General features: G+C 43.9%; 3 protein-coding genes across 7 annotated transcripts; 2 read left to right on the top strand and 1 right to left on the bottom strand.

The window, feature by feature from the left end:
• The first annotated feature begins 57,282 nt into the window (after window positions 1-57,282).
• Window positions 57,283-74,029, top strand: ALKAL2 (ALK and LTK ligand 2). 2 transcript variants are annotated; one of them, XM_035109927.3, is made up of 6 exons: window positions 57,283-57,634; window positions 60,071-60,395; window positions 67,672-67,725; window positions 67,822-67,902; window positions 71,859-71,924; window positions 73,395-74,029. In XM_035109927.3, exons 2-5 carry the CDS (start codon window positions 60,125-60,127, stop codon window positions 71,921-71,923), a joined length of 471 nt encoding a protein of 156 aa, XP_034965818.1. In that variant the 5' UTR covers window positions 57,283-57,634; window positions 60,071-60,124; the 3' UTR covers window position 71,924; window positions 73,395-74,029. The 2 variants fall into 2 exon arrangements, with proteins under 2 accessions (XP_034965818.1, XP_088521808.1); XM_088665682.1 differs by lacking the exons at window positions 71,859-71,924; window positions 73,395-74,029 and having other exon boundaries at window positions 57,330-57,634; window positions 67,822-68,133.
• A 3,997-nt stretch (window positions 74,030-78,026) lies between these two features.
• ACP1 (acid phosphatase 1) lies at window positions 78,027-91,059 on the bottom strand. 2 transcript variants are annotated; one of them, XM_035109928.3, is made up of 6 exons: window positions 90,986-91,059; window positions 82,350-82,423; window positions 81,702-81,815; window positions 79,668-79,729; window positions 78,653-78,758; window positions 78,027-78,525 (listed from the first exon to the last, which is right to left on the bottom strand). In XM_035109928.3, exons 1-6 carry the CDS (start codon window positions 91,026-91,028, stop codon window positions 78,448-78,450), a joined length of 477 nt encoding a protein of 158 aa, XP_034965819.1. In that variant the 5' UTR covers window positions 91,029-91,059; the 3' UTR covers window positions 78,027-78,447. The 2 variants fall into 2 exon arrangements, with proteins under 2 accessions (XP_034965819.1, XP_034965820.1); XM_035109929.3 differs by lacking the exon at window positions 81,702-81,815 and adding an exon at window positions 81,532-81,645.
• Window positions 91,060-91,339: 280 nt separating this feature from the next.
• SH3YL1 (SH3 and SYLF domain containing 1) lies at window positions 91,340-119,601 on the top strand. 3 transcript variants are annotated; one of them, XM_035109930.3, is made up of 10 exons: window positions 91,340-91,540; window positions 97,797-97,907; window positions 99,018-99,131; window positions 101,319-101,383; window positions 105,878-105,990; window positions 108,295-108,423; window positions 109,583-109,742; window positions 110,558-110,618; window positions 111,923-111,979; window positions 118,831-119,601. In XM_035109930.3, coding segments are annotated over exons 1-10 (1,008 nt in total). In that variant the 5' UTR covers window positions 91,340-91,539; the 3' UTR covers window positions 119,028-119,601. The 3 variants fall into 3 exon arrangements, with proteins under 3 accessions (XP_034965821.1, XP_088521806.1, XP_088521807.1); XM_088665680.1 differs by lacking the exons at window positions 99,018-99,131; window positions 101,319-101,383 and having other exon boundaries at window positions 91,400-91,540; XM_088665681.1 differs by lacking the exons at window positions 91,340-91,540; window positions 97,797-97,907; window positions 101,319-101,383.
• The last annotated feature ends 24,578 nt before the right edge of the window (window positions 119,602-144,179 follow it).

Raw genomic sequence — 144,179 nt, 5'->3', positions numbered from 1 at the left:
CTTCTGGTAACAACTGAGAGCAATAGCCAAGCTTTAGGATATTAACCCATCTCTGTTCAGAATCACTGTCAGCTGAACTAGTTCTCTATTGCACAGAATCATCAATCTCCCTCTAATATTACAATATTGTCTTCTTTACGTTCCTTCATCAGTGGGAACCTTTATGCATTGGTCATAAAGGATACTGAACTTGAAGGGGCATCGGGATTTTGTTCTATGCTCGGTTAATGTATATGCTTAACAATGGACCTCTCTCTCAATGGCGTACAATACAAACCTCACCATTCACTTTAGTGAGAGGTAAAAAATAGCCTTTAGTTTACTGATCTGCCAGTGGGATTCCATCACTAAGAAGACCACCGCAGAAGGGAAGAGGAAGTCCGGCCATCCCAGGTCCTTCATAAACAGTCATTTAAAAAATCCTCACAACATGTCAAGGTCAGTGTGAAGAGATATTTAAAGCTGGAGTTTCTAAAATAAAAATAAGGATGATAAGTTACATCAGTTTTCAATAGGCCTTAACATTTCTGAATTCCTTGGGAGTGTTGCCAAGTTTCAGTAGCTCCAATGCAAGCATATTTCTGTCTTACAAATATTGGGGTTTGGGGGCAATTTTCTTTTTTAATGTATAACCATAGCTGCCAAGTTTTCCCTTTTCTCGCGAGGAAGCCTATTCAGCATAAGGGAAAATCCCTTTAAAAAAGGGATAACTTGGCAGCTATGGTATAACTGGCTCCACATTCATAGCTAGTTGGAGCCATTAGGTGTGTGAAAAGGCTGGCATCTTTAAGTCTTCTTCTCATATGATGGATAAATATGCATACAAGACAGTTACCTTCCCAGAACAGAAGGCAGAACCCAATAGTACTTTCAGGGTCTCATGGAACAAGGTGACATTAGTCCTTCATTTGCTATCCACATGATTTTAAAATATGAGAGAACCAAAAGATCCACCACTGTCACGAGAGGTAAAAGATTGGAAGGGATAAAGTAGGTACTGGGCGTGTTTAAAACAATCTTCTGAAGGGGTTCTCATACAATAGGGGTAACCAAAATAGTGCCCTCAAGATGTTGTTGGGTCAGCATGGCGAATGATCAAGGATTATGAGAGCTGCAGTCCAGCAATATATGAAAGATGTACGTTATTCCTGTCCTACAAACATCTTGTAGCCAACGTGTGATTCCTGTGATTAGACTGTATACACATTATACCTTTCAAGATCATCCAAAGTATATTTCCCCCGTCAGAGAATACTGGGCACTGTAGTTTGTTAAGGGTTGCTGGGAATTCTAATCTATGAGGAATAAATTACAGTGCCCATAAATTTTTAGGAGAGAGAATGTGCATTAAAGTTATGATATATACTCAGTCTCTGCTCCCCAAACTGCTATCCCAGCTGAGCACTGGTATTTTTGAGAAGACCAAATCAAAGCCCAGCTGCACTACACTTGTTCAAACATTTGGATACAGGACTGGTGGTTAAAATGAAATTTTAAATGTGGTAATAATGCTAGAAATCAAATGCAAACCCAGCTTCCATGTATGGGCCTATTTTACAGGTTCTGTAATATGAAGCGAGGGCCTTCCACTCTTCTCCAACAGCCCTCCTCTTTCATTCATGCAGCAGTGACCCATAAATTATGCCCACCTGGAGATTAATCGGGCACTGCATCAAGTGATGAAGCACCTTGCGGGCCGTGTCATCTGACTTGTTCTGGCCTGAGGGTATACACTTTTCACCTGCAGGAAACAAATGTTGGTTGAAGGACCTAAAGGGGAGCATTGTAGATTGGTTGCAGTTGTAGGTCAGTTAGCAGCGAGTTGGCAATTTCGGCGACTCGGGTGGTGGATAAGGCATTGGGTGGAATCCTTGGGTGGGAAACATGCGGAGGGGGAAAGTGGTGCATCACTCCCAGCCCAGAACTGTGTGGTAACAGGGAATAATAATAATAATAATAATAATAATAATAATAATAATAATAATAATAATAATATTTATATATATACCTCGCCCTCCCCAGTCAAAACCAGGCTCAGGGCGGCTAACACCAATAAAATTACAATAAAACATAAAAAGAAATTAATTAAAATACAGATTAAAATACAATATTAAAATTTAAAATGCAGCCTCATTTTAAGTAGTCCATAAATCCAAACCATGAGGGAGGAAAAACACAGGGGTCAGACTAAGTCCAGCCCAAAGGCCAGACGGAACAGCTCTATCTTGCAGGCCCTGCGGAAAGATGACAAATCCCGCAGGGCCCTGGTCTCCTGTGAAACAGCGTTCCACCAAGTTGGGGCCAATACTGAAAAGGCCCTGGCCCTAGTAGAGGCCAATCTAGCCACCTTATGGCTCAGGATCTCCAGAATATTGTTGTTTGTGGACCTTAAGGTCCTCCGTGGGGCGGTCCCGTAGGTACAAGGGTCCCAAGCCTTAGTATGAAAACTCTGTCCAAAAGCCAAGGGGGTGGTGGCAGATGGGCCATAGAGCTTCCTTCAGAGGCTTGGGAGGGTCGTACATATAGACCTGCAGCTTACGGATAACCCATTGATCCTGGGCTTGACCCTGTCATGTGACAGCCCTCTGCCAGGGGGGGGGGGCTGTGAAGCCCACCTAGTGCCTAAGCCAAATCCAACCTACATCTGGAATCAATAAAGTTGTGGCCATTTTTTAAATCCCAGGATGTTGTCCTGTCCAGTTTGTTTCCCTACTTGGCTCACACATTGCTCCCTGGGGGTGGGGTGGGGGTGGGACACTGCGAGTGGGTCCACAATGAGATAGATGGGCTGATGGTCTGGCTCAGCATAAGCCAGCTTCCTGTATTCCTATTCTTATCAATAACAAAGACAATATTAAAACTGTAATGGAGAATGGGCAGGTGGGCTCTGAATGGCAGGTTGCTACTGGCGAATGATGTTCTGCATGGAGGCAACTGCTTATGAAGCAATGCAAGTTTCATGCAGCCCTGTCTTCTTGGTTATCAGGTTGGGTTAATGTAAAAATGGCCCACTATGTTCCATCATTTTACACTCCTGTACTGTGAAACACATTTTCCTGGACAGAGAATTCTTAATGTGAAATAATTTAATGCAGACAAATTTCTTCCTTCCTTTTTCCATTTCTTATCCACGGCACCAAACTCCTAACATTAAGTTATTCCCTTCAGAGTCGTAGGGCAGAATCTGGCTTACTAACTTCCTGGCTAATGGATCTTTCAACACAAATTGGACTTATATGGCTCTATTTTCCTCTTGGGGGGATTACTGCTGGGTTGTGATCATTCCGCTGGTGTCCTTTATCTATTATTTACATTTCAAAAATGTGCTCTTTCCTTCTCCACCCCTCCCGAAATTGTACAGTTATTCCTGGCATCAATAAGAAGGTTTAAGTCGGTATAATAAACGGCCAATTACTGTATGTTTTCCAAGCCAGTATGTTGCAGAAACACATGTTGGATGTGTGGTGTGTTGTCTTTGAGAGTTAGCCTTTCCTGGCGCAAGCAAAACAGAGTGATGAATGATGTTCATAGGGGTCTAAGAAGTGCACTAATGTGAGCCACAGAAGTACAGAGTGTCCAGGAAATCAGGATAAAATAAAAGCAGTGTTGGAGCATCTAAATACTCATCAAGGAAAGTACTACATGACATAGCCTAGTTCAGACAAGCTACAAACTAGAAATCTTATACAGGTATTTGGCATCCTCCTAACAGTATATGTGATTTAATACACCGTGCAGTGAACCTATGCTTGTATCTCCTTTGGGGAATGTTCATCACTCAGCAGTACAGTACAATCCTTTTGTGCAAAAGTTCAATCCCCGCCATCTCCATATACAGCTGGCCACTGTCTGAAACCCTGGAGAGCCACTGCCTGTCCATGCAGATAGCTTCTTGTGTACTTACTTTGCCAAACCTTTATTAGGCATTAGAAGCATAAAAGGTAAAGGGACCCCTGACCATTAGGTCCAGTCACAGATGACTCTGGGGTTGTGGCGCTCATCTCGCTTTATTGGCCGAGGGAGCCGGCGTACAGCTTCCAGGTCATGTGGCCAGCATGACAAAGCTGCTTCTGGCAAACCAGAGCAGCGTCGGAAACACTGTTTACCTTCCCGCCAGAGTGGTACCGGTACCTATTTATCTACTTGCACTTTGACGTGCTTTCAAACTGCTAGGTTGGCAGGAGCAGGGACCAAGCAACGGGAGCTCACTCCGTTGCGGGGATTCGAACCACCAACCTTCTGATTGGCAAGCCCTAGGCTCTGTGGTTTAACCCATAGCGCCACCCACATCCGTATTACAAGCATAGGCCACCATAATATATATATATATATATATATATATATATATATATATATATATATATATATATAAACAGCCATGTAAAATATGCAATAACAAGAATTTTCATTGAAATTTCTTCCTGCTGTACTCTAAGCGGGTGAATGGGTGGGTGTTCCACAGGGCAGGCGCCACTACCGAGAATGCCCTCTGCCTGGTTTCCTGTAACCTCACATCTCGCAGTGAGGGAACTGCCAGAAGGCCCTCAGAGTCTAGGCTGAACAATGTGGGTGCAGGCGCTCGTTCAAGTATACTGGGCCGAGGCTGTTTAGGGCTTTAAAGGTTAGCACCAACACTTTGAACTGTGCTTGGAAATGTACTTACAATTGCTCTGCTTCTTGTTTTGCAAAAAACTAAATAATAGCTACCACCGGGCTTATCTGGCTTTTCTCTAATATGTTCATTTGGGTCCATATTTGTGTGTTTGTTATTTTATACTGTGTGGTGAAACAGGACATTTGTTAGTTAACGGAAAACACGTATTTGTGGTCGACTTACTAGAAGCCACAAATTATCTTGCTTTGACAAAACGCTGCTAAATATGCAGCCTCCCTTGATCTGTTCCTAATCCTGACATACTTTCGCATGCAATGGGATAAGAGAGAGATGCTATACTGATATTGAATCTATCCTTTCCCATAAGGAAATATAAATTCCTGTAATAAGCTGAGCCGGTCATTAAACATTTATATAGTCAATGGTATTTGACACAGTTAATACCACCATTATGTGTTTAGAATTCGCCCCCAAAAAGAGGAAACAGCCCAGCTGTTTTCTTTCTAACAACACTCATGCTGTTTATGCATATGTTAATAGATCACACTTTTACTGGGTTCTGCTGCCCAAATATTATAAATATATTGATCAGCTGTTCTTCATGTTCAAGCCTGTAAAATTAGAGATCATAATAATCCATTATTGGACCACTTCTTACATCAACAGTGAACTTACAGAACAACCATATGCATGGTCTATTCATAAATAAGTCCCAGTTGGTCTTACCCCTAGGTAAGTGTGTTTGGATTGCAGAATTTGCTGACTGTCAGTTGACATCCAGCAGGCACCTTTGCTGTACTCTTTTTAGCAAGGGGACATGGGTGGCACTGTGGTCTAAACCACTGAGCCTCTTGGGCTTGCTGATCAGAAGGTCGGTGGTTCAAATCCGCACGATGGGGTGAGCTCCCATAGCTCTGTCCCAGCTCCTGCCAATCTAGCAGTTCGAAAGCACGCCAGTGCAAGTAGATAACTAGGTACCTCTGTGACGGGAAGGTAAACAGCATTTCCATGCACTCTGGCTTCCATCAGGGTGTTCTGTTGCACCAGAAGCGGCTTAGTCATGCTGGCCATATGACCCGGAAAGCTGTCTGTGGACAAATGCCAGCTCCCTCGGTCTGAAAGCAAGATGAACACCACAACCCCATAGTTGCCTTTGACTGGACTTAACCGTCCAGGCGTCCTATTACCTTACTCTTTTCAGCACCTGCTTAAAACACTTTTCTGTAGGCAGGCTTATCTGGACACAAAGATTTTTGTGTGTCTTGATCTCCTTACTTTTAAATATTTTTAATTCTTTTTAACTGTATTTTCTGATAACTTTAATATTTCTTGTAAACCACTTACAACCACTTGATAAAAATCAAGAAGTGTATAACTTTGGATAAATAAAAATAAATGAAATTAAATTTGAGAGCGGTACATCACCTAGTACTACACCTAGGCCAAAGCAATGTAGAACTAAAAAGATAACTGGAGAACTGAAACTTTGCTGGGTGCACTCCAGTCATGCGCAGAGTGCCATTGTCTCCGCCTCTCGAAGAAGAAATATATATATATATATATTAAAAAATCAATTATTCTCTGCACAGCTATGGACAGGGGAAGAGCTTCCATGTAAAGAGGCCCAAATACGTTTTTCAGACAAGATTGACCTCTTATTTAGAAATTAAGCGGTACCACATGACACAAGTTGAATTCATGGATTGTTTACATCTACACATCTGTTGCCAAAAAAACTAAACACACATACACTTTTAAAATGAGAAGAGAACTTGATTCCAGTTGAATGCTTCTCTGCACCCAGTCCATTTAACCATTCATTATCCAAAACCCTTTTTGGGACACATGAGAGCACATCAAATCATATTTGCAATGCATGGCTCAGTCCTGAAAAGTGTATTAATGATCTCTGCTCATGTTCAGAGTTCATCACACCAGACTAATCCTAATCAACCTGTGTCATGTATGAGATTTGGGACAATATCTTCTAGGTTTGGGAAAGGATGTGGAGTCATGTGCAGCGAGTAGGTCCTCCAAGTTCCCCTATTTTCCAGGGACAGTCCCAGATTTACAGAAGTCATTCCGGTTTCCGATTTGATTCCAGAATGTTTTACTTTTCCTTAGGCTGTCTCTATTTTCATCGGAGAAAGGGTATGGAGTTATGCAACCCCCAAGCCAAGGAAATAAGTAACTATACAACCTTTAGAAGACATCTGAAGGCAGCCCTGTATAGGGAAGTTCTTTTTTTATGTTTAATGCTTCATTATGCTTTTATATATGTTGGAAGTCGCCCAGAGTGGCTGGGGCAACCCAGTCAGATGAGTGGGGTAATCTACTGCATCTATTGGAACTTATTTACTTGGGAGTAATCCCCACTGAATTCAATGAGACTTACTTCTGTGTAGACATGTACAGTACATGATTGCATTCTCAGTCTGCAGTTCTCAACTACAGTACTGAATCTGGACAAATGTAACAAATTTTGGCAGAGCTGCTTCAGAGTGTAGGGGGAATGCCATGAGTTTGATTCAGTGTTTATTTCTGATGTCAGAAACAGAACATGAAAAATGACCAAACATATTTAATTTCTGGCTATCTTTAGGTCCCAACTGTAATATAATATCCTTGTCCTGGAGCCCTAATATCTCAGTCTTGGAATCTGCAGAAAAGGACATAACCTGGACATTTGAAATTAATTAGGCCTTGTCATATCATGCTATATTCTGGATGTGTACCAAGTTAAGTTTTAAAGGCAATTTAAATGAATTAATAAATGTGAATCCATTAATGCTTTGGTAATACACTCACAGATAAGAAACAGAAACTGAGATATTACCCACTTCCCACAATATCTGAAAAACAAGCAAGCCCAGTGCTATTTTTCTAGAAAAAGAGGCGCCGAAACTCACCATGAATGCCTCCCTTATTCCCTTAGAATGGCAATAGTAGCCACTTGAGAGGTGAAACTGAGTTCTGGTGAGTTCTGGCTGAAAAGAAGCCCATTTGTGGCCACGACTGACAAAACGCTGAGGTAAAAGCCCTCTTCTCTAAATATTTTGGATAGCAAATGAGCCTTTCCTGAATAGTCTTAAAGAAATCTCAAATGATATAATGATATAATCACTAAATCAAATCAGGAAAAGGCCTGCGGAACAGAACAATCCGAAAGTGGTGTTGGTGTCCTGATTCTGAGCAGAAAAGCTATTGGCTTCTTAAACCCTGAGGGCTTGCTCCACCCAGGGTAGAAAGTGAGGGGGGTTGGTGACTGACCAGGAATGTGACCTTGGAGATCATAATGGATAGTTCAGTTTATATTTGTATAACGGTATTATGATATTATGTGTATAGTTCTGGTTGCCTCACCTAAAAATGATATTATTGAGTCAGAAAAGATTCCGAAAAGGGCAAGAAAAATGATCAAGGGGACACCCCTATGAGGGAATTATGTGTGGCATCAAGAAAGTAAGAGGAGAAAATGTTTTCTCTATGCACTTTCTCCACATAGGGTTGCCATGTGTGTCTTCTTTTTCCAGGTCACGTCCTCTTTTGCAGGGATAAAATTTCTGTTCAGGTGATCTTTTAAAAAATAGCCAAAATGTCTCTGGTTCACTTTCTGGATGAGACATAGACATAACTGGTGGCTGAAGACTTGCTTTCCTCTTCTCTTCTCCTGCCCCACCCCCCCGCAACCGAAATATATAACAGCTTCTACAGCCTACATATAGTAGGGGTATTTAAAATGAGAGTCATCATACCGTCCTCTTTTTTGCTCTTCAAAATATGACAACCCTTTTCTCTAAAATAAAAAGTCTCAAAAGTCTTGTTTATTATTTTATCATTATTCTATTTATTGTTTTTGTATCCTGTCCTTTTCATCCAAGATCTCAAGGCAGTGTAAATTGTTCTCACTTTTATCCTCAAGAGGTAAAAGGTGAAGGACACCTGGACAGATAAGTCCAGTCAAAGGAAACTATGGGGTTGTGGTGCTCATCTCGCTTTCAGGCCGAGGGAGCCGGCATTTGTCCACAGACAGCTTTCCTGATCATGTGGCCAGCATGACTAAACTGCTTCCACAACGGAACACCGTGACGGAAACCAGAGTGTATGGAAATGCCATTTACCTTCTTACTGCAGTGGTACCTATTTATCTACTTGCACTGGTGTGCTTTCGAACTGCTAAGTTGGCAGGAGCTGGCACAGAGCAATGAGAGCTCACCCCATTGTGGGGATTCAAACTGCCGACCTTCTGATCGGCAAGCCCAAGAGGCTCAGTGGTTTAGACCACAGCGCTAGGTTAGGCTGTGACAGGTCCAAGATAATCTAATGAGCTTCAACCCTAAACCTGGATTTCCCTGGTCTGACTCTCTAACCACTACACTAGTGCTTCCTGAAAATTTTTAGCTTTTACATTGGGGGAATCTCCAGACTCCAGCTTTAATTCACACTATCTGTCAAAGCAACCATGTACTACAGGGCTTGGTCCGGCTTACTTCTCTTGAAATTTGATCAGATATCTAGTTAGAAATGTCACAACGGTAAGAAATTTCAGCCAAAAATCTGATTCCTTTACAAGCCGGCACTCCCAAATGAATGCATGAATGGAAGAAATAGCAAGGCCCAGTTTCTGAATTTGAAATATTGGATTGTGGTGAAACTATTTTGCATTTAAAGCATTTGACCATGCAGTTGGGACTCCCCTCGGGTAATGCATCAGAAGGTGCGAACAGCCAGAGTCTTTTCCCTATCCATCTGAATTATTATGTACACACTGGTTGCAATTAGAGGTGAAACAGCCTAGGAACGCATATAGCCTGAATACCCTAATCTTTGAATGGATTTAAATAATTTAGTAAACCTGGAGTTAAACTAACATGGTTGTTAAAAGGCCCAGGCAGCTAGATGTTTCTTCAATTATTTAATCTGGCAACCCAGGATGTACAGTAGACATAAGTGAAAAAGACCTTGTCCAAACACTCATCAAGATTATATTTGTTTTCATTTAAAGCATTATGCCAGCATACAATATGAAACATGGTTTATTAAAGAGAAGTACTTGTATCCTGGCAATCTTATTCTGTGGCTTGAATATTTATCAGGAAACTGTTTCCCAACAGATTGGGGTGTTGGGTGTGTGAGTAGCACAACATTTCCTAAAAATGGGAGAAAGCCACCTCCACCCCTTCTTTCCATCTTTATGCAGAATAAACCAACATTAGATTCTCCAAAACCTTGAGACCTTGTTCTAGGAGGAAGATCATTCAATACCCTACAAAGCTATCACAAGTAGACAAGATGGGTGTTGAAATGGATCAAACCAAACATGAAGTAAAATAAAAAATAAAATAAAACCCATTGCTGATCTGTAAAACTCATGGATTTGGATAATGATGAAATTCATAGTGATTTTGTAATCTATGCTTATCAAGACCTCACCTACTTCTCCTATTTTTGTTTCAATCCCCTATTTTTACTGCAGCCTCAGCAACACCTCCCATGCAGTTCTGAAGGATACCCAAACTTAAGGAGCAGGTTTTTAGCAGGTGCAGAGAACTTCAGAGGGAACAGCGACCTGGTTGTGCCCTACTGAAGATTGGCAAGGGCCAATCCATCTATTAGCCAAGGCTCTGTAGTGAAATTTTAAGCAGCATCTGACACCACAGGGTTGCAAGCACTCTCCAAGGTCTGCTCTCCCACAATGCCTCATTCTGAGGAAGGACCCTCTGTACTCCAGAGAAAGACCTGGGCATAATGTTCCCAGGGGGCTTTCAGGAGAAGAAGGTGCTGTTAGCAATGGAAGCAGAGGAGTTTGGGTCAAAGGGAGATGGTGTTCTGTCCCAGCTGGATGACAGGGTTCTAGCTCAGATGGGTGCTTGTACTAAGCACAAGGTCTAGGGACGCCAGGTCACATACCACTAGCACCACTTCCAGATTTTAGAAACAAAGTCCTAGTGATGCAAAGTCAAGTAATGTAGAGCACAAGACCAGATGAGGAAGGTTAGGTGAAGCAGAGATCAAAGTATGAAAGGCAAACATGGGATGTGGGTAGACCCTGGACAGCTCTAAGTGGAACCCATGCTGGAGCTTCAGATAGGACTTTGGCCTCCTTTGACCAGCCCTGATGAATGATGTCTCTACACTTAAAAAGACACAGCCTTTGACCTCTGAGCTTCACTTCACTTTCCACTTTTTAAAAAAGCCCTGAAGCAATTTACAAAGTTTTTTTTTAAAAAATCACATAAACATTATTATTAATCAAATTTAATAACATCTTTGGCAATGCCCAAATGGCCAGGAAAAAAATGTCTTTAATTTAGTGCTGAAAGAATGACAAGTTTGGGGCCAGGAGAGTCTCCCTGGGGAAAACATGTCATACAAATCTAGGCAACAAAGTTCAGTGTTCAATGCAAAAGCGAATTTCACTAGGGAAAATGTCATGTGTTTGCTGTCTGCTTGGGATGGGGAAAAGATAAGATGCTGTTTCTACCTTTCTGCTTTGCAAGTGGTATACCTTCCTTCGTATACTTCATGGGACCATATTTCTTTCCCCACCAACACACAACTTCTCTACCAATACTTTAATATTAATGCTGTTTCAAATACTGAGAGGTTTCAAAAGTAATAAGTTGTCCTCATCTTCCTGTTTGAACCATTATCAGAATACCACTTTCCTTACTGATCTTAGAAGAAAGCATAAATCATAAGATGTGACTAATATAAGAAAGCGAGAATGAAGCTTCCGTTCTGCTGCCCTTTGCATCATAATTAAAAGAGCATCGGCCTTTGAGTGGAAAGAAAGGAAATTCAGAGTTAATTGTTATTATTATTTTTAGAGAAGTCAGAATAATAAGCTGATAATGAGCCTAAGTGGTTTTGAGGAACTGTCCGAGTACTCTGGTTTATTAGAAGTCAGTTGATTCCTTTCTGGTAATTTACATGGAAAGTTGTGGACAGCAGCTATTATTACAGCCTTCTCTACAATAGAGGATGTTTTTAATTTTCTCTGTCACTTCCTAGCAGGACAGCTTCTCTATAGTTTTATTAGCAAGAGGAGAAAAAGTGGCCGGGGGGGGGGGGGGACAGGTTAAGCAATGCTCATGTCTGAAAGCTTACTGGAATTCTCAACAGCAAATGAACGGCAGAGGATGCTTTACAGTTAATGATGCGACAGGGTGAGGAAGTGACATGATATCTTTGCGAAAAATTCCAAGGGGGAAATGGTAAGTATCTGTGAAAGAATTTCGGAATCAAAAAGACAAACAAGGGTAACAAACTGCCTTTATCTATCTGCCTATCTCATCACTCTACCACTCTACCACAATTTGCCTTCCAGACAGGTTATGAATCATTTTAATGATACAACAATACACCTTAGGAAGCAATCCTGTGGTCTCTGAAAGGGTATCCCAGGTGCAAATCTTCCTTGACCTCACTTGTAGAGAGGGAGATCTGTGGGTGGTCTGTGTCCAACTGCTTTAGGCCTGGTTTTAGATCAGGAAGTGCTTTGGCTGCCCTGTATAATGAACTCTGCTGTGAGAGAAACATGGGGAGTGTGTCCCTCTTAATTTTTCTTGATCTCCAAGTGGTTCCCCCCCCCATATACCTATGACCAGTGCTATTTTTGTAGAAAAAGAGGAGCCAAAACTCAGCATGAAGTTTGTCTTAGAATGGCAATGGCGCCCACTTGAAAGGTGCCGGAACTGAGTTCCGGTGACTTCCGGCTTTTTAAAAAAGGGCCTGCCTTTGACCATGGTATCCTTCTGGATACCAGGGGACGACAGAGGATGAGATGGTTGGACAGTGTTTCGAAGCTACGAACATGAGTCTGACCAAACTGCAGGAGGCAGTGGAAGACAGGAGTGCCTGGCGTGCTCTGGTCCATGGGGTCACGAAGAGTCGGACACGACTAAACAACTAAACAACAACAACAACAACAACAACAACAACAACCCTTCTGGAGCAGCTATCAGAGCTGGGGCTGGGTAGCATCACTTTGAAGTGTCTGCAGTCCTAACTAAAGCCTTCCATGTAGGGTTCCTCAGCGATGAATTCTATGGTGGTTTTAAAATTGTTGTTGTTGTTGTTGTTGTTGTTGTTGTTGTTGTTGTAAGTCTCTTTGGGTTGCACTGGCAAAGGAAAGTGACAAACCAATTTAATAAATCATTCTCACCAGTGCTTTTCCTTTCTTTCTAGAAAAATAGGTGGCGGTACTCACCATGAAGTTATTACCGTAAATGCCACACTTTTTAACAACAGCAACAAAAAGAGGGGCCGGTACTGCGTATCCTTGAGTACCCCTTGAAGGAGAAGAAGAAAGCACCGATTATCACCATTATCACTCTCAGAGGGATCCTTGTGGCAGCTTCAGAAACCTTTGCCTTTGGTGTTCCAGTGGGCTCAGAAAGGGGGGAAGAGGCTTTGTGTGTGGATCAGGGGAAGCTCGGGATCTGCTGGATTCAAAGTCCTCCTATTCCCTTGATGCACCCCTGGAACAGGAAATGGGAGTGGGGAAGAGCAGTATGCCAACCCTGGGTCATAGAACCATAGAGTTGGAATGGTCCCAACAACATGGAAATACTAGCATGTAATTTTTATAAGATTACACTGTCTTGGCATTCATCATTCCGAAAATATAAGGGACATAGCCCATTCCCCCCATAAATCTATTTGGCTCATTTGTGTTCTCTTAAATCAAGTTAATTTTATCATTGTTACAATGAACCAGATTTCCTCAATCTAATCTGATATTAGGATGGTGCAGTATTCTTTTTCCAATGGGGTAGGAAGAAAGGATTTGGTGCTTTTATTTAGGGAGTGCCCTATCGTTCAATTTATTTATTTTTAATAAGGCCCTAATAGCAGCATGTAAGTGGTAGCTTATCTTACACCCAGGTATCCCCAAACTGCGGCCCTCCAGATGTTTTGGCCTACAACTCCCATGATCCCTAGCTAACAGGACTAGTGGTCGGGGAAGATGGGAATTGTAGTCCAAAACATCTGGAGGGCTGAAGTTTGGGGATGCCTGTCTTACACCTCATGCGTTCAAGAGAATATGTTTAAGGATTTGGGTATAGATGAATAGATAGATGATATAGATGATAGATAGATGATAGATAGACAGATAGACAGATAGACAGATAGACAGATAGACAGATAGACAGATAGACAGATAGACAGATAGATAGATAGATAGATAGATAGATAGATAGATAGATAGATAGATAGATAGATAGATAGACAGATAGAAAATGATTTGGAGGTGGCAGCCAATTTATTAACAGCTGATTGTAGGGAGAGGAAAGGTTTTCTAAAGGCCACCCCACATCTACCCTGCCAACATGAGCCCAGCAAAATTTGGCTGTTCCTCTGCTTGGGTTCTCCTCCTGCTTTATTTTTGGATCTCTCTGCCCAAAACAATAGCTTAAAACAGGGGTCCCCAGACTACGGCCCGGGGGCCGGATGCGGCCCAATTGGCCTGCCAATCCGGCCCGCGAGGACCCCCACCGCCCCCCGCCGCCCGCTCTTATAGCACGCGGCGCGGCAGCGCTCTTCCGGGTCGGGAAAAAAGCGACGAAAATCCTTTGTGCGCATGCGTATGGGCCTCTCCCGACCCGGAAGAGGTCATTTCTGGTGCACTTCCGGGTCGGGGGAGGCCCATACGCATGCACACAATGGATTTTCGGCGCTTTTTCCACCCTGGAAGCGCGCCGCCGCGCCAGTAAGTGCCCGTGCGCATGCGCACGAGCGCGCACTCCCCCGCCCGCCGGCTCGCACAGGCTCTCACTCCCCCGCCCTTCGGCCCGCCGCGCGATCGGCACGGTGGGAACCGGCCCAAACGCCGGTAAGTCTGGGGACCCCTGGCTTAAAACAATATAATCTAAACACCAAAAAATAGCAAACTGCAGTTTAGAACAGGAGTTGCGCCTACACTTGACTGCATGTGTTTCCAGCAAATGTTTTGGTTATGTATTGTATCCATGGCTTTCTAACTAGAAGGATATATTTATGTCTATATATTTATATGATTGATATGCAATATAATCCAGCTGAAATGTGCTAGTTAGTTCTTTGCAACCATATGCTGCTCTCTGAGATATAACATGGCTGTGCCTCATTTAGGATTTTTACTATATGATTCCTATATTGCTGCAAGGGACTTGGAAAAAAGTACAGTGGTACCTCTACTTACGAATTTAATGCGTTCCGAACGCACATTTGTAAGTCGAAAAAATGTGTAAGTCGAATCCCATAGGAATGCATTGGGAGAAAAAAATTGTAAGTCGAAGCAACCCTATCTAAAAATTCGTAAGTAGAAAAATTCCTATCTAGACCGCACCCAAGATGGCGAACGGAGCTCCGTTCGTAAGTAGAAACATTTGTAAGTAGAGTTATTCGTAAGTAGAGGTACCACTGTATGCATTCCCCAACATTGGAAACGAATTTCCTATGCATAAGAATAACATAGCATTTATTCCTGTGCGTTATAATAAAGGATTTTGCTGCTCCACTGAAAACGTAGCAATTTCCTCTCTAGCTAACAATAATTGGCTAATCGTGGCATAAACAGGGTTGTTTTTTTTTTCCTTCTCAGAAAAGAACAAACAATAGGAAGGAAATTGCAGGGTAGAAATTCTGTGAATGAGAGTTACTGCATCCCCAAATACAAAATGAACCACTTATGAAATGTGATGGAGAATTATTAGTTTATCTTCACACACAAAAAGGGTCATAAGAGTAGCCGGGAGCAGAGTCATCTTTGAATTGTCCCCTTTTTGAAAGCAATTGAATTGCACAATCTGGAGGTGGAATCTCCTTTTCCTGCACCCCAGCAGAGAACAGAGGAGTTCAGCACTGCTGGGCGCTGCTTGAGTGGAGAGGCCAGGGTGTCAGGAAGGGAGAAGAGCTAGGCACCATTGGGCTCCTACCTTCTCCTGGTCAAGCAGGACTCAGCCTTTTTATTATTGGTATCACTATCCATTTACATTTTTGTCGCGTTTTGTAATTAAGTAAATTCCCTTGAAATGTTGCTATATTTAAGTCATGTACTTTATTCTGTGCTGTTGTTGGGAACCACTTTGCTTTCTTTTTTTTACGAATAAGCATAAAATTCGTTCCTGCCACAAGGTCCGGATCAGGTATTCCACTGAACAACTCTAACACCAGCCTTGCAGACCTCAGAGACTACAAAATAACGCAAGCGCCCTTCAAGCAGCCAGCCAGCTCCTCCAGGGAGTTTTTCAGCCCACGTATGGCTCCCAGTGGTTTTAGCTACATGCAGAGTCAACATCTTTTACAGCCACCTTCTTGAGAGAGAATAGTTCAGCCAGCAGGGGCCCCTTGGAGCTGTCCAAGGTCTTGTTTTTATTTGCTCTCCTCTTGCACTCGGCACCGCAGGATTCCCCTGCAAGCCCAGAGCTCCCATGAAACTGGACATTGACAGTGGTCTGGGGTAAAGCCATTTGTTCTTGTCGGGGCTACTGAATGGCAACATAGAAAAGCATACTTGCAAAAGGAATCTGGTGCAGAGTACCATATTTTCACACATCCAGATTCATTGTATCTCTAGTTTATGTTGAAGAGGTCAGCAAGTGCACACCATTTTTCACTCCTCTTGTTATCAGAAAAGTTGCCAGAAAAGCTCGTGGTGTGTGTGTGTCTTTCCCAGAAAAGCTCGTGGGGTGTGTGTCCGTGTATGGTGGTAGAGAGAAAGAAGGGAGGAAGGAACACATGTCTTGCAGGAGTGTACTAATCACAACCTTCCTAATCATAGAGATGAAGCTGAACCTCTGAGCTGGGGAAGAGGGGTGCAGGGTGTTGAAGAAAAGTATATTGTCTATCTCTGGATCAAATGTGTCCCTGAACTTTAGTAACAGTGTGTGTCCTTTGAGAGGGAGGGGGAAGATAAACTACAGAAATAAAACCTGCTGTCTGTCCTTGGATAAAAATGTGTATGTCTGTGTGTGCGAGAGAAAGAAAGAAAAGAAAGAAATACAGAGAGAGAGAGAGAGAGAGAGAGAGAGAGAGAGAGAGAGAGAGAGAGAGAGAGAGAGAGAGAGAGAGAGAGAGAATGGGGTGTGCATTTGTGTGCATGTGGTGTAATATGCACATGTGTGTATATATGCTTTAGTCCCACCCTCTGCTTGTATGTGGCCCCTGTGACATTTTCCCTAAGGGAATGAAGCCCTCGTGGAAGGGGAGGGGAGGCTTTTTAATAATAATAATAATAATTTTTATTCGTGTTTTTTACTTACAGTTCCAAACAGAAGGTTGGCAGTTCGAATCCCCATGATGGGGGGAGCTCCCGTTGCTCGGTCCCTGCTCCTGCCAACCTAGCAGTTCGAAAGCACATCAAAGTGCAAGTAGGTAGATACTTGCGTTTCCGTGTGCTGCTCTGGTTTGCCAGAAACGGCTTAGTCGGAGTGGTACCTATTTATCTACTTGCACTTTTTGGCGTGCTTTCGAACTCCTAGGTTGGCAGGAGCTGGGACCGAGCAATGGGAGCTCACCCCATTGCGGGGATTTGAACCGCCGACCTTTTGATCGGCGAGCCCAAGGCTCAGTGGTTTAGACCACAGCACCACCTGCATGCATCCCTCTTGCATCATGGTAGAGCACCTCAATAAGACCATGGTTTTATGATATGGGCCATGATGTGACAGTTTTCCTGCATCAGCTGCCTGAGAACTGGTAAGTTCATGGCCCTAACTTGTTCCTGGTTAGATTGAGTAGAGGCTCACCAGAGTCCCTGAAGGCAGCAGGGCCTTAAGAAAGTTGAGCCATTGCTAAGAAGGCAAATTGGATCACCACAGTTGGTATAGCATCAGACTCTTAATCTCAGGATCATGAATTTGAGCCCCATGTTAGGCAAAAGTTTCCTACATCGCAGGGGGTTGGACTAGTTGACCATTCTACGATTCTAGGTCTGTGTGCTGTGATGAAAGACAATCCCATATATTCCCCCCCCCCAAAAAATAGAAAGGTTGTGGTGAGATTTTTTTAAAAGCAAAGTCTTGCATTCCTTCCATGTTTCATTTTTAAAAGCATTATACAACAATTACAGCTATGCCCATTAACTACCATGTAGCTGGATTGAAATGGACAGGGCCTCTTTGTGTAGCTAAAGAAGAAATGTGACAGGACTCTAGTCATCTGCTAAAACAATGTAAACACAATAAACATTTTAAAAGGTTTGGGGAGCGGGGGTGGGGGGTGTAAGCATCCCAGCAGGATTGACAAAAGAGAACCCTAAGGAAAATTAACTTCAGAAAAGGCTGGCAACAACAAGCAAGGCCAAAGCCAAATTTACCGTCTTTTCTCTCTGGGTAAAGTCTCAACTACTGGAAATGAGATTAGGCCTGTTTCGACTCCAGTCACAAAGAAAGTCTTGTGAAACCATGGCGAAAGCCAGCAGCAAATCTGCTGGTGGTAGGTTGAAAGCACAGTAATGGGTGTATATTATACCTGAGGCCTAGTCATATTATTTGAAGGAGCACAAGTGGAAAGGTGCAAATAAGGTATCTAGGACATTTATGAAGCAAGCTGGGCAGAAACAGATTCCCGAACTAAGTGGGAATGGACAAAAGGTTGAAGACAGATCCCAAACCAGAAATCTCAAAGCAAGAAAGAGCAGAAGAGTATCACTTGATGGTACAGTGGTACCTCGGTTTATGAACACAATTGGTTCCGGAAGTCTGTTCATAAACTGAAGCGTTCATAAACTGAAGCGAACTTTCCCATTGAAAGTAATGGAAAGTGGATTAATCCGTTCCAGACGGTCCGCGGAGTAACCGTTCATAAACTGAAGCGAACTTTTCCATTGAAAGTAATGGAAAGTGGATTAATCCGTTCCAGACGGGTCCGCGAAGTACTTAAACTGAAGCGTTCATAAACTGAAACATGGGTGTAATTGGTTCCGGAAGTCTGTTCATAAACTGAAGCGTTCATAAACTGAAGTGAACTTTCCCATTAAAAGTAATGGAAAGTGAATTAATCCGTTCCAGATGGGTCCGCGGTGTTCATAAACTGAAAATTCATAAACCGAGGTGTTCATAAACCGAGGTTCCACTGTACTACACGTTACACCTTACATGCTAACAATGGACAGTTCAGTCTATGTCCAGTTGCTGTCAGGTTGTCCACAAGTCCATCTCTTCATCAATATCCAATAATAATAACAATAAACCTGTCTGACCAATGGCACTGTTTTGAATGCATTTTTTCCCAGGATGCACATTTTCCAACATAATACATAGCTCCCAAGTCTCCAGCTGTTCCTAGCTGAAAAAACAGGGGGTTTTTTGTTTCCCCCCGGTTTATTCTGGCGTGGCGGCCATTTTGGAACTGTGCGGAGCATGCTCATAAGCGACTTTTGATGCTGCTCTGCCCAGTTCCAAAAGGGCTGCAGTGCGACTTCTGGCGCGGTGGCCATTTTGGAACTGGGCAAAGCAGCATCAAAAGTCACTTCTAAGCATGCTCCGCCCAGTTCCAAAATGGCGGCAGCGCTACTTCCGGCCTGCTATTTACAGCCTGGTCCCTTATTTCTCTGACAGCAACTTGGCAGGTATGATAATATATCCTAAAAGTGCTCACTTTTGTATGCATTTTGAGCGCGCGCGCACACACACACATAATGTACTTCTGGTATATTCTTTTGAGCCGAGAGTTGTGCAAAATGTGGTTCATCACATGAGGTTCTCCTCAGCACCACAGCCCACCATAGCTGTCAAGTTTTCCCTTTTCTCACGAGGAAGCCTATTCAGCATAAGGGAAAATCCCTTTTAAAAAGGGATAACTTGGCAGCTATGCAGCCCACCCATTATCAACATTAACATTGGAAGTGGGAAAGCCTGCATGAATGGGCTTCTTCCCTGGGTCCTTGGAGCTGTGCATAGGCTCTCCCACCTCAGATAGTCATCCTAATGCTTAGCTGGCAAGGCTGAAGAAACCTGTGGAGCATCAGAGGTACTGCCAAAGGTGCAGTCACCCAATGGGCCTTCCAGAAGAGTGTTGTGTGAAGAGAAAAGGACTTTCGTTCTCCTTCTCCTCTATGCCACAATGTAAGGAATCATTCTCGTGACATCATATTATGCACACACATCTATGCCACACACACACACCAGCAGTTGCATCCAATAAAATGTGAAGCAGGAAACAGATAGGAGGTTCACCTGAGTCCCCTTATGTGTTGAACAAATGCATGAGGCAGTTGCGGGGGCCACACCACATAGCACATGTGCCGACCCCATGCAAGAGGGGATTCTGATTAATTCAGGTTCCACCACCCCCCCTCACATTGAAGAGCTCTACAGGCACACATGCAAGAAGCTCCTTCATATGGATGCTAAATGTAATGCCAGCAGTAAGGCTGTGGGATAGGGAGGCCAAGCATGTTGACGACGCTACGGCATTACACAGGAATTCCATTTTCAGTGACAACACCATGGTGTGCATAATGCATACTTCCACTCTCTATATACCAGCAAATTGTACATGATACAGTTACACTCCATAAGGGTAACTTTGGCTTCCTTATCTCATGCATTCAAACTGATGTTCTTTGTGGATTTTGCGTACATTGCTGGTAGTAGACAGGCAACAAGCCTGACTCTGTACTCCATTATTCATGATTTTTTGAAATTTCATTCCATTATTTCATTTCATTTTTATGAAACAAAATGAAAGGCTAAGGCCAAAGCTAGTTTGATGTGTATTTTATTTTTAGTGGATTTTTTTTTTCATTTCTAAAAGGGTTGGGTCCTTTTTTGTTAACAATAAAAATATACTTGCACCTTCATTATGGCAATTGCGATTATTTTAGCTTAGTTTAAGGTTAAATACAGAAGTTTTGCGGATGACACAACTTTGAAGGAAGAAAGTGAGAAGGAATTAAAGAACCTTTTAATGAGGGTGAAAGAGGAGAGCGCAAAATATGGTCTGCTCTTGCAAGTGGTGGAGGGACGAGCCGGAGGCCTGGGCAGGTCCAGGGATGTCCAACATAGGCTGTCAAGTAAAAGCCCTCTGGATTGGTCAAACCAGGACTAAACATCCACCCTAGCACTTTGCCCTTGTCTGATCAACAAGCAAGACTTCCTACCATTTCTTAACCAGCTGCCACTGTTCATTTGCAGTTGTTTTTTGCTTCTCGTATCCATAGCAGTGGCCCTGAGGCTGAACCACTGTTGGACATAGCTTATTATGGAATGGATTAAATATAAGGCTTCCTATATCACTATCCTGGCTTTGACAGAAGCTCTCTTCACGTCTTCATTAGTCTATTTATTTGTATGCTGCTTTCCCACAAAATCCTTCCCAAGTGGCTCCCAACACGTCAAATGAACAGTACAACAATTAGAAACACATATTAGGAACAATTACAAGCAATCATAATGTTGAGAAACACACACACAATCAAACTGTACAACATTGTATAAAACAATGCGAATAAACAAAACTTATTTAACAGCTTAAAACTAAACAGGAGAGGGAATCATGCCAACAGAAATAAACTGGCAATATGCAGGGCAGTATGTGGACCGAGAACTCCCAGAAGTGCAGGCTGGATTTCGAAAGGGCAGAGGAACCAGAGACCAAATAGCAAACATGCGCTGGATTATGGAGAAAGCTAGAGAGTTCCAGAAAAACGTCTACTTCTGCTTCATTGACTATGCAAAAGCCTTTGACTGTGTCGACCACAGCAAACTATGGCAAGTTCTTAAAGAAATGGGAGTGCCTGATCACCTCATCTGTCTCCTGAGAAATCTCTATGTGGGACAAGAAGCTACAGTTAGAACTGGATATGGAACAACTGATTGGTTCAAAATTGGGAAAGGAGTACGACAAGGTTGTATATTGTCTCCCTGCTTATTTAACTTATATGCAGAATTCATCATGCAAAAGGCTGGACTAGATGAATCCCAAGCCGGAATTAAGATTGCCGGAAGAAATATCAACAACCTCAGATATGCAGATGACACAACCTTGATGTCAGAAAGCGAGGAGGAATTAGGGAACCTTTTGGTGAGGGTGAAAGAGGAGAGCGCAGGATATGGTCTGAAGCTCAACATCAAAAAAGCCAAGATCATGGCCACTGGTCCCATCACCTCCTGGCAAATAGAAGGGGAAGAAATGGAGGCAGTGAGAGATTTTACTTTCTTGGGCTCCTTGATCACTGCAGATGGTGACAGCAGTCACGAAATTAAAAGACGCCTGCTTCTTGGGAGAAAAGCAATGACAAACCTAGACAGCATCTTAAAAAGCAGAGACATCACCTTGCCGACAAAGGTCTGTATAGTTAAAGCTATGGTTTTCCCAGTAGTGATGTATGGAAGTGAGAGCTGGACCATCAAGAAGGCTGATTGGCGAAGAATTGATGTTTTTGAATTATGGTGCTGGAGGAGACACTTGAGAGTCCCATGGACTGCAAGAAGATCAAACCTATCCATTCTCAAGGAAATCATCCCTGAGTGCTCACTGGAAGGACAGATCGTGAAGCTGAGGCTCCAATACTTTGGCCACCTCATGAGAAGAGAAGACTCCCTGGAAAAGACCCTGATGTTGGGAAAGATGGAGGGCACTAGGAGAAGGGGACGGCAGAGGACAAGATGGTTGGACAGTGTTCTCGAAGCTACGAACATGAGTCTGACCAAACTGCAGGAGGCAGTGGAAGACAGGAGTGCCTGGCGTGCTCTGGTCCATGGGGTCACAAAGAGTCGGACACAACTAAATGAGTAAACAACAAGAAGAGAAGTTTTTCAGTTTCTTATTTCAAAAATGGTTTGGGACATCACAAGACAAGACAAAACGAGTAAGCACATCACAAATACTCCAGATCATTTATCAGTTATGTACCGGATATGTACAATTTATAGGAGCATCACATTTACAACCTTTCTAGCATTTTCTAGCACTATCAAGGTCGCAATAATAGTACCTGTTAAAAATTCAAAATGCTGTATCTCTATCCTTCTCTTTCTTTCCTCTTTCTGACAGCTGTAAAGTTGCTGTACCATGTTGCAGGCAGTGGCATAGGAAGGGGGTGCGGGGGGTGCAGGCCGCGCCAGGTGTCACCAGTGAGGGGGGTCACAAAATGGCAAAAATATGAGGTGGTTTTTTTAAAGGACTCACAAAACTTTTTGGTTCAGTGAACAAACGTAATGAAACACGGCTGGCCAATGGGTGCCACACCACAGGGGCCGGCATTTACCTTGGGGCCTGCAGCGTGCCGGAGCTACACATCTCTCCTGGGAGTGACATGATAGCTTGGGCACCTGCCTCCCTACAGCTGAGGGGGAGGTGGCGAAGAGGCTTTGCAGCTAGCTACGTCGTTGGTTGCAGGTACCAGGAGCCCTGGGAAAACTCCAAGTTGCAGGATCTGTAACATGAAGTAGCAGCATTACAGGTACTCCTCTCTCCCAGAAACGAAGTGTGGGAAAGGACAGACAAAACTGGCCCCATCCATTGGTCAGAGAAGGATCAGCTGGCAGGAGTTTGTTTTTAAAAGCTAAGAACTAATAATGTCCAAGTTCTCCTTTTAACTTCAACCTCCGAATCCCTTTTGTTTTGTCTCTTTTAGATTGTTAGCTTGAGGAAAGAGGCCGTCTTATTACTGATCCTTACAAGTCACTCTGGAAGGCTTTTTTGGCTGAAGAGCAGACATGGGGGAGGGGACCCCACTTCAAATAAATAACCTGCCTCCAATTAAAATGAAAGGTGACCCTAATGTGTTGCAATGGTTTATACTCTGAGCCAAGGAATTGTGAACTTTGGTCACATTGTTAGTAACTGCATGTGCAAGTGAGATTTTTTTCCCTTTGTTGGTGTTTGTTGGCTTTGGAGTCCTATGGAGCTCCAATACATTCTGGTGTGGCGTTCTGAATCACAGCTCCTCATCTTTATCCGCTGGAGTATATGGAGAGCAATGACAAGATGCGGAAAAGTGCAGATTAGGAAGCTTCTACTGGCGATGGATCTTTACTATGTCTAATTTCATGAACTAAAATAGGTACAAAGACCAGCAATCAGTGCTTTTTTTACTAAAAAAAATGTTTATGGGTACTCTCATTTTGACTCAATAAAACCACCATTTTATAGTTCAAATCGGGAAAATAAATACAGTATGGACAAAAGTACAAAGAATATGCATTACTTCTTATTACACAGCTGACAGCTCACAGTAACTTCTACACTGGCATAAGTTTGCGTGCACTAACATCTTCCTGATTCCCCTGCTTGCTGTTGGTGAAATCCACACTGCTTCACACATTAAACACTTGCTTCCGTCTGAGACTCAGGAAACATCGGGAAAGGAAATGAAGCCACCATTGGAGGTGGTAACAACAAAACTGACCAATCACCGTGCCAGATTTCAACTCCTACCGGTACTTCACACATTATACGCTTGCTTCCATCTGAGACTCAGGAAACACCGGGAAAGGAAAGGAAACCGCTATCAAAGGGTAGCAACGGAACTGACGATTCACCGTGTCAGAGAAGAAAATTAAAAAATTAAAATCTTTAGTTTCTTTTCCTGTTAGATTCACAAAATGTTTAGGGGTATGCATACTCCTGTGTCTCTTCCCCCGCCCCCAAAGAAAAAAGCACTGCTTGCAATATTTTATTATCATTATAATCAGTGAGTGGTATCCAACAAAGTAATTCTCATAGTACACCCAATGAAATAAATGGACATTGATTTCAATGATCTACTCCAAGGAGCTGGCTTCAAGCACCAGGCCTGTTAGCACGCCAACTCTGTGCTATATAGGTGTCATGTGACATGAAGGTTGGCAACATTAACACCACTGTGTGGAAATTCCTTGCGGGTGACCACAGTCCTGGAGACAGACTGCCAAGTCATGTATCCACAGCACTGACCAGAGGAGAAATGACTACTGGGAAGAACGCAAAGAAGAAACGCCATGGTGCATCTGCAGCAGAACAACCGGACGTTTTCATCTGCCCCAGCTGCAACATAACATGTCTCTCCTGTATTGGTCTCTACAGCCACAGCAGGCGCTGTAACTCTCCAACGGTGCTCCGATGGTGCACTCTTCCATTGTCTCTTGAGACAGACAGATGCAAACACACTCCGAGGATGATCAGCACTGGATATCTCCCCGTGTATAGTCAGCTAAATGTACTCAATAAAAGTACTTAATGAGTTTAATGAGTCAAACTTTAGTTATTAAAATTTTGATTACTAGCCTAAGGCTACTGAATGTTATTCTAATCCATATCAAGCACCTGTCTTCCAACACACTCATCCATGCTATATGATGAGTATCTAAAGTATTATCTGAATATTAGTCATAGAGTCAGCTTACATCAACCTTCAAGGCAGTCTTTGAATCCAGAGGCATCATAAAACTCCCATTATGTCCAAGCCACAGGCAGCAACCCTCATCAATGCCATAGTGGTGAGATACCAGACTATTCTAGGAGACAAGGGTTTTTGGTTAATCATAGCTACACAGTAGCCAAGTAGCATCTCAACAACTTCTGGTGTTCTACTATGAAAGCCTGTATTCCCTTAAACAGCTGAGGTATTTAGAAATAACTGTTAGACCTTCAAAATGAATCTAGGATTTACTGGATTTAAATTTTATTTATTTATTATTTCATTTGTGAATTGCTTCCTTTGAGGCATCCCAAAGCAATTCTGCAAAACAATAAAAATATACATAACTCAATTATGTATGTAGACACACAGAGAAAAATATGGGGGCCTGCGTGATTTATTTTACTTTATTTTTGCTGCAGACATGGGTTCCCCTTAGATCCTCTGTGATTCCTCCTCCAAAGTGAAAAGGCAGCTTGGGCTAAAAAACAAACATGCCCAACAACCAGAGGGCAAAGGGTTAAGTAGTTTTTCCCTGATGACTCAACACAGCCAACCACAAGTTGAAAGAAAGAATCATAGAGACATTTAATATGTCATCTAGAATGTTGACAGAGTGGACCCAATACTAAGGGCCCCAGTGGGCCTTGGATGGCTTACCTGGTGCTGACAGCACTTTTAATGAGCACCAGGTGACGGGGAGCACCAGACATAGGGACATTTTGGGAAATTCAAAGAGCAGCTTCCAGCTTCCCATAATTCTAGCGTAAAAGGTAAAAGGTAAAGGACCCCTGGACAGTTAAGTCTCCAACAACCGTAATGTTATATGCTCCTAAGATCCAAGTACCAAAAGGTTCCACAGGTCCCAGTGCTTACACTGGGGTTGGTTCCCTTTGAAATAAGGTCAGTGGAAACTTTTCAGCAGCTTGGTATATATTTACACCAAGGAGTAGCAGCCATTTAAAGTTCATGGATGCATTTGAATTCTGGAGTGGGTGCCACCCTCTCTCTAAAAAAGGGGGAGGGAGGACCCCTGACTGGTTAAGTCCAGTCAAAGGCAACTATGGGGTTGCAGCGCACATCTAGCTTTCAGTCCAAGGGAGCTGGCGTTTGTCCACAGAGAGCTTTCTGGGTCATGTGGCCAGCATGACTAAACCACTTCTGGTGCAACAGAACACCGTGGCGGCAGCCAGTGTGCAAGGAAATGCCATTTATCTTCCTGCCACAGTGGTACCTATTTATCTACTTGCACTGGTGTGCTTTCGAACTGCTAGGTTTGCAGGAGTTCACTCCGTCACAGGGATTCAAACCGCTGACCTTCTGATTGGCAATCCCAAGAGGCTAAGTGGTTTAGACCACAAGGGGATGAATGGTGGTCCAGGTCAGGCATCACTGGTATGCCCCATGGGAGCATTGTGACATGATCAGATGCCTGATGGTGTCATGTGCTGTGTCTACCTTTGGGTATTTCTCATGGCAGCTGTAGACTACACCCATGTCCGGATATAGAATGCCACTAAGTCTGGATATGGAATGTCACTGAGTTCATGTTGCTGGGAGAGATGTTGGAGAGGGTTAATGTCTTAGAGATCTGCTTCCCAGAGCCAATTGCTTTGCTATGGTGGACTAGATGCTGAACTAGACAGACCCTTGATCTGATCCAGCAGAGATGTTAATGTAGGGCTGCTGGAATGACATAGCATCCAGAGTTCCTAAGATGCAGCCTTAACTGTTCTGAAAAATGCCCTCTCCAAACTCCTCTACTAAGTACCTTCCCCGTTGGAGGCACTGGGCAGCATCTATTCAATAAGTTGTAAGGTACTATGGATCCCGATAAGTTAGTTTCTAGAAATGCACAGGAGACTGGGCAAAAGTCAGAGCTATGCCCCCTCCCACCCCAGTGAATCATTTCTCCAGTTCCTGTGACGCATACTTTCTTATGAGTGCAGGTTGCGAAGCAAGGTTTCTTGCTTTGCCAGTGTAATTAAAATGATGTTTCTTTCCTGTGCTGTTTACTTCTTTTGAAACCTATCACATGCCCTCAGGATCTCAGAAAGAGAATGCAATTGTATGGAATGAATGCCGAAATCTAGACGGTATGTAATCAGTGGTTCTTTGGGTATCTTTAATCTTTTTTCTTTTCTTTCCCCAAGATGAGAAGAGAAAATGGTGCTTGGATGCCACCTGATGAAATTGTGTTCGTAAACTCAATGGTGATATACATTGCTGTAGAAAGAAAGGCAAGTTCTGAAAAAACATTAGCCTACATAGCTTGCTTTCTACAATGCTCTCCTACATGTCCAACACTTCCCTGTAATCTCCTGGTGCTTGAAAAATTCTCTTTGGCTGCTAGCTTTATGGTGTTCCCCCCAGTTGTAAATGAAGGGCGAAGGAATGAAAAGCAGTAGCAGAAAACTACAGTGGTACCTTGATTTACAACCATAATCCATTCTGGAGGTCCAGTTGTAAACCAAAACATGTTGTAACCCAAGGCACACCTTCACCAATGGGGCCTCCCAGGGCTGGCTCTAAGGCAAGGCTGGGTGGCACAATGCCCACCAGACAGTTGCGCTGCAAAACGGGGTAGGGGGGCAACGGAGGGATTCTTCGCACCGCGGTGCCAGGGTGCCAGATACGCTTAAGACGGCCCTGGGGCTTCCCTCCAAAAATTGGTTGTAATCCAAAAAAGGGACACACACTTCCGGGTTTGACATGGTTATAATCCAAAACGATTGTAATCCAAAGTGGTTGCAAACCACTGTACTTGACACTTGAACAACCATAATGTTGTGTGCCCCTAAGATTCAAGTAGCAAATGGTTCTACAGGTCCCAGGGCTTACCCAGGGGTTTGCTCCCTTTGAAATAAGGTCACTGGAGACTTTTCAGCATCTTGTTACATGTTTACACGAAGGAGTAGCAGCCATTTAAAGTTCATGGGCACATTTGGATTCTGGAGTGGGTGCCACCCTCTCTTCTCAGGTATCCATGCACAACATACATATACATATACATATACATGGAGACCTAAAGAGAGAATCACATACAGTACATGCCACTTTCCTATGGGATCTGGGTAAAAGCAGTTGAAACTTTGATGCAACAATAAAGATCAGACTTATTAGCTGCTATTTGCTTCTACAAACTGAGCTACGGTTTCCAGCCGATCCAGAATCCAAAGGACTAGATCCTAGCAAAGTTGGGACACTCCTGTATGTGTATACCCCAAGTTTTCTTTATTCATTGCATGTAATGTACTAGTTTGGTCTAAAGGAAGTACAGAGAAGGAATTGTCGCACTGCAAACAAGCCACAACACTAAAGGCATCACTTTGGATTAACAGCAGGCCCATTTGTCCATGGGGAGGAGAGGGCTAACATGTTCCTCCCTGATAATAGTGGCAGAGAAATCCCCTGTGGCTCTATTGGTGTCAGAACAGGTATAGGCAAACAGTTGCTGCTACGTAGGTTGCTTTAAATCACACATCTTGTAGGCAGCCTCAATGTAGTAACCAACCTCCTAGATTCAGGAGAGAAGCACGGTAACACCCATGGTCTAAAAGAGACCACCAGTGGTGGGCTGGTATTTGTAGGAAGAAACAAGCACAGTCTCAGACCCTCCAAGTGTCCCTATTTTCTAGGCACAGTCTTGGATTTACAGAAGCCATCCCAGTTTCTGATTTGATCCTAGAATGTCCCGCTTTTCCTTAGGATGTCCCTATTTTCATTGGAGAAACGGAGGGTATGGAATAGGACGTCCCTATTTTCACCAGAGAAATGTTGGAGGGGGGTGACCCTATTTTTGCCAGAGAAATGTTGGAGCGGGTGTTATTTCATCAAAGAATTGTTGGAAGGCATGCAACCTTGGACACAAAACTGTGTCTTGACATTGGAGACAGAAATGAAAACTTTGCACTCCTATTAGAAAAGTTTCATGTAATAATGCAAAGCTTCTTAGTCCCTGGAGGATTGCAATGCGCTCGGTTTCTTCACATTACATCAGAGGCCAAGCTCTCAGCATACTGCAATCAATAGAAGCAGGCGGATGATTGAGCACACCTCCTTCCAGTTTCAGCTTTCTAAATGTTACTGCCTGACTTCTGGGGCAAGTAAAATTCAGGTGTAAGATCTGGGCCTGAGACATGCTAAGGACCAAACTGGGTGAGAAACAATGCATGTAACTAAAGTAAGTGATTGTCCATTGCACACATGATTTTTAACTAGCTGGTTAAGTATATGGGTCACTGAGCCCAGCCACTTTCTCTTCTGACAGCAGTGCTTGATGACCTGGGAACTAGAACTGAGTTTGGCTTCAAAATTTGGAGCAACACCAACATTAGATTTAAAGACTTGGTTAATCAGGATAGGGTGGCTGATTACTCATTAATCGTGAGTGGCTTGGATCATGAAAAGCCTCCTCCATGGTTCAAAAGCTCCTAGATAAGATATTTGATAGATGAATATCTCAGGATTATCATTGTCAGACAAAGTTTGGGAATGTGTTCAAGTGGCAAAATAAACTTTTTAAACTTTTTTTTAAAAAATGATGAAAATAAGAAAACAACAACAGTATGACTTTATGGCACACCGGAGCATTTGCAGGTCCAGGCACATTGTGTGTCTTTGTAGGTGACACACAAACATGCGCTCTCTCTCTCTCTCATCACACACACACACACAAGGAGAGGGGGGAACACGAGGGGAACTGTTGAGCTCTGGATTCTGCAAGTCCAGTTTCTGTGGATTCACTTTGAATCAGGCTCCCGACCATCTGCAAAATCTGTGGCTCAGCATACCTTTATCATAGGCTCCCTATGAAAATGAAGGACTGCAGCATAGCATCTGGAGTCTGTGCTTAGTCTGAAATGGATCTGAATGAGGCCTCTGGGGACCCCTTAGACTCTGAGCCTGTACTGTCAATAATGGACCATGGGCTAGCCGCTAGTTCATAATCACTGTGGCTTCAGACCAAGCACATTGGCAGTGCCTTGGGCCACAGTGGACTTGCAAGAGGGCCCGGCTCACACACCAAATTGCCGTTTGTGATCAATGGCACAGCAAGGTAATTTTAGACTAGGTGTGGGAGAACCTCGGCTCAGGAGTCAAACACAGTGTGATGTCCCTATTTTCATCAGAGAAATGTTGGACAGTATGGAGTTATGCGACCTCCATGCCAAGGAGATAAGTAACTATACAACCTTTAGAAGACATCTGAAGGCAGCCCCATAGAGGGATTCTACCCCCCCCCCAGTGATTTATTATGTTATTATATATGTTGGAAGCTGCCCAGAGTGGCTGGGGCAACCCAGTCAAATGGGCAGGGTAAAATCATCACCATCACCATCAAAAAGGACATCCCTATTGTGAAGGGTAATTGGTGTTTCCTTTTTCTTCTTTTTATTGTTATTATTATTATTATTTATGTCTATTTGTTATTATTATTATTTATGTCTATTTGTTTGTAGTTTATTTGTTTATTGTTTATATATGATTTGTTGCTCTTCAATAAAATATTTTTTTAAAGTTTTTTTTAAAAAAATGACATCCCTATTTTCATCAGAGAAAAGTTGGAGGGTATGAGTATTGCATACCTCTCTGTCTGGATCTTGGGATTCTACACAAACCACACTCCCACAGCCTCTCTCCAGGCCCCACCCCTGGCTGGTCTAGCTCCCTGCCCTGCCTGGATAAAATTTGCCTCTCTTGCTTGCCTGGAGGGAGGGAGGATCAGTGTCTGTTATAAAAAACCATTTATTTCTGTGCTTGGCTGGCTAAAACTGAAATCCTGCTCAGGTGTTCTGAGGGGGATGGTGTACACCAGCACCAAGGCCCAACATCCCCATTTCCTTCACTTCCACCTCTGCCCTTCACAAGTTGAGTGAGAAGGTCTAAAGGAATGGGGGGGGATTCTTTTCCATGATTCCACTCCCCCTCTGCAGCTCTTTGTGCAACACCTGAAAATCTGCCCGGGGGTGGTGGTGAGAAGTGTCAAAGGAAGCTCATGAGGAAATCAGTGAAGATCACCACCTCCTTCCATGCATGGGAGCCTCTGCTGGAATGGTAGGATCCCTTCTGGCTGTGGAAGGCATACTCTGGAACTAAGCCACAGTGCGCAGAGCTTTACAAACCTTTGCATATAATCCATGGCATGTAACGAGATAAAAGGATGTTTCCTAAGAAAATGGCAATTCCCACACGTCCCTGGAGCAAAAATTTTAAATTGGAGAAGTGTCCTCCTGTTAAACTAAAACATTCCTGGTGAAAATAGAAACCAGTCTCGGCATTGTTATTAAACATTTGTGAACCCTGAAATGATTTCTTTGTACCATGAAAGAACAATTCTTGAGAAAGTACAAAAATATTCTGAAGGATTCAACAACATGAAGCATTCGTTGTTTGAAAAAATCCAAGCCGTGTTTGTTTGCTTATGCTTAAAACTAAAATTGGGGCTGGGACTGCTATTTAAAACTTTGAAAAGTTAAACATCATTATTTTCAATGTTTCGGGCACATGTACATGTGGGAAATTTGGACCTTTCTGGAAAGCATTAGCCTTTTATCTCTGGACATGCTCATTTCTTGAGTAGTAAAGAACACAGTTCTGCTAGACTCATTGCATTCCATCCAACACTATTGTTCCACTTGTGCAATAAACTTCCACTTGTGCAGCAAGTTTTTGATCTGCTCCCTTGCAGGCCACTGTGCACCCTCAAAATCTGTTCCAGAGGGTTATGGGACCCTCCGGAGCAGATTTAGGGATGCATACAGGGAAAGAAATTTAAGGTTATAAGAAGAGCCTATTGCACCATCTAGTACTGCATCTTATGGCTGACCTGTGGGGAGGCGGCTAAAAGCAGCAATGGAATGGAAGAGGAATGGACTGTAATGAAAAAGGAATGGAAGAGGAAGCCCTGTTGCAAGGCTGGAACTCTGTGCACAGCACTGAAAACACTCTGTGAAGTTGTTGGCCATAGTCAAAGTAGACCTGTTGAAATTATTGGCTGCTCACTCACCACCTTAGAACAAATCTACACCACCAGGTGCCATAGAAAAGCACTAGACATATCAAGAGATCCAACGCACCCTGGTCACCATTTCTTTGAGCTCCTGCCATCGGGACGGAGATATAGAACAATGCAGGCAAGAACAAGCCGTCTCAGGAACAGTTTCTTCTCTAGAGCGATTTTGGCCTTAAATGGAAAGCCTGGACTTTGAAGTCATCTTATTTTACTTGTTATTTTGTATTATATTTACTGTTTTTAATTAGGTTTTGTAATTTTGGATTATGCGGAATGCTTTATCTGAGTGGATGTAGCAACCGAGTAATTTCGTTGTTCCCGCAAGGGGACAATGACAATAAAGATATCTTCTTCTTCTTCTTCTTAATGGACGTAGGTCAGCTAATTTCAGTCTGTCTATTCTGAGCAGAGTTTAGTTGGCTACACAACCCAATACTTTTCATTCTCCACCCAGCAGCAATTGCCTCTTCATCCCTACACAGAAGGGGTGTAAGGAGTGGGTTGTAAGCAGCCTACTGCTGCATGTGTATGAACTTTTGGAATCCAGCATTCATCCACCACTGCCATTAGAAGTGAACAGGGACTATAGTATAGGAAGCTGCCATACACCAGTTCAGACCAGTGGTCCATCTAGCTCAGTATTATCTACACTGTGCTCTGCCACTGAGCTATGGTGTTCCCCTCTCCTGCATCTTTGGTGAGAGATACACTGCTGTGGCCCAAAGGTCTCACATATCCCTTACCTCTCTGTGGCATCCCATCTCTCTGAGTCTCTGCCTGTGTCTGCTGCAGGATCCCTCCTCCCCATGCCCCGAAATACATAAAAAACATTTGTTTCATTTTAAACAACTTTTTGGCATGAAAAGTATTTCCTCCCCAAATTAAACCATTCAGTGGAATCTCATTAGAACGACATTGTACAGTCTCATTTTGATATTAAAATTAACCTCGTACATTTTCAATAAAATGAAATGACCTGTATATTGTTTTTTAATCACGCAACCCGTCTTCTTTGCGTAGCCTCAAAGAAAAGAAGACATGCAGGAAAATGTAAATCTGATTTCCTACCTTTGGGAACACATTGCACATATCTTCCACCTTCAAAGCAACTCATGGAATCATCCTTTGTGGGACATATATAATACTCACCAATAATGATCTAATATATCCTGCTTTTCCAAACAGAATACTGAGGGCTGCAATATCTATTTCCCATCCTCCTGAGATCAGCTGTTGACAACCTAGCAAGTTGGCAATGAAGAAGGTTTAGCCTTGAATACAGATTACAAGCTGGAAATATTTGTGTTTTCTAGCCAAATGGATTAACCAGACGGTTTCCTGCCATAACAGGTTGAGCTTGTTCACATATATTCTGTTGCATTGTTACTCATCTGATTTATCACACGTGCATGGGATAAGATAAGCAACATTTTAAGGCTGTTGCAGCAAGAGAAGCAGATATCCTTAATACGTTGCCAATGCATGTCGATGACACTTCATGATGTGTATGCATGCTCTGATCTCCCATAAATCATGTATGTCGGGGAAGAACATCCTAAATTGTTTTTTAAAAATAAAAAAACATATACAGGGTACATGCCAGAACAGATCTTCCATCAGTATCTGACAACACAATCCTATGCGGATCAGAAGTAAATCCCATTGAGCTCAATTGGTTTTTACTCCCAGGGACATGTGTATAGGACTGAAACCTACATATGGCAGTTCAGATTCAGTGGCTGGTCTGTGCTTGCATTCAGAACTGAACTAGTCCATGCCATCTGTTTTATGATGGGCTGAACAGTTCTTAGCACATTCTAGTACTAAATAAATGTTACATAGCAGTTAAAGCCATTGGCTTAGATTAGAATGTCTATGGCAGTGGTAGTTATGCCCACCAGGTCATTTGGCCATTTCATCCAATCAACACCAGACTTTATAAATGACGTCAGTGTGTGGCAGGCAAAGAGGTGACTGAGCCAAAATGAAGTTTGCAGCCACTGCTGACCAGCTGATCAGCAGCACTTGAAAAACTCTGTGCAAACCACAAATGAACCTGGCTTTGCTCCAATGATCAGCTGACTCTACAAGGATGTATTAAATGTATTAAACATTTGTCATGCCTAGGTTCTCAAAGCTCTAATATACTTTATTCTACATACACATAAATACACACACACACACACACACACACACACACACACACACACACACACACTTTCAGAAATCACCTTTTGAGAACAGCCATTCAGATTTCAATATGGAACCAATGTGTTTCTTTGTTTAGGGTTAATCGTGTCGTCCCTCAAAGAGGGCACATGATGCAGTGAGACCTGGAGACCACCTGTGTCAGGGCCGTCTTAAGTATAGCTGGCGCCCTGGCGCCGTGGTGCGATGGATCCCTCCGGCGCCCCCGCCCCGTTTCCCAGTGCGGCGGGCAGGCGCAGCACGGCTGCCGCCTGGGCAGCAGGAGCCCTGCACAACCCAGCCTGGTCGTAGGGCCGGCCCTGGGCCAGGGAGCGCTGCCTGCCCCCTGTTGTGACGCCCCTGCGCGCGGCGGAGGTGGCCCCAGGCCCGCGCGCCTCCGGAAAGCGGCCTGAAGCCACTGAACAGCTGAGAGGCGTGCCTGGGGCGGCCTCCGCCGCGCCTCTCAGCGGGCGCTGTGGGCACAGCGGCGCCTCTGGTGGCCTGGCGCCCTTGCGACCCGCGCCACCGGACCCGGGCCTAGAGACGGCCCTGACCTGTGTTGTGGGTGGGTAAGATTGGTCAGCCACAACACCTGATTGGTAGGTCCCTCGGTGCTGGGTTCAATCTGGCCAATGGGGCGCAGTCCAAATGGATCAAGGGACCTATATATACCCATGCACATGACCCAGAGCTTCCTCTTTTGGTGCGTGCATTCGAAACACCTGCCCACCTCTCCCTGCTTTTAGGGTTTTTGCTCTTGACCTTGCTATGCTGGCGTGTGTAGTCTGTCGTTGGGACAGGGGTACGGCAGGAATTTTCCCCACTTGGCTGATTGGCTGTTGCCATTTGGGTTTCACCTGCCGCGTAGCAAATCGTCACAACTTGTAAGGTGTGGATAGGCACTGGTTCAGGTGATAGGGATGGGAGAACACTCTCGCCATCCCTATGTGAAGGGGCATTCCGTTAAAGGAATCCAGGGACTCAAATGGTTTGGTCAACCCCTGAGAGGGCGTTGTGCCTGTGCCTCAGTCTAGGGGGACATCTGGGTGGTGGACATAGTCTGTTCGCGGCTTTTCACCTATCCAGGTATTCACCCTTGGCTGACCTATGCCCTTGGTCAGCACTGCCTGCAAGGGTGCAGGGAGCTAGTCGAACCAGAGCCTATGCAACCACTCACTTTCTGTAATCAATAAACTTGTGGCCTAAATTCTGCCAAAAACCAAACTAAAATTTGAGTCAAGTGTGAATTTATTTAGGGGGGAGGTCTCTGGGTCTGAACACACAATTCTCCAATTCTCTATTCTCAGACATTTTATGTAATTTAGTCTGAAATCAACTGGTCTTACGCCATCTCTAATACATTGTCCTAACTGGTCTTGGGACTAATGCGCAGCTTCAGAATTAGAAAGCTATGTTCTAAGAGCTTTTCAAGAATAATAAGGGCCATCATATTTCAAATGTGTGTGGTGGTGGGGATCAGCCAAGCAAATTCCATTTTGGCACTCCTGGTTTCTAGATGGTTTGGGGGGGGGGTTGGGAAAGTTATTTTGCAAAATGCAATTAAGATAATCTGACTAGTGCTTGGTGCCAAACAAGATAGTAAAATTACTCCACCTGTCATGAATTATCTCTTATTCCTAGGATTGGCTCAATTGTCTCACTAATCGTGTGAGCTTAATTTAAGCTTATTTGCCCTGAAACGATTCATCTGAACAGTCATATACGTGCCAATAATTGTGCTACATCAACATAAAATAAAACAATGTTAGGTTTCCATGCTGCCTAGACTAAATTCTAAAAACTCTGCATTAAAGAAGAGAGCCGTGCCACTGTGGACATTTTCATGTAACATCTACTTCATCCATTTTACTTCATCAGTACTATTCACAGTTGTTTGCTACTACAGATGGACTTTTTAGGTAGGAGGCATCCATAACTTCCTTCTCCAATCCTGCAATTTATACCTTATGGGCAAGCACTAAACCCTTGAGCTTAGCATCAATAAACCTAGAATAGACACCATATCCATTTCCGTTGACATAATTGCTGACGGAGATTAGAATCTCCATTTCTCTCCAAGGCTGACACTGAAAGGGTGGAAAACTTGTTTGACTGAATGACAGGCTGGTTGGAGTGTATAAAACTAAAAAAAAAATGTTGCTGTTTTTTAATGGACTGGGTATGTGGTCCTTTGGCAGCCAGAAATCTGTTTATGTTAGCAGACTCTACACGGTTGTGACAGTCCAGTTCATCTGTCCTACCCTCAGTTGCAAAAAAACAGTGCCTTAGGCGTAGTGAAAATTGCTTTTTTAAGAACACCAGGCCAAAAGAAATAGTCCCTTCAACTTCAAAATTCATTTTTCCCTAAAATAAATAAACTTTCCCACACAAGATTTGTTACCCAAACATGATGCCAGTGCATGAGATCATGAGAATAATACCAAGGCTGATGTGAAGCCACTAAACTCACACATAGATTCATTTGTCCCATTAAGCAATATTATCTGCTTGCATTTTATTTGTAATAATCTTCGCTGCCATTGTGAAAAATATATATTAAACTTGCAGCCTCAAACTTGGCAATCCAAAAAAAAAAAAAAAAAAATCAGCGACGCTTTGAAATCCAAAACCAAAAGATCAGTACAGTTTTGAGTTTCAGTCTTCCATCTTCATTTTTAAAATGACAAATAGACAAAATCCTGCTCCTTGATCTTATGAAAAATCTGGTTAAAGCCGGTGCAGTTTTAAAAGGTTGAGTCTGTCATCCTGATTCACGGACCCTCCAAATGTCCCTATTATCCAGGGACAGTCCCTGATTTACAGAAGCTGTACCAGTTTCTGATTTGATCCTGTCCCCCTTTTCCGCAGAACGTCCTTATTTTAATAAGAAAAATATATTGGAAGGTATGGATTCAGAATGGCATCCAATAATATCCAGATGTAGATGGTCAAGAGATGTTGTTGTTGTTATTATTATTATTATTATTATTATTATTATTATTATTATTATTTATACCCCACCCATCTGGCTGGGTTTCCCTAGCCACTCTGGGCGGCTCACAGCACTAAACAGAACATACTAAAACATCAAACGTTAAAAAACTTCCTGATACAGGGCTGCCTTCAGACGTCTTCTAAAAGTCAGATAGTTGTTATATTTCCTTGACATCTGAAGGGAGGGTGTTCCACGGGGAGGGCGCCACTACCAAGAAGGCCTTCTGCCTGGTGTATAAATGCATAGCGAACAAACAACGTTTCATTATATATAATAGATGAAATCCTGACTCGAGTTAGAGCTTTGACTTTGCCATAAACAGAATTTCCCCCTTAGAGCTTGGTCAACTTTTGCCTCAGTGAACCCATCCCCATTTGATAATGCTGCAAGTGAGGGAAAGTGCCAAAATGACCTTTCCAAAGTGGATTGATACCCTAGCTCTGTCAGTTTAGTAAGTATTATATGCAATAACTGCAAACATATACGCCAGGCAGAACAATTTTTGAAAAGTCTATTAATGCCTATCGATGCACGTCAATATACATAACTGGAGACCACAAAAATAAAGCCAAGGTGATCGGACAGCGATCCTGTATTAACACTGGCTTACATTTTTGCAGTTATTGCACATGATAACAGAAATATATAACATTTATTCGTCATTGGTCTTCGTGTTGCCTTTTTTTGGTCTCAGTTTTGAAGATTGCAATGCAGGGTTTTTTGATTATTAGTTTAGTAAGTATAGCACATATTGTAGGAACAGCTCATCATGAAAAGGGTCCATTGCGAAAATACTGGCCCCTGAGTAAGCTCGATACTCCTGACTTAGTGGGTGTACAAGTGTGGGAAGCCTGCCAAGGCCTCAGAAGCCCCATCCGCTTCCCACTGCTGAACAACTGGGCAGCGGGGGAAATAGGGTGACGGGGGTAAAAGCCCCAAGCAGAACAAAGACACTTGGCTGCACCGGAATGGCTACTCCCTATCAGGATTGCTGACATGAGAAGGTTAAAGTCTCCCGCCTGCAGCTATCCTGATGCAGCCCATCTCTGTCTCCACACTGCTAATGTCCTGCAGGCAGACGGCGATCTTGGCAGCATGGAGATCACTGGAGAAAGGCAGAGTTAAAGCCTACCCAGTGATCCAGTGCAGCATAAATGTGTGTGTGTGTGTGTTTTAAAATAGTGTATATGGGTATGTTGAGTGCTGTATATGTGCATCACTGAGTGTGGATCTGTGCACTAATTGTTTATAGCTATTCATACTTCCAGGTCCTGCCTTCTTCTTCTTCTTCTTCTTTGGCGATCACTCGTAGCCGAGTAAGATTGTCTTCCATAAGCATGGTTTTAACAATGGGTCCATAAGTGACTGTGGAGGCCAATTCTGGATCCACATGTCCTTCCACAGTGGGGATATTGGTTTCCAGGTGGGAGTTGATCACGGTGTGGATTTGCCAAGTGTGCCTTCCTCTTAGCACGTTTCTCCCTTGCGTCCTGAGATCAAGTTTCTTCAAAGCCCATGACACCTTTGGTAAAGGCTGCTCTCCAATTGGAGCGCTCGCAGGCCAGTGTTTTCCAGTTGTCAGTGTTTATACTACACTTTTTAAGATTTGCCTTGAGACAGTCTTTAAACCTCTTTTGTTGACCACCAACATTACGCTTTCCATTTTTAAGTTCGGAGTAGAGTAGTTGCTTTGGAAGACGATCATCAGGCATCCACATAAGATGACCAGTCCAACGAAGTTGATGAGCCACTCCACCAATGACATATAGACTCTAAGCAATCACCCAATGTTGCACGTAGCCCTTGGTGACAAAAAAAACGTTGCTCACTCCTACTGTAGGGGAAGTACAATACACACTTGATTGCTTAAACATACAAGCAATGGTTTTAGCGGGTTGGCATCTACGCTGCTGTGTGGCTGTTTTCCTTTCTGAACAGACCAGGATAGCTGAGTTACTCCTCTCCAGGACTGTAAAGCACAGCAATATTGACCAGACTGGGCAGGAACAGGACTTTTTTCAACAGGAACCCGCAGGAACTCAGTTCCAGCACCTTTCAGGTGGACACGTTTGCCATTCTAAGAGAACGAGGGAGGTGTTCATGGTCAGTTCCGGCACCTCTTTTCCAAGAAAAACCTAGAGGATACGAGAAGATCCTAGTGAAAGATGGATGTCGTGTATAGCAGTGCGCTTCTCACAGTTTCTCAAGGTCCCCGGTCATGAGTGACAAGTCAGATGATAGGTTTCAACAGTGTACCAACCTCTCGTGAATGAAAGCCAAAACTAGTCAGGCCTCAGAGAATTGGCTGCAGGGTCTGATACTGTTCAGACTTCCAAGCTAAGCGAATCTGACCATGGACAGAACTTTGAAAGAACTTGGACGAAGGTTGGCTGCACTGGTACCCTGAACTCCCCATCAGACTGGAGTCCAGTTTCACAGCCTGTAATGCATAGTGAATGACAAGAAGCAAGTTTTGACAGGTAGAGTGGGAGGATGTATCCAAGCATGATCATCAAAATAATGGAAGAGAAAGAGTGGTTGTAGCAGGCAGAAAAGAGAGAGACGAGAGGAGGGAAATGTCTTTAGTTTTCACTGTTGGGTTGTTCTGGCAGCTGATCAGCAGAGGGGCCATTCAGATGATTCCAGAAATCCCACAAGTAGATAATGAAGACAATCAATTCTCCTTCATTATTTGCCTCCCAGCAATTGGCATTCAGAAGCATAAACCGACTCTCAATTTGGAAATCCCATTGAGCTCTCACAGCCATTTCCCTTGTGAATAATCACCTTTTAAGGCCATCAGAATCACAACCCATCACCAGGTGGTGAATTTTCGAGTACTTTCATTTGTTTCAATCTTGAAACTACTGCTAATCCATTTTATTGGTTTCAGTGGTGCAGGAGGAGAAAAATACATATAGTACAGTATGTCCATTTTCTCCACACCATACTATAAAACTCTGCCATATTCCTCCTGCAAATCAGATTTTCTCCCCTCTGAACTAAAACCTCCAAAGGCATTGACTTTTCTTTGTACAGAAGACTCTCCACCCCACCTGATTGTTCTGCTGTCCTTCTCCCCTCTTTGCTTTTGGCATCTTTTCCAGCCCTACAATATACTTTTTGAGATGAGGTTGGCAGATCTGTACACAGATTCCAAACGATACGACCCCACCATAGATTAGTATAAAGGCATTATGACGCTGGCGGTTTTATTTTCAATGGCTTTCCTAATAGTTCCTAAAGTGGAAGGAATTTGCTTCTTTCACCATTGCTGCACACTAAAGAGCATCAAATAAACTAAACTGGAGCAAGCCAAGAGAAGTATTAGAAATAAAAAGCAAATGCCATATTCGGGACTAGCAAACTCGCAAAAAAAGAACTACAAAAGATGGTGTTTTATAATCATTATAAACACTAGCCTTAGGATGAACTGGCTCCAAAACACAGTCCAACATGCAAACTGCGCTATGTGTGAGTGTGGCTGTGCTTCATGACGGTAAGAATTTTGAGCTGAAGGATCATGTCATTGCATCATGGCAGAGTTATGTACGGAGAGACGGCTGCGATCCAGATGTACAATAAACATGTTGTGTCTTTTTATAAATAATGCAAAGTGACATTGCTATTCAGCCTTTACAACTCAAAGAAGAGAAAGGAAAGGATTATTTAAGGGCATTGTGAGTAATGGATCAGTCCTTTCAACTACCACATTATGAAACTTGGGTAGCCCTACTTGCACGGATGTTCTGCACAAAACCTAGCACATAGTAGAGTATAACTTAAAGGTAAAGGTACCCCTGACCGTCAGGTCCAGTCGCAGACGACTCTGGGGTTGCGCACTCATCTCACTCTGTAGGCTGAGGGAGAAGGCATTTGTCCACAGACAGCTTCTGGGTCATATGGCCAGCATGACTAAGCCGCTTATGGCAAACCAGAGCAATGCACGGAAATGTCGTTTACCTTCCCGCCAGAGCGGTACCTATTTATCTACTTGCACTTTGACATGCTTTCAAACTGCTAGGTTGGCAGGAGCTGGGACTGAACAACGGGAGCTCACCCCGTCATGGGATTCGAACTGCCGACCTTCTGGTCAGCAAGCTCAAGAGGTTTAGACTACAGGACCACCCGTATCCCTATAGTAGAGTATATGCACATGTATATTCATCTACATATATGCATTCATATTCATATACTGGTTCAGGAGGGGAGAATCTTAGTAGGAAATCCGGTTGTGGAAATCCACCTGCGCAACAGGACTTCTGGTCTCTCTGTTCTCCTCCCCTTCTGTCTCCTATGTGCCCCCAAAATCTGCTATCAGACTATAATGGAGAGGAGAGGAAAGAGAATGAGTGGGTGTCCACTTGCACTGCACTGGATCTCATCCAACCAGAAATGTTCCCATTCTTTTGGTTAAAACTTTGGGATGGATGACCAATTATGGTTGAAGAGATTAAAAACCCTCCCCTTCCCCTGCTTTGAACCATGAATATTTCCATGTCTTTCAAAGGTTGTATTGGTGTATTGGTAAAGAATGCAGGCTGTGAGTACAGAAATACTCCAAGTGGCTTTTAGACAGCTATCTCAGACTCATATGCCCATATCAAGCACCCCATATGCATATTTAGAAGGTTGTGGTAAGGATTACAGAGATAATGTACGAGAAATGATTCACAACTGCTGTGTAATATTATTACAATGCACCAGTGCTAGATTACCAAATAGGCAGAGCAGGCATGAGCCTATGAGCCCCACACCTTTTAGGGGCCCCGGGACAACAGATCAAAATAATATTGATTTGATCTTGAAAGAAAATCACATTCAAGCTTTCTTAGTTCAACGTTATCCCACTAAAGCTTGCACATGAGGAACCCCTGCCCCCAAGATTTTGACTGCCCGGGGGCCTCCACAGGATTTAATCTGGCAATGCTTCACAGTCTTGAATCAAGTCTCTGCATTGACTGCAACCTCCATCCCTGGCTTCCTCACTTACAACTTTTAAGAGCCAATTCACACAAGCACTTCTGGTGAATATTCTCCACCCTCGGCAACATCATCAATCTGGCTTCCTAAAGCAATCAATTTGTCAATCTTCTGTATAACTATCCGAGATTTAGCATGCATCTAACCCACTATTTGTGTGAAGTAAAATGGGGTCTATGGGCTCAGCATGGGCCCACAGCTGCTTCACAAATGTCTTCATGTAGTCAGCCAACCAACAAATCCTCTACACGGTTGTGTGTATGTTGTAGCTGCCAAGTTTTCCCTTTTCTCGCGAGGAAGCCTATTCAGCATAAGGGAATTTCCCTTTAAAAAAGGGAGAACTTGGCAGCTATGGTGTATGTGCTCTAAGTGAACATAGTATCAGTCAAATTTTTAAGTCAGAGTCTTAATTGGATGTGGAGAGATGGCATACCAAGAGGTTCCCTTGATGACCCTACATCAGTCAGGATCCTTTGAAATTCATTAGAGTTAGGAGTACAATCGTACCTCGGACGTCAAACGGAATCCGTTCTGGAAGTCCATTCGACTTCCAAAATGTTCGGAAACCAAGGTGCAGCTTCCGATTGGCTGCAGGAAGCTCCTGAAGCCAATCGGAAGCCGCTGAAGCCGTGTCGAACATTTGGGTTCCAAAGAACATTCGCAAACCGGAACACTCACTTCTGGGTTTGCTGTGTTTGGAAGCCAAAATGTTCAACTCACAAGGCATTCATCAACCAAGGTACGACTGTACTTAAAAATAAATAAATATCCATTTAATTCAGCTGTCCTGCCACATTGTGAATATAAGGAATGCTTTGCAATTTCAAGATACAAGTCCCTACAAAGAACCATACTAATCTAGAGGAAGGTGAAATGGAATAAATGTCAGATGAAGAAGCACAACCTAAAACACCAGACCTTGTTAGTATTTACAGTTCAAGGTTTTCTTCAAATCAAGCTAGTCCCCCTGCCATTCCATGTCCTATTAGGTGGTCACATATTGTTTTTCCTTTTTCAGCAAATGAGTTGGGACCAGTTTTATATTATCCATATGGTTTTAACCGTGGGATTTTCTTCAACACAGGAAATCTCTGTAGCCTGGCAAATTGCCCTGGGAACGGTTGATATGGACTCAGAATTTACAGTACTCATCAGGTGTCCACTTAGGGCATTTCTGTACAATTATATATATATAAAAGTGTTTCCTAACTGCATGTTATCCTTAGGGTGATCTTGCAAGCTCCAATCGCCTGCCAATAGCACAATATCCTGTCCCCACATAATGGAAAGGAATGTAACTTTCACTCTGTGTGTCTTTAAAACAGCAGGCTTTTTCTCCCAGGAGAAGGGAGTTCTACAACTGTAGAACAGCCACGTTCATTCGTTGGTCTGTTCATTCATTCTTGCCTTACATTGCTACACAGGACACAAAAATGCATGAATTTGTTTTTGCTCACCAGGACAGTACTGGGCCAGGGGAGTGCTGAGCGTATATGTTTTCCTCATGCAAAACAAGTGAAATACACACATGAAAGACAGGAGATTTGTGAGTTAGTCAAATATTCCAAATTTGCAGTTACCTGGCCAGTGATGTAGCAGACAGGTGAGAATGAAGCAGAAAATATCAATAATGTTCTTTGTTGCCTTAGTCCTATATGTTCTTATGCTTTGCCTGAGATGCACAGAAATCTGATTTACAAAGTTTCACTGCAACATTTAACTAACAGAGGTGGTGACACTCTATGAGGATTCCTCGGGTTTTGGTTCCAATGGTGATTAATGGGATTTTAATCTTCTTGGCATGTGCACCATGTAGGAAAACGGGGGAAAGTGCTCAATATGTTTGGTTACCTTAAGAATTTCTACATCTGTCGGAGTCATAAATGTTCCCCAGCTGACTTCAGCTCTGGAGGAATTCTCAGTTCTTTGCCCTCACCAGCAGCTGTTGTTGCAGCAAACATTAGCTTGGGAGTCAAGTGCTCCGTGAGATGAGCTCGGCAAACAAATAGTATTTTACACTTATGCAAATTGAATCCTGCTGGGAACATACCATGCAACTTTGCAATTGTATAAGGTGGAGTGGCTACACTCAGTAGATGTCGAATCTGAGCTACGAAACTGTATTACTGCCCCAAAATGGAAAATGAGTGAGGTCCCAACTAAAGAAGGATGGCAAATTAAGTTGACAGGATATCCACAACTCACAGACTTAACATTAGAATAAGAGAACAAGAAGAACATATGTTTAAAGAAGATTGGAAAACGTTTATTGAATATATAGGAAAGAATTGTGTACAACTGAAAACGCTGGCAGCATTAAGATAAATTTCCTTTATTTGTGATAATATTTTCCTTTATTTGTGATAATATTGTTTGTGTATGTATATAATTTGAATATTCTTATTATTTTCGTGTATGTATATAATTTGAATATTCTTATTATTTTTGTGTTTTTTTTGTCTTCCTTTGTTATGTATGTGTCTTTTAAAAACTTGAATAAAGATTATTTAAATAACACTGGGGAAAAAAAAGATAAATTCAACAGTGTGAACAGGTTTTGATGGATGCAATGATGTAATACTGAATGGTATAGCTTTGGAAAATATGCAGTGATTTATGATATGTAAAATTAGATAATCATGATAGAAAATTATGTTAAAATAAGTAGAATAAGATAAAGCAGGATAAAGGAAAGCGATGTTCAAACAATAGGAAGTCAATTTTTAAATTTTTCTTTTTGTATGTAAATTTCTTTTTCTTTTTCTTTTTAATGTAAATTTTTTGTAACTTTTCCCTTCTTTTATTTTCTTTCTTTATTGTTTGATTCTGTATTCTTAATTTTGAAGTGTATTTTGCTTTTTGTATTATCTATGGATTCGCTTTTGTAATTTTTGTAATTTTTAAAGTGCGCAAATAAAGTTTTAATTTTTTTTAATAAAAACGATATGTAAAATGAACCATGGAAACGAAAGAAGGGAAGTCATTGATATCTTAAGGATAATGAGTATTTTAAACTGTAAAACAGAAAACTTAATAAAATTATATACAAAAAAAAAAATACAAAACTGTCTTACTTGTGTCTAACAATGCAATACATATGAGGGAGGGAAGACAGACTGAGATGCACACAAGAAATTTTTACAAAATGAAATTTCAAGGTTGAATTCTACCTCCACAGACATGTGGCAGTTCTACAACAGGATGCAGCCTACAACTCTGAAAATTAAGTCCTGGTAGCAGTGGTAGACCTCAAAAGCAAATACCATATTAAAGATACGAGTGGTGGTATCTAATGCTCTGTGAATGGAAGAAGTTCCCCTCCACAGACCATCCATGGAGTAAAAACAATAAACACTTAACACCACCCTTTGTGTTAATTTCTTTTATTTTTATTTTTGCATCTTAAAATCTACTGGGTTGAACCTTATGAACTCTGAAACGTCAGCTCATTAAATGAGTTTTCTCTGTCTCTTCCCTTCCCATTCCTGCCCATATCCCCATCTGAAATGCAAGAGCTCAATGTTGGGTCTTCTAGAATAGTATTGCATGCAGCACAGCTTGGTGGGGGAGGGGGAGAGAGGTCAGAAATTGGGGGCTCATCCCTTGGGCAATGGGAGGTGTTTTTCCACCTGTGCAGAACACTACTGTATCCAAGCCACAGTTGCCCACTTTCTGGAGCCAATGGTGGGGAAATAGTATGAAGAATGAGTGAATGAATTGCATTGCATAGACAACAGAAAACAACAGATGTCACCAGTGGAGATATTCTTTAATGGTTAAGCTTTATATTTGACATGAAATTTGAATTTTATAATGTACCTCTGTCAGTCCTTTTGAATGATAGATGGGGGCATTGATTGGCAAGTCCAGTTGTCCTGTCAGCCAGCTGATATCCATTCAATGAACCAGACAGAATTGCCAGCACCTCTTGTCTCAGTCAGTCTGAGAGTTTCACATAGCACTTCTCATTTGCTTGGAGGAAGTATGCTTTTCTGTTTCGATCTTACAAATAAAACCTCCTGTTCCATATTCTGATGTTTTAGGAAAAGAAGATTCAAACAAAGTATTGTTTGAAGATCTATGAGTTGTTGTTGTTTTTTAAAAAATTGATCTAATAATACTTTTTTTAATCATCCACATTCGGGATTGTTGTCAGCAATCTTTTTTTTCCCAAGCCTAGATACTGTCTGGATGTTGTTTGCATTGCAGTTATACTTAAACAGTCAACTCTGCTCCACAACTGAAGAAAGTTATAGTACTTTCTTTTATTAAATATAGATGGGAATCCTATGTCTGTTTTAATCAGCCAAAACAAGAGTGCAACTGAAGCACTGAGCCTCTTAGCATGAAAATTTCACCAATCTTCCATGGGCAGACTCAAATGGAGCATGTTTTGTCATTGTTTTTATATAGGCCAACTAAATCTTAATGTCAAAACATCTTTACCTTTGAAGTGGTACACACAGAGTGAATCTATGGCTACCAGGACTATGTTTAGGCAGAGAAAGTTTTATAATTTCAAATGATAACTGTCTTTTTGCTATTGGTCTTAGGCACGATCTATCAATGCTAAGCACTTTTATAGCCTATTGATTCTTCCAATGTGAGAGAATTTATTCCTGACTTTAATCAGTGAAACTGAGAAGTCTCCAGTCTTGACGAGAAAGATCGGGCCCATTGTTGTGTACCTATATTCCAGTCAAGAACAGAAACTACAGTGGTGCCTCGACTTACGAATTTAATCCGTTCTGAAGGCACCTTCGTAGGTTGAAAAATTCGTAAGTCGAAAAGCGCCATTGGAAACGCGATTTCCCATAGGAATGCATTGGAAACGGAAAAATCCGTAAGTCGAAGCAACCCCATCTAAAAATCCGTAAATTGAAAAAACCCTATCTAAAATTGCTGCGGTTTCTGTTCGGATGTTGAGAAATTCGTACGTGTGCGGCCATTTGCCCCATTCGTAAGTTGAAAAAGTCGGTTGTCGAGTCGTTCGTGAGTCGAGGTACCACTGTATTGCAAAGCAAGTACCACTTCCCTGCAAGGGGGGCAGTGGGGCAGCTGCCCCCCCACAGACGTCCTGCCCCCCCCAACAAAGTCCCCCCCAAAAAAAATTATTGGCTATCCCCATGCTCCTCTGAGTTTTCTCTAGCCCAGTTTTCTCTAGCTTCAGAGCAAATTCTGTCATCACTGAGCAGACCAGCTGCTCCAAACCAGCTGAATTGTAGGTACAGGTGCAAAAGTACTTTAAGGTCAGCCAACCCCCTTCATCAAAACTATTGGTTGCTCTGCAAACTACAAAGGCAGATGCTTTGTAGGCGCATGAGCAGTAGCTCTTGACAAAACTCTTATTGCTGGCTGTGAATTAAGTGGCCTAGTAACTTAGGTAGCCTTTTGTTTGAGGAGTGACTTTTCTATTGTTTATTGATTTTTATTTATTTATTGGCAGGTAGGAAAGGATGGCGCTTCTACTTTGGGTCCATGCCAGCTTTGCATGTGTTTCTTCCTTCAGAAGTCAATCCCATTCCTGCAGTAAGCTGTGGGTTGTTTGTTTGTTTTGTTTCAAAACTGTACAAAACTAGTATTTGAGTACGTAAATGTTTGCTGTTGTGGGAATTCTGAAGCTTAACATAAGGTATCTCGTCTGTGAGGTATGGATTAGGTGGGCTTGCTTAAAAATGGAGAGCACTTTCATACACATTACTTAACGGGAGAACTGCGTTACAAAATTCAGAGCACTGCAAATTTTGAAGGGAGGCTGCATTTTAGTTGGCGTATTATTTCAGAAAGCGCAAATTGGCCCATTTCCCTCCTCGGCATAATAACAACTTCCCCTGCACTAAACCGTCTCTGACAGGCATTTCATAGAATCATAGAGTTGGAAGAGACCACAAGGGCCATCCAGTCCAACCCCCTGCCAAGCAGGAAACACCATCAAAGCATTCTTGACATATGGCTGTCAAGCCTCCGCTTAAAGACCTCCAAAGAAGGAGACTCCACCACACTCCTTGGCAGCAAATTCCACTGTCGAACAGCTCTTACTGTCAGGAAGTTCTTCCTAATGTTTAGGTGGAAGCTTCTTTCTTGTAGTTTGAATCCATTGCTCCGTGTCCGCTTCTCTGGAACAGCAGAAAACAACCTTTCACCCTCCTCTATATGACATATATATATATATATATATATATATATATATATATATATATATATATATATTATTTAAAATATATTATATATATATATTATATATATATATTTCCTCAAAAATCTCCAGAGAAGAAAATATCACAACTTAGCATTTATTTATTTCCCAGTCTAAAGGTGTGTCCACTATATTGAAAGGCTGTTGGTACTGTGCATTAGCGCAGTAGGGTAAGAAGCAGCATCCACAACAACGAGGTGCCCTACTAGTATCTGGAGTTCCTTATAAGCACATTTTTCATATTATTCTAGAAGTAAAAATATCTAGCCCCTATCAGAGGGACAGATGAAGATTGTGTTTTTCTGTCTCCAATTTCTGTAAGTCCTTTTTGAAACAAAGGAGTTTTGTTCATAAATTGAAGAGTGACCTCTTTCCAACCCACCTATCCCTTTTCCTTTTCTTCTTCAGGTGCATAGATATCTAAAGGACTACGTGTTATACTGCAATCCCTCCTGACTTGCAGTCACTCAAGATGACTGGAATGGTTTGCTGGGCGTCAATCTAGCTTCCATATGCATGTTGGAATCTTCAAAAAGGTCCTCAGTGAATCTTCAATGCTTACTGGGAGGAAATGTCCTCTGAGATAATTGGGACCCAGATGGTTTAGGCCGCAGGCATGTCAAACCTGCAGCCCTCCAGATGTTTTGGCCTACAACTCCTATGATCCCTAGCTAGCAGGACCAGTGGTTCGGGAAGATGGGAATTGTAGTCCTAAACATCTGGAGGGCCGCAGGTTTGACATGCCTGGTTTAGAGGTTTAAAGGTCAAAAGTAGCCTCTTAAATGAGGTCCTGAAATTACTTGGCAGCCAGTACAGTTGTCTTACGATAGCTGATGTATAAGAATATCAGGTTGAGTTGATCAAAACCAGTGTGTCCCAAACCTCCACAAGAACATAGAATGCACTTATAGAAATCTTGACAGACCTAGACTTACTTCAGCTTCAGTAAGTCCTAGATTATGAAACAACCTCCGATAGTACATGAAACAACATTTTAGCCATCTGTCTGTCTTTCCATCTGCCTGAGGTTCCACCATTACCTCCACCTCCATCATCAACAGACTTGCCAGTAGACGTTTGCCCAAATGTTAAGTCTTCCAGAACCATGGTTCAAACTGTCCTTTTACGTGCAGAGAGGCATGCTGGTAAAATCTTTGTGCTTCACTGCAATGATATGTTGCAGACACGTCACTTGAATATCACTGAGAGGGGTATCAGATTTGTTGAGGAACTTCCCCAACATCTGGAAAGCTGAAATTTGGCTCACACATAGTCCACGAAACCCTGATTAAGCAGTTCTGAAAACACAGCATTTTGACGTCTACAAGCTGAAATGCACAACAGTTTTTAGCTCATAATAACAGCTGGCCCTCCAACACGGAGCAAGTCAAGCCATACATGGGGCTGAATGCTGGGCTGCAGGAGTTCCAAAACAGCCTAGGATGAGGAGGAAAGAAATTTGCAGTGGCAGGCAGGAATGCAAGCCTGAAAATGGGACAACCCATACATGTCATATAATGCAATAGTGTGACACTTCCCCCTTCACTTGCTTTAGCAATCTTGGCACGGGGAGAGAAATAATACCCAGGGAGAGCCAGGAATATATCTCGACTTGCAGAACACAAGCTGTGTGCCTCTATCGTACAGACAGATGACACAAAACAGGGAAATACCCACATGTGTTTGTTTGAAATAGACATCTAGTCCTGATTTCATTGTATAGCTCAGAATGAGTTTTTATGTATACAGTACTTGGATCTAACAATGTGTACGATCTGTCAATTTGCTAGCTTGGAAAGACCATCGCTAACAGTCTGCAAAGTTCCCCCCAAAATGAGCTAGCTGTCGAAAACAATGGCTAAGAGCAGGGGTCAGCAAGGTTTACCTCGCCTGGACCAGTTCACTCCAGCGGAGATCCCTCTGTGGGCCGGATTGCGATTTCCAGCGTCTGCATCTGCACAGACACAATTTCTGGCGTCTGCGTCTGTGCAGACGTGATTTCTGGCACCACAGAAGCGAGTTCCCGCGCTGCGCCGGTTTAGCGCAGCATGCGGAGACTCACCAAGCAGGCTGCTTGGTTCGGGGGTGGCTTGTGGGCCAGTTAAACAACCCCTGTGGGCCGCTTGTGGCCCATGGGCCTTAGGTTGCCAATCCCTGGCTAAGAGCAACAAATCTCTACTGGTTCTTTAAAGTTTTGCACAAGATTAAGCACATGAGTTAGAATTTAAGCCTAGCAGTGGGTTCAGCGGCTTGCTGTTTCCTAAAGGGAGGCACTGGATACTTCCTTTTCTTGCCTGTTTCCTTTCTCTTGCTCCTCTCAGCCAATGCTGCAAATGCTGGACTTTAGCAGAGCACCAGCATGGGTCGCTGCTCTCTTCGCCTGGACAGGGTGCTTCTAAATATCTTGTCCTTTGCACCTGAAACATTATTTGCATTGGTAAGTACTAGATTATTTACCTAAGTCAACCAGAGTGCATCTTGATTATCTCTACTGCTTCTTCCCCCTCCCTATCCATTTCACGCAGGTTGGGAAAGGGTCACATTGTCTGATCCAACTTTCTATTTACTTTATTAGCAGAAAAGGGAGAGGTTTATATGCACACAATTAGAGCAAATAAGAGTTGTTCCACTGGATCCTGTTTCAGTAGCATTTAGTCACATATTATATTGCTTAGGAGGCACCTTAAAGGAAATCTTTTTTCCCTGTAGGAAAATTAATGGATTTCATGGAGACAGGGTTTTTTTTTTTCCTTTACAGCAAACATACAAACACAACCATTGTTCTTTATTATTAATCATAATATGATTTTGAGCACAAAACACTTTAACATTCCTTTATGTCCATGGGAGGGTTTGTGGAATACCTGCTAGTCCCATTTTACAGGTGGCAAAATGAGCCTGGAAGCAAATGAAATAATTAGGAGAATCCGGTGAGTCGACATTGAGGTGGCGTTGCTTTTTTCATTTCATTGAAGAACTGTAATCTTGTGTGAATGTTTGACTGTACAGGTGAATTTGTAAGCAGTTTAAAAAAAAAAAAGCTTGCCACTGTGTAATATTTCCAAGTGATTGTAAGCTAGTTTTGAGCAAGTCGCCTGTTCTGATTCAAAACTAGTACTGTCTGAGGCTGGCCTGCTGTGATTTGTTTGATTTGATGTCCACTTTGCACCTTGAGTGTACACCATTTGTACCCATGATTTACACGATCACATTTAAAGGACCCATGCATGCCTGTACACCCACACACACACCAATGACTGTAGTTGCCCAATACAAACTACAGCTGATATGAAATAGGACTAGGCATGGGAATGTTGTTGTTTAGTCGTTTAGTCGTGTCCGACTCTTCGTGACCCCATGGACCAGAGCACGCCAGGCACTCCTGTCTTGCACTGCCTCCCGCAATTTGGTCAAACTCATGTTCGTAGCTTCGAGAACACTGTCCAACCATCTTGTCCTCTGTCGTCCCCTTCTCCTAGTGCCCTCAATCTTTCCCAACATCAGGGTCTTTTCCAAGGATTCTTCTCTTCTCATGAGGTGGCCAAAGTATTGGAGCCTCAGCTTCACGATCTGTCCTTCCAGGGAGCACTCAGGGCTGATTTCCTTAAGAATGGATAGGTTTGATCTTCTTGCAGTCCATGGGACTCTCAAGAGTCTCCTCCAGCACCATAATTCAAAAGCATCAATTCTTCGGCGATCAGCCTTCTTTATGGTCCAACTCTCACTTCCATACATCACTACTGGGAAAACCATAGCTTTAACTATACGGACCTTTGTCGGCAAGGTGATGTCTCTGCTTTTTAAGATGCTGTCTAGGTTTGTCATTGCTTTTCTCCCAAGAAGCAGGCGTCTTTTAATTTCGTGACTGCTGTCACCATCTGCAGTGATCAAGGAGCCCAAGAAAGTAAAATCTCTCACTGCCTCCATTTCTTCCCCTTCTATTTGCCAGGAGGTGATGGGACCAGTGGCCATGATCTTGGTTTTTTTGATGTTGAGCTTCAGACCATATTTTGCGCTCTCCTCTTTCACCCTCATTAAAAGGTTCTTTAATTCCTCCTCGCTTTCTGCCATCAAGGTTGTGTCATCTGCATATCTGAGGTTGTTGATATTTCTTCCAGCAATCTTAATTCCGGCTTGGGATTCATCTAGTCCAGCCTTTCGCATGATGAATTCTGCATATAAGTTAAATAAGCAGGGAGACAATATACAACCTTGTCGTACTCCTTTCCCAATTTTGAACCAATCAGTTGTTCCATATCCAGTTCTAACTGTAGCTTCTTGTCCCACATAGAGATTTCTCAGGAGACAGATGAGGTGATCAGGCACTCCCATTTCTTTAAGAACTTGCCATAGTTTGCTGTGGTCGACACAGTCAAAGGCTTTTGCATAGTCAATGAAGCAGAAGTAGACGTTTTTCTGGAACTCTCTAGCTTTCTCCATAATCCAGCACATGTTTGCTATTTGGTCTCTGGTTCCTCTGCCCTTTCGAAATCCAGCTTGCACTTCTGGGAGTTCTCGGTCCACATACTGCCTAAGCCTGCCTTGTAGAATTTTAAGCATAACCTTGCTAGCGTGTGAAATGAGCGCAATTGTGCGGTAGTTGCAGCATTCTTTGGCACTGCCCTTCTTTGGAATTGGGATGTAGACTGATCTTCTCCAATCCTCTGGCCATTGCTGAGTTTTCCAAACTTGCTGGCATATTGGGTGTAGCACCTTAACAGCATCATCTTTTAAAATTTTAAACAGTTCAGCTGGAATATCATCACTTCCACTGGCCTTGTTATTAGCAATGCTTTCTAAGGCCCATTTGACTTCACTCTCCAAGATGTCTGGCTCAAGGTCAGCAACCACACTACCTGAGGTGTACGAGACCTCCATATCTTTCTGGTATAATTCCTCTGTGTATTCTTGCCACCTCTTCTTGATGTCTTCTGCTTCTGTTAGGTCCTTACCACTTTTGTCCTTGATTATGGTAATCTTTGTACGAAATGTTCCTTTCATATCTCCAATTTTCTTGAACAGATCTCTGGTTTTCCCCATTCTATTGTTTTCCTCTATTTCTTTGCATTGCTCATTTAAGAAGACCCTCTTGTCTCTCCTTGCTGTTTTTTGGAAATCTGCATTCAGTTTCCTGTATCTTTCCCTATCTCCCTTGCATTTTGCTTGCCTCCTCTCCTCCGCTATTTGTAAGGCCTCGTTGGACAGCCATTTTGCTTTCTTGCATTTCCTTTTCCTTGGGATGGTTTTCGTTGCTGCCTCCTGTATAATGTTACGAGCCTCCATCCATAGTTCTTCAGGCACTCTGTCCACCAAATCTAAATCCTTAAACCTGTTCCTCACTTCCACTGTGTATTCATAAGGGATTTGATTCAGATTGTATCTTACTGGCCCAGTGGTTTTTCCTACTTTCTTCAGTTTAAGCTGGAATTTTGCTATAAGAAGCTGATGATCTGAGTTACAGTCAGCTCCAGGTCTTGTTTTTGCTGACTGTATAGAGCTTCTCCATCTTTGGCTGCAGAGAATATAATCAATCTGATTTCGATGCTGTCCATTTGGTGATATCCATGTGTAGAGTCGTCTCTTGTGTTGTTGGAATAGAGTGTTTGTGATGACCAGCTTGTTCTCTTGACAGAACTCTATTAGCCTTTGCCCTGCTTCATTTTGAACTCCAAGGCCAAACTTGCCAGTTGTTCCTTTTATCTCTTGATTCCCTACTTTAGCATTCCAGTCCCCTGTAATGAGAAGAACATCCTTCTTTGGTGTCATTTCTAGAAGGTGTTGTAGGTCTTCATAGAATTGGTCAATTTCACTTTCTTCAGCACCGGTAGTTGGTGCATAAACTTGGATTACTGTGATGTTAAAAGATCTGCCTTGGATTCGTATCGAGATCATTCTGTCATTTTTGAGATTGCATCCCATTACAGCTTTTGCCACTCTTTTGTTGACTATGAGGGCCACTCCATTTCTGCTACAGGATTCTTGCCCACAGTAGTAGATATGATAGTCATCCGAACTGAATTCGCCCATTCCCTTCCATTTTAGTTCACTGATGCCCAGGATGTCGATATTTATTCTTGTCATCTCATTTTTGACCACATCCAGCTTACCTCCACTCATGGTTCTTACATTCCAGGTTCCTATGCAATATTTTTCTTTACAGCATCGGACTTTCCTTTCGCTTCCAGGCATATCCGCAACTGAGCGTCCTTTCGGCTTTGGCCCAGCCGCTTCATCAGCTCTGAATCTACTTGTACTTGTCCTCCGCTCTTCCTCAGTAGCATGTTGGACGCCTTCCGACCTGAGGGGCTCATCTTCCAGCGTCATAACTTTTATATGCCTGCTGTCTTTGTCCATGGAGTTTTCTTGGCAGGGATACTGGAGTGGCTTGCCAGTTCCTTCTCCAGGTGGATCACGTTTAGTCAAAACTCTCCACTATGACCTGTCCATCTTGGGTGGCCCTGCATGGCATAGCTCATAGCTTCTCTGAGTTATTCAAGCCCCTTCGCCACGACAAGGCATTGATCCATGAAGGGGAGGCATGGGAATACCCAGGTTCGAATCCTACTCAGCCAAGGATAGACAACCTAAGGCCCGGGGGCTGGATGCGGCCCAATCGCCTTCTCAATCCGGCCCGTGTCAGTGTGTTTTCACATGAGTAGAATGTGTCCTTTTACTTAAAATGCATCTCTGGGTTATTTGTGGGGCCTGCCTGGTGTTTTTACATGAGTAGAATGTGTGCTTTTATTTAAAATACATCTCTGGGTTAATTGTGGGGCAAATGAATTTGTTCATTTCCCCCCCCCCAAATATAGTCCAGCCATAGCTGCCAAGTTATCCCTTTTTTACAGGGATTTTCCCTTATGCTGAATAGGCTTCCTCACGAGAAAAGGGAAAACTTGGCAGCTATGAGTCCAGCCCACCACATGGTCTAAGGGACGGTGGACCGGCCCACGGCTGGAGAAGGTTGCTGACCCCTGCCTTAAGGTGGGGGAAGGGAGAGAGTTACATATTTCATACAGTATCCTTTAGCCAGCTTAATTCATTTGTAATCAAGTCAATAAACAAGGCCAGCCTTTTCATGCTGGACTTTTCATGCTGTTTTATTCTGTTTACGTTTGTGTTTTATGGTGCACTGTGCAAACGGTTGCTTTTTAAAACTGTCTTAAAATTTTGTGGTGTTTTGATTTTCAGCTTTTAATACTGGGTTTTCTATTGGTATCCTATACCATGACTGCTGCTTTGCAAGATTCTCCTAAAAAGTAGAGAATAAATAAATGCTCGTGAGAGAAGTGAAGATTTTCATATAGTTTAGTCCAGGCATCCCCAAACTGCGGCCCTCCAGATGTTTTGGCCTACAACTCCCATGACCCCTAGCTAACAGGACCAGTGGTTGGGGAAGATGGGAATTGTAGTCCAAAACATCTGGAGGGCCGAAGTTTGGGGGTGCCTGGTTTAGTCAGTATGTGTCCCAAACAATGAGGTGCTAATTTCCCCATGTCAGTAGTGCAACTTGTGTCTGTGGTGCCATTGTGCCAAAGCATTGGGCCTGAACCATGATATATTATTATTATTATTATTATTATTATTATTATTATTATTATTATTATTACTACTACTACTACTGCTACTACTACCTACTACTATTACTATTAATGAAATTTCTACGCCACCCTTCATCCAAAGATAGTGCTTAATTATTTAGAAAATAAAATGCATGTCGGGTTTCAAAGTCCTTTAAGCTCTTCTTTTTAACATTAGGTTGTGTGGACAGGTGTGTGGGTCAAGCACAACATGAAATAATTGGGAGCTTGAGGCAAAATAATAATAATAGCCATCCAAATGAGTTGGCAGGACAATACCAACCTATCTTCTGATAGCACGTTATTGTCTGAGGCTGGCCTGCTGTGATTTGTTTGAAGAGAGAAAGGCACTCTGCAAATGCTCTGAAGCACTTTGGTTGATGATTATTACTTCACTTGTTTCTGGATTATTGTCTTATGTTTCCAACTGATTGCAGCCACTGAACACAACTGCTAGGGTTTGTGCACTACCGACTTCCTGCCCTGCTTGTGGGCTTCCCAGAACCAAGCCCAGTCCTGACTGTCACTTCTGAAGACAAGCCAGCAGGGTCCCTTGGTGGCAGGGGGTGTGAACTTGAATAAAATATTGGAGCCAGGGGTGGGGAGGGCAGGTAAGCCCCAACCCCACATAATCGATCGCATGACACTTTGTGCAAAGGCTTTTGAAATGGCAACGCCCATCAATTGGGGTCGGGGTCGGTGGCCCCCTCAAATATTTTGGGGGGGCCTGAAGGGACCTCTGCCCCTAGGAGTTGGCTCCTCTGCTTGGTAGAATCCAGTCAGAACTGTCTCCTGCGACATTGTAAGTGGCAAAGGCTCTCTCCGCGTGGGGTCCTCGTCCCATCCGTCGGCTGTGAGGGACCCCAACCTCACGGTCGCCCGCATTACAGCTCCTGCCACAAGGAAGGGAAAGTCTCTCTTCTTCTCTCCGACGAGTGGGAACGGCATCGATCTCCCGCTTCTCGCTCCGGAAGATTAGATAATGTAAACCAAACCCGGCTCCTCGTCTTCGCACCCCGCCCTTTCCCGCCCCACCGAACGCAAAGCGCGCCAGGCCGGGGCGAGCGGCCAAGCCCACGAGCCGCTGCTGGTAATCCCCCCCCCCAAGCTGGCGGGCAGTGATGCCAGAGGGATGCAGCCCTCCGGGCGGGCCGAGACGAGAAGTGCGCGAGGGAGGCTGCGCGCCCCGAGGAAACGGCGGGAAGCGAGCGAGCAAGCGAGCGGGCGAGCCGGGGGGTGGGGTGGTTGGGAAGGGGGAAGAAATGAATATTTCAGGCGGAGTTTCTAATTAAAGAAACTCGGGCTGCTGGACCCCCCCCTTTCCTGCCTTCTTTCCCTCCCCCCCCCCCGCTTGAGCCGGGACTACTCATTTTACGTCTGCGGGGAGGCAGCATAAGAAGGGACCGGGGCGGGGGAGCCGTGAGGGGAGAACTTCAGTGGCTGCGAGGCGAGAAAGCGGCGGCGCTCGAGGGGCTGCAGAGCGGGACTTGGGGGAGCCGGCCGTCCACCCACTTGCAAGTCGATACCGTCTGACTTGCGGCGGCGGCCACCTCGCGGATACCCTATATAAGCCTCTATAAAAGCGCGCACATGGAGTAGGTGGAGGGAGACCGGGCGGCGTGCGCGCCGGGAAAGGAGGCAGAGCGCGGCGAGAGAAGTGAGGCTCCGGCCGGCGAGGAGGGACACCCCGTGACGCGCACACGCACATCGTCAAAGGGCAAACGGAGGCAGGTAATGCTCCCGAGCGTTCAAGGATCAGGAGACGACAGGGCGGACGCGCCCGGATAGCGGGATCAACCGCGCGCCTCGCGCCAACTTCAGCCGCTCTCTGGCCAGAGGCGGCGGCGTACTTGCGCTCGAGCACCTCCGGAAGGTGTTGCTCAACTGGCTCGACTCGCCGGCCCAGCCAGCCGATTCACTTGCTGAGCGGCGAGTGAAGCGAGGGGAGGGAGCCCGAGGCACCAAGCCGCCGCCCGGCAAGGAGGAGGGTCGAGCTGAGAGGGCTGTGGCGCCCCGCTCGCCAAGGAGCAGCAGGAGGAGGCTTTGCCTAGCGAGTGTTTGCACGCCGTCTTTCTCGGGGGTGGGGCAGGGAGGAGGAAGAGGAGAAGCGGAGCGCAGCAGCCGCGCTTGGAACGGAGAGAGAAGAAAGTCCTAGCCAAAGTTAAAGCGCTTCCTTGAAATCGCCTTGATTTCAACGGATGGAATCTTTGGCTCTTCTCTTCGCGAAATCGACGGGGCTGAGAAGTGCAGAGGCAGCTCTGGCTGGACTGAGCCGCCTTTTTCGAATGAATAGGTCGCTCTCAGCCAGCCAGATGTTCATACCTCTCTCTCGCTCTCTCCACGCCGGACTTGCTCAGCCTGGTGCCTTCCAGATGCGCTGGCTGCGGAGAGTCGCAAACCTAAGACATCTGGGAGGCACCAGGCTAGCGAAGGCTGCTCTTCCTCGAGCACCCGCAAGCCACGTGGAGGAGGACCGAAGGGGCAGGCGCTTCCCAGACCCGCCGATGTGCCTGCGTAGGGTTTGGCGTCCGCGGAGAGAGGGGGGTTAGGCTAGGTCGAGGATGGGGGACCTGCGGCCCTCCGGATGCTGCACTCCAGCTCCTATTAGCCCCAGCCAACAGTCAGGGATGATGGGTCGAGGGTTCAGCAACATCTGGAGTGCCACAAGTTCCTACTCCGCTGGACCAGAGCATCTGAGCCTGCGCGTCCCACTTTGGATTCTCTACGTATGCCCTCGGATGTAAATGTAACCACTTGATAAATTAGGCTACTTGCCGAGCGAAGAGGGGAAACCCCACCATATTTCCTCATCAAATTAGGGAGAGCAAAGAAGCGGCCAAGCTCTTCTCGGATCAAGGCAGCCTGCTGGCTAGCCAAGCGCTTAGGGAGCGAGTAGACTTGATAGGCAGCCGTCTCTTGAGGGCCCCACCCCCTTGCAGAATGCCGTGAAAGCTTGCCAGACTTTTCCAGGCAAGACTCTATTTACCTGCCTGGCATTTTGCACTTGCTTCTTGCTTCCTCGGCCTGCCTCTCCTTACGCAAAAACAGGTTTCCAAGTTTCCAAAAGGAAAAGAGGAGGGGCGGAATCCCCTTTGCTTCCCCTGCGCCTAGAGTTCGCTTTTCATATAAAGCCATGCCGATCTCCAGTAGAAAGCAGGGGGGGGGGGGACAAGCAAGGCTGTGAGGCAGGCTGCTGACTTGGGAGAGGCGGGTTGCCTTTGGTGCGAGGCGGGCGGTTAGGAACCTGTGCGGCCCCAGTTGCTGGACTTCATCTCCCATCACCCCCTGACCATTGGACATGTTGTCTGTGGCTGATGGGAGTTGGAATCCGACAGCATCTCGAGGGTCCACGCTGGACCTCATCCCTGGTGTAAAGGCTCCGGAGTAAAGTAGCATCATCAGCAGTGGCGTCTCAAGGCGCCCTTTCACCATTCGGTGGCACCGCCTCTGGCTTAGAAGCATTGATTCCCACTCTTGGGGCTCTTCCCAGTTAAGCGAGAGGGGTGAGTAAGCCCTTCCCTTCGTGCAAGGCTCCCTCGCGTGCCAAACAGGCAAGGAGGAGTTTCAACGCTGGCGCTCAGGTCCTGCTTTGGAAGCCGTGCGCTCAGAAGGGTGTCTTCTGCCAAGCTGATCTGAACACTCCAGAAAGCAGCTCCTCTTGCAAATCCCTCCTAGCCCTCTGCTGCTTGTGGACTCAATGAGGGATAGGGCTGTGCTTCTTCCTTGTTTTCGAAGTGAAAAGTTTATTGATTGGTTGATCTCCAGGTCCCACCCACTGCTTTTAAAACCAAACCAAAACCCCAACACCATGTGTTGAAAGTATTCGATACCCATCTTCTGTCCTAAGCAAGCGCTCTTTAACTCCGTGGCACCAAGATCAGGGCAGTGAGTTCCGTATCAAGCGAGTGAGACGCGAATCCCGCAGGGGAAATTCAGTTGCCTTCTTCTTGCTACTAGATCCTACTTGGCTAAAGAGCAGAGAGAGCTGCGCAGCCAGCTGGGGATCTGGGTCCTCCCCCTCTTTTAAGTAAAAAGAGAGAGAGAGGGAGAGAGAAGGTTAGAAAATCTGGGCGCTCTCAACTTGAAGGGAGAATAATTGCTTTAACTTGCCACTCGCTGTTCGCGTTGATGTGACACCTGGCAGTGACACATATCTCCCCTCCACAGCTGGTTTCAGGGAGTGGACTCGGAAGGTGGCTCCATCTATCCTTCGGAAGCGCCATGGGCAGATTCCTGAGATCTCCTGCGTTGGTGGGGCTGGTGCTGGCGATGCTTTCAGCGGGACATTGCGAAGAGAGACCCGAATCTAGCGCAGGGCTGAAGGAAAGGCAGAACCTCTTAAACCTAATCATGGAGATCATTCAGGAACTGAAAAAATACCATCTGGAGGAGGACGAGGAGAACGGGGTTCAGTACAAACAAGACTATCTTTTGGACCGAAGAAGGGAAGTAGTACCCGATTATGGATCTTACTCAGAAGAACAGAGAGTTGGTAAGTCAAATAATAACTACATTGTGTTAGAGAAGACACTGCAACCTGTTACGTTCGTTTTTCTTTTGGCGTTAAACTTTACAAAACGGAGAGCTCGGTCATCAAGCTGCTAGTTTGCATCTGAGAAATCTCGGGGGGGGGGGGGCTTGCAAATTGCTCCAGTCCTCCTTAATTGTACAGTGGATTCCTCAGTGCTGTAACCGCTCTGAAGGCAAACGCCAGACTAGTAAAGCTCCGCTCCCGTTGAACGAGGAATAACCATGCTACGTGCTCCTTCGACGATCGATGGCGCTAAAGAGCAAATTAATAGGTTGAAATCCGAGAAGCATCATCTAAATGAGATTACTTTGCGATGTGTGTGCTCCGAGGCTCGCTAACAGTTCCTTGTCTGTTATTCTAGTCTAGTCAATTGCAAATCTGAAACTCTCAGAAGTTTCTTTTTAAAAGTTTTCCATAGTTCGAGGGTTCCCGTCCTAATAGACTGGTTTGCATCAGTATAAGGCAACTTCCTATGCAAATTCACATCTGATTACTGCTAGTCACTCGGATGTCTCCCACAGGTTTTCTGCTTCTTTAATGTTTTTTTTCTAGATTTTATCTTGAAGGTTAAGAAAATTTATATTGCATTGATTTTAATAGATGAGTGAAGTAGTTACAGTATACAGTTCTGTATAACAACCGAGAAAAGGGGCCTGAAAAGCACAGGACTGTAACAATATACTAATGAGGAGAAATTTACAATAAAGCAGGAAAAATATAATTACAAATGCCAAGTATTGTATGTATTGAAGAATGTTCTAAATCAGGCATGCCCAACTTTCAAGAGACTGAGATCTACTCCCACTATAAAAAAAAACAGTGATCTACCAAAGTTGTTGTTGAGCAATTTCTTGGGGGGGGGGCGGAGGAGTGTCCCGGGATCTACCACGATATATCTACCACGGACACCCCACGATCTGCCGGTAGATCACGATTTACCTGTTGGATGGCCCTGTTCTAAACCGCTGACTGCAGGTGAGTTTTTGGTTGACACCTGGAAAAACTCCCTTAGCAACTAAATTGCATTGGTTGAATGAATATTTGTCAGTTTCTCGTGGGGAATGTTTTTTTGAACTTATCTGAGGAAGATCTTTGAAGCATGTCTGCTATCCGTTGTTTAGAACAGTCTTCAATACAATGTTTGTGCTATGCAATTCTTTGTAAGCTTCACAGAAATGAACACTTTACAAAAAAAATGACAAAATATTCCAATTGTGAACTTATTAAGGCTACTTGTAGACATACCTTGAAAGAGTAGCATGACAGTTTTTTCGGCTGCATTGCAAGCTGTATTCCACTCCTCATGCTTTAATTTATCAACCAGAAAACAACCTCCAGCTTGGAAGCACCCTTCCCTGGCTTTGAGACAGCCAACTGTTTTTGTTGTTGTTGTTGTTTTGGTCCCCTCTAGGCATCCAACTTGTTTATTTCCCGTGGTTGTACATTGTTTAACTCTGAAATCTGCTCAGATAGGGGAGATAGCTTTGTGACTGGCACAAGGGCAAACCAATCAGCACTGCACATAGTCCAGCCCTTAAGAGGGAGGTGCTTCATGATTGATACAAGGGCCAGCCCATCAGTGCTGCCCAAAACTGATTTATGCTCTAAACCAGAACAGCAGCTACCCCACCCCAATTCTCCAAACAAGGCTGTGTTATATACATAAGGTATGCAGAAAATGTGGCAGCATACTCATTGCTGAAATGTAAGCAGTTCTCTCTCTCTTGGCTGCTACTCTTCAGAAATCAATGGGGTTTGATAGTGCTTGTACTGGCTGGATTTGTCTCTGTTATGTATTGAGAAATGCTATAATTATATTTCTATGCCTGTGTTTTTGACACCACAAACATGTTTCTGGGGAAAAGTCTTACCAATGTCAAAATTTCTGTTTAAGAACTGTTTAAGACCAGAAATCAGGACTAGTTGCAGACTAAAAAATTAGCCAATTTTAGTCATGTTTATATCACTGGAACTTTGTTTAAAATCATACTATTTGGCTTAGCTACTCTGAAACAGCATTTCTTTGTAGGGGGCTCAATTCTGCAGTAAATTATTTCAGAAATTTGGCTTTAGACAATTAGGCTACAATTCCTGTCTGTACTTTCCTGGGGTTGAATCCACAGGATTGCACTGTTCACAGGATTGCACTGTCAAATCTTATGTGCAATACTAAAAGATTTGCAGACTGCACATGTAAGTCCCTTGAAAATGGGAATTTAGGCTTATCATAAATACTTGCCAATTAGAGCAAAGATAGTTGATCTGCTGGATCCTGTTTGAGTAGTATTTAATCACATACTGTATTATATTGCTTAGGAGGCACCTTAAAGGAATGGTGAAGATTTAGACCACACCCCATGGGTGGCACCGAATTGCTCCCCCCTCCCCGCTGCAAATAAATGGCTATAAAGCACAACAGGAAAAGAAAGGGGGAGATTCCAAAAGGCTGAAAAAAGTTATATACTGAAAAACATCCCAAGTTCTGATGCATCTGGAACTTGGGAGGTTTTCCTTGAAAGAGTGACAAAGTGAGAATTCCTACAGAGAGTTCTCATTAAGCACAGTACTCAAGTATACCATTGCTATTGAGCAATAATAACCAGGCAGTGGGTGTTAAAATTTTCAGAAAGTGAAATTTCACTTGCAAGGGTTCCACATGCCAGTGTAGATTCAATCTACCAGGAGTTATTCTAATAAGGTGCAGCTCCTCCCTCCCAGTCCTGTCAGCCACTATAATATGGTAATGTCAGCTAATGTTTAATAAGATTTGCATCCAGATCTAAACAAGCTCATTTCAAAGTAAATTCTCAAAGTAATAAGGTTGCTTTGGGTTGTATACAATACTGTGCATTCTCTGACTTAAAATGCTGAATTACTTTATAAATTTCCACAATTTTGCACAATATATGCATAATATACACAATTCAGCTAGTCACAGGAAAAGCAAGGAACTATGCAAAACCCTGAAATCTAGGGCAGGTACCAGGCTTGAGTGACCCATCAGTGCTGTTGATGGACAGCCATGGTGCTGATGCAGACTCCCTGCCTTGTGCTCCAATTGGGTCGTTCTGGCACCAGTGAATGGCAGTGGTGCTGCCAATTAGCCCACCCCTGTGGGCTTACCCAGCAGCACCAACACTCTTCCTTGGGGAGCAAAAGTGGCTACTAGTTTGAATTTGTGCCTGGTGGTCACCATTTAAAATTCCCTACACTGCAACGCTCCAGAGCACCTGGCAAATTTCTACACCGTTGCGTTATGAGAAATATAAAATGGCGGCTGTCCAGTACTGATCAGAATCAAACAAATGCCCACCTCTCCTAGGAAACCCACCATCACCAATACAATCGCTTAAGTGGCATTGGCACTAATACAACCTAACCAGTGGCAATTACTGCAGGAGGTCCAGGCAAGGTAAACATCAGCACCAATGGTCTCTCCCAGAGTGTATAAGCCCCAGCATCTGCCCAACTGTGCTGGATGTTGACTCATTAATTGAATCTGTAAGTTGAATCCGGCCTATTATGTAGAAGCCTGTAAATTTCTAGGATTTATTGCATATTGTGCTAGATATAGGTCAGAGCATTTGTCTCTCTGCTACCGTGTTTCTCCGAAAATAAGACACCGTCTTATATTTATTTTTCCTCAAAAAACCAACAACACTATGGCTTATTTTCAGGGGATGTCTTATTTTTTTATTAAGCATGGTACAGTTTAACCTACAAAGTTAAACTGCCTATCACTATGGCTTATTTTGGGGTATGGCTTATATTCCTTCAATGCTTAAAAATCCTGCTATGGCTTATTTTATGGCTACATCTTATTTTAGGAGAAACAGGGTACATGGAAAACACCCCTTCACCCAGTAAACTGGCCCATCAAGAACAGTCATCTAAATTTCTCCCTGTACAAGATTTTCTTTTTCTTTTAGCATGCAGGCGGATGAATGATATTAAATACTGTATTTAAATAAATAGAGGAGCACTCAAAAATATGACTCCAGCTGCAGTTTGAAATCATAGAATCCATCACAGTCTGTATCAGCCCTCCCTAACCTGGTGCTATTCATGTTTTGGACAACTTTCGTGAGGAATGTGTTAGAATAAATTTCCCATTTTTTTTCAATGGATCTGGGGTCACTTTTCAACTTCAATGGATTTTGTATGGGGACTGATTTGTAAATCTGGGGACTGTCCCCGGCAAACGGGGACACCTGGTAACCTTATGTTAGAAACAGATTTCCCACTGAAAACCTGCCTAATGGCTTGAGCTAGGTGTAGAACCACTGTGCAGCACTTAATTGGAGCACAACAGCTGAAGTAGAACCTGTTCTACACGAAATAAAATTGTGCTGAAGCAACTTGCCAACTTCTGAAAGGCTTCCCCCCCAGCAGTCTCGCTATCATTGCAAGGAACTACAAGCCAGAACTCTACCTATCAATCATCTACTGCCTGACTGTCCCGAGGCACTTTTGAAAGAAACGTCTAAGCATTTAATGTGGCACATGACACAATTAGGTCAAATATTATAAGGTCAATTCAACTGAGCTTGACTATGCTTCGAAGTAAATATTTACTTAGAAGTAAATAAATGGTGAATTTGGAGAATGTCTAAAACTTACCAGTGAATCAGATCCAGTTGGAAGTAGTTCTGACTTTAAATGCAACAAGGGAATTCAAAGGCCACTTAGGCATTCATTTATGGTAAAAAAAAAGACAAGTGCAATCAACACGGATGTCTTAATGTAAGTAACAAAAAGCAATAAAATATGACACTAAATCAAGGAGACAGCCTTGGAGCTAAAGAGGATTTCAATAAACTAGTTGCATTCCCCTTCATTTAATACAAGACGTGGGGAAGCAAACCACATGAATAAGAAGCAAGTAGATTATGTTGTCCTCCCTTACCATACTGTGGTTACATTTCCTGAAAATATGCTCCTATTCAGTCAGTTTCTCAGACCGCGCTTGATGAACATTTGTGCTCTGGATAACAAAATGCAATTATTTGAGAGGAATTGAGCTTAGGAACTAAACAGGACACTACAGATTCTGTTATGCCAAACTCCAGGTTCTTCATTATGGCTGTCTATACATCTGTATATGCCTGTTGTCTTTGTCCATGGAGTTTTCTTGGCAGGGATACTGGAGTGGCTTGCCAGTTCCTTCTCCAGGTGGATCACCTTTAGTCAAAACTCTCCACTATGACCTGTCCATCTTGGGTGGCCCTGCATGGCATAGCTCATAGCTTCTCTGAGTTATTCAAGCCCCTTCGCCACGACAAGGCATTGATCCATGAAGGGACTGCAAGAAGATCAAACCTATCCATTCTTAAGGAAATCAGCCCTGAGTGCTCCCTGGAAGGACAGATCGTGAAGCTGAGGCTCCAATACTTTGGCCACCTCATGAGAAGAGAAGAATCCTTGGAAAAGACCCTGATGTTGGGAAAGATTGAGGGCACTAGGAGAAGGGGACGACAGAGGACGAGATGGTTGGACAGTGTTCTCGAAGCTACGAACATGAGTTTGACCAAACTGCGGGAGGCAGTGCAAGACAGGAGTGCCTGGCGTGCTATGGTCCATGGGGTCACGAAGAGTCGGACACGACTAAACGACTAAACAACAACAACAACATACATCTGTATATGTAAATATATGTGTTAAAACCATATAATGCAAAATTCTTTAACATGAACATGACATGTCAGTAGATTTGCATGTTTTACTGACACTCCCATTAATCATCACATACCTAAGCAGTGGCACCTGTGTTTCAACAGCTCAATTCAGATGCACAAACATGGTGCAGTTTGAATGTCTAGGAAGGTGACTTGGAAACTACAACTAATCCAGAATGTGGCACCTAGACTGATGACTGGGAGTGGCTACCAGGACCATATCACACTGGTCCTAAAGGATCTTCATTGGCTCCCAGTATGTTTCCGAGCACAATTCCAAGTGTGGGTGCAGACCTTTAAAGCCCTACACCTGAGGGAGCGTCTCCACTCCCATTGTCTAGCTCTGAGGACCTTTTGGCGGTTTCCTCACTGTGAGAAGTGAACTTACAGGGAACCAGGCGGAAGGCCTTCTCGGTAGTGGCACCCGCCCTGTGGAACTCCCTCCTATCAGATGTCAAACAGATAAACTATATGATTTTTTTAGAACACATCTGAAGGCAGCCCTGTATAGGGAAGTTTTAAAAACAGTGGTGCCTCGACTCATGAATTTAATCCATTCCGAAGGCACCTTCGTAGGTCGAAAAATTCGAAAAGCGCCATTGGAAACGCAATTTCCCATAGGAGTGCATTGGAAACGGAGAAATTCGTAAGTCGAAGCAACCCTATCTAAAAATTCGTAAGTCGAAAAAACCCTATCTAAAACCGCTGCGGTTTCCATTCGGATGTCGAGAAATTCGTAAACATGCGGCCATTTGCCCCATTCGTGAGTCGAAAAATTCAGTTGTTGAGTCATTCGTAAGTCAAGGTACCACTGTATTTGGTGTTTTATTGTGTTCTTTAAAAGTCTGCTGGAAACCACTCAGAGTGGCTGGGGCAACCCAGTCAGATGGGTGGAAGAATAGTGATAGTGAGAATAATAATATTAGGTGTTATTCAAACTAACAAAAGATGTTCATGGACTTGGAATTCCAAAATGAAGGGCACATTCATATTATTCCATTAAGCTGTCCTGTTTCCTCCCCCAATTACATCAGAAGAGCTAAGCCAGGAGCAGCTAGAAGAGGCATGGCATTCTTTCTTGTGAAGAAAGAGATGGGCAGCCAGAGTGGAATCCAATATACCACTAAATCTCTTTAAACTTGTGCATACAAGAGCTGCCTAGAAGCGAGAAACATTTACATTTGGAGTAGGACAGAAGCTGACTGCTTTTGCTCAAAAGCCATCCCACTTGTTTCCAATGGCACTTGCTTCCCAGAATTGTGAAAAAATTAAATTCAATCCCAGCTGTTTTTACTCAAAATGTTACTGATTCCAGTGGGCGTTAATTGCTATAAACACTTGCTTAGGTGTATCTAGGTGGCGTTGTTTTTTTTTTTTTAAGAACATGAGAATTTTACAAAGGGCAAATAATGAGCCTACACTTACTTGGTTTTTAAGATCCATGAAAATGCCATTGCTCTTTTCAACCAGCTTAACATCTTAAAATGAAAAACCTCTAGAAGCTAAATGTACAGAACATGAATGATAATTCTGTTACCAGTGTTCTTCATTCCTTTTAACAGAAATAGTTCCTAGAGATCTGAGAATGAAAGACAAGTTTTTAAACCATTTAACAGGTAAGCAGAATTTAACATTCTAACATGGTACTTTTGCCCGCAATTATTCTCTTATGGTGCTAATTCAACTGACCCACTGCTTCTTTTCTCCCCCAGGTCATCTTTATTTTGGTCCAAAATGCACTAAACACTTTCATAGACTTTACCATCATACAAGAGACTGCACCATTCCTGCATGTAAGTGCTGCTGTCACACAAGAATCCATTGCCAGACATTTCATTTAGTTGCATTTAATAAAGAGCCGTCTTCCAATGCAATTATTATTCGGTTTATTTAAGGAGTTTGTGGAATTGCAGTAATTAAACAGGCTGCTGTATAGTGAGACTCAAATGTAAATTTTACTCAAGGGTATATGCACTGAAGAAATGGACACAAGCTAGCCATGGTTATTAATTTCAATGGGTTAGTTGAAGACAACCAGCAGTACCTATAAGTGTGAACTATGAGTTTCATCTTAAATTTCCTAAGCATAGGGCAACATCCAGCATCATGTGAGCAGACTTCTCCCTACAGATCTGCTTCATAGGGTCTTCCAACCACCCAGAGCAGATGTTGGGAGTTTGCAGGTGGGAGAACCCATTCTGTCAACAGCAGTTATTCTGCTGGCAGACAGACACTGTTGGATTACACACACAGAGTTGCAACCCACGGGACAATATTTTAAGTGCTATTGCTGTGACTCCTGCAAGAGGCCTCATGGCTTTAACCATCAACTTAAAACGTACTTTCTGCAGGCAGCTCATATTTGTATGCAAATTATCTGTCAACTCCTTTGCCTTTGGTTTGCAATATAGTAACTTGGAACTTAATAGTACATCAGATAAAGTATAAAATATGGGTTTGAAGCACTGGGATATATATATGCACAAGCTGTTAAGAAGTTGTTTAACTGGCAGAAGTCACAGCTGACACCAATGCCACACTTATTAAAATGATGCATTTCCTTACATTCCAGGGGCAGCCTAAAGCCAAAATCGTGTATACCGTGTTTCCCCTTTTTTAAGACACCGTCTTACAACTTTTTTTCCTCAAAAAAACACACGGTGGCTTATTTTCAGGGGGTGTCTTTTTTAAAAAAAGTGTCGGTACAACTGGGTCCCACTGGCTCAGGACGCTTGGCGCTCTCTTCCGCGCGCATTTTCTGCCTCTTCTATTGTCTCCGTTTCCCCTCCTCCCCATCCTGAATCAAGGGCTCTCCTTCCTTGGAGGCTTCTAAGCAGAGGCTGGGTGGCCACCTGTCTAGGAGACAGACGTGCACACGAGGGGGGGGGGACTTCACTCAGTGAGGTGGATTTAAACCTCGTAGGATGCCAGAGCAGGAGGCATACACGAAGCTGCCCACCGTCATGTTGGTGTAGGTGGGACTGCGCTGGTCGCAGTCGAAGCACTTGTGGTTGGGTGGGAGCACTGGGAGGCTGCTCATCTCCCTCAGCAGCTTTAGGTGCTTCTCCTCCTGCTTCGGCTTGGCGCTCGCCGCCATGGCTTCGAAGGCGGCGGCGGCCGGGTGTGTGCGCATGCGGAGGAATAGAGGCTGCTCCCCGGGCTCTCTCACGCTGGCCGGGGAATGAGGAGGGAGGCTGGGACCCGTCCCGCTCTGAGACGCGCGCGAGGGGGACCGACGGAAGGAAGGGGAGGGGGGAAAGGGAAGGAGGGGGAGAGGAGCGGCGTCAGCTCTCGGCAAGGAGGCCAGGGCAGCTGAATGATGAGCCAAAGAGGAACCTGCGCGGCACCTTTTCTCTGTCGGGGAGGGGGGGGGAGAGAGACGCGATCACAAACATACAGAGAGAGACAGATGCGCACACAGGGGGGGGGAGAGAGAAAGACGCACGGGGAGAGAGAGAGACGCGCACGCACACACAGAGAAAGAGACGGACGCACACACACACACACACAGAGTGTGCAGCGCTGCTTCGCGCTTTGTCAGCGCTGCAGCCGCCGCCACTTCCGAGCGCCAACCCGACCTGGCAGGCTTCCTCCTCCTGCCATGGCTGGCATTGCAGGAGCTGGGTCCTGCTGGCTTGTGCCCTTGGTGCTCCGTGCGGCACTGCTGCACGCTTTATCGGCGCTTCAGCAGCAGCCACCGCTTCCGGGCACCGACCCAACCCGGCAGGCTTCCTCCTCCTGTTGTGGCCGCCGTGCTGGGTCCCGCTAGCTGGCTGGGGCACTCGGTGGTCTTGCTCCGCATGTCGCAGAAGTATGGCTTATTTTCGGGGTATGTCTTACATTTCTCAAACGATTAAAAACCCTGCCATGCCTTACTTTTTGACTACGTATTAAAAAAGGGGAAACACGGTAGTCAAAACACACTGGGTTCAATGGTGGGTGGGTGGGATTGCCAAAGTCATTTTTCCCAGAACACTGGCCCCTTTTTATTTTTCGTCATGCATGTGAATCTGAATGTGCACAAGTTAATTGCCTATAAATTGCAGGCTTACTGTAAACTCATCATCCAAGAGCCTAAGAATGATAACTATGACTCTTAACTATTGCGTTTGGGCTTTTTCTTTTCCTAACCTAGGCACACCATTTTGGAAAAAAAAATTAATAGAGTTATGAGGCAACACTAATTGAACAGTTCCCATCCAGCTGGTTTTACCCTGTTGCACATCACTGCTTGGGCTGCTTAGTTTCTCAACAGACAGTCCTTTCAACAGATAGCTGATAGATTATATTAGTGCGCTATAGGGAGGAGTACTTAATGGCACATCTTTAATGTCTGTTCCACCAGTAGCCTTAGCCTGACTTGGCAGCCATTTAAATACCTTGACTCACATTTTGATTTGTTTATTCTTGGCAACTGTGCATAAAAAAAACTACTTGCATGTGCAAGTCAGACACATGTCATTTGCTGTATTAGAGAAAATTACTAATTCCACTGCCAATCACAGAATTAATTCCCTTACTAGATTAACTGTGTTTTTGTACTATCCAAAAACCATAACAGCAGGGCTTTTACACACACATTAATGTTTTGGCCTTCAAAGTAGGTTGCAGAATGATTTAATTCAAATGTGAAGGCTCCCGAAATAGTTTCTTTTCAGGCTGCAGTTCACATAAAATTGATTACCTGAATGAATTTTGCAGGTATAGTTTGATAAGCAGCCTAAAAGTTCGATCCTTGCCATTAGATTTTATGAAGTCTAGAGGTTTCACACATTGCTGACCTTCACACAGTAAAATGAACAAGCCTTTTCTCTGCACATGTGCAGTCTCTGTATGCAAGGCTCTAATTAACCAGTTTTCCATTTCATACTATGCTCACCAACTTTGGAACAAGTCATGATATTAAGCCATGGTTTAAAGCTGAGATAATATCCTAGCCCAGATGAAATGAAAAACTGTAATTAGCTGAAGACTTTCTGATTTGCTTGCTCACATCAGAAAGGGAGGAGCAAAGGGCCTATATGCACAGATCAAATCCTTGCTCATATCTTGATTTATTAAGCTAGAGATATGATTATCTTACTCTGGCCATTTCATTGTCCCATATTCAAGCTTCCCACCAAGTGTACATGTCATATGAGCTTGGACCAATCCTGACTGATATATATACATTAGCAGGTACAAGTTAGCAATATTCACATTATTACGTTTTTGTACACACAACTAAAATGTAATCTGTGGCTCAAATAAAGGGCAAGAAATTCAAACTGAAGATCCCTTCGTTTTCAGCTTCAGATTATTATCAGTCTTTGCTAGTTCATTGTTAGTAGAAAATGAGAATTTTCATTTTATGGAATGAACATCACAATTTTATTTGCTATCCTGCATACCTAACCTGTCCAGGCATGCATTGCAACTATTTCTCCTGCACGTGTTCATAGCTAGCTGTTTACATGTGCACATCCATTTCTTCTTGAGAGGTGCTTTCTTCCAGGCCAGTCTGCATAGCATTATACATGCAATAGCATATAAAATCCCTTTAAAAACTTTTTTTTAAAAAAAGTCTCATTTATACAGCCAGCTTTCTAAGCAAAGAATTCAAACCTATAACTTAAAAATAAATGGTTTCAAAATGAATTGCAACAGGCTTGCAGTACCTTGTATATCCCTACAATAATATTTCTTAAAAAAAACACCCTCAAGTTATGCTGGGTTGTTTGTTAACTTCTATTTATGATCTTTTCACTAGACTATAAAAGATGTGCCAGGCTTCTTACTCGGTTGGCAGTAAGTCCAATGTGCACGGAAGGATAAGGTAAGCTTTTTGAAAGGACCAATTGCACACTGCCCGTATATGCATAGCAACATCACCATTGTGGATTTGATACAATTAATGAGCATTGCGCAATAGCTCTTTGGAGAAGGTATTCCCCTTTCAGAGAGAATGACACAACACCCCTTCACTTGGCAAAATACTGGCCATAAATAAAAGGATACCCCCTACTGGAAAGCAGCATAAAGACTCTCAGACATCAAGGGTGAATTCATAGCTGTATGCAGTTAGCAGATAGTAAAACAAAGCACATCCAGGCACAGCTAATTTTCAGGGGCTGAGTCAGCATCCGTTTCTATGTATTGACACTGGGTCTCTATTTAAAGTTACAGGTTGATTATGCCATATTTGAATGCAGCTTAAAAATATACATGTAGGAGTGATTAATGTGTCTATGATACAGTTATAATGTAGTTGAAACATGAGCGTTATGCGCATTCAGCTGAATCTGTCTCCAAAACTGCACATTTATATTTTACTGAAATACCAACTTAACAACAGTAAGCAATATCAGGAATCAAAACCAATTCATTTCTCTTGGAATCAACACTGAGATTAAGATCCTTTTCAGCCCTTGTGAATAAAATATTGTAGAACAAAACAAATTGTACTTTCTTTTTATGATAAAGCCATTTTTAAAAAATAAGAATAATGTTGTAGTCAGTCCTCAAACATTAGAACCACCAACTTATCCCCAAACTCGGCCCTCCAGATGTTTTGGGACTACAACCCCCACCATCCCTAGCTAACAGGACTAGTGGTCAGGTATTATGGGAATTGTAGCCCCAAAACATATGGAGGGTCGAGTTTGGGGGTGCCTGTCATATAGGAATGATTGCCACAAGTAGGGAAATCAGTGTATTTAAAAAGAAGTAAAAATATAGGGACACGGGTGGTGCTGTGGGTTAAACCACAGAGCCTAGGGCTTGCTGATCAGAAGGTCGGCGGTTTGAATCCCCATGACGTGGTGAGCTCCTGTTGCTCGGTCCCAGCTCCTGCCAACCTAGCAGTTCAAAAGCACCTCAAAGTGCAAGTAGATAAATCGGTACCACTCTGGCGGGAAGGTAAACAGCATTTCCGTGTGCTGCTCTGGTTCACCAGAAGCGGCTTTGTCATGCTGGCCACATGACCTGGAAGCTGTACACCGGCTCCCTCAGCCATAAGAGCGAGATGAACGCCGCAACCCCAGAGTCGGTCATGACTGGACCTAATTGTCAGGGGTCCCTTTACCTTAAAAATATAGTATAGTCCTTGGAGTATCCAAGAACTGGTGCTCATGAACTGTGAAGGCTTTATCTCACTTATCTAAATCTCCATCCCTTGACAGCAAATGGTAACTGGCCCAGAGTTTTAGTATGTCAGATTGTGCAGCGAAAACAAAAGTGAAATATTTTGCTCTCTTGAAAACCGATAAACTAATATTTTGTGGGGGGCGGTGTTGTCTTGTCTTAGCTTCAGATGTTACTACTATCAAGGGAAAAAGCTATTATCAAGAACCAAGAGAAGTGCCTTGGAAACCAACAGGGAAATTGAACTTACCATCTTTGTAACATATTCCATTGTGAACAAGAGATTTATTTTTGCAAGTTGATAGACGACTTCCCATAAAATCTTTAAAAATGTGTTTTCTATTCTGTCACCACTGTTTACAGATACGCATTTTTTCTGGTAGTTTTTCTACCATAACAATTTAAAATGTTTCATACTCTAAAGCCACCCTATATCAGAAGTGTTGCATTGCCAAAAAAAATCAGTGAATACCAACCTCCCAAGTAAGAACATGTTTCATTTAGAGACGTCATGGGACACTTTCAAGGAAGCCTTCCTGTGGAGAAGGTTACCTTTCTTGCTCATGCAATTCAAAGTGTTTGGTTACAAATGTTTCATAAATCTGTTATGGTGTACTCTTACCGAGTGCAAACTGCATGCCATGTGGAAGAGACAAACATGTTTTAAGTAAAACTTGGGATTCTGCATCCACTAAAATGCCATCTTTTTCCTGTACAATAGAGGTATGAACATTCCAGCTAAATGTGCAATATGTAAATACTGTAAATAACATACATAATAAAGTGTTGGGTTTATAATTTGGCTCTTCATCCTTCTTCTTCTTCCTACTTATAGTACTTAAGATGGGAAAGAATTGCACTAGACCAAAGACAATCAAATTCCTTTTCAAAGTGGCGATGTTTCATGTGATGAGAGATAGAACATGCCCCGAGGTGGGCTTCATTTGGGCTAACAGCATCCTTGCAAACAGTTCATTCAGAATGGTAACCCACCCATGATTCTACTTGCCTGTGCCACCACCGTTCCCATCCTGCCAAGTCACCTTTATGAAGGCTTATTAAAACAGTCATCTCTATCCGATTCAACACTGTAGCTATAATTAATGGAAGGTAAATGTTGCTCCTGTTCCTCCTCTCTAAGTGTTTCCTTGGGGTCCAGTCAATATGAAACATTCATTTCCATATACCTGCAACACCAGAAAGTTTTTTCCTTTAAATGGAAGTTTGAAAGCAACCACAGAAAAGTGTTCCATGTGTATCAGGATCGGAGATTCAGGTGGCCACTTGTATTTCATGCAGTTTTTTAAAAAACAAACAAACCAAGGTGTACCCAAAGTAATTAGCTACATTATGAAACTAAGGCAATGAAAACATTACAAGGATCAATACAGCTAAGCTGATCTTTTTCCTATTTTATTTGCTCTTGTATTTTCAAGTCAATTAGCATGACAGTTAATTTTAGTACAGCTGTAAACTTTACAGGAATAAAACTTAACATTTTTATCAAAACAAAAATATATTCCTAGCAGCACTTGAGCCTAGCCTATTAAAATAAATTATAGCTATTTGCCTCTGAAATTCCTATGGCATTTTAAATCAAAACTATGGAATTTTGCATGCAATGAAATTCAACTCGGGGTGCATTTTAAATCCAGCAGGGTTGTTATTTGGGGAAAATGGGACAGGTACCCAAAACATGGATCCAATCTCGGAGACCACTATTCCTGCTTTAAATAAAAAAATTGTCCAGTAGCACCTTAGGGACCAACTAAGTTTGTTCTGGGTATAAGCTTTCGTGTGCATGCACACTTCTTCAGATACCTTATCTGAAGAAGTGTGTGTGCACACAAAAGCTTATACCCAGAACAAACTTAGTTGGTCTCTAAGGTGCTACTGGACAATTTTTTAATTTATTTTGACTGCATCAGACCAACATGGCTACCTACCTGAATCTAGATGCTTTAATGAAAGTTTGCCCTCAACACTCAGTAAAAGTATAGTATTATCTAGTAGCACCATTAAATCTCTCTGCCCATGCTAGTCCTTAACCAGGAACACAACATTCCAGTCCAGCAGCATCAACAGGAAGTTGATTCATGCTGCTCCAAGATCTACTAGCCTCACTTCTTTCAGGGTTTGCAGCATGCAGGCTATTCAAGCTCAGCTTCCCTTTTTTTAAAAAAAACTTTATTGAGAAAAGTTTAAAAAAAAGATACATCAGATCTTCCAAAATAAAGTGTACAAAACAAATCCCCAAAAAAGGAAAAGGAAAAGATTCTTATGGTCCAAATATAATATCATTCTAACTCAGTATAGATCGGAAATTATACAGAATCAAAGTAACTCTTGAAACCCTACCTTTCAAGCTCAGCTTCCCTTTGAAGGCTCAGGACCCACAATACCTCAAGGACCGCCGTTCCCCATTTAAACCAACTTGGACTCTGCATTCATCATGCAGAGGTCTGGAGGGTGGCAACATGAGAAGTGGCCTTTTCTGCAGTGGTTCCCTATTTGTGGAATGCTCTCCCCAGAGAGGTTTGTCTGGCACCTTCTTTATATATCTTTAAGTGCCAGGTGAAAAACGTTCCTCTTCAATCAGGCCTTTAGTTGTTTAATATTCTACAGCCTTTTAAATGTTTCTGTGGGAGGGGGCTTTTGTTTTGCTGTTTCTAACTATTTATTTGTGTTTTAATCTCATGAACAGCCCTGAAATCTTATGATGGCGGGTGGTATATAAATCTAATAAATAAGATAAACTAATAAATACATATTGCAAATGTGCTTGGGACATAAGAAGCAGTAGGAGAGAGGGGAAATGTTAGTGTCCTAATGTGTACAAACAGTGCAAAATACTCTAATATGTAACCACTGTTTATAGCAACACTCAGCCAAAGGAATTATTATGACAACTTCCTATTTTCTTGTCTGCAGCTTGCATTTATTAATTCTGCTAAGTGGGAAGATAAAGATCTTGGCAAACATTTTTTTATAATTGGTTGTTTAAAAGATAAGACAGCCTACCATTCATTATTACACTGCATGGCTTGACACCAAGCAGTAGACCAGGAATAGCTCACACATTCAACTATTTACAGATAAACATTTTTTCCCCGTCAACACCCTTCAGCATGTGCTTTATGTTTTATGTTGAGCTATTTATTACTCGGAGGAGTTTTGCACTCAATAGTGTCCTTTACTAGAAGCAGTAAAGTACATTTGTGGCACACTATGGATTTTGCTTCTGGGTAGCAGAAGCTTTTCTTTGGCTTTGGTTTTCTTTGGTTTTCTTTGGTTTTGAAGCAGCAATAATGAAATGCTCTTCCAAGGAAGGGGAGGGCAAGAGAGAAGCTAAGCAATGCCAACTTGGGAGTCACATATTGTCATCATGGCCAGACATTATAAGGAATAGGTTGGGATCAAGGATTTAGTTACCTTTTCAAATCCCATGGGTCTAGCTAGCTCTTCTAAGCCAAGTTGCAATCAACGCAGGCAAAGGTATGGCACACCATAAAAGGATTCTACCCATATACTCTCTGTCCTGCTCTGCACCATGAGAAACTGAACCTCAAAGAGGTGATAAGAAGGTAAAAAGGTAAAGGTAAAGGACCCTTGGACGGTTAAGTCCAGTCAAAGGCGACTATGGGGTTGTGTCGCTTATCTCGCTTTCAAGCCGAGGGAGCCGGCGTTTGTCCACAAACAGTTTTCCGGGTCATATGGGCGGCATGACTAAACTGCTACTGGCGCACTGAGGACCGTGACGAGTGCCAGAGCACATGGAAACGCTGTTTACCTTCCTGCTACAGCGGTACCTATTTATCTACTTGCACTGGCATGCTTTTGAACTGACATAGTCATGAAAGACAGCTTATTTACAAGAAAGAAGATGGGAGAAGAGTATTAAAAGCACCCTTTAAACAATTTAGGAAGAAAAGCTCTGAGGAGTATCAGTAACTGGTGAAGCTACTTGAAAGCAAACCACCAAGGAGGATGTGTTTGATATGATGGGAATGAAGAGCATGATGGAGACACATAAAAGTTCTAGCATGAGAATATTCAGGAAAGGCATCAGTTATAAGAGACAGGAGGGTGTAGGCGCAAAACATATATAACTTTTTAAAAAATGGTGAATGTGGTTGTGATCTATGGAATGTTTACCAGTGGCTGGGGAAACCCAGCCAGATGGGCGGTATAAAATTATAATGATTATGATTACCATGAAAATGATAAGAGAGCATTTCAAAAGGAAATCTCGCTTATCGACCTGTAAGGGAATTTCCATGAAGCAGAAGAGAGCAGTCCTAGTTCTCAATGAGGCAATGGCTGGCTTTTTAACTCTTCTCTTCAGACATTTCTCATATATAGCCAGGGCTGTGTATACTTATGATTAAGAAGAAGGTAGTGCCAAAATTCTGTTGTGTGAAAATTAACACGGTTGTAGTTTGTATATGTTAGGGCAAGTGAAGCATATTTAATTCATTTACTCGGCTTCCGTTAGTACACATGATTTGCAAAGAACACTTTGTGCCGTGCACACTGCTCCAAGACTTCTCAAGGCGGTATTTATCCTCTTTCAAGCATCATCTCAGCAGCTACTAAAGGCTAGATTTTGTTTTAATATATAGAAAAAAGAGAGACCAAGAGTCTAGGAGACTGTACCAGACTGCACAAGATACCACACAATGAACTTATTCTGTGGTTATGCAGACTTGTGAAATTCATACAGCTCAACAACTTTATATGGCTGAAAGTCTCTCTCTCTTTCAAATCACAAATAATGGAAAAAGTAAAAAGAGACTGTTTTGTTAAGTCTTCATTTCTTAATCATGTGACAAAGCATCTAAAAAATACTTCTAAGAAAGATGTTTAAGGTTAAAAAGTACTGTACCATACATACAAGTAGCAATGGAAAACAGACATAGGTGTATCATATTTAAAGTATGCATACAGGAATTCTTTTACATACTATGTGGAATATGTATACCAAGAATCACACACATTTATTCTGTCAGTACTGGATGCTTTCCCCCTTATATAGATGCCTGATCAAGGTTAATATAAATTTTATAAGCCTACCATTTTTCAAGTACAAGGTGCAGTGCACATCATGAAATTAAGTATGCTAAAAAGGACTTTTAGAATCTTTACAATTTAATATCAATTGAGAGTAATTTTACAGAACAGCTAAATATTATTTGCTTTCAGAAACACTTGCCCCATTAATGAGGTTTCTCCAAAAATGCTTTACAGCATCTAAGGCACTGTTGATAAACAGTTTCAAAATCTTCATCAGTCCCCTATAGAAAGAAACAGAGACAAAAGATAAAATGAACCAATTTAAGTTAAACAGATTTCTTTATTGCAACACTGATTGCTACAACACTGATTTTGAGTTGAAAAGGACTAATAGAATTGAATACTTACATAGTACGGATCTTCAATAATAAGCTGTTTTTGCGGATCATAGCTCCCAAGCAGCTCAATCTGAGATTTGCAGTTTTGAACACTATTGCTTTTTCTTTTCAGGTCTCTACAAGACAAAAGTTTAGGCAACTTTTTGTCATTAAGTGGGGCATGTCTTTCTTTTTTAATTTGACACTAGGATGTCCTAAGAGTTTGCAGTGCATAAAGGAAACAAAAATCACAGTGTATAAAGAAAACCCCCCCACACTTTTACCAGTGTGATGTGATTTAGTATACAGCATCTAACACACATATTTTTATGTAATGCTGTACCCAAGTATAATTTATGGAATACGAACACTATGGAGCCAAAAATACTAATGAGATGATCAGGAAATATATGCAACAGTTTCAGAACATTGACTTGAAATGACACCTGGATCCACCAGAAATATAGATTTCATACAGCAGCACGTTCTCCTCTTGCAGAGTAATCCTGGCAATCATTTGCTCAAATGAGGAATAGCTTACTATAATGCAAAAGGTACAATGTTATTCTGTCTATTCTCTTGACTATTCCTAGGGATCATCATCCTTTAGACCAGGCATCCCCAAACTGCGGCCCTCCAGATGTTTTGGCCTACAACTCCCATGATCCCTAGCCTAGCTAACAGGACCAGTGGACAGGGAAGATGGGAATTGTAGTCCAAAACATCTGGAGGGCCGAAGTTTGGGGATGCCTGCTTTAGACTCAGAATGGGGAACCTGTGGTCCTCTAGCTGTGTTTGAATTAAACCCACATCATCTCTATGCATTGGCCATGCTGGCCAGAGCTGAGGGTAGTTCGAGTTCAAGAACACCTGGAAGTTAATCTCTTACCCTTCCCATGTTTTAGATGAAGGGTGTTGTGGGAATACTCTTTAATGGCTCTAGCTTCTATTAGGAGGCACTAAATGTAGCAAACAACCCATTTAGGCTAGAATAATCAGAACTATCATCACCTGTAAGCAAAAAGCACATAGTTTTCACAACTTACCGTAAATTACTTTCATCCATACAAAGCATATAATCAAACGTCAGGAAATCATCTTTTGTAACCTAGAATTTAACAAATATGTGTAAACACTGTTAACAGAGATCCATGTCACAACAATTCTTATTTTTTAAAAAAATGCAAAATGAGGTTAAGCCAGTGTTGCAGTGATGGCAGTTAGCAATACATATTTAAAATTCTAAAGCCAAACAACATTTATGTATGCTGACTGACAGCTGCAAAGCAAGCAATCAAGAAATCAACTGTAGAAAAAGAAAACTGGAGACAGAACAATTAAGTGTTTTAGCATTTGGCCAGGGAACATTTACATAAGTTATTGTTCTTATTATCTCTCAAAAATCAAACACTGTCCAGAAATTCTGGGATAAGGCTGTAATGATTACGACGTAAAAGTATTGTTCAACAATGCACTCTTCCAAAGATGCCATCGGTTTTTCTTTTGAACTGTGATAACATTCAGAGCACATTTTGATGTGTTGAAAATAACAGATGTGAACTATACCAGGCACGTCCAACAGGTAGATCGTGATCTACCGGTAGATCACTGGACATCTGTGGTAGATCACTGGCTCCCCCCAAAGAAGCTCAACAAGTTTGACTCCCCTAAAAGAAGCTTAACACTTTTGCCCTGCACCCCTCAAAAATGGGCGTTCCTCCTTCCTAAAAAAACTCAACAATTTTGACCTGAACCCCCTAAAAGGGGGTAGATCACTGCCAGTTTTTAACTCTGTGAGTAGATCACAGTCTCTTGGGAGTTGGCCACCCCTGAACTATACCATTTAAGCTTTCCTTGTTAAGCTTGTAAATATTGTGGTGGTGGGGGAATCAAGATATCAAAAGAATAGAAGAAAAAGCAGAAGACAGGCAGAACTGTTTGAGTGTTGAGAGGCTCTAATCTATGCTGAGCATAGCTGCCAAGTTTTCCCTTTTCTCACAAGGAAGCCTATTCAGCATAAGGGAATTTCCCTTAAAAAAAGGGATAACTTGGCAGCTATGATGCTGAGTTCTATGGGTTTTACATGAAGTGGACTAAAGGGAGTTTAAGGTCAAAAGGGGCACCAGTGAAGCTAAAGGAACAATATTAAAAAGATCTGGAAATGGGCAAAACAACTAAAGCAAGACCTCACGAAAGGAAAGGAAAAAGTCAGAAGGGAACATGTGACACATCCTTTGTCTAACAGAAATGCTGCAGTTATGAATCCATCTAAACAAGGTCAGGCCTTAAAGGAATTTTGATAAATTATGTGCATTTATTTTAACAACTGAGACATTTAAATCAATATCATTTAGCCATCTTTTATATCCTACAATTGTCTCCTGGAGCAGAGTTGTAGCTGCTGCTTAAGCTCTGAACCAGGAACAGTTTTCACAATGGAAGGAAGCTAACAGAGGGTCTCTGTTGGGACTGGTGTGATTTAACTTGTTTATTAATGAACTGCAACCAGGGGTGAGAAGTTCAAGTCTGCAATCAACACCAAATTCTCTATCTAGCACTATGAAAAGCCCAATGCAATATGACTCAAAAGGATCTCTCTAAACTGGAGGAATGGGCAACAAAATGGCAAACAAGGTTCATTCACCTTGGCTAGCAAAGAAATAAAATAATAACATTCCTAACCATTGAAATAATTTCAGTCAGGGGACAGCTTTAACAGGCTCTGGAACATGGCTTCATCCATGCACTTTACACAGATACTGTTAGAATTTCCACTGCTCCAACCACGATGACTCTGAGTAGTAAAACATTTAATACTTTGCCAATCCATGCGCAATCAAACCTACAGCAGTTACCAAGACTTTTGCACAATCCATAGTTTCCAGAAAACAACGAACAGACTCTTTCTACCTGTCGTGCTTTATGGCCCGTCTGAATGGCATGATTTCTCAGACAACTTAAAGCCCTCGCATCTGGGGCGCGCCCCACATTCCAGTTAGAAACAGCACCGCTGTCTATCACCCACTGTGAACAAGAAGAACATATGCATACATACATTGAAAGCAATATGGGTACAGTACCTGCCTGGCAATATGATTCATTGTAACACCATGTTTCCTCATGCAATTCTGGCCTCGATAATCTGGAGGATTTCCTACTTCATATGTAGATGTTGCTGCACTGTCTATCCTCCACTACAGAAAAACAAGTCAAAATATAATAATAATCTTTATTGCAGTCCAAAAACCCGAAACAGATTCAGAATAAAATGCAGATTCATACAGACAACCCCCCCGGGAGAGGGAGACTGAGACGATATTTGTCTTGAGTATGATGATCTTTGATACGTATGACTACTGAAAGAAACTTTGCCACGTCCACTGTGATATCATTAGACTTGTCGTCCAGACGGTATTTAAGTATAGTAGGCTTCAGATTTACCTGGCCGATTTGCCAGTAGGGGTTTAATCAATAGATCCCTAGCTTCCTCATATTGTCCACAATGCAGTAGGATATGCCTCATACAATCGACGTCCTGAGAGCTATTCTGATAAGGGATGCCTCTCAGTCTTCCATTTAGCACTTCTGATGGAAATACATTTAATCTAGCTTTAGTAAAGAGACACCGATAAGTTGGTACAGACAGATTTCTAAGATATGCAGGTAAGGTCAAAATATTTATATCATGCTAACAGAATGGCAGCTTTGGCAGCTAAAATAAAACTTACCTTGTTTTCAATGTTCCCTTCAGTCACAAGTTTCCTAAAAACTGCTTCTGCTATAGGAGAGCGGCAAATGTTCCCTGTGGAAATAAAGATTCAGTGACTCTAAAATGCCATCTCTCACACCTGTGTTCTTAAGGTGAAACATTCCAGAACCTGTGGAGGTAGATGTGAAGAACTGAAGAAAGCCACAGAGTTCATCAGCTCCCCCTTCTATGCAGTTTCACAGCAGTGTTCACTTCTTGACTTCCACATCTGGCTTGCAAGAAGCCCATTATTGTTCACCAATAGCAACCAACTTTTAGCAGAGGTTGATTGTTACAAGTCAGTACGCACCAGTAGTCTATGGGCTGTATTGGTTTCCAGTAGCATTGCTGACAATGTATTATGACATATTGAATTCTACATCCCCGAAAGACAATTTCACCAACACATTCCCCTGAAATCACCAGCATTTCCAGATTTTAAGCCTAGTTCCTAAGCCACCTAGTGAAATCACAGCCTATGACCTGCAGACTTTTCCACTGAGTAACAACTACCTGCTTTGACTCAAGCTACAAGTACACTGTAATGCAGTCCTTAAAATGCAAGCTGGGCCTCAACAAGGAATTACATGGGGGACACCCTAAGGCAAGGCTGGGTGGCGCAATGCGCCAGGCGGCGCCGCGCTCCACCCGCGGCAGCCGCTTTGGCCAAGGAGGCGGACCACAGCTGGCAGCGTCCCCACCTGTCAGGCCGAGCCCTCCGGCGGCCCTCTGCGCCTGGCCCTGCCCGGTGGAGCGCGAGTCCAGCGTTGCCGTTGCTGGTCCTACTCGCGGCGGGCGAGAAGCAGAAGGCACGGCGTTGCATCGTGGGGGGGGGGAGCGGCACCTTGGAGGTGTGTGAGGCGCAGTTGCTAAAATGAAGCGCGTGCATGCGTCCCCAAGGCAGTGCGTGGCTCCGGCTTTCCAGCTGGGGGAGCGGGGGGGGGCAGGGCGCCAGAGGGATCGCTGAGCCATGGCGCTGGCTAGGATTAAGACGGCCCTGATGGGGGAGGTACTGGTATTAACTCATTTCTGCCCCATCTCCTTTCCCTACAAAAATAATCTTAAATCTGAAACCCTGCAGTTGTTTACTTGGGAGTAAGTTATATTATTTTTAATATGATACTCCCCCCCCCCTAAGTAGACACAGATAGAATTGTGCTACAAGATGAACTATAGGCCAACCTTCTCCTTGCACCTCAACATAATGGGTACAGTGGTACCTCGGGTTACAAACACCTCAGCTTACAAACACTTTGGGTTACAGACTCTGCTAACCTGGAAGTAGTACCCCAGGTTAAGAACTTTGCCCCAGGATGAGAATGGAAATCGTGTGGTGGCAGCGGGAGGCCCCATTAGCTAAAGTGGTACCTCAGGTAAAGAACACTTTCAGGTTAAGAACGGACCTCCTCAACAAATTAAGTTCGTCACCAGAGGTACCGCTGCATAGAATTGGGATTGCCTGACTCAGTGTTTACATTGTGAAGGGGGTCATTAATGGATAATCCCTCTTCTGATACTAAAACAGTAAAGGTAGGATTACTTTTTGGTTTCAGTCTGTTCATCACTCTCCAGCAACACAACTTCCAATGACAACATGCACACATTCTCGTTTTGGCTGACAATGGTCTACAGCAGGCATCCCCAAACTTCAGCCCTCCAGATGTTTTGGACTACAATCCCCATCATCCCTGACCAAAACATCTGGAGGGCCACAGTTTGGGGATGCTTGGTCTACAGTGCAATTTTAACATAGCTACTAAGCATATAATAACTATCTCCTGGGATCTCAATTAGATCAAGAGGGAGTGTCTATCTAGTCCAGCATCCTTTTCACACAGCAGCCAACCAAATGTCCCCAGGAAGCACATAAGCAGGACTAGACAGCACCTTCCCTCTCCAGTATTCTGTCCCCTCCAGCTGCTAGTATTTAGAGGTACACTAACAGCTTCACTCTTCTGTGCTGGAAGAGGACTAGATGAGGCAGAGAAGGGAGAACCCCACCAGCAAAGAGTGTTGGTGGGGTGTTCACAGCCAAATTTCAATACTGATCCTCAAATGGCAGACACTGGCTCTTCAGCTGGCTCTGATGCCATCAGTTGATGGCCATGAGCTCAGCCTAGGATCTGGTGTAGTGAAGAGGCACTTTTTCATGTTGCCCCACTGTGAGTGGTGGGGCTGTGGATGCAGTGGTGTACACACTGCTGCATCAACGCCTGCTGTTGCCAGCCAGGAGTTTTATTTCAGCTCTAGATGCATCTTCAATGTCCAGTCATGGATGAAGCTGTTGATGAACCAATCCTTCATGATACAGGTAGGTAGCAGTGTTGGCCTGAGTCGAAGCAAAATAAAAAAATTCCTTCAGTAGCACCTTAAAGACCAACTAAGTTTATATTTTGGTATGAGCTTTCGTGTGCATGCACAAAAGTGTGCATGCACACGAAAGCTCATACCAAAATATAAACTTAGTTGGTCTTTAAGGTGCTACTGAAGGAATTTTTTTACAATCCTTCATGAGTATGTCTGATCTCCTTTTAAAGTTATCCCTGTCCAATGGCCAAAACCACAGATTGTGGCAGCAAATTAAGTTAACTATGAGTTGCACAAATAGGTATTGTCTTCTAACTATGTCCAATCTACTGCTAATCAATTTAATTGGGTAACGCCCAACTTCCAATCAGTGTTTGAAACTCCCATTGCTCTAGGTGCATTTTGTGATAGGGAATTGTGCGAGCAGCTTTTGAGCTCTGGGCGCAGTACCGCACCCATGATTTCAGATTAAAACTGCAGAATGTAAGGAAAGGAGGACCTTTTTCTGCCTCCCCACTTCCAGCTACTCTCTGAAGACTGGAGAAGAGACCCTCTTAAGAATATTAGGGGGTTGGGCAAGAGAAGGATTAGACCATGTGGAAAATGAACATAGTATTTTAACTGCAGTTCATTCATTTTCAGCTTTGTCTTCTTGTTATTAAAAAGTGTGCATAGACATTCAGTTGTTGCACCCATAACCTAGGTTTAAGGTGCCATTTAGCTCCTAGCTTTCATATCTCTTTTTCTAACACTGCTTCCAGTGAGAGAGAGAAAGAGAGAGCTCTATCTACAGTTTCCACACCATGGTGCCAGACCCTAGTCTAATCCTAGTTGAACATAGTTTCCAAAAGCAACCAACCAGGATTAAAAGCAGGATTTCTAAATGTAGACAGAGAAAAACTATCACTATCATTTGTTTAGAGATATTAAGAGACATCATCTGCTCTCTCAGCTACAGCACCTCCATCATCACAATTTAATCAAGCAAAAAGGTTTCATAAAGTGATATCTCATCTCTACTTCACTTGTGGGAAAAGAAATGAGATATATCAGGCATAATCCACTGAATGATTATTGTGCATGCCTCACTGAAACATGGTCCAGGCTGCAAAACTATGGACAGGGCCCATGTTTAGATGCATCTAATTTTTACCAATTGATACATGTTTCAAAATAGTCATTTCGTGTTTCTCCTGCCCCAGAAGCAATGAGGCTGGGCAGAGTAACAGCAATCTAATAAACAGGTTGTAGCTTCCATAAAATTCATCTCCTGCTTTCATTCTGCAGGGTAGTTTCAGCGCTGGCTATAAGGGAAAGGTTCATCATCCATTTCTTCCAGAGGATTTTTTTGACTGAATACCAGGAGTAGCCAACCTGGGCTGTAATTGTCCCCTATCAACATCTGGTGGCCCCTGAAACCCCAAACGATTTGGCTTCCCTTTTTTTTAACAGAAGTATTATTATTTTTCTCAGCAGGTGACACTGTTGAACCCCAGGACTACATTGGTTTGTCGGCCAATCTAAGAAACAGGGTGAAGGGCCGATGTCCCCTCTTTTTACCGTTGTAAAAGAACCTCTCCTTCTCTCTCTCTGGCATGGCACCATTTTTTAGAAAGTCAGACTTAGGAAACAGGATGTTCTCAAAACAATGCCACACCAGAGAGAGAGAGAGAGAGAGAGAGAGAGAGAGAGAGAGAGAGAGAGAGAGAGAGAGAGAGAGATCTTCTCTCTCTAAGACCTTCTAATAATGACAGCATGCCTGTGGGAATTTTTTTTCCCAAGATAAAGAGATGCTTTATTTTCGCTACCCAGGGCAGCACTGGGGCATTTTGAGTCCTTCCTACACCAGTGATGCCCTAGGAGCAACAGGAATATTAAATATTGTCCCAGCTCCTGCCAACCTAGCAGTTCGAAAGCACGTCAAAGTGCAAGTAGATAAAAAGGTACTGCTCTGGCGGGAAGGTAAATGCCATTTCCGTGCACTGCTCTGGTTTGCCATGCTGGCCACATGACCTGGAAGCTGTACGCCAGCTCCCTCGGCCAATAAAGCGAGATGAGCGCTGCAACCCCAGGGGTCCCCTTTACCTTTATGCACTTTGGAGTAAACCCCATAATTCAGTGGTAAAAGGTAAAGGTAAAGGGACCCCTGACCATTAGGTCCAGTCGTGACCGACTCTGGGGTTGCGCGCTCATCTCGCTTTACTGGCCGAGGGAGCCGGCGTACAGCTTCCAGGTCATGTGGCCAGCATGACAAAGCCACTTCAGGCGAACCAGAGCAGCACACGGAAATGCCGTTTACCTTCCCGCTGTAGCGGTTCCTATTTATCTACTTGCATTTTGACGTGCTTTCGAACTGCTAGGTTGGCAGGAGCTGGGACCAAGCAACGGGAGCTCACCCCGTCGCAGGGATTCGAACCACCGACCTTCTGATCAGCAAGCCCTAGGCTGTGGTTTAACCCACAGCGCCACTTCTGAGCAAGCGTAACAGCATACAGCCTTCATTTCTGTTGTTACTCTTCCCATTTCTTTCTCACATGTGCTGTACACCACAAGAGATCCACAGATATGTTACTCTTCAAGTAGTAAGTAACTTATAGTCTGCTATGTAAAGAATATCCACTACTCCTATTACAAACCAAAAGCAGAGGCTAAGTGATATTTGACCAGCTTTTTATTTTGCAGATCAATGTAAACATAGGACATGCAGTGTAGCATATACCCTATAACATTTCACAGATGACAGAGATGCACCTGCAACTCTGAAATCCTCAAACCAAGAATTATAACCAAAGTCAAATCCCCACGTTAAGAGCATAATAATACAACAAGAGCTTGCTGCATCACGGCCAATGGCCCATTTAATCCAATATCCAGTTCTTAGTGGCAAACCAGATGCTTGCAGGAAACCTGCATGCAGGACATGAGTACAAGACCACTCTCCTCTCCTGTGGTTTCCAACAACTGTTTTTCAGAAGCACACTATCAACAACTGAGGAGGGCAGAGCATAACCATCACAGCTAGTAGCCACTGTTAGCCTTATCCTCCATGAATTTGTCTAATCCTCTTTTAAAGCCATACACAGTGGCCAACACTGCCTCATGTGGGAGTAAGTTCCATAGTTTAACTATCCCTCCATTTGGAGAACTGCCTGTTTACTCCTATTCTCTGCTTCTTGCTACTTAATCAATTCCTGATCCACAAGAGAACCTCTCCTCCTATTCTAAAATTGCTAAGCTTACTCAAGAGTATTTGGTGAGGTGCCTTATTGAAAGTCATTTGAAATTCCAAGTACATTTATGTCAATCAGATTGCCTCCACCTATATGCTTGCTGGCGCTCTCAAAGAACTTTGACAGGTTAGTAATATAGATCTTAAATTTGCAGAAGCTATGCTGGCTCTCCTTCAGCAAGGCTTGCTCATCTATATGTTTGGTTGTTTTATCTAACAATGCTTTCCACCAGTTTTGCAGGGACAGGTGTTAAGCTAAGCAGCCTGTAATTTCCAGGCAAAACACACAAAAACTTTTCCACAGTGCACATACTTATATGCCACATGATGCGATAACCAACTTTCACGGCTTTAAATGCGGGGTATGTGCGTGTTATACAATCTGATGAGGCTACTCGTTGCAATGGCAAGATTGACTCCTGCATCAGAGGCAGTATGCTGGGGATCACGGTATGTTGCAGGCAGATTCCCACAGGCTCCTTTGAGGGTCACCATGAGAACAGGATGATGCAGCAGATGAGCCTTCAAGTCTGGTGTGAAGGAGCCGTTCATATGCTTTCTGCAGACATACCATCCACTTTAGAGGGCTGTATCCAATACGGCTGTGCAATAAATTGCCATACCTTTAAATACCAGTATTGAAATAACATCGTGACAAGTGGCTGAAGGATACTTTGCAGGCACATAATATGCAGGCACAGTGTCTCCAGCTTTGTTTGCTCTCTCCCTCCTCCCCCCTAACCAGTAAGAAATGAAGATAAGCCCTCACACAAACCAGCAAACTCTTTCAGCTTCAAAGGTATCTTTCCACTTACAGATCAGCTAATTTTGCACAGCCTGCTAACAATCCGGTGGGACCCTCTACTGCTGCAGGGAGGTGCAGCAAGGCCCTCTGCTACAAAGTGCCGTCACAGCATCCATCACTGTCCCTCTGCTGCCATGGGGAGGCCCAGCAAGGCTTTCTGCTGCTGTGAGGAAGTGTGATGCACCCTCCACCACTGCAGGGAGGTATAGTAGGACCCTTTGCTTTTGTGGGGGGCGGGCAGCAAGGCCCTCCACCACCACAGATATATATCGTGATATATCGAGGTATCATATTTAGCTGGTGATATATCGTGATGTGGAAAACAAGATATCGCCCAGCCCCTAGTATCCAAGTTGTATCTTACCTTCCCAACTCAGCCATTCCTCAGGGGACGTGATGGTGGTGGGAAACCACTAAACTCACCAGTGCCCCTTCCCATTACTAGGATAAATGTAGTTCTGCCAGTGCCACAGAGGAAGGTGGAAGATCTGAACCAGGAGATCGTCAGAAAGTAGGGTTGCCACCTGTCCTGTATAATACAGGATTATCCCGCATTTGATAGTTGATAGTTTTGTCCTGTATTTTAGGTCTTCACTCTCTCTCTGCCAAGTTACAGACCCCTCCTAATGCATGAGTTTGAAAGGGCGCATATTTAAGCTCCTGATAGCCAAGCACAAAGAGATTTACAAATTCATGTGTATGTGTGAGCATGTGTGTGCATGTGTGACAAAATTCCAAAGAGGCCATCCTATTAGTCTGCAATGGATTGTAATCGGGGTGGGTGGGGGGTGGTGGTGGTTCAGTTGGTGCCGAAGTGACTAAAAAAAACTAACTGTCCCCCAACCGCACAGCACTGCATTTTGCCATATCATATACAGGTACACTAAGTAAAAGAACATATGCTTTACCACTCCACCCCATTCTCTCCAGTTCCCCCCCTTTCTCCCCAACTCCTATACTACTGCATATAACACCAAAGTCTCGCAACAAATGTAACTGATCTGAAGAAAACACAATCTGAAGATTATTATTATTATTATTATTATTTTAAAAAATGGAAACCTTACTCAGGGGCTTCTTTGAGGGGTCACCATGAGAACAGGATGCTGCACCAGGGTAAGCTTTTAAGCCTGATGCTGAGGGGGCTCTTTGCAGGCTCTAAGCAGACCTATACCCCCAACCCACCCCCACCCCCATGGAAGGCTGCAGCCAAGTTGTATCTTAACTTCCCAACTCAGCCATTCCTCCCTTGGGCCGTGTGTGTGTGTGTGTGTGTGTGAGAGAGAGAGAGAGAGAGAGAAGGTGATGTTGGGAAACCACTAAACAAAACTCATCAAGGCCAATTCCCATTACTAGGATTGAGGTAGGCCTGTCTGTGCCCCAGAGGAAGGTGGGGGGGGGTATGTGAACCAGCAGTGTGAACACGGTGGTTTTCTTATATATACAGTGGTACCTCAGTTTATGAACACAATTGGTTCTGGAAGTCTGTTCGTAAACTGAAGCATTCATAAACTGAAGCGAACTTTCCCATTGAAAGTAATGGAAAGTGGATTAATCTGTTCCAGACGGTCCGCAGGGTACTTAAACTGAAGCGTTCATAAACTGAAGCGAACTTTCCCATTGAAAGTAATGGAAAATGGATTAATCCGTTCCAGATGGGTCCGCGGTGTTCATAAACCGAGGTGTTCATAAACCGAGGTTCCACTGTATATTATTTTAAAAAACCGGGGGCGTGTGTGTTATGTAAAGCAGTCTCCTTCCAGCACCACAGAGAGCAAAGCAAGGCAGCTTCTGTCCTACTCCAAATGTAAATGTTTCTCGCTTCTAGACAGCTCTTGTATGTACAAGTTTTGAGAGATTTAGTGGTAACACGGGATTCCACTCTGGCTGCCCATCTCTTTCCTGACCAGTAAGAATGCCTTGGCTCTTCTAACTGCTCCTGGCTTAGCTCTTCTGGTATACAGTAATTGGGGGAAGAAACAGGACAGCTTAAAGACAGAGAACTGAATAATATGAATGTGCACCACATTTCCAAGTCCATGAACATATTTTGTTAGCTTGCATAACACCTATTATTATTATTATTATTATTATTATTATTATTATTATTATTATTATTATTATTATTTTCTTGTTCTTGTTACTACTACTACCCACTCTGGGTGGCTTCCAACACACAGAAAAGTATAATAATGAAACCCCATGCGTTTTGGTTTTTTTTTAAAAAAAGCTGCGTCTTTACCTCCCACATTCTCCACCCCCACTTTCCACTCACCCAGGCAAACGAATAAAACGGACTTAGCATCCTCGGCCGCCATGCTCTCTCTCTTTCTCTTTCTTTCTTTCAGGAACCGCCAACAGGAAGCAGCAGCAAAAGAGGCAGTTCGGAGGCCCTCGCAACTGTCGCGAAAAGCCGCCCTTCCCGCTTTACCGCAGCTGACAGCCGTCCACGTATAATGCCTGCGTGGGGTGTGGGGTACGAAATGTGAAGGATTTGAAATAATTATTTATTTTATTTTATTAATTCCCTGTCAGGAGTTGACGCCACCGCGCTTCTCTTGCGCGGCTTCGATTCCAACGTTAGAAAAAGAAAATCAGGCGCGTGGTTTAGACGACTATCGCGCTTCACGCCCGCCCATGCACCTGCTCCAGGTGAGCGGCAGCACCACCAGCTGCTGCTGCTGCTGCAGCTGCCTCTTACAAGGCGGGGTCTTTAGAGTGGAACGCAGGGATAGTTTCTGTCGCGAGTGGTTGGCTGCATTGCTGTAGTAGATACTCCCGAGGCTTTTCCGAGCCAGGGGTGGGTGTGGATGGTACCATCTTGGAAGTAGTAAGTATGTTTGGTTGGTGTGGATTTGAGGGAGGTGGGAATTTGAAAGGGGGGGGGGCGAGAAAGGAAATTGAGTTTTGGGGGAAAGTATACGTGGGGTGTGTCTTGCCCATATTTCATAGCTGCCAAGTTATCCCTTTTTTACAGGGATTTTCCCTTATGCTGAATAGGATTCCTCGCGAGAAAAGGGAAAACTTGGCAGCTATGATATTTATTCCCCAAGTTTCCCTAGTTCTTCCCTGTCTAGTTCTAAGTCCAGTTTTTTTTTTCCACATGAGCGGCTTGGAAATCTTTAAAAGAGGGGCTGGTAAATCATTATTAAATTATTATTTAAAAAGAGTGAAACAAGTCCACTGATAAATTAATAGGACTGCCCTAGTGTAAGTCACTTTTAGAATTACAGACTCGAGTCCAGTTATTGGAGAGTTTGTTTTATGTTCCTTGTTCAGTCAAAAGATGATTGTAATGTGTAATGGTGTAGTGGCCCAGAAAACCCAGTCAGGTGGGTGCGGTACAAATACAGTATTATTATTACTATCATCATCATACTAAATTGGTGCAAACTAGCCAAAATCCTCATTTATGTTGTATTAACATGTGTGTTATTCCTATTTTTATTGCCAGTCAGATGGGTGGGATACAAATGTTGTTGTTGTTGTTGTTGTTGTTTGTTATTGGACTAAATAGGTGCAAACTAGCCAAAATCCCCATTTATGTAATATTAACATGTTTGTTACTATATTCCTATTTTTATTGTATTCCATGATTTCCTTATGCCTTTAATTGCACTCTGCATTTTTGTGGCAGCATAAAAGCTAATTAATGATAAAAGCTAATTAATGCCCATCTAATGAAACCGTATAGGCTAATTGATATGCATTCATAATAATAGTGGCTAGAATGTGTTTTTCAAGAGTTAATGTAGATTACGAAAATAATCCATACAACAGCCCTGTAAACCAGGCCAATATAGTTATCTGCGAATTGCAGATAGGGGTGGGGACTGAAATTGAGAGGGTGGTGGATTTCCTAAGACCACCACCTGTGGCCAAAGTGGGATTTAAACTTCTTGTTACCTGGCATTAATTGTTAATGCCCTCATAATTTTGCAATGGGAAAAATAGCTCAGAGTCATATTATTGGCATACTTATCCCACTCTTTGGCTGAAAATGGTTAAGTAGGACCTGTTTGCATGCAAATGAAGATGGGGGTGCGAAATCACTGCTACAACAAAGTCATGAATTTCTCCATCATCTGCTGTGAGCACCTGTAAGTTTTTTTTGCCAATGACCAAAGAGTTTGCCATGGTGTCAAAAGTAACCTGGAAATCCAGTCCAAAGGAACTACTGTATTATAAATCCCTCTGCATGCACTCACTTACCGGTATTATCCTCTGAATGTACCTCGGGACCTGGAAGGGTGATGGTGAAGAACTGTTGCCTGGTGAATTTTGGTAATTGTTGTTCTTGGCTATTGAAGTTTAAATTTTATTTAAATAAAAAACAATTTATCCTAAGTATCCATCATATACCTACAAAAGCCAACACGTCTAGCTGTGGTCAATGTTCTCTGCTTTTCTCTGAAATCTCTGGCTTTGATAATTGTGTAATGTATTTTATTTTGTTTTGTGTATTTTGTTTTGAATTGGTTTCAGCTACATCTTAAAAATGTTTGTATCCATACTAGGCAGTCCCATGCAGCAAGACCCAAAATTGGCTTTAGTATCTTATTTTATTCTACAGAACCAAGATACAACTAATAAGCATCTTCCTTTGCACTTATAGAACTAAATTAGTGATAGCAAACTATTGGAAATCCCTAAATACAAATCTCTTCAGAGCTTGGATCTCACAAGTATGGGACATCATTCTTATGGACAAATTAACTGTTTACAAAAGGTGCATTGCATCCAAAACAAAACAAAAAACCCAGACGTTTTCTATAAAGCATGGTATGCCTTTATTGCCTTGGTAAAATTGGTTGATCATTGTTTCCATACATTATATCACATGTAACACTATGGAACAACACCTTTAGTTGACTGCCTATAGCTGATATATATTTTCCTCACTTACCAAGCTCTGTATTCCGCCTTGATAATTGTCTAGTAAATCAATGAAAAACAATTTAAAAAGAGAAAGCGTATTTTACCGAGTCAGGATTTTGGCTTTGTCTAACTCAGTATTGTCTACACCAGGGGTAGGCAACCTAAGGCCCGGGGACCGGATGTGGTCCAATCGCCTTCTCAATCCGGCCCGGGGACGGTCCGGGAATCAGCGTGTTTTTACATGAGTACAATGTGTGCTTTTATTTAAAATGCATCTCTGGGTTATTTGTGGGGCATAGGAATTCGTTCATTATTTTCCCCAAAAATATAGTCTGGCCCACCACATGGTCTGAGGGACAGTGGACCGGCCCACGGCTGAAAAAGGTTGCTGACGCCTGGTCTACACTGACTAGCAGCAGTTGCCAAGGGTTTCAGGAGAGGTTTCCCCCCCAGTTTACCTGGAGATACCAGAAGCTAGGACCACAGCTGTCCTCTGTTGTGTATGTGGACACCTGACTGCTACAAAAACATTGTCTGAAAGCCTGAATTACAAAAAGTTACATGGTTCTCTAGCATTGCTTTCCTTTTCAGTTTTGCTTCCCAAAAATATTGCAGTCATCTAATATCTATGTATGTGTTCGCAGCCACTTAAAAAGGTAAATTCAAGCAAATATTTTCATTCTCCTCTGCTGCTCAGCTGCTGTCATATTATTTTACCCTTTAGCTTTCATTCAGCAAGATTATCCTGCCTAGGAGGAGGCTGGGGAGTTCAGTCTGTGCGTACTTAGATGCTTATTTCAAGCTGTTTCAAATATGAAGGTAATTTGCTGTGAGATTCATAAAATCCTTCTGATAATATTTTGTCATTTGGGTTGAAATCCTATACCCACAGCATCCTATACCCACAGCAAATTACCTTCATATTTGAAACAGCTTGAAATAAGCATCTAAGTACGCACAGACTGAACTCCCCAGCCGCCTCCTAAGGAGCAAGCCCCACAGAACTTAACGTGACTTTTTCTGAGTAGTGGTAGGTAGGATTGTTAGATTCCCTATGGACTTCCCCGAAAAGGGATTCAGGGCTGCATTTCATTATTGTTTATGCCGCCAGTGAATTTTGCCCTTAGATATCACTTTGTGTGTCCAGTGACAAGGTTCCCATAGCAAACATAAAACTGAACTTAACAACTGATTAAAACATGTGCCTTTTAATAATAATAATAATAATAATAATAATAATAATAATAAATTTTTATTTATACCCCGCCCTCCCCAGTCAAAAACCGGGCTCAGGGCGGCTGACACCAACAGAACCACAATAAAACATAAAAACAATTAATTAAAATACAGATTAAAATACAGTATTAAAATTTAAAGTGCAGCCTCATTTCAAGTAGGCCATAAGTGGCTGACATCAACAGAACCACAATAAAACATAAAAACAATTAGTTAAAATACAGATTAAAATACAGTATTAAAATTTAAAGTGCAGCCTCATTTCAAGTAGGCCATAAATCCAAGCCATGAGGGAGAAAAACACAGGGGTCAGGCTGAGTCTAACCCAAAGGCCAGGCGGAACAGCTCTGTCTTGCAGGCCCTGCGGAAAGATGACAAATCCCGCAGGGCCCTGGTCTCCTGGGAAAGAGCGTTCCACCAGGTTGGGGCCAGTACTGAAAAGGCCCTGGCTCTAGTAGAGGCCAATCTAGCCATCTTATGACTCGGGATCTCCAGAATATTATTGTTTGTGGACCTTAAGGTCCTCCGCGGGGCATACCAGGAGAGGCGGTCCCGTAGGTACCTTGTATGTGTACCTTGTATGTGATGTTTTAAAATGGCGTGTATTTACTATGATTGTGGCGTTGTACAGTTTGAAAGTATAATTGAAAATGTAATTAAACTCTGATAACCATGTGCAGCCAGATTTCCAACAAACCATCTTGATGGCTCTCTCTCTCTCTCTCTCTTGCTGATAAGAAAGTTTTGCAAGTCGGGTTTGTTGCGCTGGGATATAAATTCTTTCCACCTGCTCTGTTCATGTTTTTGTGCAAGACTTCTTGATGACACCCCCCTTCCTTCATGAACAAGGAAGACCTCAGAGGTACTCAAAGGATAACTTGATTGGCACAGTGCATTTGCAAAACTATCTTCCACCCAATCCTTGCTCCAGATTTTGTTGTACTGAGCAATTTCATTGGAGGGAGTTTTCTCCTTTCTTGATACCTCATGCTCTTCTCTCTTTCTGGCCCCTTATTTTGGACACAGCTGACCTTGTGTCTAATAGCTTGTTTGTATATTAATACCTTAATTTTGAGAACTATTTCACCTGAGAAATGATGAGCAGATTAGTTTTGCCTTCTGTTATCTTACTGGGTGGATCTCTGTTAACTCATACACATTGTTTGTTTATGGATATATTACTCCATTGTATAGGGTTGGCAGTGTTTTGAGTTTCTCATCTGGATCTAAGTCAAAGGAGTTTAAAAATCCCCAACTATTTCACATTCTGTGACTGCAGTCCTATACTCAACAGGGCTTCTGTTAATACTGTATTTGAAAAATCTTTACCAGCTCTCATGTACACTGCCTGTATTATCCTGCCACCATCAGTCATTTTAACTTCTCTTGAGGACTAAAATGAAGTCAGACATTTGCGTTGTATTGATGGCAAACTATTCTCTGTGAGGTCAACTCTTTCTCTTCAAATCCCTCCTGCAAAACCTGCCACCTTGGTGAAGCCTTTGTTGCAATCTGCTCGTGCATTAGTGACGAAAACTAAGCCTTAAATGCATGCAATTTCATGAGAGCACATTCTTCCCCTGTGGCCTCTCTGCTGTGTATCTTGTTAGATTGTAAGCTCCTCAAGAAAAACTCCTGTCCTTTCCTATGCTGCAAGCGCAATGGACAATGATGGCACTGTGTTAAATGAATGAGGTTTCTGCAATCATTCCTTAGGTGAAAAGTATTTCAAGGCTATGCCAAAAATTTAATGGTTCTGCCACCTAAGCTATTCACATATTTACTTTTGCTCCTCAGTAACTTTTAACACCTCAGTAATCCAGATAAAATGTTTTAACCTTTGTAGCTCAGCCTAAGTGCCCATGCTTTTAAGTAGCTTACTGTTTAATAATACTCAGGTCCAGTGTGGGTGAATGGGTGGAATGTACACAATTTGACTACTAACAATAGGTTTTGTGCTCCATAGCCATTGTGGTTTACATTTTTATTCTTGTGACAGCAATGAAGGACAGGTATTTATAAAGTATTTCAAGAGGACCCAAAATAATGTGGTTCTGTTTTGATTCCCCCCCTCCCCTTGGGCTAATGGAGATTGCAGTGGAACCTTATTTACCGTGTTTCTCATATTATAAGACATGTCTTATATTTATTTTTTCCTCAAAAAAACACACTATGGCTTATTTTCAAGGGATGTCTTATTTTTTTCCTCCTCCTCCTGCCGCGGCCGGCATTGCTGCTGCGCCTATCACTATGTCTTATTTTCGGGGTATGGCTTATATTCCATGAATGCTTAAAAATCCTGCTATGGCTTATTTTATGGGTATGTCTTAAAATATGAGAAACAGGGTATTTTAAACCATCTCAAAATGAAATGAGAAATGAGCCTCTACTTTGCAGAGATACTCAGCCAACACAGCACTGTTAGTCCCAATTCTAATTGCAGACTTCAAGCTTTTAAAAACCTGCCTGTTTTCCTGTTTTGCCGTATGCTTGACTCACGTAGGTTCGATGTCATCATTCTTCAATCAGCTCTGGCATAATCACCCCAAAGCCATCAGCCAGTAAGTCCCTTTGCTGGGACTTAATCTGCATTTTAAGGTTGCCTGCTGCACCTCTTGCTTGCTCATTGGTAGAATAAAATTGGATCAATTTTTTCATTTAGCTTGACACACGCTTCAGAGCTACCAGTGAAAGAATGTGTCATTTCTCCATAGGCTCAATACTCAAAAATAGCAAATTGTACTGTGGAATGATTCTCCACAGTCATGTCTTTATGTTGATAATGGAGGAGATAGTGGTAGCATTATATGGTGTTACTAAGCAAGACATTTGTTCCAGATTGTCAGGGATGCAACATAAGCGGACTGAAACAAATGTTACCAGCTCTTTGGAACTAACAGATGCGTCTTACCCCCCTTTTGAAAGAGTCATGTTTTGGTTATAATACTCCTTTATATTCCCTCTCCTTTCAGTGAATAACCCTATACCTTCCAATTTGAAGTCGGAAGCAAAGAAGGCAGCTAAGATTTTAAGAGAATTTACAGAAATCACTTCTAGAAATGGCCCTGACAAGATCATACCTGGTTAGTAAAAGAGTTTTTCTTTTTGTTGATCACAACTTGAGTTTGTTTGTTTTTTCTAGAGCTAAGTTTCCCTCTAGTCTGTCTTTGTGAGTTCACCAGATTAAAGGCCTGGGAGCTGCATTTGGTAACATGAAATGGATTGTGTGATGATGATTTTTTTTTTTTTAAAGAGCCCCTGTTACATTTTGTAATCCCAGCTTTCTATAAACTGTTTCCCGGAAAGAATCTGGTATCGCAGTCTAGGAAAAAGCAGTGGCCCAAGGTACGTCCTGCAAAATCATTTGCAATGTACAGTCGTACCTTGGATTCCGAACGCCCTGGAACTCGGGACGTTTTGGCTCCCGAATGCCGCAAACCCAGAAGTGATTGCTCCAGTTTGTGAACGTTCTTTTGGAACCCAAATGTCCGACGGGGCTTCCTGCAGCCAACCAGAAGCCGCTATTTGGTTTTCGAACGTTTTGGAAGTCGAATGGACTTCTGGAACAAATTCCGTTCGACTTCCAAGGTACGACTACTTCTTTTCAACTGGTCCCCGTAACATGCCAGTTAAATGGCAATCTGGTTATTCCTTTCCTACCTCTCTGCTTTTAATAATCAATAGCACACGCAGAAGGGCAAGCTTCAAAACTAGCTTGCCCATGGGCCCCAGATTTGAAAGTGAAACTAAGGTCTGTCCCCCAGACTTCATTGACTTCCTTGATCAAGAGTATCAAAGCAAAATTGTGCCTCAAAGTATCATGTCTCTGCATAACAACTTAAATAATAATAATAAACTCTCCCCCCCCCCTAATTGGGAGTGGTTAAGGTTGCCATACGTCTTGGAAATCCTGGACATGTCCTCTTTGTGGGGGCCTACATGCCCATTTGGGGGGGTTTTTACAATTATAAGCAAATATCTGGGTTTGTGGTTTCTTAAAAAACTGTGTGTGTGCGGGCAACCCGAGCTCTGTCTCTATAATGGGCTCTGGCACCGGCAGCTGAAAAAAAAAATTGGGCGATCGCACAAAAAAGCTCAAAAACTTTTTTTTTTGGTCCAAATTTTTCCCTTTGGAAATATGGCAACCCTAGTAGCGGTTCCATAATATATAACTTTAATTTCATTATTTGCAGCCCATGTAATTGCCAAAGCAAAAGGTCTTGCAGTCTTGTCTGTCATCAAAGCTGGGTTTTTGGTAACAGCTCGAGGAGGCAGTGGGATTGTTCTGGCTCGCCTGCCTAATGGAAGTAAGTTTGCCCTTTCCTCATTTTAAAACAGTCCAAATGCTTCTCGTGCACAAAAAGATGCCGAGAGTTTTTCATGCTTTAACAGGGCTTGCGTGTCCATTGGGATGAAATTGTGAGCTATTATGAATCAGGCATATCTGGCAACTACCCTCCTAGCTGAACATATAGGATGTTGAATCTTAGGCCCCCATCACAAATTTCACTACTTTGAAGTATGTGTCTGTTCATCTGTTTGATTATCTGGCTGAGTATATTTATGCACTATAAAAATGGGAAGATAGTGGGTGGGCAGAGAAGGTTAGATCATTCTATCAGGGTTTATTCAGTTGTACAAAAAGAAATCAGTCTCATGATGTCCAGGAGCGTAATAGCGAAGTTAAAGTACAGAACTGTGTGCTGTTCCCTAGACCAGATCCCCTCCCGCAATTCAGTTTGTGCGAAGGCGCTCGTTGAAAACAAAAATCCTAAACCTGAGACAGAATTGTCTTACTGGTGGAGGCATGTTTCAAAGGCACATATCTGTGTCCTTTTGCTGGCAGGCACTGAGAGCTTCCGTAATCTCCGAAGAATAGCTCACAAACAAATGTTCCCTTTGTCTTGAGTTTATACTTGGTCGTAAAAAGCAGCTTGCGATTTGCTGTTTTGAAAACACTGCATAGAACATAATGGGAGCATTCCTGTATGGTATGTGAGAGTCCTGTTCGGTTAGTTCCAATGACTAAAAATGAGCAGCTCCATGTTTGTTTTAGAAGAAGTATATTTACCTCTGGGGCTCTCCAGATGATAGGCTTCAGTTCCCATCAGCCCCAGGTCGCACAAGCAGTGGTGAGAGAGGATAGGAGTTGTAGCCCCTCTAGATGTTGTTGGGTTACAAGTTCCCTCTTCATGTAATAGATGCCCAGTGACATCCTTGGAACTGTCTTAAGAACATAAGAAGATCCTACTGGGTCAAACGAATGGCTCATCTACTCCAGCTAGGGCTGGCCTGCCTAAGAGGCAAGGCAAGGCAAGGCAAGGCAAGGCAAGGCAAGGCAAGGCAAGGCAAGGCAAGGCAAGGCAAGGCAAGGCAAGGCAAGGCAAGGCAAGGCAAGGCAAGGCAAGGCAAGGCAAGGCAAGGCAAGGCAGGCAATTGCCTCAGAAGGCAGGATGCCCAGGGGGAGTGAGAATGCATCTCCCGTTGCCACAGTTGCAGCAACAGCTGTGGTGGTCTCCTTTGAGACCGGATCTCCTACTTCATTGGAAGTCCAAATGCCACCTCTACAACGGCCTCTTGGTGAGTAGGAGGGACTGCTGGTCTCCTCCCAGCCTTGTTCTCAATGTTGATCTTTATTCCTCTCCTCGTTCCTGATGGGTAGATCTTCACTCACCCCTTCTTCCCTAGTGGAGGGTGCTGTTTTGTGGTCCGCCTCAGCTGCCAAAATGTCTTGGGGCAGGCCTGAGTCCAGAATCCTGTTCTTTCAGTGGCCAGACACAAACACAGGACCTCGGTCGCAAAAACCAGCGTGGACACATTTTACGAAGAATAATGAGACAGTAGCGTCTCTCCACTTGCCACACTTCCTTCTATTGACATGGCAGATAGTCTGACAATTAGTGGCTGGCAGAAGCTAATGAAGGGTTTGAAAGGAATTTGGTTCCTGTTAAGATTCCCAAACAAAAGTTTGTGGCTTGATTAGTTTGTAGCACATGATGTGGCTTGCCTTACTCGAGCCTTCTAAATTTTACCAAAACTGTCTGGATTTTGTAGTTTCTACAGCTGTGCATGAGTTTCAAAACTGGGAGCAAAATAAAACATTTTGAAGAACGGCTTCCAGCTTTCCTCAGCACACTTTGACCTAGACATTTGTATCATGCTTTTCAAAATGACCTACGTATTATATTACCGGTACATACATATTTTTGTTTGAATGTGCAGTCTTTCATTTGCAAATCGGTATTGGAACAAAATATTCAGCGTTGTAGAAATGCCTGAACTGTATGTAGCACGATCATGAAGCGATTTCCTTCGAAGTTATTTTTCTTTGGGAGTAAAGCTTTGCAGAATGGCATGGGGTTATTTGCAAATGAACTTCAAATATGAGAGTCTAATACAACAGCATCCTCTTTTCCTGTTGCACCTCCCTATCCTGTTCACTTCTAAAGTAAAATGCTCTGCATGTTCACAGTGTGTTTCTGTTTCTCTTCTAGTCTGGTCAGCTCCATCTGCCATCGGTATAGCTGGCCTGGGTGGCGGATTTGAAATCGGAATCGAGGCAAGTTAATGCTGCAACGTTCAGTTAGTTAGAAAACACACACACACACACATTTTGATTGACTCCTAATTAATTGGGCAGAGATTTTAAATTATGATGATATACGTAGTAAAACTTACAGATGATGATCCTGTGTGTGAAAGGGGGCGGAATGGTTCTCTTTTAAGACAGTGCTTGCTGCAACAGTTGTGTTTATCACACAGTAACACAGAGAGCATGTCTTCCTCCTTTAGGACTATCCCCCCCCCCTGCATGCAAACTTATGCAGATTTGATATGTGATTGACTCATATATGGTTCAATAAGATTTTCTTTATATTGGGCGACAGCACTTTTTAAAGCATTCATATTTGCATTCATATTTATGATAGTCATACCTTGGTTTTCAAACAGCCTAGTTTTTGAACATTTTGGCTCCCAAATGCCGCAACCCGGGAAGTGACTGTTCTGGTTTGCAAACTGTTTTTGGAAACCGAACGTCCTGCAGCCAATCAGAAGCCGCACTTTGGTTTCTGAGTTTTGGAAGTCCATCAGACTTTTGGAACGGATTCCATTCGACTTCCAAGGTATGACTGTACTTCTTTATGGTAGCTAGACTACAAGAGGCTCAGTTGTAGTCAGGAATGGAGAACCCATGCATTTCCAGATGATGTTGGATTTGCAACTCCCATCAGTTTCAGCTAGCATAGCCAATGCTTAGGAATTGGCTGTGATCACTTAGGAACGCTGTGATCACTAAAAGTCAGCATGGGTTTCTGAAAAATAAGTCATGTCAGACTAATCTGATCTCATTTTTTGACAGAATTACAAGCCTGGTAGATGAAGGGAATGCTGTGGATATAGCCTATCTTGATTTCAGCAAGGCCTTTGACAAGGTGCCCCATGATATTCTTGTAAAGAAGCTGGTAAAATCTGGGCTAGACAATGCTACCATTCAGTGGATTTCTAGCTGGCTGACTGACCGAACCCAAAGGGTGCTCATCAATGGCTCCTCCTCATCCTGGAGGGTAGTGACTAGTGGGGTGTCACAGGGTTCTGTCTTGGGCCCAGTCTTATTCAACATCTTTATCAATGACTTGGATGATGGGCTTGAGGGCATCCTGAGCAAGTTTGCAGATGACACCAAATTGGGAGGGGTGGCTAATACCCCAGAGGACAGGATCACACTTCAAAATGACCTTAATAGATTAGGCAACTGGGCCAAAGCAAACAAGATGAATTTTAACAAGGAGAAATGTAAAGTACTACACTTGGGCAAAAAAAATAAAAAATGAAAGGCACAAATACAGGATGGGAGACACCTGGCTTGAGAGCAGTACATGTGAAAAGGATCTAGGGGTCCTGGTAGACCACAAACTTGGCATGAGTCAACAGTGTGATGCAGCAGCTAAAAAAGCCAATGCAATTCTGGGCTGCATCAATAGGAGTATAGCGTCTAGATCAAGGGAAGTAATAGTACCACTGTATTCTGCTCTGGTCAGACCTCACCTGGAGTACTGTGTCCAGTTCTGGGCACCACAGTTCAAGAAGGATACTGACAAGCTGGAACGTGTCCAGAGGAGGGCAACCAAAATGGTCAAAGGCCTGGAAACAATGCCTTATGAGGAACGGCTTAGGGAGCTGGGTATGTTTAGCCTGGAGAAGGTTAAGGGGTGATATGATAGCCATGTTCAAATATATTAAAGGGTGCCATATAGAGGAGGGTGAAAGGTTGTTTTCTGCTGCTCCAGAGAAGCGGACACAGAGCAATGGATTCAAACTACAAGAAAGAAGATTCCACCTAAACATTAGGAAGAACTTCCTGACAGTAAGAGCTGTTCGACAGTGGAATTTGCTGCCAAGAAGTGTGGTGGAGTCTCCTTCTTTGGAGGTCTTTAAGCAGAGGCTTGACAGCTTAAAGACCTGTTGGTGTTTCCTGCTTGGCAGGGGGTTGGACTGGATGGCCCTTGTGGTCTCTTCCAACTCTATGATTCTATGAATGATTGGAGTTGTAGCCTGGATAGCTCCATTGATTAGAGCATGGTGCTGATAATCCCCAGGTTGCAAGTTCGATCTCCATATGGGGACAGCTGCATATTCCTGCATTGCAAGGGGTTGGATTGGATGATTCTCGGGGACCCTTCCAACTCTCCAATCTACGATTCTGTGAACATCTACAGCAGTGTTTCCCAACTTGTGTCTCCAGCTGGGGCTACAGTTCCCACCCCTCACCACTGTTCTTGCTAGCTAGGGGTGATGAGAGTTGTAGTCCAAAAACAGCTCGAGACCCAAGTTGGGAAGCACTGAGCTAGAGGGTCAAAGTCCTGTGATATGGGACTTTTGGCAGGGACTTTTGTATCCCATCCTGTGTCTTTCAAGTGTCAGTGATGGCAGACAAAAAAGAGATTGCTTGCCTATCTTGTACATTCATTTGCCAAACTAAAGCACAGCTATAATGCTTTTCCTTGAGAATTGGGTCCAGAGAGGAAACTTGAACAGGAAGCATGCAATTTGTTTTTTCCTCTAAAGTAAGTAAAGAGCTGCTCACTCCTGGTGATGGATAACTGGCATGGATTGGCTACAGAGCCCTGAGATGCTGCCAGCAAGTGTTGTATAACTTTGATCTCTTCTGTGCATGCTTTGTTGACTGCCAACCAGTTCTTGCCCAAGCAGGTCAAAAAAACCTAGAGCAGAGGGTTATATGCAGCTAAATCCTACTTGGAGTAGACCTGTTGAAAATAATGAACCCAAGTTAGTCATGTCCACTAACTTCAGTGGGTCTACTCTGAATAGTACTAGCGGTGAATACCACCCATTTGTTGGTTTCTACTCCTCCCACTGTGCAGTTCTGAGCAGTCACAAGACTGTGTTGATGCACTCCAGCTAAAGGCTGTTGGATCACGGGATAGGATGTCTTGCTGTATCCTGTTTCCGCTGTTGTTGTTTTCTTCGGACTTCTCTCGCCGAGAGGAGACATGATTTCTTTTACTCTGTTCAGTTCGTAGCAATAAAATTAGCTTTGTAGCTTACACACCTGCCTCGTTCCTCTGCATTTTTACACTGCAAGATTTATGGACTATGTGCCCGGTGTTATCTAAAAGACATGCAGGTCATGAAGACGTTGGTTAAGGCTGGAGACATCCCTGCATTATGCCTGCCGGGGGTTTGTTCCCCCGTGGCACCGTTGTCGCTAGCCAAGAGAAATCAAAACAAAACCCTGGAGGTGTGGTTGGTGTAGCTGCTCCATTTTTGCAGATGCTGCTGCCCTATGCTGCTGCCCATTCTGTTGAAAGCTACTTCAACTTGGAAGGAAGTTGGAAGCAGCTGCCATGTGAGGGTGCAGCCACAGAAGTCAAACTGGAAAGCCAGCTTCCTTCCTCCCACCTACTTGTCTGAGTTGGGAGCAATGCAACTTACCTGCATTGTACAGCAGGCATAACTAGGGCAAAACAATCGTCACTTGAACCTCCAATTACACTTCACCAAGGACTGGCCCAATGATCGTGGTCTGTATTGCCACCCTCCCCGGTAACCTGAAATGATGAAATGTCAAGAAGCTTGTGTGGAGAGTTTTCTCAGCCTAATGTCGCCCCCCCCCCCCGGCGGCAGAGCAAGCCCCTGCTCCCCTCCACCCCAAAATGGTTACATCCTAATTTTATTTCATTCTACAGAAAGTCACCCTGGTTGCTTCCCTTCACTCAAACAAATGCTACATTTCTTAGGCATTGTTTGAAAACAGTGCACTTAATTCAGTTCTGGTTGTGCCAACGCGAGTCAAGGTGACAAAGGGATGCTTTCAGAGCGAACATCTGTATTCCAGTTCATTCCTAAGGGCTTGTTTACATTTTTGCTCCTTCTGAGATGACAGCTACTTAACTCCCTTCAGTCTCCCATATGATCAAGGGGTTTATCAAGCTAAATGAGGGGAAGAGCACTTTTTTTTAAAAAAACCAAAAAACTTATGTATAGTAGCTCAAGTGTGGTTAACCCACACCCAAGTTTGGGGGCTTGAGCATGACTTAAAAGCAACCTTTCCAGATCCCACTGGTTTTTGCAGCAGCAAAAAATAAGGGGTGGGGTATACCCAGTTTAATCATTTGGTGAGCAGAGGCTGGGCAATAACAGATCTTGAGGTGATCTGTTTGGATAGCTCGGAAGCAGGTAACTGTGGTGCCCTGTGTACACATGCAAGTGTATTAAACAGTTGTCTATTTAAAATGAAAATGAAAATCCACCAATGGGGTGATGGGCAACCTGCAGGCTGTGTGTGTCCTTCCACCTCCTTCAGTGTGCCCTGGTCAGACTAATAAATAGCTACCTTCAGTTCTTGTTTCCCAGGATAAACATTCACCAGAATTACTAGATTTGTTGGTTCAGCTTGTTTTCACGAAAGTAGTCTTTCGACAGGACCTCTTTTTCTATGTTATCCTGCTTGTAGGCAAACGAAACAATTCTGAGTTGCTCTTTCCTTCTGGAAATAGATTCAACATTCTGCTTTTTAATTTTCTCTCCCCAGGTGTCAGACCTTGTGGTAATACTGAACCACGAGAGAGCTGTTGAAGCTTTTGCAAAAGGTGGCAATCTTACCCTGGGAGGAAATTTTACAGTAGCAATTGGGCCTTTGGGAAGGTGAGTGTCACTGAAATGCTAAAGGATACTGAGCTCTCAAAAGCTGTTACTGTACAGCTTTATTTACCTTCAGTAAGCTGAAAACGGTGTTATTGATCCTCCAATGAGAGTGGAGTTGAGGGAAAGCCTGCAATATAGTCCCCCAGGGACTTGTTCTAGTTCATGGTGCCTTAAGGAGTCGGCTGACTGAATGTTTGTTTCCTCATATCAAAACCAGTCTCTGGAGACCGCCTACTGGCCGAGTGGGCGGGAGAATTTTAGCAGGGCGTTTCTCCAAAACAGTTAACACAAAACATCAGCACGTCAGGAACCAGCACTAAGTGCTCCTGACAATAATGGGTGCTGTGCAAGGAAGTCTTTGGGCCAGATCCTGTGGACTGTTGCTTTCCACCCACTTACATGACTTGTGTCTGAATTCCCTGGTTCTGAATGGGGTAATTCTGCCCCTGAAGGACCAGGTGCGCAGCCTGGGAGTCATTTTGGACTCACAGCTGTCCATGGAGGTGCAGGTCAATTCTGTGTCCAGGGCAGCTGTCTATCAGCTCCATCTGGTACGCAGGCTGAGACCCTACCTGCCTGCAGACTGGCTAGACAGAGTGGTGCATGCTCTAGTTATCTCCCGCTTGGACTACTGCAATGCGCTCTACGTGGGGCTACCTTTGAAGGTGACTTGGAAACTACAACTACTCCAGAATGCGGCAGCTAGACTGGTGACTGGGAGCGGCCGCCAAGACCACATAACACCGGTCTTGAAAGATCTACATTGGCTCCCAGTACGTTTCCGAGCACAATTCCAAGTGTTGGTGCTGACCTTTAAAGCCCTAAATGGCCTCGGTCCAGTATACCTGAAGGAGCGTCTCCACCTCCATCATTCTGCCCGGACACTGAGGTCCAGCACCAAGGGCCTTCTGGCGGTTCCCTCGTTGCGAGAAGCCAAGTTGCAGGGAACTAGGCAGAGGGCCTTCTTGGTAGTGGCGCCTACCCTGTGGAACGCCCTCCCAACAGATGTCAAAAAGGAAAACAACTACCAGACTTTTAGAAGACATCTGAATGCAGCCCTGTTCAGGGAGGCTTTTAATGTTTAATAGATTACTGTGTTTTATTTTTCTGTTGGAAGCCGCCCAGAGTGGCTGGGGAAACCCAGCCAGATGGGCAGGGTATAAATAATAAATTATTATTATTATTATTATTATTATTATTATTATTATTATTATTATTATTATTATAGTGTCTCCGCTTTCCACTTCCTTTCTCTCCCTTTAGTTCCAAGAAAAGAGAATTCAAAGGGATACATGGACACGCTTTCTCTAGGGTGGAGTTTCCCAAACCTGGGTCTCCGGCTGTTTTGGGGACTACACTTTCCATCATCCATGACCACTGGACCTGCTAGTTTAGGGATGATGGGAGTTGTAGTCCCAAAACAGCTGCAGACCCAAGTTCACTAGGATCCTTCAGGTCTTTCTTCGCTGGCTCCTAAGCAAGGAGAGGGGACGCTCGCTCTGTTTAGCAAGAGTTGTTTCATGGGGACTGCACTGTTTTGCGGAATCCCTAAAGATTCTTAATAGCACTACGTGGGTGCAAGCAGCTTGCAGCATAAGGTTTCTTTGTTGCAGCAGTGAACACTGTGGGCTGGACAGGACTTTAGCCTAGGGTGAAGATCTCTGTTGAAAACATCCATAATGGTCCATATACACAAATGGGTTTGTAATGGTTTATTCTCATATAGAGTAGTTGACTTACTATTAACACCAAGGGGGGGGGCACCACTGGCAGCTCACTATACTGTTCTGCCAGCCTTATTCAAAAGAGGGAAAATGTGGAAATGCCAAACAAATGCCAAACACACACACACAGGAACTCAAGTAGTGGTGAAATGTGGAAACTTATCACAAGATGAGAAAAGACCATGAGATGAGATAGCTCAGATAGAGGATGAGACTCTCAGTCTCAGGGTCGTGGGTGGGTTCAAGCCCCATGTTGGGCAAAAAGATTCCTGCGTTGCATGGAGTTGGACTAGATTACCCACATGGTCCCTTCCAACTCTCCCAAGTCTATGATTCTGTGGTTATAGGAGGAATTCTGTGTTGTACTAAGGCAATTATTCCATCGGAGCAATCATTTCAGCTTGGCAGACAGAAGAGTCTCCCCTCTCTCCCTTCCCGCCCTGCCCTTATCCGGGGATTCTCCTGGCCCCCACCCCGAGGAGGAGGGGGAGCCCCGTTGCACAAGCGCAAGTCCTCGCACAGGGCTTCCGCTGATGACTCCTGAGTTGGATCCCACCCTCTGCTTTTTCCTCCCACTTAGAAATCTCGAAGGTGACGTTGCCTTGAGAAGCTCTGCAGCTGTCTATACGTACTGCAAATCTCGAGGGCTGTTCGCCGGGGTGTCTTTAGAAGGAAGCTGCTTAATTGAAAGGAAGGAGACGAACGGCAAGTAAGTAGCTGGGCAGTTGAGGTGGTTCTTCTCAAAATTTCGTTCCTGTTGTCAGAACACTGTGACAGCTCCACAAAGGGCAAGGGTATACATTTAGGAAATAATATAATTGGAGTTGGAGTGGCTGGAGTGTCTGGTTGAGACAGGGCAGACCCATGTTCAAATTCCCACCCATCCAGGGAGTTTGCCCTAACCGTGGGCGGGTCATGATCTCTGTCTAACCTACCACACAAGGTCTTTGTGAGGATAAAATAGAGGGAGGAGGAGCTGTGGACTCTACCGTAAGCTCTTTGGAGTAACAGGCATGTTGTAAATGATGAAAGAACATAGAACACATTGTAAAACCTAGGAAGGTCCCACCTTCCTCCAGGATTTCAGGCCGGGATGTTTCACACTCAGTCTAGCTAGCAAGAGAATCAAGCGCACATTGTCTCCAGAGCATAGAGATAAAAAATGAGCATAAACATAGCAGCCTATGGCTTTCTAGTTCAGGGCATCCCCTGCTCCTTGATGCTGTTCCTACAGCTGAAGAGGCAGACACGCATTTCTGTGTGCCTATGTGGGCCAGGAAGAGAGACATAGAGAATGGGCCTTTTCTGTGGTGGCTCCCCAATTGTGGAATGCTCTCCCCAGAGAGGCTCGCCTGGCACCATCACTACCATGTCTTTAGGCGCCAGGCAAAAACATTCGTCTTTCCCAGGCCTATGGCTATTAAATAATCTACGGCCTGTGAAAGTGTGTGTGTGGGGGGGGGGGTGGACTGTCATTATGGTGACCGTTTTATTATTAGGCTGTCTGTCAGTATGTTTTTTCACTGTGTTTCTATTAGGTTTTTAATCACGGATTTTCTGTAATGTGTTTTAAATGTTGTGCAGTGCCCTCGGATCTTCTGATAAAAGAGTGTTATATAAATTGAATTAATAATAATAATAATAGATGACTGTAGTAGATGTGCTTGTGTGTAGAAGGATGGGTGGGGTGTGGGGGTTCTATGTCTGTGAAAAAGAGAATGAATCGGTGGTGGGAAATGAATGCCCCACCCACTTTTGGCTTTGGCCTCACCTACTGCTAGAAGTTTGCCTACGCCTGGTGAGGGTACTGCATGAAATCGCTCTTCTCTGCCTAGTGGAATAAACACACGGAACACATCTTTCCGCAGGTTCTATGGTCGGGAGATCCGCGCTAGTGCCATTTTGTACGGTGACATCCCTCCTCCTCCTCTGGCGCAGGACCTCTACGACATCCTCGAGTCTTTCACTCTGCAATATGAAACTCAGGAGGGGAGAAGCTGGATGGCAGTAACAAGGGAACCCAAGAAGGTGTGGGGCAGGCCTATGCGAAATCTGTTTGGCTCTGTTTCTGAAGAGCCAAGAACAAGGCGCCCTCACCCTTGCAATAGTGGGGGGGGCAGGGCGAGGGCTAAAGGCAAATAGTGTGGCGGTGGGGGCAGGGGAGATGATTTTTGCTATTGTACAGTATGCTGTACAATACAGTTCCAGCCACATGCAAGCTGGTGGTTTCTTCGCATGCGAGCGGCAATAGCACAGTTCAGGACCACTTTTCCAGCCATTTGAAGAACAACAAACATTTGAAGAACAAACAATAATTATGGCACTGCGTTGAGCCAAATGGCTCGGCTTATAAGTGCTTCAATCAACGGAAGCTTATATATATATATATGGTGGCACTGTGGTTAAACCACTGAGCCTAGGGCTTGCTGATCAGGTCGGCAGTTTGAATCCCTGTGACGGGGTGAGCTCCCGTTGCTTGGTCCCAGCTCCTGCCAACCTAGCAGTTCGAAAGCACGTCAAAGTGCAAGTAGATAAATAGGAACTGCTACAGCGGGAAGGTAAACGGCGTTTCCATGTGCTGCTCTGGTTCTCCAGAAGCAGTTTTGTCATGCTGGCCACATGACCTGGAAGCTATACGCTGGCTCCCTCGGCCAATAATGCGAGATGAGCGCGCAACCCCAGAGTCGGTCACGACTGGACCTAATGGTCAGGGGTCCCTTTACCTTTACCTACACACACACACACACACACACACACACACACACACACACAACCTTTGAGTTTCTTGCACTTGTAACAGAAGGTAAAAAATATTGGCATCACTCTTCCCCCTCCCCTGCCAGGTTAATGGGCAACCGTCAAAGCGACAATCACGCAGGACTCCGGCGCAAACTACACCTGAAGGTACTGTATAACTACCAGCTTTCTTTTTTGCAGTAAAGAAAACCCCAAAACATTCTGATTTTATGTTCCCTGAGTTCTGTTTTTCTCCATAAATTGGTAAGTTTCTTGACTGCCGGCATGAGATTGGATGTGTGATTCTATGTATGTGCACAAGACTCGTATAGGTAGGATTCTGCCTTGTTCTTGGGGTGTCGCACTGTTGCATCACCGGCCACCTGTACCTCCAGAGCTCTTCTGTCCATGGTGCTTTCCCTGTTTACATCAAGGAGGGGAAGGATGGGGAGGCATAGCTGTATACAAAGGGACGTATATAGGGGAAAGGGCCATGCTGCTGAACACCGGCACTTCAACTCTGATCTTACGCAGGTCTTCTCAGAGGTACCATATTTTTCCATGTATAGGACGAGCTTTTTATATTATAGGAAAATGTTAAAAATTGGGGGTCATCTTATACACGGATAGTGCAGAGGTGGGACGTGTGATTGTTGACAGCCACAAGCAGGAGATTGTCAGCGGCGATTGGTTGGGTGATTGTTGGCTTTGGTAAGGTGTGGTGGTAATTTGCTGCTGCTGCGGCAATTGTGTGAATGATTTGTGACTGCAGCAAGGCGTGGTAGTGATTGGCTGCTGCTGCAACAATTTTGCGGGCAATTGGTGCCTGCTGGTGGCGAGTGGGCAGACAAGGGGTGGCTTTGGTGAGGCGTGTGCTTGGCAGTGGCGGTCAGATGGGTGAGCGATTGACGGCAACCCCCCCAAAAAAAGTTCAACAACTCTGGGCAACCCCCCCCCCCCCAATCTCATACACGGGTGCATATTATACACAGAAAAATACAGTGATTCTCATTAGCTTCACTGATATTTGTATCCAGGTAGGTGGGGATATTATTGTAGCCTTAGCTGCTGGATCAGCTGGGTTATTAAATGCTGTTTTTAAAATTGATTTTTAGAAGCTGCCATCAGTTTTACTCAGGTGTTGGTTGAAATAACTTTAATACAAATCCTTGCAAAAAAAAACACCCTGCAGTTGGTAAGCACAGAAGAGGCGTTCTCCACCCCACCCCCCCTACACCTACCGTGTCTGCTTTGATATATGTATGTATTGTATTGGAAAGAAAACAGTTTGTTATTTTCACTATTATTATGATTGTTTTGGTCATTATTTTGTACTCTCTTGGTCTGCCTAATTATGACTGTCATTTCTGGAAAAAGCAACTATCACTTCATGATAATCAAACTGAGACTATTAAAGAGGATATTAAATGGCCATATTAAACTAATAAAATACATTCTGAATTCCTCTGCAGCTGTAAGAACACCTAGTAGACTTTACCCTGAACTTCCCAGCTATTCTGCCGCAGTGGGTGAGTGTTGATATTCCAGCTCTGTTCTTATTCCAGCCTCCTCCTTGAAAGTGTGCACGAGTTTCCATCTCTCTTTATTTTGGTTCAGATGTTTAGAGAGAGATTTATTTACAATGTACCTAACATGGCTGAATAAAGCTTACAAGATTTAGCTTTTGTAGGCCAGATCCAAGGAGCAGGCTAATTAATGTAATCTTGTGTTCATTTCTTGTCGTTGAAAGGTCTTGCATCCAAAAAAAGATAAATTCTTTGCACTTAGTTTTGTTAAATCACTGATCAAACCACACCAAATTAAGAAATCACAGCTCTTGCTAGTACTTGCTAGGAAGATGCTTGAACAATATCCCATCAGCATTAATGCTCCAAGGGAGATTCTCCACTTTTACGGATCTGGTGAGGGATGGCTGTGTGTGCATGTCTAGACATTCCTGATGCAGAACAGGACTTGACCACATGGAACAGGCTCCTGCACTGCAATGGTAATGTAGTAGTTTGTCCTAACATAAGAACAAGAAGAGTCTACTGAATTAAGCCAATGGCTCATCCTGTTCTCACACCAGATGCCCATGGGATGCCCACAAGCAGGGCACTAGCACAGTCCCGGCAACTTGTATTCAGACAACTTGTATTCTTAGCAGTGAAGGCAGAACTTAACTATTGTGGCTAGTAACCATTGATAGCCTTTAACTGATCCTCTTTTTAAGCCATCCAAAATGGTGGCCACCACTGCCTCCCGTGGGACCGAGTTCCATAGTTTGACAGCATACTGGGCAAAAAAAGTACTTTTTAAACTGTCCTGAATCTTTCAACTTTCAGCTTCGTTGGATGTTCACGAGTTCCAGTGCTGTGAAAGAGCGAGGAAAAAAACTTTTCTCCATTTGCTTTCTTCACACCATGCATAATTTTTTCATAAATTTTTATCATGTCGCCTCTTACTTGACTTCTCTCTAAACTAAAAAAAAAAGTCAAATGCTGCAATCTTTCCTCGTACAGGAGTTGCTCCACCCCCTTTCCTTTTAAATTTTTTGTTGCCTTTTCCTGAAACTTTAACAGTCTATAACCTTTTTGAGTTTAGGCAACCAAAACTGTATTCCAAAGGTTATTGCACCATAGATTTGTATACGATAACAGCTTTTCAGTTACTTTCCTAATGATCCCTAGCATGGAATTCGCTATTTAGGCTGCAGTCATACATGCACGTATACTAGGAATTAAGAACCACTGAACACCATGGGGCCTACTTGTGAGTAAACATGGATAAGACTGCATTGCAATGCCTTGCTGCACATAGCATGGCATATCTCGGGAGAAAATAGTAGCCATTGATTGTTTTCTCAAGGGACTTCAGAAGAGATTATTGTAGATGGTGAGATAGTGAAATGAATATTCGACTACAATGGTACCTTGGTTTAAGAACAGTCCTGTTTATGAACTGTAAGGGGGAGGGCTTACAGAGAACAGCCCCCCCTTATCCGAAGCAGCCCGTCTCTCAGCAGTCACGAGAGCGAAGGGTCTGACGGAGGGAGTCAGGAAACGGAAAGGGAGTGTCAGGCCTCTGGCAACATCCAAGAGCCCCTGCTCCATAGGCAGGGAGAGAGGGAGGGGGAAAGAGAGGACAGGAATCAGTCAGAACAGAGACCCTTCCCACCGACGCCGGAATTGAGGAGGAGGAGAAAAGGGAGGCACTTCACAGTTCCGAGGCTTTTATGAAGGTCGGCAGTTCGAATCCCTGTGACGGGGTGAGCTCCCGTTGCTCGGTCCCAGCTCCTGCCAACCTAGCAGTTCGAAAGCACGTCAAAGTGCAAGTAGATAAATAGGAACCGCTACAGCGGGAAGGTAAATGGCGTTTCCATGTGCTGCTCTGGTTTGCCAGAAGCGGCTTTGTCATGCTGGCCACATGACCTGGAAGCTATATGCCAGCTCCCTCGGCCAATAATGCGAGATGAGCGCGCAACCCCAGAGTCGGTCACGACTGGACCTAATGGTCAGGGGTCCCTTTACCTTTTAAAACGCGGAGGGGGGCAGTGCAGGAATCTGACTCGAGCGAGTAGACATGGATTCAGCAGTTCGTTACACTGTAAATAATGTGCACTAATAAAAGCTTCTGAAAGACAAGCATGTGGAAGGTCGTTACTCACAACAACCCTGACACGAACTCCGCAAAACCGGAAGTAGTATCCTGGTTTGCGAACTTTACCTTGGTCTAAGAACAGAATCCGAACGGTGGAAGGTTACCGGCGGCAGGAGGCCTCATTAGGGAAAGCGCACCTCAGTTTAAGAACAGTTTCGCTTTAAGAACAGACTTCTGGAATGGATTAAGCTCGTAAACCGAGGTACCACTGTATTTCTTTGGTAACAGAAATAATATTGAGCATGCATGTAAACAGTTTGCATGTGTAATGGCTGGTTGTTAACTCAAGACTAAAGCAAGACTTGAAGTATTTTTTCTTTTTAAGCAGGGGAAGGAGATATGTCTGCAATGGCATCAGTGCAATGAGTTGCAGTGTGTAATGGTCTCTACAAAGAAACCTTTAGCAGATTATAAACTGTAAAAAGCAGCAAATCAGATCAGGGTTAACTAATGGATATTTGTATTAACAGATCTTTAAGCAAGAGAATAATGTGTTCCTGTAAATTCATAAGCCACGGTGACGTACGAGACTTTGGAAACATTAGGGTGAATTCTCTCTCCCTTTTAAAAGGTTTAAGGCAGCCCAGTCCTATTTTTGTGGTTCTATTTCTCTAGTCAGGCTTGTAGCTTATTTCCATCTAAAATAAACATCCATCTAGCAAGCTTACCACCCTCTGTTGTTATAAACTGTCTTAATGCTCATCATTAAACAGGAAATCCCAGGAAACAATTCCTATTTTTGAAATTGCTCTGCTATTACAATATTATTTCTGGCACTTTTGTGCCATCATTTTAAATCAAACATCTTTTTTGGCTTATGCTGTCATGAATTGAGCAAAAAGAGAGAGAGAGAGAGAGAATACCATGTGGAATTTTGATTGTATGTGTGTGTGGGGGGGAACTCCATCTCCTGCTGCTGAGCCAGCTGATTACAAAGGCACATAAAGATTGAGGTCAGTGCATGCTAGGACTAGAAAATTGAGGTCTTTGTTTTATGTGTGTTTTGGGTCAATGCCATTTTGTTAAAAACTAACTTGAGTAATAGGCAGCCACTAAGAGCGTCTACCTTTTTAGTATCCTTAACATGGCAACTATGCCATTTTCACAGAGGAAACAAATAATATTTAGTGTACAATGGAGGTTTTTTTGGCAGTTATTAAAGGCTGAACTAAAAAAAATAAGTTAAGCCGCCTCCATCCAATAGCACCCTAGGCTTGGGGCAAGGAACAAAGGCATATAATTCATTTTACTTTTTGGAAAGAACTTGTAAGAAGAATCAATCTATACAAAATTCAGTTGTATTCAGTTTCTCCAGGCTATAATAGGCACATGGATTTTAAACAGGGCATGTCGTAGGAACAGAGAGAGCCTGGTTTTATAGGGCCAGCTTCTTAGCCAAATGAATCATGCTGCCAAAGTAGAAAGCCACCGGGACTCCTGATGTGGATCTGAAATGTGCCACTGAAAAGTAGGATACTCGGATCAGATGCGTGGGGACTCCCCTCTGTGGCAGGGCACACTGCCTTGACAAATGGTGCAAAAAACATTCCCATCGCTACCGTCTCCCTAATGTCTTCATTTTCTTCCTCTGCCTTTTTGAGAAACAATCCTAATTTTAGTTTCAAAACTTGATTCCATACCTTGGTATCTAACAGAGTGGTGGGTAATTAACTGCCCTTAAGCAAACTTTTGCAATCTGGGAGAGTTGGTCTAATAGCCCCTTGTTGCAGGCTGTTATTGTGGAGCGAATATCCTGTGGGAGACGATCTGAGCATTATATTACCACCCCTACAACCCTCCCCTCGGGGAGCTCTGACGGAGGGGGGAGCATGATTAGAGATTATGACAGATCGGTTATGGCAGACGCTGTAAGATTTTCCCAGTACAGACAGCAATAATTTTTTAAAAAAATGATACTTTTGTATATGAATTGGATTAATAGCCATGGAGTTGCCAGGTCACTGTTGCTGGCCGTTTAAACCTCTCTCCCAACATCTGTTTTGTAAGAGGGTAAAGGGAGAGAAATGTGGTCTTTGACAAAGCTTATGTTTTGGGTTTACTATAGGTCACTTCTCAACATAAGCAGGCTTTATCAGCATTTGTAGTGTGGCATGTGGCGCAGGAAAATGTCTGTGGCGTGCATAGGAGCCTCAGAACACTGTTTTCCCTAAATAATGTTGCATTGCTTGAAACAGAGGCAAAACGTTCTTACCAAAGCTGAATGAGTAATGATGGATAGAGAAAGGGCAACTCTCGCTTCTAGTTCTTGACTCACAATCATTTCGTCGTAAACACATGAAGATTTGTTAGACTGAGCCAACCCATTGTGCAAAGCGAGCCACAAAAATATAGGCATGTCTCCTTAATAGAAACAACGGAATGGGTAAATGGCAATGTTGGTGCTTTGAGAGTCCCCCCCCCCCTCCAAAAAACTGGTTAGTGCAAATTTTGCTTCTTTCGCAACCGTACCCCTTCTCTGCAACGCTTCTCCGTAAGTCATGTGCAATCTTGCCCTGCTTCAGAGCTGCATTAAAAGAGTAATCTTCAAGAGTGACGGGCAAGCAATTGATGGGGTGTAAGCGTCTTTCTCAGGAAACAGTGGGCTTTTAAAGCTCTCTGTTTTGTAAGTGCAGGGCTCTCTTAGAATTCAGCAGTAGTTGCAAAAATCTGGCAACTATCTCCACCCTTGATGGAACTGAAGTAAAATATAAAAACTCTCCCCTATGTTGTTTCATGAAAGGCTGTCCATGAATACCAGTGGGATAGTACAGCTGGCTCCCCCACACACTTGCACATACATGGATGCAAGGAAGCCTGTGTGCCTGCACACAAATGCACCACACAGTTTCCCCGGCTCCACCCCTGCATGTCTAATGGTTGAGAACCTGCACAGTCATGGTTCCTGGTTGCATGGGAAATTCTCTCTCTGCCTTGGCTCCCACTGCATGAGGAAAGTGAACTCAGGTGATGGTTGCCCCCCCCCCCTCAACAGCTTTAATGCTCACATTGGTGTGGCTGCCTCTGGTTGACCACTGTGAAAAGAGAGTGCTGGACCTTGGCATCAGCAGGGCTTTCCGTATGGATCCAAGCCCAGGAATCGGCTTTTTCCACAAAGTGCCCAAGGCAGCAAACAGAGCAACAGTCATTTAGGATTGTCACATAACACAACAAGCTGATCCGCTGAGCTTCCCACTCCTATAAAACTAAGCTACAAGTGCCTTAATGTTGAATGGATTAGCCATTCTTGAGCAAGCACCTTGGCCGGTTTCCCAAGATAAAAGTTTGCTAGATGTGTTGAAGGCCTTTCCCCACCCCACCCCACCTCGACTCACAGGAACTTTCTCAGTAGCAAACATCTTCCTCCATTCTACATGGATATAGCATAACAAAAACACAAGACAAGATTATCATCAAATGTTTGGTCTACGCGTTTGCTATTAACAGATGAACAGGGCTCAATAGTGTTTTCATCATTTGAATGTAGCACTGTAGCACCATCTTGTGTAGATTGAGCATTTTTTAAATCTTTTTGAAATGCAGATGCAGTGTAACAACTTGCGTAACAATTACATATCCTTGTGCTATAGGTTTACCAACTCTAGTTTGGAATTGAAGGTGCACAGTTCTTTGGCTAATTTGCCCTGTAAGTTTGCAGTTTTTAATTTCGTTTTTCCCTTCACTCTGGCTTCCTCAACTGTAAGGTAAAGTGCGTGTAAACTCTCGTATGAGTGAAATGGGTTAAATATCTTCTCTTCTGCAAGCTGTGAAGAAAACCTTGCAGCTTACTTGCACACCAACCAATTAAAAAAGAATTTGGTTATGCTTGAGCTGGTAGATAGCTCAGATCTAAGTTTCTGTAAGACTTTAGATTTTAACTTTTTAGTGCTTCAGTGTGGGGTTTTTTAGTGTTTAGCCCCCTTTGCCTGCAACACAAGTAGGAACTGCCCAAACCATTCAATGCCAACATTTTCCTCTTTTAGATGTTGAGTCTGTCCAATAGGAGGTGTCTTGAATATTTTGTTCACAGGAAGTATTTTGATAGACAAATATTGCTAGATCTTGAGAATGCAAGAAGAGCCTTAATAGTGTTGGTTCAGACCAAAGGTCCACCTTGCCCAGAAGTAGCCAGCCAAATACAAGGAGGGAATGAAGAAAATGGGCCGCCTTCCTCTTGTAGTTGTTGTTTAGATAGCAAGTTATGGATTGATTCCCTATCGCGTTCCATGGCCTCTGAACACTTTATCTCTCTCCATCTCTGTAAACGGTATCTGTGTTTTATGCAATATGTATTGGAATTTTACGAAAGTCAACAGATCTTGGATGTGTACCTCTAAGCAACATAGTAAGATCTGCGTAGGCCTTCCCCCATATCTTACTCTGTACCACATTCCCCTTTTCTCCCTCCCCTCAATTGCTCCAATCTTCAACATATTATACATGCTACATATTATACATGCTGAGTAGACCGTCTTTTGTACAATGAAGTTGGACCAGAGGGCTTGAAGGAGAATCCTGCATGAAAATGGTTGGCTTCCTGCTTGACTTCTAACAGGATTTGGTCTACATTCGTGGAGTGGTTTGGGGGTGATTTATGTTGCACTTTGTGGCAGCTCGCCTGTTATCAAGGCACACTGGACTTTAGCACTCTGTGAAATTGTATCGTTCAAGATGAAACCCAGGTCCTGAACTGTCGTCTTCTTCTACTTCTTCTGTTTCTTAGGAAACTCAAAGGCCACCAGTCCTACATTCGTTACGGCGCTACATCCGTTTGAAGGACAGCAGCCAGGCGACTTGACTTTCGACGCGGGCGATCGGATCAAGATCACGACGAAAACAGATTCACAGTTTGATTGGTGGGAAGGAAGTTTGCAAGGCAGGACTGGCATTTTCCCTGCTAATTATGTGACCATGGATTAAAGCACATTCAAGCGGCCTTGCCCTTTTTGTCTAACTACTTGCTCTTAAATATGCAACAAAAAATTATTAATTACAAATATTTGGCTTGATCCAGTTGCGTGTTGGCCAAAGCAGAGAAATGCCATAGGGAGCCCCGTTTACCTGTCCTTGGCCTTCCCCTCCCAGGTGTACATGCAGGTATTGCAGAGAATGAGAAAATTGTGTGTGCCATCTCTGTTGCCCATTGATGCACCTGTGGATAAAGGAGGAGAAGCGCATGGGCTTCTCTTTCCTTTCAGTGCTTCCCTGCCCTGCCTTACACTGGTTCTGTTGAGCCTTATTCAGCTCCTCCTTGTGAGGGGCCTGTGCCTTCTTTCTGCTGGATCAAGCCCTATATTTTTTTACAGATTTTGTTTTTAATTTAATATTTTCAGAAATTTTGTGTTTTAATATTTTTTTTGTAACTTATTTGTAAATGGGTGGAATCATGGTGCCTAATCGCAACGAGGTGCATCAGGGATGCTAGATTTAATGTTGCGTGCTTTGCATTTAACACTTGTCATTAATAATGTCGAATAAAATCTTTAAATAAAAATCTTGCTAATTGGATTTCTTCGGCATTCTCTTAAAAACCGACAAGCATCTACAGTATGTACAACGTTTACAAAGCCATTCCATGTTTTGAATTTGTCTTCTGGCTGTTTCACCATCACACCCTTGTTGTTGAGTTGTTCGTAAGTCGAGGTACCACTGTACATCATTTTTCTTTGGCCAGTTATGCTTGTGTCATCATCTATCATTGCCATGGTAAGTGGTGCAGTTTTGAAAGTTTGGTCAACAAGTCCATCCAGAATTAGAACTTTTTATTGTAATGCTTGGTTCAGAATGGTCTCCCTTTAAAATACTAGATGCATGTGCTTCATTGGTTGTTATTGGGGTTTTTTAATAAAAAAACCCTGAATGAAATATAGTCCCATTTTACACATGCGCGCGCGTGCACACACACACACACACACACACACACACACACACACACACTATATTCTCATGTTACATGTAGATTGATTTCTTTAGCACATCCTTTGTGCATTGGTTCACCTAGTCTATTTCCCTCATACTTGATTTCTAAAATAAACTCACATGTTGAGTTACAAAATGCAAGCCATCATTTTTTAACTCTTAATTGGTTGCTTGTCATCCATCAGGCTCTGACAAACAGACATAGAAAAGCTTGACAAAAGTTCTGCGGGTCACTTACTTAAGTGTTGTGGGTCATTTACTTTGTATATGTGTGTTTAATTAACTTCAAATCTGGGCCAGCAAATACCCATGTATTACATACAACAAGAAGAGTTTGCCTTGGGCTATAAACAGGATGCCATGGATCCACTAACCTTAGGGGACCTTTTTGAAGGTTTTCTTGTTTTTTGTTGGCTTCATTAGGCCTTGGACTAACGTCCAAAAAAGTGTCTCCGTGCGTCCAAAGCAATGGATGGTGTTTCCATTTGCTTTAATAGTAACAGGATATTTCTCATCAGATATCCCCATGTAACTGACCCCCTTGTCAAGTTTAGCTTGGTTTTTAAATTTCTCGTGCTCGGAACACCTAATCCTTGCCAGCACGTTAGCTCCCTAACCCAAGTTTCATTTCCTAGCATTTTGTATCCCTGAAGTAACCGTTGGCATTCTGTTCAGCTGATGACTTTTAGCTTTCAAGTTAGAAGTCACCATTTTGTCTGTGCCAGTAGCCTGTCTGAGCTACAAATATTGCCCTTCTGTATGTCGTTAAGATAAGGCCTAAGGTTTTCAGTTTTGAATGACAGATATGTCATACTCTTTCCCAGTGCTTTTTTCCCCTGGAAAAAGGAGGGGGAACTCACCACGAAGTTGTTTAGTTAATTTATTGCTGGCCCAGTCACAGTGCCACTGGACAGTGGCTAAATGTAAGATGTGATTAATAAACTCAAGCAGACAATGATATGGCGACAACTTTATTGATTAGATAGATAGATAGATAGATAGAGATAGATATAGATATAGATATAGATATAGATAGATGTATAGTGGCTCAGGCACTGGGTGTATATCTGTTCCAGCACACACACACACACACAGACAAGCCGAATTATTTGATTTGAAAAACGTAAGGGAACTCAGTTTCCCTGAGTTCCTGCTAAAAACAACAACCCTGCTCTTGCCCCCCCCCAAAAAAACGCATTCCCCTTTCCTTCCTTTGTCCCATACTCTAGCCAAAGTGAAGCACTGTTAAATCCCACTGATTTCCATTTTTATTTATTACATTTGCATTTATATCCTACTTCTCCAAGGAGCACAAGGTCGCATACATGCTTGCTCTCCACAAATTTATCCTCACCTCTCCCGTTTTGTGCTTGCATAAAATCCTGAGAGGGTAGGCTAGGCTCAGAGATAAGGGCTGGCCCAAGGTTACCAAAGGAGTTTTATGGCTGAACTTAGTTGAAGTCCTAGCCCAGGCATCCCCAAACTGCAGCCCTCCAGATGTTTTGGCCTACAACTCTCATGATCCTTAGCTAACAGGACCAGTAGTCGGGGAAGATGGGAACTGTAGTCCAAAACATCTGGAGGGCCGAAGTTTGGGGATGCCTGTCCTAGCCCTACCACACTGGCTCTCTTAAAGAGGTCTGGGCACCTGCTAACATGTGCTTCGTTTTAGCTAGATTGTGCCTCTCAGGGTTTTAGTTCTTATACATTTTATCACATCAGAGTTTTTCCTATAAGATGTGGGCATCTGGAAAGCTTATTCTCAAGTGTGTGCCTTCTTTTGCCGACCAAGGATTCTTTTCCGCAAGTGTTGTATATAAATGACTGGTTGCTGCTTTCCAAAAGGCATTGTCCTTGATCTGCAGAAGCAGTGGCAGCAGTGAAGATAATATTTAAGAGAGCGGTGTGGTGTTTGAAGGGATAAACCATCCTTTGTTTTATCTGCAGGTGTGAGGAACAAGGGATACAGGGAAGTCCCTCCCATCTTAAGTTCCAGCCCATCCCCAAGCGCTGGAGAGAGTAAGGAGAGCTCTGCCTCCAGCGGAGAGTCAGGAAGTGGTGTCCGAGGCTCAGGCAAGGTTGTGGAGCCCAGGCCGCAGGTGGGACAGGAAGTTGGACGCACGGGGGGGAGGCCAATCCCCCCAACTCCCGAATTGCGACGCAAACGTAGGGGGAAGAGGTTGGGTCTGCCAAAGCTGTGGTGCTGGAAGAAAACGCGCCAATCGCCATTCGGGAGTTCTGACACCTCACCTTAAGGATGCATTTTTACTGCTCTGAACACTGTAAATAATCAGCACTTAATAAAAGCCTTAAAAGACCATGCTGGAGTCGTCACTCTAGAGTAGCCATACCAGGCCCTCTGACAGCAACTCCCGAATCTTTTTTTGGCTACTTTGGAGGGCAGCGATGAGCGCTCAAGAGGCTGAGCATTGGAGGCTGGAGGCCGAAGCAGCGAAGCAGGAGCTGCAGAACCTCACAGCGCACGCACAGCAGCAATTGCATGCCGCTCAGGAGGAAGCGCGAGGGGCGCAGGAGGAGCTGAACAAGTTGGTGGACCAGGTGAGGACAAAAGAGGAGACTGAGAAACAGCTAAGGGTGATGGTATTGGACCTGCAGAAAAAGTTGGAAGAGGAGAAAGCCGCTAGAGGTGGGGGGGCGCCCCAGCCGCAGCTAGTCCAAGTGAGAAGGGGACAGAGCCTAGTCACCAAGTTCAGCGGCGACCCGAGGGAGTACCTAGGATTCGAGACAGAAATAAATTATGCGCTGGAATTGCATGCAGCAGAATTCCCAGATGACGCGCACAGAGTCTCCTTTATCATAGAGCATTTGACGGGGGCCGCCCGGGAATGGGTAAGACCGCTCATCGCGCAAAAAAATCCTTGCATGAAGAACGCAAAATTATTTCTAGAAGCCTTAAAAATAATGTACGCTAGCGACAGTGAAATGGAGGCCACTAAACAGGAGCTTCATAACTTAACACAAGGAAAATCGACAGTTAGGGACTACTGGGCGAGATTCACCATGCTGGTGCACAAACTGGGGTGGGATCTGCAAAGTGAGCCAGTGAAATCAGCCTTCTACCTGGGTTTGCACGCAGACGTTAAGGATGAGCTGGCAAGAGGTCCTAGACCGCAGACTATGGATCAGTTAAGCAAAGCGGCGCTAGCGGTGGGGGTGAGACAGGAATCCAGATGGTATGACAAACAAGCGACGCGCGCAGCAAAACCTTGGTTCCCACGCTCCCAGGACAGACCACATCACCAAACCCCACCCCAGGGACCGCCCCCAGACCCGCCCAGACCAAGCCCAGAGCCGGAACCGATGGAGATCGGGGGAGCGCGCGCGCGCGGGCTTTTCAAACCCCGGCGGCGCCAAGACGCAAGGAGGGAAGAGGCGGGAATTGCTTTCTCTGCAACTCCCCCCGGCATCGCGTCAGAGACTGCCCTCATCGCAGAGAGTGGCAAGGAAAGGCGGGAACGGTTGTACCTTCCCCCGCTGACGCAGCACCACAGCAGGGAAACGAGACAGCCTGGCTGCAGGAGACAAGGGGCAGCAGCCAGGCACAGTCAGCAGACAACAGCCCCAGCCCGCCCACCCGCACAGAGAGGAGCAGAGCCAGCCCACCCCTCCCAGAGCAGGAGTGGTTCTAGAAGTCACGCTAACGCTCCCAAATGGCTATCCCCTGACAGTCCTCGCCTTAATTGACAGTGGTGCCTCAGCCAACTTCTTCTCGAGAAACTTTGCAGAAGAGCACCAGATCCAACTTCTGCAGCTGGATTTTCCCCTGCACGTGGCCACCATTGACGGCAGAGAGTTGCTGGGAGGGGCCATCACTCATCAAACCCCCCCCCATGAGAATGACGGTGGGAAGGCACTCAGAGACACTGGCTTTCAACGTCACAACCATCTCAGACCCCCCCCATCGTTTTGGGAATGAGCTGGCTGGCGCGCCACGACCCCTCCATAAGTTGGCACCAGAGATGCATCACGTTTGGGTCGGACTTTTGTCTGGAACATTGCATGCAGCACCAAACAGGGGAGGGGCCTCCGATAGCCACGGTGGCCACCATGCATGTCAAAGGGGGTGAGGCGATACCCAAGCCGTACTGGGACCTGCAGGAGGTCTTCAGCGAAGCGGAGTCCGACCACCTACCCCCACACAGGCCTTTTGACTGCCAGATCAACCTGGTGCCAGGGGCAACGATACCCCCAGCCAAGCTGTACGCCATGTCAGATCAGGAACTGGAGGATCTGCGCGCTTTCATCGACAAGAACCTCAAGCGGGGGTTCATCAGAGAAAGCAAGGCAGCAGGGGGCAGCCCGGTCTTCTGGGTGGACAAGAAAGACACGCAACAGCGCCGTCTTGTGGTGGATTTTAGACGACTGAATTCAGTGACAGAGCCAGTGGCTTTCCCCATGCCCAGAGTGGATGATCTCCTGACAGCGGCACGCAGGGGCAAGATTTTCACCAAGCTAGACCTAAGAGGGGTGTACAACTTGATCAGGATCCGGGAGGGCGATGAATGGAAAACCACGATGTTCACGCCTCTGGGCTCTTTTGAATATCTGGTGATGCCCTTCGGGTTGCAAGGGGGCTCAGCATGCTTCCAGGCCTTCATGCACCACGTCCTGGGGTCCCTCCTCTTCAAGAACTGCTTGGTCTTCCTAGATGACATCCTTATCTATTCCAATGACCCAGTGCAACATGTGAAGGATGTCAGGGAGGTGTTGCAGCGCCTGAAGGACAACCACCTGTATGTGAAGCTGGAGAAGTGCAAGTTTCACACCAAAGAGGTGGACTTCCTGGGCTACAAGCTGTCAGACAAGGGGCTGGCGATGGACAAGGACAAGGTGCAGGCCATCCTGGACTGGCACAGCCCCAGGACGCGCAAAGATGCCCAACGCCTACTAGGCTTCGCTAACTTCTACAGGAAGTTCATCAAGAACTTCTCTCGTGTCACGGCTCCTATCACCGACTGCCTGAGAGGCAAGCAGAAGTTCCGGTGGACACCAGAGGCACAAGCAGCGTTCAAAAGCCTCAAGAGGGTATTCGCTTCAGACCAGCACCTGTTCCACGTGGTGCAGGATGCGCCCCTACGCCTGGAGACAGATGCTTCGGACAAGGCTCTGGGAGCGATTCTGTTGCAACTGGACGCCAACAGAGAGTGGAGACCCTGTGCCTTCTTCTCCAGGAAGCTGACCCAGCCAGAACGCAACTACACAGTGTTTGATAGGGAACTTCTCGCGATCCACGCTGCGTTCCAGCACTGGCGACACTTCCTGGTGGGCGCCAAGCACCCCATCCAGGTGTGCACAGACCACAAGAACCTGGAGTTCTGGAGAACTGCCAGGGTGCTCAACCAGCGGCAGATACGGTGGGCAGAGTTCTTCTCGAACTTCAACTTCTCCATCCACTACATCCCGGGGGAGCAGAATGTCAGGGCGGATGCCCTCTCCCGCAAGCCAGAGTACATGGAGGAGGAGTTGCCACCAGCACCCAGGCACATTTTCCCCCCATCAGCATGGTCATGCGGAGCAGCAGTGGTGAGCGAGGCAGAACTCACAGCACTGACAGCAGCTGATGAATTTGCCACCCGCATCTTCAGAGAACTGAGAGGGGGGAGGGAGCAGGCCAAAGACTTTGAGGAAAGGAGGGGTTTGCTTTTTTACAGGGGAGCCCTGTACCTGCCAACCAAACAGCTGAGAGGTAAGGCCCTCAAGCAGATGCACGACAACCCAACGGCGGGTCATTTCGGAAGGGACAAAACCACTCACCTAGTCATGAGACACTTCTGGTGGCCAGGGGTGCGGGAGGATGTTCGGGATTATGTAAGGGGATGTGACACCTGCCAGCGAGCAAAGGTGGTCAGAGCGCCACCAGCAGGTTTGCTGGAGCCATTAGCCACACCGCACAGGCCGTGGGAAGTAGTGTCCATGGACTTCATCACAGACCTGCCGTCGTCCAGGGGCAAGACCGCAGTGTTGGTGGTGGTGGACCTCATGTCCAAAATGTGCCACTTTATACCGTGTGCCAGGGCGGTCTCGGCAGAAGAGACGGCCAAACTGTTTGTTGACCACGTATTCAGACTGCATGGATTGCCTTTAAGAGTTATTTCGGATCGTGGCCGCCAATTTGTTTCCAGTTTCTGGCGGCGGCTAATGAACCTCCTGCAGGTGGAGGTCAGTTTGTCTACGGCTCGGCACCCGCAGACCAATGGACAGGCGGAGCGGGTCAACGCCATTCTGCAGCAGTACCTGAGATGTTACGTCAGCCAGAGGCAAACGGACTGGGTGGATCGCCTGCCACTGGCAGAATTTGCCTACAACAATGCGGTGCACGTCTCCACAGGGGTGTCGCCCTTTAAGGCCAACTACGGGCGCGACCTCAGATCTTTCCCGGAGAGGGAGGGGGAGGAGGAGGAAGAGGGCCCACAGGCAGAGGATTGGGCAGAGGACCTGGAGACGGTGCACCAGCAGCTCAGAGAACACTTGGAGAGGGCCAAGGAAGCGTACAAGAAGGGGGCAGATCGCCACAGGCGACCGGGAGAGGTCATCAGGGTGGGGGACAAGGTTTGGTTATCCTCAGAAGGTCTTCCCACCAGGGGGCGATGCAAAAAGTTAGCACCCAGGAGGCTGGGCCCCTTCACGGTCCCGCAACAGGTCAACCCGGTAGCCTTCAGGCTAGCACTGCCGGAGGACATGAGAGTGCACCCAGTGTTTCATAGATCGCTGCTGTCGCCGTACAGGGAAAGTACCAGGTTCAGGGACAGCGATCAGCCTCCAGAGGGAGGGGGGGAGACGGGAGACGCCCGACAGCTCAATGAGGCAACTGAGATTTTAGACTCAAGGAGAGGGGTGAGAGGGCTGGAGTACCTGATAGCATGGGAGGACACTCCGCCGTCCCACAATGAGTGGATACCGGCCACGGAAGTACCTGAGGAATTTTTAGTGGAAGAGTTCCACGCCCTGTTCCCCCACAGGCCCAAGCCCTGGCACATGGAAAGGGAGGGAGAGGGGGAGGGGCAGGAGGAAGGGATAGCAGGCAGCAGCTCTCCATGGAGATGGGAAGCGGAATTTGAGGACACGGAAGAAGAGGTGTGGGTTTCACCGAGGTCGACGACGTCAGAGGCAGGAGAGGACTGGCAGAACATTTTTACTCCCACCAGCTCTGACGCCACTGACTTCTTGGGATTCCCGTCTTCTCAGGGGGAAGGAGAAAGATCGCAGGATTGGGGGGAAATTTTTACACCCACAGGGTCGGATGCCACAGACTTCTTGGGGTTTCACTCGTCCCCAGCAAGCAGAGAGCCACTAGGAAGGGGGGGAGAGGAGCCTGGGAGGGGGGTGGATGTGAGGGACAAGGGATACAGGGAAGTCCCTCCCATCTTAAGTTCCAGCCCATCCCCAAGCGCTGGAGAGAGTAAGGAGAGCTCTGCCTCCAGCGGAGAGTCAGGAAGTGGTGTCCGAGGCTCAGGCAAGGTTGTGGAGCCCAGGCCGCAGGTGGGACAGGAAGTTGGACGCACGGGGGGGGGAGGCCAATCCCCCCAACTCCCGAATTGCGACGCAAACGTAGGGGGAAGAGGTTGGGTCTGCCAAAGCTGTGGTGCTGGAAGAAAACGCGCCAATCGCCATTCAGGAGTTCTGACACCTCACCTTAAGGATGCATTTTTACTGCTCTGAACACTGTAAATAATCAGCACTTAATAAAAGCCTTAAAAGACCATGCTGGAGTCGTCACTCTAGAGTAGCCATACCAGGCCCTCTGACAGCAGGGTTTCAAAATAGCACCAATCCTCCGTAACAGAGTAAGAGAGGCATTCATAGCATCGTGGAACTGTAGAGTTGGAAGGGACCCTGAGGATCATCTGCAATGCAGGGATATACGGGGATGAAATCTGCAACCTTGCTGTTATCAGCACCATGCTGTAACCAACCAAGCTATCCGGGCTAGAGAATCACAGGCTATTTGCTCACTTTTGGCCCTCTGGCACTGCTGCACAATTATGTTGCCTTTCAGCTGCTCGGAACACTTGTTTGTTTGTTTTTTTTAAAAAAATGCTAAGGGGTTAATAATCAGTTTTGAGCTTCAGCTGGTCTCATTCAAACTGCACGGTAAGCCAAATTATGGTGTGCCAGGACTGCGCTGACTCCCAAAGAGTTGCACACAAATTTGTTCTCCCACTTGCCTTTTAGGCTAGCATGGCAGCTGAGCCAAGGTATGGATTACTGTGGCGTGTGAACCAGGGTGCTATCTATGAAACACCATAGGTATGCTTTCTTGTAACATGGATGGGTAAACGGGAAGTAGCCGTTTTCGTGCATGTGCTGGAATGACAGCATGCCTTGAGAGGAATACCTCTTTCGCACCGATCCTTCCCTCCGCCCCACTGATGGCACATTCTGCTTGAGTACACCTCCTTAACTGCGAAGGCCTTAATTTTTAGGTGAATCTGTGTTTGTTTATGGTAGAGCCTCACCGGCCATGGAGATAACTGTCGTTCTAGTGCCTCAGTCTCTACCTGGAGGTTTCTGAGGATAAGCACATTGGGTTGGATCCGGACTAACAGCCCACTCATATTTACTTAGAAACCAGTCCCACCTTGTTTCGTGGGTACATTCCACAAAATGGCGCTCAAGTGGATACTTCCATAGCAGCAGATATGATTGCTCGGATTAAAGTGTGACTGATGCAGTCTGGATTCTGAGCCAGTCCAAGACATTTTGCTGCTTGAAGCAAAGAACAATTCCCCCTCCATTCCATGTACAAAAGCCACTCACATTGGCAACTGAGTCTTATTTCAATGCTGGCAATGAGACAATGTCCTCCACAGCAGCTGAGGTCAGTAGTCTAGCTTGGGGAACTCTGGGTGAGCTATGTAGCTTTGCCCTCCTACATCTTGCCACTCTTCCCCATCACCCACCATCTGCTGCCTGAGGCAGTTGCCTCATTTTGCCTAACGGTAGGGCTCCACATATCCAGATCCAGCCAATTGGCTGTAACCTGCCCTAGTGTGTATGAACCAAAGGGGCCAAGCATCCTGGGAACTTCCAGCGTTCCTGGTTTTGTGCTGTAGAGCACAACCAGCCATGTAGACAACGTGCTGGGGAAAACCTGCAAGTTTTATGTAATTATTTATCTTAAAAAGCCAATGCAGTTCTGGGCTGCATCAATAGGAGTATAGCATCTAGATCAAGGGAAGTAATAGTACCACTGTATTCTGCTCTGGTCAGACCTCACCTGGAGTACTGTGTCCAGTTCTGGGCACCACAGTTCAAGAAGGATACTGACGAGCTGGAACGTGTCCAGAAGAGGGCAACCAAAATGGTCAAAGGCCTGGAAACGATGCCTTATGAGGAACGGCTTAGGGAGCTGGGTATGTTTAGCCTGGAGAAGAGAAGGTTAAGGGGTGATATGATAGCCATGTTCAAATATATACTGTAAAAGGATGTCATATAGAGGAGGGAGAAACGTTGTTTTCTGCTGCTCCAGAGAAGCAGACACGGAGCAATGGATTCAAACTACAAGAAAGCAGATCCCACCTAAACATTAGGAAGAACTTCCTGACAGTAAGAGCTGTTCGGCAGTGGAATTTGCTACCAAGGAGTGTGGTGGAGTCGCCTTCTTTGGAGGTCTTTAAGCATAGGTTTGACAGACATATGTCAAGAATGCTTTGATGGTGTTTCCTGCTTGACAGTGGGTTGGACTGGATGGCCCTTGTGGTCTCTTCCAACTCTATGATTCTATGAAACAGTTCTGACTTCTAGGATAAAGCCATCACAAAATGGTTTACAAAACAAAAATTGAGAGCACAGTAATTCAATATAAAGCAGCTTCAAAAGGAACATATAAGCTACTGTAAAGTGAATCTGGAGTTCATCTTTGTACACTGCAGTCCACGCTGGTCCTGGGCTTAATAACGGTACAGACTCATGTAAGCACAAAATCTCCCTTTCCCTTTCTGTACCACAGTCCAAAAGGGGCTAAACAGCACATTTGATCCTGAAATAAGGACCAGCTAGTGCCCCTTGAATTAATACAAGCACAAACTACTTTCATCCATCTTAAAAGTGACCCACAATCATCCACATGCTGTTCCACTAGCATTTCCATCCCTATTATATAAAGAAAGCCCAATTCCATTAATGGGCTCCCAGCCTTTTAAGTGAGCAAAATGTTTAATGTGAGCCTCAAGAGTGTGATATTAATAGCCTTTGCTTGACAACGTGACATATACACATTATTGATTACACTCCCGGCGCATTGCGCTAACTGAAACACAGCATTCGAGTAGCATGTGCGGGCAAGCCAGATGCGAAACTGTAACACTATCTAAACAGAGTTGACTCTGAAAGTAAATAATCCAGCGGGTGGTCCTCAAAATTGTCAGCAGTCATTATTTCCTGCAACATAAACAGGGTTGTCAAACAGGATTCTTGTCACAATGCTGAAAATCTCATTCTTCACCCGAGACCTCCAGGCTGTTTCTTCTCAGGAAGAAGAGATCCGATCATTAAGAGAGGATGAAAGTCGCTTTCCACTCTTCTGCAGCATTCTTTCAACAGAAACCTGATTGCTGGGGGAGAAGAACGCCAGGCGAGGGCAAGCAGGAATTGGGGGCGGGGAGTGCATGGGCAGCAAAAGCCTAGCAAGTTACAAGCTGGTGATTTATTTTTTAAAAAAACAATGTTAGTAGTTTATTTTCATCACCATTATCGAGAGGCAATGTCTTGGATCTAAAGGCTGTGCACAACACTCTGCAAATGTAAGGAAGGCTTAGATTTGTGTGTGGGAGGAGTCTTTCTGCAGCATTTCATATCCCCCATTGCACCTCAAATGCCACTTCTGGAAGCTGGATAGCAGCCACCTGCCTTCAACCCAGAAAAGGAGCAGATTTGTTGCTAGCTGATGCTCTTGTAGCCCTCAAGGTCCATAGCTGCCAAGTCTCCCATTTTTTCGCGGGAAACCCCCGGATTTTAATCCGTTTCCCGCTGTTATCCCGAATAGAAAAAAATCCCGTAATTCCCCTGATTTCCTACCTGCCAGGGAGGCTCCTTCTGCACATGTCTGGACATGCGCAGAACCGATTTCGGGTGCTGCTCTGCCCATGTCTTGGCACCGGAAATCGGGCAGAGCGGCACTGGCCGGAGACCTCGGGACTTCAACTTGGGATCTTCTGCAGCTAAAGCATGCACTTAACCGCTCAGCTTTGGCAAGCATGCATAGGATTAAAGTTGTGATCTGCATTTGCATAGTTGAAAAGAAACTAAGGCAATGACCCTGGCAGAGGCCTGATCATAGGATGAGAGAAGTGGTAGTTCCCAAGGCATGAACTTAGTACAGTTAGCCTCATATTCAGGGCTTTTTTCAGATGGAACTTGCCAGAACTCAGTTCTGGCACCTCTCAGGTGGGCACCATCACCATTTTAGAAGAACAAGGGAGGTGTTCGTGGTGACTTATGACACCTATTTTTCTAGGAAAATAGCACTGCTCATATTGATGCATCTTTCATCACCAGCATTGTTTATTTGCGTGCTGCCTTTCCATGCAGCATACACTATGGAAAGATTTGCATGGTTACAAAAGTGGTCATAAACAAGGAATATGAATGTCTCAATAAGCATACAGTGGTACCTTGGTACTCAAACGTCTTGGTTCTCAAACACCGAAAACCCAGAAGTAAGTGTTCCGGTTTTCGAACATTTTTTAGAAGCCAAACGTCCAATGCAACTGTCGGCTATTGTTTCCGGGGTGCCTGCACCAATCAGAAGCTGCACTTTGGTTTTCAAACATTTCAGAATAATAATAATAATAATAATAATAATAATAATAATAATAATAATAATTTATTATTTGTACCCCATCCATCTGGCTGGGTCTCCCAAGACACTCTGGGCAGCTTCCAACAAAGATTTAAAATACATTATAGAAGTCAAACAGACTTAAGTTTGGCGCTTTTGTTTTTGCTATTTATTTTACATTTTTGTTTTTGAGTCTTTTTTGGTTAATTTGTTTTCGTGACTGTGTGGAACCCAGTTCAGCTACTGATTGCTCTTTTGAGCATCAGAGCTCGTTTGTGGCATCTCTTCCATGTTGAAACATTTCTTCTTGTAAATCAGGCACCCTCAAACTGCAGCCCTCCAGATGTTTTGGCCTACAACTCCCATGATCCCTAGCTAACAGGACCAGTAGTCGGGGAAGATGGGAATTGTAGTCCAAAACATCTGGAGGGCTGAAGTTTGGGGATGCCTGTTGTAGATACTAAACATCTGACTCATTCAGTGGCCTCCTTTTCGCAAATGTTTGGAGTTGCATGGTGTTATGTACTGAGCTGAATCCTAGAACAATAGGATTCAGAATCAGCGGGAGCTACCCAATCCAACGCCAGGTGGAAGTGAATCCGCAACCTGATTGGCCTGCTGGAGCAGCCAATCAGGCGGCTGGCAGAAGTGAATCTGCTACCTGATTGGCCTGGAGGAGCAGCCAATCAGGCTGCAGGCAAAAGTCAATCCACAATATAATTGGCCCACAGGTGTAGCCCTGAAGTAGCCAATCACGCAAGGCCCATTGTGTAAATAATGTATATAAGCAGATGGTTTTGGGAAAAGAGCGATTCGTCTTCTCTTCTCCTCCTTGATGACTATGAGCTGAATAAAGAGCATGAAATTCACTCTTGACTCCGAGTATATTTCACATGGCATTGTCAGTCACCTGTTGACTTGTACAACTCTATGATCCTGGACAACTGTCAATGAGAGTTGAAAGCCTTTTTTGGGGGGCCTCTTGTGACTCCCCCCACCCCAATACACAGCCTTTGTGTACCTTTACATCCAAACACAATGCCCGATTTAGGAGATGCAAAAGGGCAAGGAGTGTGCTGTGCAAAAGGGGAGTCCCTGGAATGTCTTTGCCTCGTGACTGCAGGCCTCAGTTTCACAGAACATCAGTCCCGGGACTACATTCCCACAAAAAGGAGACTTGTCGTTTCTTGAAAGCCCCAGCTGTCCAAAGCACCCATCAGTCTCAAAGCAACCCCGTGGCCCTGTCTTATTTTCATAATTAAATGCATGTTATTAAAAAGAAACAAGAACGTGGGAACGGAAAATGTTTCTTCAGGCAAAAGCGGTGGGAATCTTAAGTTGGGAAAAGAGCAAGGGGAAACTTTGGTGGAACAATGCTAAATCCTACAAAGGCCCAATTGTTTACATCTTGTGTTTTATTTATAGGGACACCAGTTGCGTGGGCACTTAGGTACCCTGTGCAAATAATAAAAATAAACAGATTTCCAAAATAAGAGACCCTCACGTCTATGGAGGTCACGGCCCTAGGCCGGAAAATTCCCTAGGCTTTCTTGCTAAGCCGAGCCAATAATGAATAGTTAACGAAGATGGATGAATTTGATTTGTCTGTACAACTACCTTTCATTAAGTCTATTTTACAGATGGTCTAATGGATCAGCCATACTACCCCTCACATGTTCTCCTTTTTTTTAAAAAAAAAAGTACCTTGCACTTCCCTAGTTTGAAGGATTATGAATTCTATCCTTGCAAGAACAGCACTGGATTGGTCGTAACAACAAAGCGATGTATGTATAGTGTGAACCTACCCTGTTAATAGGGACGCGGGTGGCACTGTGGGTTAAACTACAGAGCCTAAGGCTTGCCGATCGGAAGGTTGGCAGTTTGAATCCCCGTGACGGGGTGAGCTCCCGTTGCTCGGTCCCAGCTCCTGCCAACCTAGCAGTTTGAAAGCACACAGTGCAAGTAGATAAATAGGTACTGCTCCGACGGGAAGGGAAACAGCGTTTCCGGGCGCTGCTCTGGTTCGCCAGAAGTGACTTAGTCATGCTGGCCACATGACCTGGAAGCTGTACGCAGGCTCCCTCGTCCAATAAAGCGAGATGAGCGCCGCAGCTCCAGAGTCATCAGCAACTGGACCTAACGGTCTGGGGTCTCTTTACCTTACCCTGTTAATATTTGAATTAACCTATATTTTGTCTCTTCTCTTTCTTAAAAACTGCTTAATCGTAATTTCAATTGGTGTATTGTTTATGTATTACATATCAATAAGATTACTTGCTTGGAGCCGGACCTGCTCTGTATTTTTATTTTTATTATTAATTTAATTTACAAGCCACTTACTATCCAAAGGGTCTCAGTGGTTTGCATTGAATCAATATGTAAGTGTGTATTCATACACACACAGCACAATAAACCATGTCAAATAAACTCACATAACAATATTCACATACATAAACATGCATAAACATAATATGAAAAATAAATTAAATCAGAGCACTACATGGTAGAGGGAGGGCACCCACAAATCCACAACAATATATTAATTCTTTCAGAGTGCTTTCTTTTTTTGTTCTGCAGCAATCTCAAACTTTTGGATAGCTACCGCTTGCACCCCACCACCTTCTGTACATGTTGTAATGTTCAAAAACACCTTTTGCAAGAACGGTTTTCTTTGGAAAAGCAGCGTTGGTATCCTCGGTCTCTGTGGCAATTCATTAATTTATCCTATTTCACATTTGGGAAGCTGCAGTCAGCCAGCACTAACCCAAAGTCTGTCAACTGCAGCCTAGGAGTGCCAAGGACTCTTTGTACAGCCAGCTGCTCCAGTTTAACTTCTGTAGCCATCTCTTCTGCTAGCTAAAGGAAAGGAAAAGATGCCTTTTTACAGTGTGACAGAATAACAAGAACAAGTACCAGCACCGTTCTGGACTCCATGCAGAATCTTGCATGATTTGTAGAGCTGTGCACATTTCCCCAGGCTTATGTTGCAGGTAAAGATGGCTTTGCTAGCCTGACATCTGTAAGTGATCAATAGAAGTTACAAGTAGTCATTGCAACTAGAACGTAGTAAATGGTAAAAGGTTGATCACAGTCCACTGGAAACAAACATATTTTAGTGAGGAACTGCACCAGATTTCCATGCTCTTCTAAAGTGTAGCATGCACATCACTGGATTTAGTTAGAAAATGGATTTCTTTGACTAATTCTATGGAAAACATAAGCCCAAGAAAAATATTCAGAAACGCAGGATCAGCCAGGGTAAAAGACTCCTTGTTTTTAGATTCCTGGGAAGCACTTGGTACTATATTGCTTACGACCTTATGAGCATTTGGATAGTCCAATTTGCGACATTACCATTTCACATAATCCTAAAATAGCTCCAAGCACAGGAATTTATTTTCAAGCTGCCTTTGTGTTTCCCATTTATTCTTACTATTCTTCTCTGTCCCACCCTCCTCATATCCTAGGCTTCCAGGAAACTTGATCCCTTTGAATATTATGCTGAATTGGGAAGAAAGTTCCACATTCCTCACATGGACTAGGTAACCTATTGCCCCGCTTAAAAAAAAAGAGGAAAGTCTTATCTATTTTTTTCATGTTATAATATTGCAGGATGTGCTCAAGAAAAGGTCAAGACCTTCAGAATTAAATGAATTCCAGTCTGGCTGGAGTTACAACAATATGTAACGTTCTAACAATGCTGGGATAGCCTGTTAGAAGGACCCTTCTGTACAGCGATCCGTCAGTGGTGGGATCGCACAAGGGTATGGAACATTTCCCCGTGATAAAGGGGCGTGGAGTGAGTACTTAAACTGAAGCATACTTTACCTGAAGTGAACTTTCCCATTGAAAGTAATGGAAAGTGGATTAATCTGTTCCAGATGGGTCAGCGGAGTACTCAACCTGAAGCGTACTTAACCCGATTTATGAGAGTAATTGGTTCCGGAAGTCCGTACTTAACCTGAAGCGTACTTAACCTGAAGTGAACTTTCCCACTGAAAGTAATGGAAAGTGGATTAATCCGTTCCAGACAGGTCCGCGGAGTACTTAAACTGAAAATACTCAAACCGAGGCGTACTTAAACCGAAGTATGGCTGTATTTGAAAGGAAGTTCTTGCAACTGCAACACATCTGAAGGGAACAAGCAATGGAAGTTGTCTTATGCTTTTCGTGACTTAGCGGCCATTCATATTGTTGCACCGGACAAGCAGGTCTTAAGTGTTTCGCCGCCACCACCACCCCTTGTGTATCAAATATGGGGTTGAGTCCCACAGCTGAACTCGAAACGTCAATCATGATGTTAAATCATGTGCAACCTTTTCCTCTCTAGGCTGAAACTCGCCCCTCTTTGCTTCAGTAACCAGCTGTGTGATGGATGCGGCATGATAGATGAAAAGGCCTTATCTTCCATTTTCAGCAGCTTCCATTGCAGTTGATGTAGATCTTAATTATAGAAGCACAGGGTGGTTCCTTATGCCGAGTCAAATCATCAAGCTTCCTATTGTTAACACTGACTCCTAGCTATGTAAGGTTTGAGGCAGGTGTCTTGTACAGCTCTAGCTATTTTGGTACATCCTCATCATCATTTAATATTTATACCCCACCCATCTGTCTGGGTTCCCCCAGCCACTCCAACAGAAGATTAAAAATGCATTAAAACATCAGTCATTAAAATTTTCCCTAAACAGGGCTGCCTTCAGATGTCTTCTAAACGTCAGATAGTTGTTTATTTCTTTGACATCTGATGTGAGGGCGTTCCACAGGGCAGGCACCACTACCGAGAAGGCCCTCTGCCTGGATCCCTGTAACTTTGCTTCTCGCAGTGAGGGAACCGCCAGATGGACATTGTGGCAATTACAGCTTCAGGGTGACAGCGGTGCTCGTCGGCTTGTAAAGCGGAATAGTGGTGTGTGTGTGTGTGTGTGTGTGTGTGTGTGTGTGTGTGTACACAGTGCTATTTTTCCAGAAAAAGAGGTGTTGGAACTCACCATGAACGCCTCCCTTGTTCACTTATAATGGCAATGGCGCCCACCTGAGAAGTGCCAGAACTGAGTTCTGGTGAGTTCCAGCTGAAAAAAGCTCTCTCTCTCTCTCTCTCTCTCTCTCTCTCTCTCTCTCTCTCTCTCTCTCTCTCGTGTGTGTGTGTGTGTGTGTGCTCAGCCTTAAAACCATATACTTCCCCTCAAGTCAACTTTATAATTTACAACAGAGCAATAGTAGCTAGTGCTGTTGAAGTTAAAACATCTCTCCTGCTTACATAGCCAACCTGCGTTTTCTGAATCTTGTAGATCAGCCTTGTGGCTATGATCCAGGCAGAAACTTGGCCTCCGGCTTCTTAACCCAGGAGAGGCTTTTTTATTAAACTTGATAAAAATAGGCTCAAACGTTTGTAAGTTAACGCTGGAGGAATGCTATAAACAAATAAATAACAGGAGGCTGGTGGAGTTTGTTTACACTGCCCTAACTCAAATGGCCCAGTTTGTAGACACTTTTTAGTCCATATTGGGTCCGATTCCGTACCCATCTGGAAAAATATATCTTATGTTTTCCAGGAGGTGTTCTGAAAAGAGCTATGGCTGTAGATCAAAGACTCTTGTGGTGTTTAGAGACCCTGTAAGAGGACCAAGTTTTATTAAAACAGTATACTGGCAGAAATATGACCGGGGGGAACAGCAAGGCCAAGTCTCTCAAAACAGAAGACCTCACACGCCACTGCCATGTAAACGGGAAAGATTTCTGCAATAGTGCACTGTGAAGATCATTAGAGGAAGACTGAATGCAATGGCATTGTGTTGCACATCTGCTCTACCTGGTTCAAGGATGGGAAAACTGTAGGCTGTTGTTGGACTATAATCCCCATCTTCCACTGGTGGTGTTGGCTGGGGCTGATGGGAGCTGGAGTCTGATGGCAGGTGGAGGGTCACAGGTTGCCTATCCTGGATCAAGATGTTATTGGGAGATGCAGGGATGAAACATGGATCAGATAATGTTTAGCTTGGTCCATAGAATCAGCTGTCTCTTCCCCACCCCTGATTACAGACAACCTGGAAGGAAAACACAGAACAAGGTAATTACAAAATCAATAGCTACATCATGAGTCGGAAGGTCGGAATGGAAAACCATTGGAACAGAGTTGTAAACAGAATAGCAGGAAGCTAAACAAAAGATGGAAATGTTTTATGTTTCAAGTTTTGTTTCTGTAGCAGGGCAAATAGTGCATCTTTGCACACAGAAGTCTGAAGGGAAACTATCTTTCCTCTCTCTTTTACTGGTAATGGGTTCAATATGAACCACAGTGGAACCTTGGTTTTCGAACGTAATCTGTTCTGGAAGACCTTTTGACTTCCGATATGTTCGAAAACTGAGGATCAATGGGCAGTCGGCAAAATCCATTGGGGGGGGGGAACGGAGAAACACACCTTGGTGCATTTGACAACAGAAGCAATTACTTCCAGGTTTCCGGCGTTTGGGTTCCGAATCGTTTGGGTTCCAAGACGCTCGAAAACCGAGGTTCCACTGTATATCTGATTACAGTATTAGACATATTTTTCGAACAAAAATATGCTATTGGGGGAAAGCGGGGAGGCTGTATGATTCCAGAGTCTCTTTTAATTCCTGGATCCAATAAGGGTTAAGATCTAATGGAGGATTGTGGAATTAGCAAAGCAAAAACGATATGGCCCCCAACTATGGGTGCTCTGTATAAGAAAGGAAGTTGCTCTGTGCAATGTGTGGGCTCCCTACCTCACCTCACTGGTAGTGAGGACAAAAGCCAGAGAGATGTGTGAGGGAGAACTGGGCTAGAAACAGGCAGAAGTCTGAGAGCAGTACCTTCAGGGGTGTTAATAATGGGCTGGAGCTTGAAGCAATGGTGGCAGTGGGAGCACGTCTGGCTGTTCAGTCGCGAAGGCAGGTTTGCAACACGGCTGAAAAACAAGACTGTGAAGCCTCTCTTTTTTTAATGAAGGGAGTCCAGTTTAAATCTAGAAGCTTGGCTTCCCTTGCACAAGTTCGCACGCACATCCTTGTATAAGGCATTGCACACCCACACGCAGAACAGCATTTATGGCACATGAGCAGCACATACTGTATTTGTGGTCTTCTGGACTGGAATCGTTTTCAGATGTTTTTAATTGTTACCCTGTGTGTGTTTGCCACCCTGGACTCCTCTGCGAGGAACAGCAGGATATAAATTTAATTCATTGATTAATTAATCAATCAGAGTTCTGCCACTGTGGATCCTTTCCCCCTTCCACAGGAAATTAGGAGTTCTCTTCCCAATTTATTATTCCTAACTTTATGCCTCGCTTGCTTCTCAATCACCTAGAAAGGCCAACTTGCCGTTTGTGGAGATGAAACGCATCTGACATTCCATAGATAACAGTTTTGATCTCAACTTCAAACCTTTGGATGCAGTGAGGAAAATACGCAATATGGTCCCTAGATGTCACTAAACACCATGCCTGGCTTCAACATGGACTTATTGCAGTTTGCCTTCAAACAGCACTCATTTCTTGCCACCTGATCTGAAAAATCTGCGCTCATTTCCTTCTAATAGCTTACTAGATATAAGAGCACATTCTAAAACTACCAGTACTGTACTGATTTATCAGTAGATCATACAACAGCCTGGTACCGGACAGGTAGTTCAGGCAGAGTGTGGTACCCGAAGCCATGTGAAAGCAAAGATGTAACATGCTCTTTAGAAACAGGCTAGCAACCAATGAAATCCTCAGTAATAATGGGTCTAGGGGAGCATTGTCCAGGGTGGGGAAGATGTTCATTTCATTTGCACAGAAGGCTGGCATGAATCCCAAAACAACTCCAGAAACCTAATCTTCAAAGTGAACACTGTTAAGCCATCTGGATAACACTTTAAAACAAAAAACACAGGCACTACAAAGCAGTATATTTCTCAGTGCCTTATGCAAGTAAAGTTCCTTACCACAGTCATGTTTAAAGTTACAGTATGAGACTTATGTATGTCTGCTCAGAAGGAAGCCCCATTGCTTCAACAGGCCTTACTTTCTGGTAAGTCTGGGCAGTATATAATAAAAAGGTAAATTACCCCTGGACGGTTAAGTCCAGTCAAAGTTGACTCATCTCCGCTTTGAGGCTGAGGGAGGCGGCGTTTGTCCACAGACAGCTTTCTGAGTCGTGTGGGCAGCAAGACTAAACTGCTTCTGGCGCAACGGGACACTGTGACGAGTGCCAGAGTGCACGGAAATGCCATTTACCTTCCCGCTGCAGCGGTACCTATTTATCTACTTGCACTGGTGCGCTTTCGAACTGCTAGGTTGGCAGAAGCTGGGACAGAGCAACAGGAGCTCATCCCATTGCACGGATTTGAACCGCCGACCTTCCAATCAGCAAGCCCAAGAGGCTCAGTGGTTTAGACCACAGCGCCACATGCTCCCTTACAGTATATGATATTCTTACTTAGGCATCCTGAACTCAACAATGATGTTGTTGTTGTTAATTTGCTTGATTCCACACCTGTCTTAATCACAAGGCTTTCATGTCCACCACTGGGAGTTATAGTCACCAGTTGGCGACAAAGGATGTCAAAGATTATATGAGTACCATAATTTTGTCTGTTAAGCAGATTTTTCCAGAGCTACTTTTGAATATATTTTACAGTAGTCCTCTGATGCAGGGCCTAATATTTTATCGTTTTATTTTTAAATAATAATAATAATAATAATAATAATAATAATAATAATTTGGGAGAGAGGGGGGGGAATGGAAGCCACCCCGCCCCCCACCGGCAGTTTAAGAAACAGTAAATAGAAACCCGAAGCCGTAAACAGAAGATTTTAATTTAAAAGGTTCCCTCAAAGGCATTAAAGAGGATCTCCCCTAGATGCAGGGTAAAAGGGGAGAAAGACTATGGACGTGAATACCCTGCAGAAAGAGGAAAAGATCCAGAAAGACCTTTCTTTTCCCCGGGAGCCGGCAGCCCAGACAACCCAGGGAGCTGATCAGGATTTATAAGTGGAATTTTAGTTTTATTTTTATTTTTGGAATTTTTTTGTTTATATGCTTTTGAAATATGAGTTTGGACTTTACTTCTATGTATTAAGACTTGGAGAATGCAGCCAGCTTGTTAAAATGGAGTTGAGAAAACAAACTGTGACCATTTTCCACCCCATGTGACAAGTTTTGATCTTGACAGGATTGAACTATGTCAACAAAAAGGTATTCGCCTGAGTTCCAGCGTACTGTTTTGACCATCATGTGGGAAGTAAGAATAGGACTATGTCAAGATGAGACACAACAGCAAGAGTTAAAGCTACAATTCCAGATGGTGATGGCGGAATATGAATTCTTAGAGGATGAAGCTACTGAAACTGAGGAGGACGAGTGTGAGAATGACAGTGACAGTGATTTGGAGGATTTTGACAATGACGGGGACTATGATTTGGAACGAAAAGATGAAGACGATGACTGTGATAATATAATACAAAATGAAGCTCACCACGAAAGAAAAGACGATTTTACTCTACAAAAAGTCAGGTGGAGTGCCCCTCCTTTGAGGGGGGTACGATTGGATTCACTGGAACTCCAGAATGCCCACAGGGAAGTGGAAAAAAATAATCAGAGAAGAGAAGAATCTCAGGGGTGCTGTGTGGAGGCATGGATGGCAAAATACTGTAAAAAGGGGGTGGGGTGAAGGGAGAGTGAGGTTGTGATTAATAGGATGGATTATTAGGATTAAAACTGGACTGCTGACTACGGAACTTGCTGGATTGGAGGGTTGGAGCCGGAAATTGGGGATGAAAGGTTAGATTGGGAATAGTTATAGTTTAAAAGTGAATTGATTTTGGAAAAAGGTGAAAATATGGAGGCTTATAGAGGGGGGGGGAATTAGGCACGGGAAGAAAAATTGGAGTTTGATTTTTTAATGATTTAGATATTTGGTGAAAATGATAATAGTCAAGTTTTAAAATAGTACAAGGTATAAAGGTAATTATTTTATAGATTAAAGAAACTGTTGAAGAGGATAAAAAAGGGATGAAAACCGGGGAAGGCGGGAGGTCGGGGAAGCCCACAAAATATGGTTTATTAATTATGAGTGGAAAAAGATTATTTTTGTTTTGTTTTTGTTTTCCTTTTTTGTCTTTTTTTCTTCTTTTTTATTCTTTTTGGTATGAGAATAGATGGTTGGATGGATGCCTTCCTGCGTACTGCCCTGATTTCCTGGAGCTCTCTGGTGGCAGGGGGGGGCTTTGGGGGCAGGGGAGGGGGAGGAGGACAGAAATCCAACCATAAAATGGACCATCTCTGACTGCTCACCTGCGTGGGATACTTCTGTGGCAGGGGAGGACCCATGGAGGGGGGTGGGAAGAAGGTGGAAAAGGTGTTCATGTATGTACCGTTTTTTGTAATTTGTAAAATCAATAAAAATTATGTTATAATAATAATAATAATAATAATAATAATAATAATAATAATAATAATAATATTTTATTATTTATACCCCGCCCATCTGGCCGGGTTCCCCCAGCCACTCTGGGCAGCTTCCAACAAAACATTAAAATACAGAAATCAAACATTAAAAGCTTCCCTAAACAGGGCTGCCTTGAGATGCCTTCTAAAGGTCTGGTAGTTGTTGTTCTCTTTGACCTCTGGTGGGAGGGCATTCCACAGGGTGGGTGCCACTACCAAGAAGGCCCTCTGCCTGGTTCCCTGTAACTTGGCTTCTCATAGCGAGGGAACCGCCATAAGACCCTCACGCTGGATCTCAGTGTCCAGGCAGAACGATGGGGGTGGAGACGCTCCTTCAGGTATACTGGACCGAGGCCGTTTAGGGCTTTAAAGGTCAACACCAACACTTGGCATCTCAGAATCATCCTCCTATTTTATTATGTCTTTTATCACAAACTAAGCTTTCTCCCTGAAAGTGAAGTTTAATTCTATGGCAACGGACGCTCCAAGTACTTTGAAATGCTGTTGTATAAATCCACATGGCCAGCTGCGCCATGAAAGCAATCTTCTTGGCAGGAAAAATGTTCTGGAGATGCCACATACTGCTTTGGCCTGACGGCTGTTTGCCTTGTTTTTCAAAACATAATCAAAAATCTCCGGAATGTTAGCGGCGCTTCCCTCCAGAGAGATGACCGTGGTAGGATTTCAATTTAAGCAACAAATCTCAAATGTTTTGTTTCCCTAGAAAGCACTGTATGTTACTCCTGCTCCCCCTTGCAAGACAACGACAACGACAACCCTGGCAAGGATTTGTAGTTTGCTGTAGATTTTGAAACAAAAGAGTTTCAAAATAAAAAGAGCAAGTGGCTCTGTTGATTAGACGCAGGGCAAGGTCACCTTGAAACCTGTGCTGTGGGAAATTGTGTCATACTTGAAAGTACACTCATTTCACTCCAGATTTGGGCCAGAACTACACATAGAACAGGCAGGAGAGATAAAGGGCCGTTGACAGCAGCCTACATATGTGAAATGCAGCCTGCCACTATTATAGAGGAGGGGGCAAAGACTGAAAGTGCAGTGGTAGCAAGGCTGAGTTGGAAGAGAGAGCTATGGGGTCCCACCCTCCCTGTAATTGCAGTCCCCTTCCACAAGTGGTGCATCAAAACTGCATTTCCACAGTAGCAACAGCAAGAGTATTTTAAATATGTTTATATATACAGTGGAACCTTGGTTTACGAACACCTTGGTTTATGAATTTTCGGTTTATGAACGCCGCGGACCCATCTGGAACGGATTAATTCACTTTCCATTACTTTCAATGGGAAAGTTTGCTTCAGTTTATGAATGCTTCAGTTTATGAACAGACTTCCGGAACCAATTACACCCATGCTTCAGGTTAAGTACGCTTCAGGTTGAGTACTCCGCGGACCCGTCTGGAACGGATTAATCCACTTTCCATTACTTTCAATGGGAAAGTTCACTTCAGTTTATGAACGTTTCAGTTTATGAACAGACTTCTGGAACCAATTGTGTTCATAAACCGAGGTACCACTGTAAATGTTATGAAAAATATATCTGCAATCCAAAATGATTAAATTTTAGCTGTTGGGGGGGGGGAAGGGTGGGATGATGATGATGATGATGATGATGTTAGATATTTATACAGACATGCTTAAAAAACAGTTAAGTGTCACTAACAGTGCAATCATACTAATTTATATTATTTGTATGCCAGCCCTATAACATAAAAGTTTTCTCCAACCAAGCAGCATGCACACAAAAATGCATACATTATGGGGAAATGCACAAGAAGCATGTGTAAGTGAAAATAACATACAAAAAGACATTATATATGGGGAACCTGCTTGCCGAAAATGTGCATATTCTTCAAAACTGCATACAAAAGTATGATCATTAGGAAATAT

The sequence above is a fragment of the Zootoca vivipara genome, chromosome 3 (assembly GCF_965207765.1).
Source record: "Zootoca vivipara chromosome 3, rZooViv2.hap1.1, whole genome shotgun sequence".
Classification (NCBI taxonomy): Eukaryota; Metazoa; Chordata; class Lepidosauria; order Squamata; family Lacertidae; genus Zootoca; species Zootoca vivipara.
The sequence above is the reverse complement of the archived record's forward strand: the minus strand, read 5'-3'. Positions and strand labels throughout refer to the sequence as shown.

Coding starts and splice junctions, on each gene's coding strand:
- ALKAL2 (XM_088665682.1), top strand. CDS start 60,125: ATGGGCAGATTCCTGAGATCTCCTGCGTTGGTGGGGCTGGTGCTGGCG. Junction 60,396..67,671: donor CTCAGAAGAACAGAGAGTTG/GTAAGTCAAATA, acceptor TCCTTTTAACAG/AAATAGTTCCTAGAGATCTG. Junction 67,726..67,821: donor GTTTTTAAACCATTTAACAG/GTAAGCAGAATT, acceptor TTTCTCCCCCAG/GTCATCTTTATTTTGGTCCA.
- ACP1 (XM_035109928.3), bottom strand. CDS start 91,028: ATGGCGGCCGAGGATGCTAAGTCCGTTTTATTCGTTTGCCTGG. Junction 79,730..81,701: donor TGAATCATATTGCCAGGCAG/GTACTGTACCCA, acceptor GTTAAATTCTAG/GTTACAAAAGATGATTTCCT. Junction 78,759..79,667: donor ATGGATGAAAGTAATTTACG/GTAAGTTGTGAA, acceptor TTTGTCTTGTAG/AGACCTGAAAAGAAAAAGCA.
- SH3YL1 (XM_035109930.3), top strand. Junction 101,384..105,877: donor GATTTGAAATCGGAATCGAG/GCAAGTTAATGC, acceptor TTCTCTCCCCAG/GTGTCAGACCTTGTGGTAAT. Junction 110,619..111,922: donor GGCGCAAACTACACCTGAAG/GTACTGTATAAC, acceptor ATTCCTCTGCAG/CTGTAAGAACACCTAGTAGA.